The 144,179-nt window shown below is 31.3% G+C and overlaps 9 protein-coding genes, 1 long non-coding RNA gene and 1 other non-coding gene across 29 annotated transcripts; 7 read left to right on the top strand and 4 right to left on the bottom strand.

The window, feature by feature from the left end:
• Positions 1-8,257: 8,257 nt before the first annotated feature.
• On the bottom strand, positions 8,258-15,543 carry LOC123197715 (pleiotropic drug resistance protein 3-like). Of its 3 annotated transcripts, none has more exons than XM_044612056.1 (25): positions 15,441-15,543; positions 15,020-15,339; positions 14,464-14,587; positions 14,235-14,320; positions 14,071-14,155; positions 13,705-13,864; positions 13,537-13,613; positions 13,395-13,448; positions 13,209-13,299; positions 12,814-13,115; positions 12,458-12,739; positions 12,050-12,363; positions 11,791-11,951; positions 11,603-11,706; positions 11,376-11,526; positions 11,167-11,292; positions 10,962-11,038; positions 10,532-10,864; positions 10,155-10,445; positions 9,973-10,056; positions 9,745-9,878; positions 9,444-9,671; positions 9,088-9,259; positions 8,746-9,000; positions 8,258-8,665 (listed from the first exon to the last, which is right to left on the bottom strand). In XM_044612056.1, exons 1-25 carry the CDS (start codon positions 15,483-15,485, stop codon positions 8,399-8,401), a joined length of 4,323 nt encoding a protein of 1,440 aa, XP_044467991.1. In that variant the 5' UTR covers positions 15,486-15,543; the 3' UTR covers positions 8,258-8,398. The 3 variants fall into 3 exon arrangements, with proteins under 3 accessions (XP_044467991.1, XP_044467998.1, XP_044468006.1); XM_044612063.1 differs by having other exon boundaries at positions 10,962-11,035; XM_044612071.1 differs by lacking the exon at positions 8,746-9,000.
• Positions 15,544-28,690: 13,147 nt separating this feature from the next.
• Positions 28,691-30,677, bottom strand: LOC123208837 (S-adenosylmethionine synthase-like). Its single transcript, XM_044626421.1, has 2 exons — positions 30,589-30,677; positions 28,691-30,132 (listed from the first exon to the last, which is right to left on the bottom strand). Exon 2 carries the CDS (start codon positions 30,116-30,118, stop codon positions 28,937-28,939), a length of 1,182 nt encoding a protein of 393 aa, XP_044482356.1. The 5' UTR covers positions 30,119-30,132; positions 30,589-30,677; the 3' UTR covers positions 28,691-28,936.
• Positions 30,678-36,911: 6,234 nt separating this feature from the next.
• TRNAI-UAU lies at positions 36,912-36,985 on the top strand. Its single transcript has one exon. It is a non-coding gene; the product is annotated as a tRNA-Ile (tRNA).
• Positions 36,986-44,075: 7,090 nt separating this feature from the next.
• Positions 44,076-48,758, bottom strand: LOC123209535 (ATP-citrate synthase alpha chain protein 2). Its single transcript, XM_044627625.1, has 12 exons — positions 48,405-48,758; positions 46,784-46,960; positions 46,535-46,696; positions 46,322-46,402; positions 45,985-46,036; positions 45,469-45,583; positions 45,287-45,368; positions 45,092-45,187; positions 44,843-44,944; positions 44,637-44,753; positions 44,419-44,535; positions 44,076-44,332 (listed from the first exon to the last, which is right to left on the bottom strand). The coding sequence occupies exons 1-12, from the start codon at positions 48,501-48,503 to the stop codon at positions 44,261-44,263; spliced, it is 1,272 nt and encodes a 423-aa protein (XP_044483560.1). The 5' UTR covers positions 48,504-48,758; the 3' UTR covers positions 44,076-44,260.
• A 16,446-nt stretch (positions 48,759-65,204) lies between these two features.
• Positions 65,205-70,954, top strand: LOC123208267 (FACT complex subunit SPT16-like). 6 transcript variants are annotated; one of them, XM_044625644.1, is made up of 3 exons: positions 65,205-65,535; positions 66,277-66,327; positions 67,341-70,954. In XM_044625644.1, the coding sequence occupies exon 3, from the start codon at positions 67,371-67,373 to the stop codon at positions 70,569-70,571; it is 3,201 nt and encodes a 1,066-aa protein (XP_044481579.1). In that variant the 5' UTR covers positions 65,205-65,535; positions 66,277-66,327; positions 67,341-67,370; the 3' UTR covers positions 70,572-70,954. The 6 variants fall into 6 exon arrangements, with proteins under 6 accessions (XP_044481579.1, XP_044481576.1, XP_044481580.1 ...); XM_044625641.1 differs by having other exon boundaries at positions 66,277-66,361; XM_044625645.1 differs by having other exon boundaries at positions 65,205-65,544.
• A 2,922-nt stretch (positions 70,955-73,876) lies between these two features.
• LOC123208333 lies at positions 73,877-83,086 on the top strand. Of its 5 annotated transcripts, none has more exons than XR_006500762.1 (5): positions 73,878-74,942; positions 78,029-81,952; positions 82,046-82,159; positions 82,235-82,653; positions 82,741-83,086. It is a non-coding gene; the product is annotated as an uncharacterized LOC123208333 (long non-coding RNA). The 5 variants fall into 5 exon arrangements; XR_006500760.1 differs by having other exon boundaries at positions 78,029-82,159; positions 82,235-82,315; positions 82,403-82,653; XR_006500761.1 differs by having other exon boundaries at positions 73,877-74,942; positions 82,046-82,653.
• Positions 83,087-92,015: 8,929 nt separating this feature from the next.
• LOC123208456 lies at positions 92,016-92,627 on the top strand. Its single transcript, XM_044625993.1, has 2 exons — positions 92,016-92,183; positions 92,262-92,627. The coding sequence occupies exons 1-2, from the start codon at positions 92,079-92,081 to the stop codon at positions 92,625-92,627; spliced, it is 471 nt and encodes a 156-aa protein (XP_044481928.1). The 5' UTR covers positions 92,016-92,078.
• A 3,188-nt stretch (positions 92,628-95,815) lies between these two features.
• LOC123208330 (putative RNA polymerase II subunit B1 CTD phosphatase RPAP2 homolog) lies at positions 95,816-104,957 on the top strand. 4 transcript variants are annotated; one of them, XM_044625778.1, is made up of 11 exons: positions 95,819-95,996; positions 96,091-96,120; positions 97,347-97,523; positions 97,633-97,725; positions 98,258-98,825; positions 99,548-99,592; positions 100,516-101,154; positions 101,265-101,458; positions 101,670-101,933; positions 103,984-104,142; positions 104,674-104,957. In XM_044625778.1, exons 3-11 carry the CDS (start codon positions 97,410-97,412, stop codon positions 104,776-104,778), a joined length of 2,181 nt encoding a protein of 726 aa, XP_044481713.1. In that variant the 5' UTR covers positions 95,819-95,996; positions 96,091-96,120; positions 97,347-97,409; the 3' UTR covers positions 104,779-104,957. The 4 variants fall into 4 exon arrangements, with proteins under 4 accessions (XP_044481715.1, XP_044481713.1, XP_044481712.1 ...); XM_044625777.1 differs by lacking the exon at positions 96,091-96,120; XM_044625780.1 differs by lacking the exons at positions 96,091-96,120; positions 104,674-104,957 and having other exon boundaries at positions 95,816-95,996; positions 103,966-104,117.
• Positions 104,958-107,705: 2,748 nt separating this feature from the next.
• On the top strand, positions 107,706-113,490 carry LOC123208332 (shaggy-related protein kinase alpha). 5 transcript variants are annotated; one of them, XM_044625782.1, is made up of 14 exons: positions 107,706-107,915; positions 109,260-109,436; positions 109,546-109,638; positions 110,142-110,201; positions 110,292-110,564; positions 110,768-110,842; positions 110,995-111,051; positions 111,156-111,296; positions 111,385-111,435; positions 111,849-111,944; positions 112,056-112,154; positions 112,516-112,618; positions 112,717-112,838; positions 113,276-113,490. In XM_044625782.1, exons 2-13 carry the CDS (start codon positions 109,323-109,325, stop codon positions 112,797-112,799), a joined length of 1,245 nt encoding a protein of 414 aa, XP_044481717.1. In that variant the 5' UTR covers positions 107,706-107,915; positions 109,260-109,322; the 3' UTR covers positions 112,800-112,838; positions 113,276-113,490. The 5 variants fall into 5 exon arrangements, with proteins under 5 accessions (XP_044481717.1, XP_044481716.1, XP_044481720.1 ...); XM_044625785.1 differs by having other exon boundaries at positions 107,713-107,915; positions 112,056-112,139; XM_044625781.1 differs by lacking the exon at positions 113,276-113,490 and having other exon boundaries at positions 107,707-107,915; positions 112,717-113,080.
• A 3,729-nt stretch (positions 113,491-117,219) lies between these two features.
• Positions 117,220-118,256, top strand: LOC123197050. The gene is made up of 2 exons (XM_044611234.1): positions 117,220-117,521; positions 117,625-118,256. Exons 1-2 carry the CDS (start codon positions 117,392-117,394, stop codon positions 117,834-117,836), a joined length of 342 nt encoding a protein of 113 aa, XP_044467169.1. The 5' UTR covers positions 117,220-117,391; the 3' UTR covers positions 117,837-118,256.
• Positions 118,257-130,040: 11,784 nt separating this feature from the next.
• On the bottom strand, positions 130,041-139,181 carry LOC123208455 (ABC transporter G family member 39-like). The gene is made up of 11 exons (XM_044625992.1): positions 138,714-139,181; positions 136,223-136,430; positions 135,450-135,693; positions 134,819-135,307; positions 134,444-134,724; positions 134,116-134,348; positions 133,808-133,948; positions 133,378-133,632; positions 133,126-133,300; positions 132,069-132,684; positions 130,041-131,952 (listed from the first exon to the last, which is right to left on the bottom strand). The coding sequence occupies exons 1-11, from the start codon at positions 139,179-139,181 to the stop codon at positions 130,173-130,175; spliced, it is 4,890 nt and encodes a 1,629-aa protein (XP_044481927.1). The 3' UTR covers positions 130,041-130,172.
• Between the last annotated feature and the right edge of the window lie 4,998 nt (positions 139,182-144,179).

Here is a 144,179-nt window from a genome sequence, read left to right as displayed (position 1 = left end):
GATGGCAGTTTGCTTGAATTCTATGCTTCTAGACTATTGGTTGCAGTAGCCATCTGACTCATTTGATTTTTCATATTTTGAATGCGAGTTCTAATTTCCCGCTGAAATTTCACAGTGTTAGTAGCCAAAGTTTTAAAAATATCTTCAAGAGATGTACTTGAATTAGAATTTTAAGTAGGTTGTTGTTGTCTAGAAATGTAAGGTTGCTAATATGGTAAAAGTTATCACAAGCTGATTTGCATGTGCATTCCCATAACGAAGATTAAAATGGTCCCTCCAACCTACATTGTAAGTATTCAAATAAGGATTATAATTATAATTTCACTATTGTTGTCCTGGAAATCCACCTACTGCATTTGCTTGCTCAAAACATTCATCTTTAAGTGTTGGGCACATATCAGTTGGATACCTCCCCACTAAACAGATTCCGTAAACTTTTGCTACCTTCATTTTTCCTATAGCTATTTGACGTACAAGAGAAATTAGATCATCAAGTCATCTTTCAAGACAAGAGACATTTACCTCATTGACATGCCGAGACGAATGGTCCGATCTATTTCCAAATTATTATGAATTCGACGTCATGTTTGCAATTAAATTTCAAGTTGCTTCAGGTGTTTTGTCAGCCAATGCTCTACCACCCACTGTATCAATCATGTTCCTATCATTTGATATGAATCCTTTGTAGAAATATTAAATAAGGAGTTGGTCACTAATTTGGTGATGCGGACAGCTCGTATAAAGACTCCAATTTGCTGCCTAATGCCACAGATTTCTTTCCTGATGCTGGTAGCTCTTGATGCTAGAAAAAATTTCTCCAAAAACAACCTCTTCATCTCATGCCAAGTGGTGATGCTTCCAACAGGCAGGTAATAAGGCCAGTCTTATGCATCATCTTTCAAAGAAAACGGAAAAGCACTCATTTTACTTTGTTCTTCGATTACTCCATTCGGTTTCATAGCTATGCACACCACTTGAAATTCCTTTAAATGTTTATGACGATCTTCACTTACGGAGCCATAAAAAATAGGTAAAAGATGGATCAGTCCAGATTTTAATTCAAATATAGTATTAGCATCTAAATTAAGAAAAGTAATGCAGTATGGTTGTTGGTTCAAATCTTGAGCAGCAAACTCTCTTAAAGTCCGATTCACAGCCATGTTTTCTTCTATTTCGTGAGCAGATCTATGTGTTTGCAGTCTCCTTTTCGCTTCTTTTCTCAACCCTTTTACAGTCTTTTCAATCTCTAAATCAAATTGTAAATCAGTTTGTTTCAAAGATCATGTAATGAACATACAAATTAAAACTCCCCGATAATGGTGCCAAAATTTGGTAAGTATTATCATCGACACTCAAATTAAAATCCTAAACTCCTGTAACAAAAATGTAGTAAAGGAAAGTAGGGATCATTCCCTCAAAGAGTTTTAATTAGTAAGTCATCACAAATCAATCAAACAAGGAAATAAAATGGGGGTTTTGAATTGAATGTGAATTGTAATTAAAGACCGTAAATAAAAATTCAGCAAAATAATCTAAAATAAATAATCTATTAAACAAACTTTGGTCTACGATCACATCCACCATTGGAACTACGATTGATCATTGACAACTAAAAATATCAAATTAATTATTGAAATATTCATTATGGTATTAATTACCTGTCTTTCCTTACGATTAATTAATCAAAAACATGTATTCCAGTTAACCCTTATTGATTAACAACTTGGATATGATCTCCAATTTAATTAAGCAATAGCATTACTAATTAGAAAGACCAACAAAACAAGAAAACACAAGCGTAAGATGTTATATTTAATCTAGTTGAATATTTTTCCTAGGAATTGCAGTTTTTGACATAACAAACAATAAATCCCAGTTGCCACTTTGATTAGATAGATCGAACAATTATGGATTCAACATCTAAACTAGCATTAGATCGTATTAATCAATAAACTGATTGCGCGCCTTAGCAATCAACTAATACAATCATAATATAAAATCTAGGAAAATTATCAATACTTGAATAATTAAAAGATGCATTAAAGAACAAAACTTAATCTCACAATTTTTGTAGTTCCATGGTTTCAGATCCCTTCAACCAAGAGAAAAGAGTTTAGCCACTGTAAACCATCCTAGGCCAACCACAAATCCAAAAAAATGTTGCTACCAATTACAATAATCTCTCCCAGCAAAATGAAAATGAAAATATATATATTTTCTTCTTACTCAGAACTGGAAATAAAAGGTAATACTAATCTCCTAATCCCGCCAAGCGAATGTGATACATATCTTCTCAAAAAGAAAGGAAAAGATATATATTTTGATATATATCGTTTCCCAAAAATATCTTTCCTTATCTATCTAAAATAGTCCTCTTTTCCAACTAATAATCATTTACTTTTCTAGGAAGTAAATCTTGACTTTTCTAGACTTTTTTAGCTAATCTAGACATCCAAATTTAATTTTTGAATTTTGTTCTCGTCATTTCATGTGCTCATGCCTAGTCAACATCATGAATTTTGTAGATTAATAGGTCTGCTCCAATTTTTAATCTCTTTGGCCCAACTTACTCCAAAAATGTTCAAAGCTTCCTAAATGCAAAAAGATAAATAATTCATTATATTGAATTAAATTTCCACACAATATAAGCGAATTAGAACTCAAAATAATAACAATTAACGATGTTATCAATCTCGAAAATCCATCTACAACATTGGCTTGCTCAAAGCAGTCCTCTTGAAGTATAAGGCACATATTAGTTGGATGCCCCTCAACTGAACAAATTTTGCAAGCTTTTGGTACCTCCATTTTTCCTACAGCTATTTGACATACAAGAGAAGTTAGATCATCAAGTCGTTTTTCAATAGAATAGACATTTACCTCATTAACAAGCCAAGATGAATGGTCCTATCTAATCTTGAACTGTTGTGGATTTGACGTCATGTTTGCAATTAAATTTCGAGGTGCTTCAGGTGTTTTTCAACCAACGCTCCACTACTCACTGCATTAATCATATTCATATCAGTTGATAAAAGTCCTTCGTAGAAGTATTAAATAAGGAGTCGGTCACTAATTTGGTAGTACGAACAGCTTGTATAGAGTTTTTTAAAATGCTCCTAATACTCATATAGAGATTCTCCATTATGTTGCCAATGTCACATATTTCCTTCCTAATATTGGAGGTTCTTGAGGCTAGAAAGAATTTTTTCAGAAATAACCTCTTCATCTCATGCCAAGTGTTGATGCTTCCAGTGGGTAGGTAATAAAGTCAATCTTACACATTATCTTTCAAAGAAAATGGAAATGCTCTCATCTTAATTTGTTATTCTGTCACTCCATTCGATTTCATGCATATGCACACCACATGAAATTCCTTAAAATGTTTATGAGGATCTTCACTAGCAAAACCCCTAAAAGTGGGTAAAAGATAGATTAGTCCAGATTTTAATTCAAATGTAGTATTAGCATCTAAATTAGGAAAAGTAGTGCAGTGAGGTTGTTGGTTCAAATCTGGAGTAGTAAGCTCTCTTAAGGTCCAATTCGCAACCATGTTTTCTTCTGTTTCGTGAATAGATTTGTGCAGTTGCAATCTTTTTTTCGATTCTTTTCTTAACCCTTTTGCAGTCTTTTCAATCTCTAGATCAAATTGTAAATCAGCTTGTTTCAAAGATCGCTTATTGAATATACAAATTAAAAACTCCCTCGCAACGATGCCAAAATTTGGTAAGTGTTGTCATCGACACTCAAAATAAAATCCTAAATTTCTGCAAAAAAAAATGTAATAAAAGAAAGTAGGAATTGTTCCCTCGAAGAGTTTCAGTTAGAAAGTTGTTACTTATCTTGCAAAGCAATGAAACTGGAGGGGGTTTCTAAATTGAATACGAATTATAATTAAAAGTAGTAAATAAAAATTGATGAAATAATCTAAACTAAATAATCAATTAAACAAACTTTGGTCTACGGTCACATCCACCATTGAAACTACAATTGATTGTCGACACTCAAAAGTATGAAATTAATTATTCAAATATTCATTATGGTATTAATTACCTATCTCTTCGTATGATTAGTTAACCAAAAATATGTATTCCAATTAACCTTTATTGTTTAACAACTTGAATACGATCTTAAATTTAATTAAATAATAGCATTAAGAATTATAAAGACCAACGAAACAACACAACACAAGCATACGATGTCTCATTTAATCTAGTTGATTATCTTCTTAGGATTTACAATTCCTGAGGCAGTAAACAATAAATCCCAGTTGCCACTTCGATTGGATGGATTGAAGAATTATGAATTCAACACCTACACTAGCAATGGATTATATTAATTGATAAACTAATCGTGCGCTTTAGCAATCAACCAACACAATCATGAAAAATAATTCAGAAAAATAATCAATACTTGAATAATTAAAAATATGCATGAAAGAACAAAAATCTCACAACTTGCAGTTCATGGTTTCAGATCCATTCAATGAAAAAAAAAAGTTTAGCCACTATACACCATCCTAAGCCAACCAAAATTCCCGAAAAATGTTCCCCCTCCAAGGAAAATAAAAATATATTATATATATTTTCCCAAAATATATATATATAGATATATATCCTCTCCCCAAAATATTCTTCCTTTTATATATCTCTTATCTATCTAAAATATTCCCTTTTTTCCAGCTAATAATCACCCTTTTTCTAAGAAGCAAATCTTAATTTTTCTAGGATATCTCAGCTAATCTAGACTTTCAAAATTTAAATTTTGAAATCTGCTATCGTCATTGCACGTATCCACATTTAATCAACATGACAGATTTAGTAAGTCTACTCCACTTTTGATCTTTTTGGCCCAAATTCAGCTCTAAAAATGTTTAAAACTTTCTAAGTGCAAAGATAAATAATTCCATTAGAATAAATTAAATTTTCACACAACATAAGGGAATTATAAATCAAAATAACAATAATTAATAACGTTATCATTTGGGTTTTTGAAAGTTAGAGGATAAGACTTTGGAAATACATCGAACCTTGGGTGGGAACAAGTCTTTTGGCCCTTATATATTTACCAACTGTTTTGAAACCTTAAAGGAAATGTTACAACCTTGAATGTATTAGGATACAATGGTTTAATTGAAGATGCAATTCTTTTATTCTTGGCCGAATAAAATTAATATACTTTATTTATATGTAATATTAAATGGTATTATAAACTGAGGGTACTCTTATGATATAAGTAAATTGAAATATTATCATGTAATTGAGTAATTTAATCATACTTAATTATATAATAATGCGTTAATTTATTTGAATATATTTATAATCACTTGTTACGCATAAAATAATTAAAGCATTTTTACATTTTACTATAATTTTAACAATTACGTTATATTACATTTTATTGTTCAAATTTAAAATTTAGCCAAAGGAATTATTCCCCCCCCCCCCCCCCCCAAAGTATGTTAACTTTTCAAGTTTTTCCCCGTTAACTTCGAAAATCTCATTTACCTATTTATAGGCGATTAAAATTAATTGAGTCTGTTAGTTATATCATTTTTCTCCCTTAAACCCTAAAAACTAACAATTTTCTCCCAACCCAAGTTTTCAAAAATAGCATTTTCCCCCTAGGGTTTCCAAACTTTCAAATTGATTTTTTTTTACGATGATCAATGATCTCCAAGTAACGTCTCTTCCTCTCTGGAGTCCCCTCCTTCTAGTCGTGCTCCTTCCCATCCTCCTTAACGCCACCATCTTTGTCAACAACGACTCCAAGGAGGACAAGAAGGAGCACGACCAAAAGAAGGAAACACTAGAGAGGAAGAGACATCGCCTAGAGATCACCAGTCATCGTCCAAAAATTCCATCTGAAATTTGGAAACCCTAAGGGGAAAATGTTGTTTTTGAAAACTTGGACTAAGGAAAATTGTTAGTTTTTAGGGTTTAAGAGGGAAAAATAAAATCAAATTTAAGTTTATTTTTAATATTACAGATAAAATGATAATTTTGCCCTCGAAACTGTTAATTTTAACCATCTTTAGGTGGGTAAATAAGATTTTCAAAGTTAATAGGGGAAAACTAAGATATCAGCATACTTTGGGTGGGAAATAGTCCTTTGGCCTTAAAATTTTCATACTAAGGCTTATTTAGATGTAGAAGTAGATTCAATCCCAGTCTAGTCAAATTTGAAGTCAATTTAAGGTTGGATAAAATCTATTATATTCAATTTGAATTTAAACTCAGAGTTTGAATTTTGTTTACTCATCAAATTGAGGATTTGTAATTTATAGATGACACATAAACCAAACAACCCTTTAAAGTAACATTTATTACCCTTTTTGTTTTTCAGTTAAATTAATATACTGTTTCACATGATTACAAATTGTTCGAAGTTATGAGAAAGATACCCTCTGAAGCATTGGTAGCAAACTGCAAAATCATATAGTGAAGTTTACATTTCTTCTTAAACATATTCCAAAAGAATGTATATAAGTTGCCTTTAGAATTTCGGTTGATTAAAAAATTATAAGGTTATATTTGATATTAATCAAAATTTAAATGGACAAAATTGAAATGATATAATCATATGAAGGATAAAATTGAAATTCTGTCAAATCTAGACTTTATCGGTCGGAGGGAAAGCACCAAAGGGAGAGACGTCACTGGAAGGGAGAGAGATCGACCATCGTTTGCCGAAAATTCACCAGCAAAATTTGAAACCCTAGGCATGAGAAAAATGTCACTTTTCAAAACTTAATTTTGAGAGAAATTTGTTAGTTTTTCAAATCACAGGGGTAAATGATATAAACTTTTATTTTTTTAAATATTATTGTTAACCCTAACTGAAAATTTTAACAGATTTTATCTCATGGTTAGATATTTAAATTTTTGAAAGTTAGAGAATGAGACTTTGGAATTTTATTATACCTTGGGTGGGAATAAGTCTTTTGGCCTTGTATATATATTCATATTTCTGTATGTAATATTTGAACTCTGTTCTTTCTCCATTCATATCATATAATTACGCAAATCAGATGCATCTCATGTTTGGTAAACCTAATTCTGATCAATCTCAACTACATATAATGTGTAAAATATTGAATTATTAATTTAATGTAAATGTAAAATCAAAATTACGGATGAAAAAAAATCTATTTGAGTTATATCATTGATTTTAGATCATCATCGAGAATCACTTAAAAATTGAAAATATATTATAATTGATCTTTTGCTTTAAAAATCTACCTTATGACAGTTTTCATTGAAAAAAATTATAATATAGGTTTCGAAAAGGGTGCCAACCAATTTATAAGAGTGATTATTTGACATTTTCATCAAAGGTCCAATAAGCTAAAGACCTATAATAAATCATTTACTCAAATTTATAAAATATATTAGATTTATCTTTATCAATCATTTAAACCTATTTGTTTTTCTAGTTCATTATGCATACAATAAATAAACAATATATACATTTTTTTTTCTTTTATGTTGCAAGTAATAGTCATGAGACTCTGGTGTATGAATAGTATTATATGTACAAACAATATGTATAATTATATACATAAATAATTATATATTACTATTTGATTAGATAATTTTAAATTAGAGATAAAACAATACTCCATCATATGGTGATGTCACTATTTGTATACATTGTTTGTACACATAATTTTATTTATAATACATTCTCTTACCATTGTTATCCCAACAATTGCAAAATTTTTTATCTTCCTTCTAATATCTAATTTAGTTAATTAAATAAAAATTTGAAAGTATGGTGCATATCCTTGCAATTGTTAGGACTCCACAAAAAAATTTTATACTTTCCTTTACAATAACACTTGGAAGCTTCGAACAATTATAGTTTGTCTATTGAAAAGACCAAACTTTGTTTTTTTTTGCCTATTGAAAGGACTAAACTTCCAAAAATTTTCTTAAAGAAACCAATCTTCTAAACCTTTCTATTGAATGAATTAAACTTTCACTATTTTATATTGAGTATACCTGTGTGTGCCACAAAATAAAGCAATTTAAGATTAAGAGCTCAAACTAAAAACATGAAATCTCTTCTTCATCTTGTAACTAAAATTTCTCCATCGTCTGCCCGTGGTTTTAGTATTAGGTTTCCCACACAAATACTTGCTTTGTGTTGAACATTTGTACATTTTCCTGTTTGTTTTTCTTTGGGTTAAATGACAGTATCTCCCAACAGATTGCCTAATCAAAGTCATTGTAACTGGAGAATTAATGATATTGTGGCATGCATAACAACAAATAAGTTTGAATTAAAGAAAATATTCATTCAACAATTGAATTGAAGGCTTAAAATCCAAACAATGCAAACAAATATGGCATATTGTGAATGCAACATTTAAAATCTCCAGGGAGAGGTTCTGAGTCCTTCACCGGCGCTGAAAGTTCAACCGCCAGACAAAAATGGCGAAAAGAGAAGCAAAAGCTAAAGGGTAGATAGCAAGAATAGTTGCCGAGAGACCTAAGCGATCATGGCGAAACCCAAAATAATCTTTCAAGAAGGTTTTTACTGTTTTTACTTCGCCAAATACCATAACCAACTTGTCAATGTCTCCATATTGGGAACTAAGCATAAGATTTATTGTCCAGGAAGTAGGCATCAAGTAATAGAACCAAACCCACCACCTTGGAATATGCTGCAAAATGAACAACAAGATCGAGTAATACTTTTAAGTACTAATTGTATGAAACTTAAGAAGTGTTGCGATGTGATTACCGGCTCTGGTACAAAGAATCCTGAAAATAGATTAAGCAAGGAGAAGGAGGCTGCAGCTAGTATTGTAGCTACCATGTAGTTTGGTGTCAAAGATGTAAGCATCATGCCCAAATAAGTATAGTACATCAATGTACATAACATCGCGTAGAAGTACCAAAAAATTTTATATGCAGATGTATGATATCCGATCATCGAGTATGTGATGAGGACAAACACGATTGTTTGAATGCACACGTAAGGAATCTCAATTATCACCTGGAAAATTGATATGACACAATTGTCTTACGGATGATGTCTTGATCTTCAAGTAAAGGAATTCTATAATTTCTGGGAAATTTGTACCTGCGCGAGTGCATAAGCCCACGGCGAGTACATCCCTGCAAATCTTTCTCGATACATAACAGTTCTCTCTGTTGCGACACATGGTAGTACTGATATGCAGTTACTTATGCCAAAGAAGATCACAGTACCACACATTGCACCAAGTATATTGAACAAATTCTGCTGGTTGTTTCTGTCAAATTTACAATATAAATGTTAGTTGGACATCAATTAAAATATTTGACAGTAGAGGTACTAAATCAGGTATCTTACAAAAGCCCTGAATATGATATGGTTTAGGACGGTTTATCACTCGTCACAGATCTAACAAATTTTACATAAAAATGAAAAAGAAGGTGAACTTTGGAGGAACCTACAATTTTTCTCCTTGGTTCCAATAAACTGCACCAAAAATCAAAGATGCAGAAAATGCATGCAATAGACGTATCAAATTATACGAAGGACTTCTCCAATAGGACAAGTTTTGCTTCCATAAGCAAGATTTGAATTGTCCCCACCCATTTTGTGCGAAGGATGTAGGAAAATGCAGATCTCTTGAACCGGGCGGTGGAGTACTCAACTGTTTTACATGGTCTTTGTTTTTCCTACAAATGATGTACAAGAAAAAAATGTCATTTGGAACTCACAACAGTCAATAAGTGCAGAAATGGAACTCACATATATAAAGCAGAATCCCTGTATATTTGAGCAAAATCTACACCAAGTGTTGCTTCAACTGATACCGAAGAGACTTCTAACATCCATGTCGCAGGATTGTAATTATCTCTAATTTTCGGCACCCCTGGGATACTCTGTTGAGAAAAGACCATAAGAATAGTCCAATATCATTTGCAGAATTCAAGTCTCAGGCTGAAATAGATGCAAACATTCTTTATGAAGAACAACCTCAAAATATTCGATAACTTTACACGAGTGTCGTCCTAATGGTCCACAATAGATTAGTTGACCACCAGATTTCAGAAGAATCAACTGCAGTGGCAATGAGAGGATCATGGGCATCAGTTTCACAATTCAGAGGACATCACAAAATTTCATTTCAATTTTTAAAGTTAGAAAGAAGTTTGTACCGCATCGAATGCTTCAAATATGTGAGTACTTGGTTGGTGGATGGTGCAGTTAATTGTTCTTCCTGTATCAGCTACATTCTTCACTGTCCGCATGACGATAGCAGCAGCACGAGCATCTAGACCAGTTGTAGGTTCATCCATGAAAATTATAGATGGATTAGCAACAAGCTCTACAGCTATTGTTAGCCGCTTGCGTTGCTCAGTTGATAAACCACTAACATCTGGTATGCCGACTAAAGAATCCTTGATCCCATCAAGCTCAATGGTTTCAAGCACTTCATTCACAAATTCCTACAGATAAAAATCTAAAGAAGTTCCAGTACAATTCATCTCAGGAATGCATACAGGACTGTCAGATGCCACAAAAATAGTCTTACTCTCTTAGTTTTCGCATCAATCTGAGGATCTAGACGCAGCCAGGCTGAGAAAAGCAGAGATTCTTCTACTGTGATTTGAGGTGAATGGACGTCAGTTTGCTCACAATAACCTGATATCCTAGCAAATGTTTCTTGAACCTTGGGATAACCATTGATTTTTATTTCCCCCTCAATATAGCCACTTGTTTTTCTTCCAGCAAGAACATCAAGAAGAGTGGTTTTTCCAGCTCCACTAACACCCATTAATGCAGTAAGAACACCAGGTGTAAATGTGCCTGTAATATCACGAAGAAGTTGCAGTCTTTTCTGATTAAATCCACGTTTCTTCATTGCCTGTGCCGACGATTTCAAAGAAAACAGAAAATAAATGTCATATGATCTTATGACTTTAAAATCTTACATAGAAGAATGTTAGTGCAGGACTAATTACCGCAGGGGTGTCAATGTAGTATTGCACATCCTGAAATGTGATTGATAAAGGTTCAAAAGGCAAGACCATCCTGCCTGCTGGGTGACAGAACAAAATGAAAACGTAAAAATTATTGAACTGAAGAACAAGCTGAAATATAAGCAGTGAAACAAATTGTAGACCTTTTTTCACAGGATCCTGTGAAAACAGGTCTACACAAATAAACCTTTTGTGGATTCTTTATTTGTACTCCTTGGTTGTTCTTCTATATATGCCCCATCATTTGAATCTTCACTTCGTTGTATCTGTGCAAGCTTTTCATGTGAAATGATAGCGCGAGAGGTCTCTGAAGCTGAATGAGCATTAACAGGGTCAATAACGAAGCATGATCCATCTCTTAAACTAAAGATACAGTTATAAGGAAGATGAATTTACATTTGTAACTCAAGGAAAGAGCAAAGGCAAAGTTGAAAATTAAAGAGAATCCAATCAAGGCAGCAAGTGCAATCCAAAAAATATATCCATCAAAGTTCTGTCCACGGCTGTCCAGTATTTCTCTCCCGATTGTCATATTCGGACGCAAAGGCTACAAGTGAGAATGAAACATTGATTATACTCTCTTACTGCAACACCATATATAAGAAGGTGAGTGAGAGACTAACCTTTTGCCATCGCGGAGCAAGGAACTCATTTATAGTGAGGCCTATCTGCCCATATGTCAGTGGGAAAACCCAAAATCCCCATTTCAGCCACTTGGGCATGGACACTGAAAGCAATAAGATAGTTTAAGGTTATTCAATTAGTTTGATGTCCTTAAATCAGATAAAGGAAGAGATATGAATTAACTTACATCTTGTGATTGTAATGCCACTAAATAACAAGAGCAGTAGTAAAAGAAAACTTGCAGCTACTATAGCTGTAACTGGAGTGTGAAACATAGAGCCTAGGAGACGGAACATGGATATTGATGCTGCGTGCATTGCAAAAAGCAGAATGAACTGGCGAATGAACCTAACAACATTGCAAATTATTAAAAAAAAATCACTTCAAAAGGATTCTGCAGATAAACAAGTATAATCATAGGCATGAAGCTGTAGCACAATACTCACCTACTGAACTCGGGGCTGTATCCAAAGACATAATAAGTAAGACATGTCCAAACAAGAGATACCATAAATGAAAGAGGAAGCTTTAGAAGTGCAGCCGGGATTGCATAAGCCCAAGCTGGGTAGAAACCCAGCCCTTTTTGTTTACAGAAAACTGCGAGTCGTGAAACAGTGAGGGCAACCTCTGGAATCCCATCAGCAACAATTACGTAAAGTGCAAAATTCAAGGCTCCTATGTAGTAATTTGAATCAACAACACCCACATGCATTCGAGTACGCAGAAATACTGTGTATGTGATCAATGCAATCACAACAAGCTGCATACAGAAAAAGTAGGCTAAATTGACTTAAATGACCAAATACTTTTCACTAGTAAGGTTTTGGAAGACTGCAGAAGTAGCAAATGATAACCTGGCTTATTTTAAACACATAGATGAAAGAATTTCTCTTCATGAGGAGAAACTCCCTGGACAAGCAAGCTCTAAATAGTTCCCATCTCGAAAGAGAATACACAGTGAAGGAAATAGCAGCCTTGTGGCTTTTAGTTTTATCATATGGTACAGAGAGATCTTCATCAAGCTCCTCGCCGAGAGGAGATTGCTTAAATTTCCTAGAGAAATTATCCACTGAAATATAATTGTGGGGAATTTCAGTGTGGAACCAATACTGTTCTTGATCTTTTCTTGATATGACCTGCATTAGTGAAAGTTGAAGTACTAGAATGTGAGAATGCAAAAGAAATAGATTGGAAGTTGCAATGGACTTACCTCCTGGAGAAAGTCAGCAACCGCTTTTCTTTCGGGACACCTGAACCCACAGCCCTCAAAAAATCCTAGAACACTTTCACGTGGACCATGATACACAATCTTTCCTTCTGCCATTAGTATAATGTCATCAAAGAGATCAAAGGTTTCAGGTGACGGTTGAAGAAGTGAAACCAGTATGGTAGCATCATTGATATGTGCCAATTGTTGAAGACAAACAACAATCTGAAATGTGGTAGAAATGTCTAAGCCATTTGTTATTTCATCCATGAACAAAGCGTTTATGGGACCAACTATGATCTCCCCTGCATAATTAGAATACAATTCCTTGGTTAAAGTTTAAACCAAAATTGAGAAAACATTCTTCGTATAACTAACACTGATCTTGGCCTTAGTACCTGTTGTCAGTCTTTTTCTCTGACCTCCAGAAATGCCTCTTCTCAAAGCATCTCCCACCATTGATTCGGCACATATATCAAGTCCAAGAATCTGAGAAGCAAAGGAAATAATTCGCGTGTAAACTGATAAAGCATTTCATGAATGTGAAAAGGAAAAATTATTTCAGCTCTACTAATGAAAATTACTTTCAACGTGTAATCAGTTTGAAGGTTTTCTCTTAGGCCTTTGACAGAGATTGCCTGTAAAAACAAACTATATTTATCAGCTTTGCAATGCATAAGCACACAGCATGGAGGAAAAAGGACATTATTGGCAAAGTTTATATACCTTCATATATGTATCTATGTCTGGATCCGGGACAATTCCTGCACTCTTCTCCCGTCTACTGATTTCTGACAAAAGTTCTTCATAGGCAGAAGCAAACATTACACTTTTTACTGCTACATTGAGTGTTATATTCAAGTTTAACACAATGTTGAATTCAAGGAAACATACCTGCTCGGGTTCCCACACCTTGACAACGAGCAGAAAAATCAAGAGTTTCCCTTGCGGTCATCTCAGAGATGTGAACATCGTTTTGACTTACATATGCAGATGTTTTCTGTGGTACAAATTCTTCTAATTTGTATCCATTGTAAGAAACCTCCCCTGTGACCTATTGAACAAAATTTGAAAGGGAAAACAACAAAAGTGATTAGAACGCTTTCTAAACCTGAAAACTTTCAGCCCATTGAAACTTATGAACGAAGATAATATCAATTTCTTCTCCTGGTTGAGAATCGGTAACCGGTCAATCATATCAGTTGGAAATTGAAAAGAAAAATTCCACTTATTTAGCAAGACATCATAAAAGAATGTCACCTTGAGAGAATTCTTCTGATTTCCTGAGAGAGCCTTTAAAAGGGAAGTCTTCCCACATCCCGGAGGACCCAGCAATAATGTCATCCTGCAAAAAGATCAAGCAACCCAATTTAGTCAACTGAAAATGCAATTTACCTTACTCAAAGAAAGTATGTATAGCTTACCTTCTAGGCTTTATGATGCCACTAACATCTTTAACAATGCTTATTTTGGCTTGGCGTGAATTTGAACCCAATAGCTTTGAAAAGTCCTATATGACAAGGTCGATAAGATTTAGTCTAAATAGTTCAAATCTAACTAAGTAGATATACTTCGCTGCAACATTGTATCTATAAAATTTTCAAGATATTTAGAACATTTGAACTCTGTAAAACACAGTTTCAATAGACTTACAGGAATCATGCTTTCAATAGAATTCCATATTGTAGGCAAAGGCTTTCCATAAACTACTTCACATTCAGCTTCCACACACAAGTTCTTGTATCTCACTTCTACTGTGGGCAATTTTATTCCAACTCTGCACAAATCAATCCAAAATAGGATATCAATCTCAATCTCATGCATCAAACAATTTTCTAATATATGTATTTACATCGTTCAAGGAGTCAAGGGCCTTGGCCAACGATGGCCAAAGCAGATAATAGTGGCCCCATCTGTGGGACGATGCCAGGTGCTCTTTCCACATGACAGCCACTAAAGTAGGTACTATCTGTTTTGGACTTCTTTGGTCTTACGGCTTTGCGAGGGGGACAATAAATTTATATTGATCCAAGGCTCTCAAATCCTATTAGACGAGGGATTTTTAGCATCTAACGTATCTATATCCATAATCAGCTGATCTAGCTGGTACAAAAAACAGTGAAACTGACAAGAATTGAAAAAAATTATACATATTTGCCATACTCTCTACAGTGAAGTTAACAATGGAAAAATCAACAAGACCACTTACTTATCAATTCTCTCTCTGATTTTCCTCAGTAACCGGAGGTTATCATTCTCAATATGTTTGAGGAGTTTTTCTATGAGTTGGTGACGTTCAGGAGCTTCAAGCTTGGTAACATCAACCAGCTTCTTCGCAGCTTTATGTTCATGAACTGAGTTTCTGTCACCATCTTCATCAAACAAAGATAATCTTAACCTGTCAGTAGTTGGTAATCTCTCAACTGCAGCCCACTGCGAGGCGTATTCATTGTCATGATCGTCCATCTCTATCCCCAGAGACATTTCTGAACTGCCCACAAGCTGAAGAGTGAATTGGAATTGTTGTAACTATTAACATAAATAATGTTAGTCGTTAACTGATAACTGTGACAAAGGAATCATTAGGAATGATCGAACAGTGTACAAAACCAGCCCAAGGTATATCTTACTTGGAAAATTTCTCGGCTTTTTGAAGAAAAATATGTTGCATGCATACACTGAAATACTTGCAAATACTATTGAGAAGAATAAATAGAAAGTCAATTGGAGAAAAATAATCCTTACCCTGATAAAATATCTTATTTTACTAACCCAATATATATATATATAGATATTTTTTGTTTCATGGGGTGGCTCCAATCATTAGTTGGCTCAATTTGAATTCATTACTTGCTTTAAACAAGCTAATCTCAAATTAAAGTTCTAGTTTGGTAGTTTAACTCGAGATTGATTTGTTTATCTATCTTATGACACCATTTATTTCGTCATTAATGTTGTTTACCCTTCTCACAATATTGTTCGCCTTGTTGACAACCCTCTAGTAATACTATATATTAATACAAATGACCTTGAGCTAAGTTAGTTATTATAAATTCGATCCAATCCGAGTTGACTTAGTTTAAATCCACCACTCAACTGAAACAAATCAATCTCAAGCTAGAGGTTTAGCTCGATAGTTTGGCTCAAAATCGATTTGTTTGTCCATCCCTAAGTTATCATGGATTATATTTTATCCGAGTTGGTTTAGCTTAAATCCAACACTCAACTCAAACAAGTTTGAGCTAAGTTAGGCATTATGGATTCAGTCCAATCCTAGTTGGTTTGTCTCAAATCTACCTTTCACTTTGCTAATAACTCTCTAGTAATACTATGTACCAATTCGAATGAGCTTGAGTTAAGTTGGGTATTATAGATTAGATTTAAACCGAGTTGGCTCCATTCAAATCCATCGTTTAGCTCAAACAAGCTTCAGCTAAGTTGGGCATTATGGATTTGAAACAATTTGAGTTGGCTTAACGCAAATCCACTGCTCAACTCAAACAAGTCGATCTTAGGCTTAATAGTTTAGCTCAATTTTGACTCATTTGTCTATCCTTAAGTTGGGCATTATGGATTATATTCTATCCAAGTTGGCTCAACTCGAATACAACACTCAACTCAAACGAGTTTGGGTTAAGTTAGGCATTATTGCTTCTATCCGATCCAAGTTGGTTCCACTAAAATTCACCTTTCAACTCAAACAAGCCAATCTTGAGCTAGAATATTAGTTTGATAGTTTGGCTTGAGATCAACTTATTTATCCATCTCACAACACCATTCATCACATTCGTGACACTTTCTACCCATGCGACAATATTGTTAATGTTACTGAGTACCTTTTGGTGATATTGTGCACCATCTTGAATGAGTTTGAACTCACGCTTGCCATCATCAATTCAATCCAAGCTTGAACCAATCCTCCATTATATATATATATATATATATATATATATATATATATATATATATATATATATATATATTTTTTTTTTTTTTTTTTTTTTTTTTTTTTTTTTTTTTTTTTTTATGGCACGCTAGAAATCATTTTCTCAAATTCTAGATCATATGGGTATTTGCTTTAAAGCTACACTACATCAATTAATTCTGCATAGAAATTATTCTGCATATGACTCATTTTGTCTCTTTTTTTTTTTTTTCTTTTCCCTTTTTTTCTATTTTCTTTTTTTAAATGTTTAAGGGACAAGCTATAATTTTTTAAAATATTAGAGATATTCATCAAACCTTTCATATGGGTTTTGGAAATCAAAAAAATTACAGGTATTTTTAAAATTTTAATAAACCCAATGACAATGGCACCCTAAAGAACTGACAAAAAATGCAACACTAAAAATTTGTTAGAATTTTGATATTTTTTAAGAGTTTAAATAATAATTTTTTAAACTGATAAAGATTTTAAATTAAGTGTTAATGATTGTTTTGTAATTTTAATAAAAGGTTAAAACAATCATTTTTAGAAAAACCTAACAGGTTTATTAACAATAACAAAAATGGATGATAGGTGAAAATTTAATACTTTGAAACTTAAAGCATGAAAATTTGTCATTTCATCAAACCTTGGGTGGGACATAGTTATTGGGCCCAAATATTCTATATTATTTTCCAAAGCATAAGGAAATAGTTTTTCTCACTTTAGATATGTTAAATTCTTTTTGTGTGAAGAAGGTGATTGGAGGCATGGATACGGATCATTGCTGTCTTGTATAGTCAGTAAGACATGGAGGCATCTTGTTTTCGATGCGGAGAGAAAGAGTAATGTTATTTAGTTTTAAAACTAGTTTCTTCGTCCTTTATCACATTCAAATATAAATTAAAGTCAAAAGTGTGCTAACTTGTCATAAAAAGTATGGGTGGAACTTATAGCTAATTTGAATGGAGTGTTAGGCTCAAACGAATTAAACTAGAATAGAGGTTGCCCTATCTCAAGTTCGAGTTAGGTTAACCCAACTCAATCAGGTTGTCATAAAATCACTAATAAAATTATCTTTTCCAATGATTTTTCTTCCTTTTTGACCTTTTTTGTCTTTTTTATCTCCAACGATCTTCTTTTTATTCTCCAATTACTTCTCCAACAAACTCACCACTAGCTTGAGTAAGTTAAACTCTAACTCGAGTTGATTGTTTTGATTTTCAGTTGAACTCAAATTTCTTTTGTTCAGATTTGACTTGACTTAAATCTAATCCTAAATTCAAAAGTATATATTTTGATGCTAGATTGAAACGTCAAATGGAGAACACTAGGAGCAAGACAACTTTTTGAATGAGTATACCCACTTTGAGTATACAGATAAGTACATATTTATGTATGTCATCACATGATTGGATGTTATTTTATCTTAATTCAAAATTGTTCAATCATATGATAGCACACATCTAATATAAATTGAGCATAGTTTTATTGAATCATTAATTTAGTAATAACAGCATCCTGTGTTATTTTAATTATCAATCATTGTTAAAGAATTTAATAATATGCTTAATTAGATTTCACAGTCATCAATCCTTTTATAATCACTTAGTTTTTCTATTTATTTATTTTATCATGAATTTTGTAAGTTATATATTTGCTAAAAATAATTTTAAATAATAACTTGCTATTATATATCTTTCCTATTTTATTGATTATTTTGTATTAGGTGAAATTTATTGAAATATACTATTAGGGGAGCTTTGATGGAGGGTAAAAAAAATATTATTTTGATAATCTATATTTTATCAGTTAAATTAGTTTGTCGGATTTATAAATAATAAATAATTTCGGTAATCTTCTATTACCAATTGTTATAAAGTAAGTAAAATAAGTTGTAATCATATTATCACCTTCATCTTAAGTATTTAAAATTACCTAGGTAATTTTTATTTTATTATAATTATATTTTTATTTATTAATTTTTTTTAAGAGAAACATAACCTTATTTTCAATTAATATCATAAGTAACATAAAAAATATTTTAGAATAATTATACATAAGAAAATAATATACTAGTATTTATAATTACCTCTAACCAAACACAATAATTATTTTTATCTATTAATTTTTACCAAATTTTATCAATCATAGTAGTAATTTATACCAGTAATCTTCTAGTTAATTTATCTTCAGAATAATTTTTTAATTTTGATAATAAAAAATTAACCAAACCAAACACACCTTTAATGTCATAATTTATTATTGTTATGCAGTAAAATTCATATTTTACCTCATTTATAAAATGACATTTAATAATAAAGTAATAAGTTATAAGAATAACGATCAACAACCCAATATGCAGGTAAAAGTCTCTTGATTATAGATGACAACCTTCCAAATCACCTTGTATCCTTATCTCGTGTTTAAGTGGGAAAATAATAACTTATTATCATATTACAGTCAATCAATACTGTAAGCATTGCTTTTCATCTTATAACTATAAAATATTATATAGAGAAAAAGGGACCAAACGTTTAGGATTAACATCCAAGAGGTATCCGAAGATAATTATAGAATCCCCCGTAAAAACATAAAACTTCTATTAAAGATCTCTTTAGTTATTTATGTTCTCTTCAGGACATTCTTTATATAATCACAATGTAAACTTTGTCAAAACACTTTTTTCAAAGTTAAATGAAATAGTCATAAATGTTAATTCTCGAACAACAAATCAAATTACGTTAAAAATTTTTCTTGTCTATGTAATTTTCTCATGTTCTCGTATAATGGATGTAGAGTTACTAATTTCAAGCGTCAATTACTATTAGTAATTTAGCTCTGTAGACAAATAAAAATATCAAATAAAGGTTAAACAAATATATATATATATATATATATATATATATATATATATATATATATATATATATATATATATATATTTATTTAAAGATAATAATTTGTTAAAACGTGACAAAAAATTTATGTATAAATTTTTTATTTATAAATTTTAATTAAAAAAAATAAAGGCGTCTAGAAGAGAGAATGACTAGTTTTTATGTTGTAAAAAAGTTTTAAACGATAAAAATGCAATATAAAATTCATGATTAATTTACCAACCACAAGCACGCTTAGATATATATTATTATTTTAATTTATATATTTGTCATTCCAAATCTCATCATTTGCTTGTTTCTTTTTTTTCAATTTTGTTATGCTCAAAAGAATCAAAATCCATGTAGTATAGGCCATTGACTTTGACAGAAAGAGTCCTCAACATCTGTCAAACTGCCCTAGTCGTGTAATTTTTCATTGCTTCTGATTTAATGAGATTTCTACAACTAGTTTAAATTCTTTTCAGCACTAATTTTCTCAACCAAAAAAAAGTAGAATTTAAAGCTTTTATTTATTAAAAAATATTTAAGATGAAGAATAGTTCCCTTTTTAGAAAGGTAACAATAGACCTAGTAAACATGTGTATGAGTTGGATAAAAACAAGTAAGAGTCTAAAACAGGTTGATTTAAATAATTAATAAAAATAACTTAATAGGTACGGATGCACTCGTTGGTATCCGTGTAAATCATCGACATATATTGCCTTGTCTCTTCTTGTACACTATACCACCAAGCCCAACCAAACACAGTGCCACTACAAACGACCACCATCATGGCTAGAAGACTTTTTTCCATCGCCATTCATATACAAGTCACTATGGTTCATTTGTTGGCTTCGAACTCAGAGCCAAACTGAGAGCCAATGCCATCGATTACGCATCCTCCAAATCTAAAGGTGACAATTCTAATGGAGAAAAAACCTTTTCTTCTCCTTTGAAACCGCTTTAATAACAAGCGACTAAAAGAGCGATGAATGATTAATGGGGTTTCAAACCTTCTCTTCTCCTTTGAAACCCCTTTTAATAAAGGTGATGGTGAGTATAGAGAGATGAAGGAGTTGTGGAGGACTAAAAATGAGCATTTTGAGTAATATAGGAGAAAAATAGATGAAAAATAATTCCAAGTACTCACAGGTATGCCTAACCCATAAAAAAGAGACATTTATGAGTAAAAGTCCATAAACTTGTTACCGGTACATTTGTTTTACGGATATCTAAAGATAACTCGTCCGTTGGCTAGGTCTAAAGACCAACTTATCATCAAATATGAACATTGTTTGCTATGAGCCTTGCGGCTTTAACTTCTATGAATTTGTTTTGGGACTTCACATAAGTTTGTTCTACAAAATGCACATGATTTTGATCATTTTTATGAACTTGCATTTGAACTTGATGCAACTTCCTTTACTCAAAATACATCTAATTAATTAGTGTAAATGAATGATTCGGTAACTCTAAATATGATTAATCATTATAGAGGCAATTATTTTTGTATAGGTTGACTATGACAATGGAAACTTTCTTAAACAAACACAAGATTGATGATTCTAAACAACTTGATTAGAGAAGTTAAAACTCCGCTCTTTAATCTTGAACAAGAGAAGTGTAAAATATTTCTCTTGTTAGTGAATCAACAGGTAGCTCTATCAATAGCGGATAACGAGTAGTTATTCTTTAATTTGTAATGTTGTTTGTTACATCTATCAACAACCAATAGTTGTCCTTTAGGTATGTCAATTATTAATGGGGTATCTTTTCACCTTCTTTTTATTACAACTTAGCTTACTCTTGATATCCTCTATCAAATTTAACAAGCTAAATAGCATGTTTAGCTTCCACCAACTTTTGAAGTAAACATTCTTGAAATAAAATCCTCCCTGAGACTCTAGAGGAAAAAACAAGAGCAAACCTCCTTTAAATTCATCATACAAAGGATTTAATTAACTTTTCTTTGAAAAATTCAAATTGATCATATCCTTTTATGTTGAACCTCCCTTATATTGATCATCAATTTAGTCTTTATTTTGAACGCATTAGTTATTTTGCCATGAATAAGGAATATACTTTCTAAGTCTCTATTTACAACCTTTTCCCTTATAAAATGTATATTGATCTCAATGTGTTAAGTTTTGGCACACTGGAGGAATTGAATCAAAGGTAGTGACACTAACGTTATCTCACCATAGTATTGGTATTTCTATCACCAATGTACTTTTAATTCTTTAAAAAGTTGTAGAATTCAAATTATCTCTTGTAATGCTCATAGGTAAGCTCAAAGGCATTTTATTCTTTTCTTTTGTATTGATATGATTTGAATTGTGTGTTATTGATTTTATAGTAAGGACGGTTGTGCACCAAGGGGGTGATGGTCGTTCATGCCTTGGAACGGCAAAAAAGTCATTTTGCGTCATGTACATGAAAATGATTAAGTATGGAGGAATGCATGCTCATGTCTATAAGAGTACACGCCCATGTATGTGTTCATCAAATATGAAATTGGATAAGGTTTAGTTTCATGGCGATTTTAGAAATAGCCATTAGTGAGTAACAGCAGCAATACTTATGTGGGGGAGACACATGGCCATTCATCATGTATGTTTGACAAAATAAAAATAGGCGCAAGGCCAAATGCATTTTATTTTGTATCAATATTCTTTCAACAGCCAAACAACAAGAGAGATATTTAGAAGGAGGTCAAAAAGAACAAGAGGAAGGGTTGGATTTGTTAGGATCACCAAAGCCATGTGAAGACAAGCATTCTTTGGAAGACAAGTATGGTGTCCCCTTTGGCTAATCAGTTGATTATTGTTGTTTAGCATATGGTATGTATTCATGAGTTTTATGATTCCATGGTTATTACATTATGTTTAGGGTAATTTCATGGGTGTTTGTTTGTTTAACGAATGCTAAGACAATATATGGATTATATGGATATGTTCTATGTGATAAGTTTATGGATTCGTGAAGATATTGTACATGATCGGAGAAATTGAAGGTGTGTATATATTTCTTACTGAAGAAAATATGTTTAGGATGCTTAGAGATATATCATGAATGATGGTGTATTCTTTTTTTGTTTGATTTTGGTCAAAGATTGACAAAATAGAAAGATTAGATATTTTCAAATTGTGATACACGATCGTGTAAGCAAATAGGGATGCTCATGTACCTCTCTTGTAGACAAACAATCATCATATGCAAAGAACACTCATCTTAGGGTTAAATTACACATGTTGGTGTGGTATGGGACACATGCTCATGTGGTTTTCCTAAAAGGATGCTTATGTAGGAGAAACGGACAATGATGACTTAAGCACTTTAACAGCGTTAAAATGATGTCAAGTCAATGTTAAACAAGATTAGAAGGACTCTTATCCCTAAAAAGAATGACGCTCGTGTGAAAGGCACGAGAAGCAAGGTCAAGGGATGTCTATGTAACTAAAGTATAAAGTATATTTTACCCCTAGTTATGTGTGAAGAATGGAAAATTAAAGAAAGCCCTTAGTAAAGGCGAAATAAGATAACTTACTATTATAAAAGTGCCCAACTATATGAAAGACGACACAAAACCCAATCAAGTTGAACCTAGGTTAGAGATAAAGAAAGATAAGGAAAATTGTGTACACCTAGATAGTCACTAGTTATGTGTATAAGTGGTGATATATGTGAAAGCAATAAGGTTATCTGAGAGATAGATACTTTTGAGATACATCATGCACTCGACGTCAAGGTGCATTAGCCACTCATTTTAAGTTCAAATGTGCATGGTAAGAGAGAGTGACATTTTAGTTGGTTTTTCATGTGGTTAGCAAAATGCATCACACATGCACCCATTGTAGAGGTCATATAAAGATAGTAATCTAGTTAGCAATCCCATAGTTGTACGTGTATGGTAAGGGAAGGACTATGATCAATTTTTGCTCACATGACCAGGGTACATAATTAATTAGCCTAAGAGTTCGACTAACATGTGTGCGAGGCACATAGACAATAACCATCTAGGGTGTCGATTGTTTTCACAAGGGCATCATATATGTCAAGTTCAATTTAAGCCTTAGTTATCTTTGTGACATTACCTATGTATGTAGGGCACGAGGGTGCCAAAAGAATATGAGTGGGCATAGGAAGATGTTGGAAAACATCCGCTTTAACCACACAAAGATTTAGTAATGTAATGTCAGATTTGAGATATGTTGTGTGCAAAGTGTTGAGAAATTACCTACTTACTGAACGTTTTTCACTCACACATTCCCTTTGTAATATTGTAGGTAGAGGTGAGTAGCAAGGCATGTCAGAGAGCCAACAATCTAGCTTAGGCCATTGCCCAAGGCTAAAGGGCATCATTTTCAGATTTATATTGGGCTTGTGTAATTATTGCTTCATTTCGGAACTATTTAAGTTATGCACTGTACTTATGTTATTGGATTTTCAAGCACAAGATGTGTGGATAGTTTATGAATTTAATGTTGAAGTATTTTAGTTATATCATTACTCTTTTTTGCATGCATTTTGAGTAAGCATTTGTTAGTATGCTCTTTATTCCACTATACTCAATAGAAAGTTTAAGTTGTAAAAGTCTCTTCAGGGTATAGTCCATGTAGAGGTATATACTTGAAGAAGGGTGTTACACCTCTATTGTAGTATATCTTTCAAAGATTAATGGAATTACTACTTAAAAATCCATGGTACATTGTTCTTTTAAGATACATAAGCAATCTTTTGCATGTTTGCCATTGTAATGCGGTAAGAGATTGCATGAACTGGTTTAGCTTATTGATAGCACAAGTTATATCTGGTTTGGTAATAGTTAGATATTGTAATGATACAACTATTTCTTGTAAAGAATGTTATAAGCAAAAGGATTCACTATCATGTACTAACAAATTTACAGAAGATACCATTGGTGTTGGGCAACTACTCATTTCAAAAAAATTTGTTTTCTTAAGTAGGTCTCCATTGTACTTAAGTTTGATTGAGACATAGATAAGAATGGTAATTCAATAGTTCAAACAGGAATAGGGACAGAGACGGAGACAAGGACGGGGTGGGGAGGGAAATTTACACTATATAAAAGTTTTGAATTATTACAAATATATCTTAACACCTAAAATTTTTTTTTTTTTTTTTTTTGCATGGATGGGGAGAGCAATGAGGGAAATTTTTCCCACAAGATGATGAGGGGAAAGGCAGAGAAATTTTCTCACAAGGAAGGGACAAAAATTCTCTATCATCCTCATATAAAAGGCAAAGCAGGGACGAATATTTGTTGTCATCCTCATATTAGAGACAGGGTATGGATGAGAAAAGGTTTTCCTTACAATGATGGGAACAAATATTAGGATATTCAGCTCCGTCTCGCCACACCCCGTTGCTATTCCTAGCTATAAACATATATGAGTTCAAGAGACACACTAAAATCCCATTTAAATTTAAAATTGATTTGACAAACCAATCAATGAGCATGCATTAAAAATTACTCATGTTAATTCATATTTGTCTTTTAATTAAGTAGCGTGAAAACCTGACTAAAAAGACAATTCTAAGTGCTTTCCATTTTCAACACTTAAAATTTTGAAAATGTTTTTCTTGTTTATAAATGTTTTAAAACATACCCAAACAATCAAGTATTTTGAGAATTTTTTACCCATCATTTAGGCATTATATAGAAATATGTGTAAAAAGCTTATAATTTCTTAAGAGTAAAATTGGGTAAATTAATAATAAATATTAATTTATATATTAATAATATATCATCATATGATCGATTATTATTATTTTATTTTTAATTTAAAATTAATTAATTATATAATAATATATCATTATTAATACATATTTTACTGTTGTCTAATTAAAAAGAAGAATTATTTAGTTTTTGAAGAAAAGAAAAACTCAATTCCACATTTGGAATTTCATAGATTCCTTCCAACTCTTTCCTACCAGCCCTTGTCAAAATTTGGAAATACGCGCGATTTTTTTTCTTTTGTCAATTAGACTTTTGACATTCAATTTGTTGATATTATCGTCTAATCAACATATAAAAATTCTGATAAATAATAATATCAAACTATATATAGATTATGGTGGCAAGTCGAGTTGGGTCAGATAGGGTTAGGTGGGGTACAATGGGGTGAATTTTCCATACCCTATCACGTTCCCATTAGATAAAATCATTACCAGTAGCGTTAGATTCAAATTAAGTTTGTTTGAACTTAAAAATAAACTCAATTCGAACAAACTCAAAACAAGTTTAATGTAAACAAACTTAGTCTCAAGCTTGAACCTAAGAATTGAACATTTTTTAATTTGAGTTTTAGAAGTGTTTTAACTCATCAAACTTATGAGCTTAAAAAATTGTATATGGATTAACTAAAACAATCGCTTTTTAATTAAAAAATGTATCAAAATGACATCATTTTAATCATTTTTGCTCAATTATAGTACCGAAATTTTCACAGCTCTAATCCACCCCCAACTACGGGAATAACAAGGAATCTTTATCCCACCTTGCAGGGAAATATTGATCTCCTTTCCTACCCTCATCGCCATATCTATTATGAAGAAAGGTAATGAGCCGGCAAGAGAGTAGAAAATATGATGATTAGGGTTTAGGATAAAAATGAAATAGAGTTTGACTTTATGTATGAATGGCTTTTTGTAATTATTTGAAAAGGCAAAGATTATATTGGCAAATTTTTACAAGAATTATTTTGTAGCGAGACGAGGGAGGAATAGGTTAAGGAGATATTTGCAACATCTTAATTCAATAGGTCGATCCATCATTAAAATTGTGGTTGCATTTAAGGTAAGTCATATTCAAGCCTACGACAAAATAGCATACCAAAAAGTTCATGAAGACATGACCTAAGGGTTATAGGCATGTTCAAAACCTTAGTGTTGAGGTAGACCAACATGGCTCGCTAGAGTTTGCCTGACACAACCTATCTATGACACAATGAATTACACTAAATTATGCACACCCAACACGAAGAGGCTTGTCAGTATTTCTACCTGTGACTGAAATTGCTTCTTAACTTGTATGACAAAATAATATCTAAACTCAAGTCAGGCTACGCTAACTTGTATGACAAAATGTTTTATGAAAACAGTTCCTTAATAATTATAGGCATGGCCCAAAGGGGTATTTTAAGTGACAAATTAAAGCGAGGACATTCAAGCAATAAAGATAGGATAATTTTGAAATTTGTTGATAGTATATCAAGATTAAACTTTTAACTTACTTAGTACAGTAATTGTGTAACTGGTTACTAGACAAAGGATTTCATTTACTTTGTATGATCAATTTAATCACAAAAGGGATGATATGACTCAAGTAAGGATTCATTGTTGATAATATATACTTATAGCATGCTTCATAAACTCAGACCAAATTAGTTAGTTCAACTAGGACTTGATGACAGTTCAATCCAAATGAGGTTTAAAAAAGGTTAAGTCAATAGACCAAGTTGAACCATAATTAAATTGAGCGAATGATGATAGGTCACAATTCAACTATCAGTTCAATCCTTGTCCAATGGACCTAATAATATCATGTTGATTTTTGAACTTGAATCTCAATGATTGGTTATATTCTAGTTTAAATATTAATCGAATCGGAAAGACTCAGAATAGCACTTTGACCAAATCTAAATTCAATCCAAATCTAAAAACATTACTTGTAAGAGATGTTTTTAACTCTAAATACATAAATTAATTTAGTTTATAAATTGTTCTCAAATCATAAAACAACATGTTCAGTTATATGGCAAATTAACATTTTTTTTTTTTTATATATCCATATTATTGCCTATTAATTAAAATAAAATCAAGTAAGTATATAATTAATGATGCTAGTGGGGTCATAAAGCCTGGTCAATAGGTTGAAAAGTGTTAATTGGTTTTTGTAAGTAGATTAAATAGTTTCATGCTAGTTTAAGTAACAAAAGAGAAAACTTAATATATAAGAGAGTATAGATTCAAGTGGTTATAATGTCAATTATTGTATCCAAAATTTTATCTGTTCAGTATAATTTATTCACCCTTGAAGTGGCAATCCAATTTGGGTGGTTCCCCATTTGAAAAAAAAAAAAAAAAAAAGGGAGAGGAAGTATGGTATAGGCTTAAGTGGGCTTGGTTTGTTTTTGAGCAGGATAGCATTGTTGCTGGGGCCTCCAGTATGTAGGAAGACTTCCTTAACAAAGGTTCTCTCAGGGAATCAGAGCAATTCACTCAAGGTAATGTGTTTTCCTTGTATAATCATTTGAGTGGTTTCACATCTTCATGCATGTTCAATCTGTTCTGTTCTTCGTCCCTAAACCGGCAAAAGCGTAAAACACTTCAACATTTCTTCAACTTATTTACGGGTTCATAACTAGGAGGCTGAATTGGTAATTATATTTTTTCTAATCGTGTGCCAAAGTGGTAGCTCTGGCTCTACCACTTGATGCCTACATCTAGGACAATAAACAGTATGCTCACTTCCCAGTATAAAGATGTACAAACAGAAGTTCTGGTATTCGGCAAACGCATATGAGTATCTGCCTTCTTAGAAGATTACTTCGGGTCTCACCATGATGGCTTAACTGTTGCAGCGATTGTTCTTGCCGTCTTCCCCATAGCTTATTCTTCTCTGTATGCATATTTTATAGGTAAGTTGAATTTCCAGAATTCCATTAAGCTTGTAATATGTAAATATTGCATACATACACAACAAGTCTATCATAATTTTAATCTTGTGTCCTGATCCTACAAGTATTGGATCATGACATTGAAAATTTTATTATTTAAGCCAACAGAGACAAGTCCTGTAGAGTTCTGTCCTATACGGTTCAATATTTCACAGTTTTATGTTTCATAGAAAACAACTAGTATATTGAAAATCAGAATTTAATGAAGAAAAATCTAATTCTCTCCCACAAAAGAAAAATCTTTCCTCATTTTCTCTCTCCAAAGATTCAACTAGCACTTGCAAATGGACATTCACATGAACATACATCAATACTGCTGCAGAACTGAACCTTTCTATCTCCCTATTACTTTTTCCCTATCAATCTCATATGGGTATCAATCAAGGCAGCTGTCTCTAAATTTTTCATTGACTACAACTCAAAAACAGATATATCTTTTTTTTTAATACATATGGCATACGCATATTTTAAAAAAGGCAATTTTGAAGTTAAAAAAAGGCCAAAAGAACACATTGACACCAAAACAATATAGCAAACTCTTCAGTTAAGCTGCAAGTGCAGTGAATAAGCATGGCATAGTATTGACCACCCCCCACCTCAAAGTATTGAAATGCACATTTTTACTCTTGGGGTTTCTCCCACTTGAGGGGCTTCACTACCTCCCATGTGAAGTCAGGGTCCTCCCTTCCGAAATGCCCATATGCAGCAGTCTTCAAAAACCTGTTGTTGCCACCCCTCTTCAGATCCAGGTTAATGGCAATCATACCAGGCCTGAAATCAAAGTTCTCCTTGACAATCTTGAGAATCTCCTTATCTGGAATCTTTCCAGTTCCATATGTGTCAACAAACACAGAAAGGGGTTCAGGTACACCAATGGCATATGAGACCTGAACAATGCACCGGCGAGCAAGTCCACCAGCAACAATACTCTTAGCTGCCTGCCTGACAATGTAAGCTCCACTTCTGTCAACCTTGGTTGGATCCTTCCCAGAGAATGCACCACCACCATGAGCTCCCCAGCCACCATAAGTATCAATAATGATCTTACGGCCGGTTAGACCAGCATCACCATGAGGCCCACCAATAACAAAACGGCCTGAAGGATTAAGATGGAAGATGGTCTTCTCATCCAGGTACTTCTCTGGGATAACAGGCTTAATAACATGCTCTTTCAGATCAGCAGCAATCTCATCATTAGTAACAGTTTCATCATGCTGTGTAGAGATCAAAACTGTGTGAACGCGAAATGGAACCATTGCACCCTTTTCATTGTAGTACTCAACAGTAACTTGAGTCTTCCCATCAGGTCTCAACCATGGGCAAGTTCCATTCTTGCGAACCTCGGTAAGACGAGCCCCAAGCTTGGTAGCAAGAACATGACTGAGAGGCATAAGTTCGGGTGTCTCGTCAGTTGCATAACCAAACATATGACCCTGGTCACCAGCACCAATTTCCTCAGGACGTTTGGTGAGATGACCATGGACACCCTGAGCAATATCGGGGCTCTGTTGTTCAATACAAACTAAGACTTTACAATTATCAGCATCCAAACCAACATCATCAGAAACAAACCCAATGTTACGACAAGTGTTGCGAACAATCTTTTCATAGTCTACATTAGCCTTGGTTGTGATTTCACCAAAAACCATAACCATGTTAGTCTTGGTACAAGTTTCACAAGCAACTTTGCTATCAGGATCTTGCTCAAGACATGCATCAAGAACTGCATCAGAAATCTGATCACACAGTTTGTCTGGGTGACCCTCGTTCACAGATTCAGATGTGAATAGAAAAGTCTCCATTTTTTGTTCAAAATCTGCAAATCACACACCAACATTTCAACAAAACTTGAACAAAAATTCATCATTCAATGACCCACCAAAAAAAATAACAGCAGATTTCTCAAAACCAACACAAACCGACTTCACGAATCAACCCCATTCACTCAGATCTAAATAAAACCTAACAAAAATTCAATTCAAAATTCCAAAAATTCTCCCTTTTTAAACACACGAAACTGCCATATTTAAAAATTAAACATTAAATTAATATCAAAACAAGACCACTAAACGATAATTCCCTCATTTTAGTGACATTCAGCATATGACTAATGCAATCAAATAATCATTCTCACATTACATTAAAATCATAGTAAAAGTACTAAATTCAGAGTATATTTACGATAAACGATCAAAATTTTATATGAATTTATGATAACAGAATCAAATCCACATTACAATAATGACAGTAGCTAGATGGAGTAGAAGGGTACCTATTAATGAGAGCAGAAATCAGAAAGATGAGAAGAGAATGAGACGCTTCTCTTAACTCGAAGGCGGTACATTTATAGGTGAAGACGGGGGTGTTTTTGCAAAAAAAAAAGTTATAAACGCGTTGGATCTTTGTGGGTCCGGATTAGAGAGAAGGTTGTAAGAGCCGTTGGATGTGTGTGGATGGAGGATTCAGATTTAGTGGAGTCGGTGGGGAAAACGACAGAAGACACCGAATTCTGGGATTTTTCTTCCACTATTTGAATCCCTAATGTTTTAATCTATAACAATAAAGTCCTTAAATGTCGAAAACATAAGTAGCATGTATTCAATTTAAATAATTTTTTATTTTTTATTATCAAAAATAAAAAATTATCATAAATATCAATTATTTATCAGATTATTATATATAAATATAGGTCTACATTATTATAGGTATAAATAATTATTATATTTGATTAAATATAATAAAAAAACATTATATTATTTAAATATTTTAAATATAATTAAGTATAATTATTCTAAAATATTTTTTATACTATTTATAATATTAACTAAAATAAAGGTATTTTTATCATAAAAAATTAACAAGTAAGGATATAACTATAATATAATCAATACTACTTTTTAATATTTATAGGAGGAGGTAATCAGATTAATTTTTATATTATTTATCATATTACTATTGATAATATTATCTAACAAACTAAATAAGATAATAAAATATAAATTATCAGAATAATCTTTAATAACTTTAAACTAAACGCATAATTAAGTTTTTAATTTATATTAAGGTCAATAGAGTCGTTAAAAAAACAAAACCCGAAACCAATTAAATTGTAAAATAACATTTTATATCATAAATTAATGATGAGAGGAGAAGGTTTCAAACTATAACCTTTTTTTCTATTTAATAGAATAAACTTTGTTGATTTTATCGAAATAATTAAACTTTCAAATTTTCTTATTAATTAACTAAATTTTCAACTCTTTTTATTGAATGTTCAAACTTTTATTATTTCCCAAAAAGGTACAAACTAATCACCTTACTTTAAAAATTAAACAAAATAATAATTTTAATTATATTTGTTTAATACATTCAATAAATAGCAAAAATGTAGTCCCTTTAATAAAAAATTTTTAAAGTTAAGTCTTTGGGTGTCATTATCCAAATTAGTTATAGTTACCCTTAAACATGATTGTGAGTCATGCTCAACACAACCTATCGTACTCACTAGACATGTCATGCTATGGCTCGTTAGAAGGTGGGTCTTGCTCGGCATATTGGCTTGTAATATTATTTTCTAAAATTATTTTTAAAATTTTTATATTTTTTATATATTTTTATAGGCCAAATCCTAAGGCTCCTAGCACGACTGCAAAATTGTGGGTCATACTTTTTTGAGAGCTTGGCATAGTCACCCTAATGCAAAGGATTTTTTATGCTAACTTTTGATACCAAGGGAGGCTTTCAGTAAAATAGAAATATTTTGGACCTCCCGGAAAAATGTTTACTGTTTATACAGAAATTTGACTGGCTAACGGCAAAATCGGATTGTTTCACGTTTTCACCAACCCCGTTTGTGAATTTTATTTTTATACAAATTGAAAAAAGGTTGATTTGATGTCTAACCACAATTATATTTTTATTAAAATATATAACATAATCATATAATATTTATTTATTAATTAAAAAACTACACATAGGTATAGCCAAGTTATGTGCAAGTTATTCATGCTCAGTTCGGCTTGTATTGTGCCGAGGTTGTTTTGATACAAACTAAATTAAGCTCGTTTTATTTGTTAGCTTAGTAAGTACACAATTTGGTTTAAATCTAATGTTAATATACCTTTAAAGAATTTAAAATCTTACACTTACAGGTCTGAAATTTTAATTTACTCTTTAAACTTTTATTAGTTAGATATCTTAGTATGATCAATTTTTTATGGCCCTTTTAGCTTTTAAAATTTGAACATATAATCCAATGTCAAACTTTGAATATAGAGAATAATTCAAAGTATATAAATTATAAAATTTAACTATAAATTATTAGATCAAAGCGAAGTAAGCAACTTCTATTAAGGGTGTGGATAATTCGATTTGGTACATTTGAAAATTTTTTCAAACTAAACTAGAAAAAAAAATTATGAAAATCTTCAAACCAAACTAAACCATTTAAAATTACAAACCAAATTAAAAAAATACGGTTTGGATTACGATTTGAACCTATTAAAATCATTTATTTTTAAATATATATTATCAAATAAAATTAATTAAATTATAGTTTCAAAAATATAGCATAAACATGTAAAATAAATATGAAATATATATACAATATACATGAAAATAAAATAACAATATAATTGTGAAAAAAAAGTTGTACGCATAATTGTTTATTGAAAAATTATGTCAAATATAATTATATATATGTCTTTTTAAAAAAATACAGTTTATGATTTAATTAGGTTAGAAAATCGTTCAAACCACAACTCAAACTAAAAACTGTTTTTAAAAAATTTATCGACTTAAACTAAGCTATTTTACAAATTAAACCAAATCGTAATTTTTAAACAATTCAATCCGATTTTACGATTTAAACCGAATTATACACACCCCTAAAATCTATCATAAGCCCAAGCTTGAACCACAAATTCTCGAACTCACCCAAAAACAAAAAGACAAACATCTCCTAAAGCTTCACATAGGGGTGTGTACGGTTTGGTTTTATACAGTTTGAAAGTTTTTTCAAACTAAGCTAAACTATACGATTTTGTCCAATTTGGATTATAGTTTGAACTATAGTTTTCAATATTATACGATAGACGATACATATCTAACGATAGATATAATACAAGTGAAAAACTATACCTATCATAAAGTGTATCGAATTAATACAATATAATAAAAGTATCATATGATACGATATATATTACCAATACGAATCGATACATTTTTTAAAAGAAAATAATGTTACAGTATGGATCTTTATGAAAAATTTTCAAATGTTTAAGAGTTTGAATGTTTTACAAAATAAAGGGGTGTCAATTATGATTTTTATTATTTTATTAATATTTTATTATTTCATTTTTTAAAAGGCGAATCATACAATACGATACATGATATATGATATGAAAATTATGTTTTTTAGACACAATATGATACATAATCCATCTATCATAGTTTGAACTTTTTAAAATCATTTATATGTGTCTAAAATTTAATAAAATTAATTGAATTATAGTTTTCTAAAAATAATATAAACATTTAAAATATATGTACAATATACATTTAAAGAAAATAAAAAATAAATCTAAAAAAATCTAAAAATTATTTATTGAAAAATTTTGTTGAACATAATTATATAGTTTTATATATATATTTAAAAAAATACAGTTTAGGGTTTAGGGTTTGATTCGATTTGAAAATTATTCAAACTATAACATAAACTAAAAAAAAAAATGGTTTAAAAAATGTTTAATCCAAACCAAGCCATTTTACAAACAAAACCAAACCAAACTATATCTTTTTAAATGATCGAATTCGGTTTTATAATTTAAACCGAATTATGCACACCTCTAGCTTCACAAAATTTACTAGAAAGATAGACCTATTTGTACTATCAAGCTAATTCAACATTAATACCTTTTTTTACAAGTTTATATGGTAATTTTCCATTAATATTTGTAACATAAAATCTCCAAAACTTTTCATAAAATTTACCAAAAAGATATTTACGTGGTTGGATTTAATTTGAACTAAACCTAAAAGAGACCTAACTCCATATTGATAAGTTAAAATTTTGAATTTAATTTTAGATTCGATCTAAGTTATATTAAACTTAAATATTTGAATCAATTCAAATTTGATTCGATTATGAAAATGAGTTTAATCATTAATTTAAACTCAAGTGATTCTATCTAAAATTAAATTCCTCTACGGTTTGACCCCGTGTGTGTATATATATATAATTTTATATTAATTTATATAGTAATTTAATTTGACCAACAATTGATCTAGTCGGACTCTTTTATTAATTCAATATTTGATTAGATCTTAAAAATAAGCTAAAGCATTCTCTTTTGAATGCTCTGCCGACACCCTTGCAAGCTTTGCCAACGATGTTACAACTTCACATGGACTTGAATCCAAAGGGCTACATGATTTAAATTCTAACTTTAAAAAATTATTGAGAAAATGATTAAAGAAAAAGATAATAGTGAAGAGACCAAGGAAAATATGGCCCATGCATGTGCAAGGTTCTTTCATATAATTAAATGAGCATTCCTATTTTATAATACATTTGATTTTTCTTGGTTGGGTTTATTATTTGTATTGTTGTCTATTTGGGTTAATAACATGTGTTATCGACCATTGATGCAAAAAACTTGTACCAATGAGAGATGTATTATCTATTTTGAGTACATAATAAATATATAATATTTTATATATGTTATCATATAATTAAATAATTATGAATCAAAGATAAAATAATATCTAATCACGTAATGATATATATATGTGTATATTTATTTATATATACAAAGTGGGTACACATCATATTGCTTCTCAAATTATTATGTGCAATTTAGCATGGGCAATAGTGAGAATAAAACATTTTAAAAGCGGTTCGCCCCTTTGCTCAAAAGTCGATAACCTATATTTACTATTATATTATTGAGTTCTAAAGTAAAATTAGCATATTAATGGTATGTATGTCAAAATTTACGTCTATTTACCTATGTACGATTATTTATTTATAGGATAAGAGGTAAGGTTACATGGAATTAATCTCTTATATAATAACGAATTTAAACATTTAATCTAATTCGTTTTTTATGGAAGTGGATAATTGCATGATCATGATTTGCTAGGAAGTGATTGTTGTCCCATGAAAGTATAAGATAAAGGTGGAATGAAACTCTATGATTGTATTAAACAGATATGACACATCATAGAAATCATGGAAATGGTTTAATCTAGGGTGTTTGAGTCAAGCCAAATAGTGTTTGGCTCAAGCGCAACTCAATAAAATAAAGGTCAAGCTTGAGCTTTAACTCTAGCTCACCAAGCTACTAAGTTTTTAGTTCGAGCTCAAGCTCAAATCAGACAGTCCTACCTTAAGCACTCAATGTATGATTGACTTATTTGAGCTTAGTTAAAAAATTACACTTATATCCCTCAATTTTTAAAAAATTATATTTAAACTCATAACTTATATATTTATCAACTATCCCTTTATTTAAAGTTAAAAAGTAGGATTTTAAGGGGTAAATGAAGAATTTGAAACTTTTAAAGGTATATGGATATTTTACTTTAATCGAGTCATGACCTTGCACACTTATTGAATAAGGAACCACCAATAAGTTCGAGAGCCAAACTCAAGTGACTTAAGCTCAGTCTTATGTTAATATTAATCAAGTCAAGTCATAAGTTGCTCGCAAGTGGCTTAGTTTGATTTACACCTCTAATTGAATCTATCAAATCTCACTCCTTCCACTCCTTTTAGGTGGAAGGACTTTCTACCCAATTAAGGTTATCATGCAAGTAGGTGATGTGGCTAATTGTTATATGCAATTCATATAGCTAGTCTCTATCAATTACGAATCATCTTTTTAATATTATTTCTGTGAGATTGGTTAAGAAGAATTCTGACTGTAGAATATTGACAATCATGATTGTGATGACATTTGAATCAATTGTGATATCAGGGAGCTCTAGGAAACATATGAAAAAAATATATTTAACGATCCTATAAATCGGTACATTGAAAGACACCAACAATTACTTACCAAAAAAAAAAATGCTAACAATCTGATCATTTCATTTCAACCATCACTATTTTTTTAGTAGTGTTATATATGCGTATTTTTTGTACATAATTTAAATACATAAATAATGTGTCATCATATGTTTAGATGTTATGTTATCTTTAATTCTAAATTATTCAATTATATAATGATATATAATATATATATATACCTAAATAGAATACTAAAAATATATACATATAGTTTCATCGCTATAGAATTCTTACAATTATTACAGCGTTAATGATTATTTTTCACCCAAATTTTGATGAATTAAATTTTCACCCCCAAAGTTTCCAGAGTCGATTTATCCATTCATTATTCATTTTTATTAATGAAAACCATTTGTGAACCGTGCCCCTTGAAGGCTGTGCTCGTTTGAGGAGACCGGTCTCTGCTACATTCGGCCCGACCCATGTCTAATCTAGAACCAACAAAATATTCACGAAATATAAATAAAAGCATCTTGAATTGTTAAAAACCTCTTTTATTTATATGTGTTCAAAACTGGACGTCTGGTCCCGTAGCTCAGTTGGTTAGAGCGCTGGTCTTATGAGCCGGAGGTCGCGGGTTCGAGCCCCGCCGGGACCAATTTTAGACATTTTGCTTCCTTCACCTTCAATGTTACCAAGCTGCATTGAATGCGCTAATTTTAAAGTAGAGTTCTAATTTGATTGTTTAATTTTTAGATTGGTTTGCTTGTTTATCTAATAATATATTTATTTTGTTAATAATATTATTTATTTTTTAAAATTTTAATGATCTTGTTTATCCGATCAACAATTCTCTAGTGTTAATTTTATGTGTAGCTTAAATAAGTTTGAGTTTGAGGTAAATATCATAAATTCAATCTAAGTTTGACCCTACCCTATCCTAAGCTCAAGTTGGCTTGGATTGCCTCAATTTATATGCATTTATATGTATTTATGATTATACGGATATGATTAGTAGGAATATATAATCATATCCGTATAATCATAGATACATATAAACGCATATAAGTTGAGGCAATCCAAGCCAACTTGAGGTTAAGATAGGGTGTGTGTGTGTGTGTGTGTACACACACCTAATTTTAAATTTTAAATTAGATATTTATATGATGTGTTATTATTTAATTAAGTATTATTTTATTGTGAATTTAAAATTATTTAGTTATATTATAATATATTATTTAGATATTTAAATAAATACTTAAAACTGAATATATATAATTTTTTATATATTTTAACTATAAATTAAATCGTACATATGTATGTACATATGAACATATGAACGAATGATTGTAACGAGTGACATGTTGGTCGAAAAGATTGAGATGTCTAAGTTTGAAGGTTGAGCACCTGATGGTACTTGGAATTTGATAAAAGTATTTTTTTTTTTGGGTGCTAATAGCTATTCTTTTTTCGATGGTCACATTGGTTGAATTATTTTTAAAATGTCTTTAAAATAATTTAGCATAATTAATCATTAAATATATATATATATAATATAAATTATTTTCACGTAAAAATAAACTTAATTTGATAGTATATATACTCAAGTTTGATCAATCAAGTATAGGGTAAGTCTTAATAATGAAATTTTTAAAATTTTTATTTTTTGGGCTAACTTGATCAAAGCGGAGTTTTCATCCTATTTACCCATTCAAACCACCCAATTCAGTCTTCTCCAACCCAAACTGTAATCATTTTCCTTGGTAGGTGGACAATTGATATGGTTGAACCGGTTAATCTAATCGTTTTTTTAAATCTCATTACAAATATAGAAAAATAATAATATTTCATGCATAAATAATAGGTATAAATATAGATACAAATATTGATGTGTTATTATATAATTAAGTGATTTTAAATTAAAAATAAAATAATATTTAATTATAACATGACACATTAACATTTTTACTAAGTTTGTCTACATAACAAGTGCACTTAGTTTTATTGAAAAAAAATACTTCATGTTACAAATATAAAATACGATAAATTTAAAATTTTTTTACAATAATTGTGACTCTTAAAACTTTGTAGTGATTTATTATCAAATTAACCCTTGTATACATAAACATATTGTGGAATGAGTCAAGTTAGAATTGATCTAAATTGTTTAGTCTAAAAAAATGACTCAGTTTGATTCAAATTTATTTAGATTAAACTTGAGTTGATAGAGTCGGCCCATTTTTTAAATTGAGTCAAACTCAAACAAAAGGGAATTCGATTGATTTGGCTTATAATTTGAGTGAATAATTTGATTCGATTTGAATTTATCTTATAACTTGATTCTAGTTATGTTGAACAATTATCAAAATAATATTATTTTATTTATTATTAGGTAAAATAATATTAGTTTATTGATAAATCGTAAATTTAAACTAGAAATTTAAATTATAATTCAAATTAAATCATTTTTTAACAAACAAACTCGAAACAAAAGGTATTAGGATCCACCCCTAGGCCATTGAGTCCTAAGTTTAAATGGATAATACAAATAAAGTCTTCGTTTTTTCTCATTTTCACCCCCTTGCAGTCAAACCGAGAGTTTTTCATTAATTTGACTTTCAAAGATGTTCACTAACAATGAAGACAAAAGACAAACACACACACATATATATATATATATATATATAGATATAAAAGATGAAATTACATTGTTAAGTTTATGATGACAAGAAGATGGACTAAAGTGTTAGTGTTAGAATTCTATGGATGGAAAAAAATTTTCTCAAGGACCCTTGATGTATTTACCCCTTCATTGACTATTATCATAGGGTGTTCTTCAATCCAAGAATATTTATCGAGAGATACTTTGACAGAGAAAATTGTCCAAGTCATTTGGACTAGCGATCAACCATAAGGCTAGTGATTAAAGAATACTCTCTATCCATCAGATGACATTCTATGCTAGAAGACATGGAGAAGACCTATGTTGAGTAGAAAATCTGTTCGAAATCTACAATAAAGATTTTCATATATTTCTTTCACAACAACAAAGGAAAGTTATCTTTCTCTTTATAATTGGGATATTTTTAAAATCAAAAGATTATTTTTTACCCAAATTCTAATACAAAAACAAATACATATCAACAAGATTTCAAAAACTAAAAAATGCACTTATGAGTTAATTTTTGTTAAAATTTTTTGTTATAATTAAGAGTAAAATCATCATTTTAATAGCAATATTAAAAAATATATTATTTTATTTTATTTTTTCCTTAAAATTGTTAGAAATTTTGTTCTAAATCTTCAATAAGGATTTTCATATATTTCATTCACGACAACAAGGAAAGTTATCTCCATCTTTATAATTGGGATATTTTTAAGGTCAAAGGACTATTTTTCACCTAAGTTCTAATACAAAAACAAATACATTTCAGCAGGGTTTAAAAACTTAAAAATGCATTTATGAGTCAATTTTTGTTAAAATTTTTTGTTATGGTTAAGGATAAAATCATTATTTTAATATTAATAATATTAAATATATATATATATATATAATTTTATCTCATTTTTCCCTTAAGATTGTTAGGAAATCTGTTCGACACCTTCAATAAGAATTTTCATATATTTCTGTCATGATAACAAGGGAAAGTTATCTTCATCTTCATAATTGAGATCTTTTTAAGGCCAAAAGACTATTTTTCACCCAAGTTTTAATACAAAAACAAATACACATATGCAGGGTTTTAAAAATCTAAACACGCACCCATGATTCAATTTTTGTTAAAAAATTTTGTTATGATTAAGAGTAAAATCATTTTTTAATAATATTATTAAAAAAATATATAATGTTATCTAATTTTTCCCCTAAGATTGTTAGGAAATTTGTTTGAAATCTTCAATAAAGATTTTCATATATTTCCTTCATGATAACAAGAGAAAGTTATCTTCATCTTTATAATTAGGATATTTTTAAGGCCAAAGGATTATTTTTCACCTAAAATTTAATACAAAAACAAATACATATTTGCAGAGTTTTAAAAACTCAAACACATACCATAAGTCAATTTTTGTTAAAAATTTTTTGTTATTATTAAGGGTAAAATTGTTATTTTAATAATATTATTAAAAAATATATAATTTTATCTCATTTTCCCCTCAAGATTTTTGAAACTAATGACTTCGTCTCTACATAAACATTTCCAATTTTGAAAAGTGTTCATTTCCCCCCACCCATGGTTTTTTTTTTCTCTCATCTCTAGCTACCACCCATTTTTGATGACTACTCCTTTTTTCTTATTTCAGCCAACTGTCTTTGACCGTTGAAATGGTTGGCTAGCATACAAGGTGGATGAAGAGACACAAGCAGAGATCTCCTTGTCAAGACAAAGAGATCTCCAAGACATCGCATGACTAGCCTAACAAAGGAGAAATCACGCCACGTTATCGCTAGAAAAAAGCAAAGGTCGATGGAGGGAGAGGTTGTCAGATTTTTTAATAATCTGAAGTTGAAGATGGGGGGTTAAACTGAAGTTTTTGAAAATTTAAAGGGTGGCTAAAATAGAAACCCTAGTTTTGGGGGGAAGAATGTGATTTTTCAAAGTTAAAGAACTTTAAACAGGGGTGAAGTTATTAAGGAAAAATATAATGAATTATATGTTTTTTTAATATCATTATTAAAATGACAATTTTACTCTTTATACTAACTAAAAATTTTAACAAAATTTGACTCATGGGTGATGTTTGGGTTTTTGAAACCCCACGAGTATGTATTTGTCTTTGTATTAAAACTTGAGTGGGAAATAGTCCTTTGGCCTATTTTTAATATTGTAATCTTCTTTTTTTAGTTCTATTATAATGGGGATAAAATCTTAGTGTGCATTTAGTTCGAAGAATTTTTTACAATAAAACTATATACACAAATAATATATATAATTGTATATACAAACAACGATACACCATCATGTGATTGAGTGTTGTTTTACCTTTAATTTTCAATTGTTCAATCACGTAAGGACACATTATTGTTTGTGTACATAACATTACTTAATTTTTTTATTACAAAAAATGAAATATTACTACTAAAATAGATTACTGAAAAAATATTGGACATAAATTTCTACTATATTTGATAGAATTTGATATATATAAATAATTATTGTGTTTGATTGATAATCATAAATAGATATTAAGATATTATTTTACTTAAATACCTTTAAAACATTATTGTATATAAATTAATATAATGATTAGTTGAACTACCACGTTTTATCGTAAATATTTGTTTTGTGTATTTTTTAAAAATATTTTTCATCTTTATAATATATTAGTATTTTTAATGTTATCAAGTTATGAAGTTAATTAATTAAATTATTTTTTCAAATTTTTATTTTATAAAAGTTAATAAATAAAGATAAAACTATAACAAAATTAAAGATACGTTGGTAATTTTTTAATATTTATTGATAAGTATATGAATTGTCACAATACTATTTAGCAATATAAGATTATCAAAATATTTTATTACATGACAAATTAAATAAAATAATATTAAAAATAAAATATAAATTACTATGTTAATAAAAAATGGCCAAAGGACTATTTCGCATCCAAGTTTAAGTGCAATCTCAAAATCACACTTATAGGATTTAAAAAACTTGAAGTCTCACCAGTTGATCAACTGGAGTTAAAATTTTTTATTAGATACAGAGGTAAAACCATCATTTTACTAATAATATTAAAAAAATATAAAATTTAATACATTTTTCTCTCTTAAGTTTTAAAAACTAACATTTCACCCCTCCTAAAGTCTTTTTTAACTTTGAAAAATCACATTTCCCTCTCAAATCTTAGAATATTTTTCTTCCCCTCCAGCCATTTTCTCTAATGATCTGGAAATGATGACGATGAAATCTTTTCATCGATGAAGAGACCTGGGCAAAGAGATTCTAGATCTCTTCGTTGACAAAGAGATTTAAGAGAGATATGGAATCTCTTCGAAGATGAAGAAATTTGGATCTCTTTGTTGACGAAATCTAGATCTCTTCTCCCAGGTCTTATCGGATCTCTTTATATTCGATGAAAAAATATGCTCCAAATTTGTCTACGTGCATCAACCAACAGTTTAGGGTAGAGAGTGGAGGTCGTCGGCATTAGAAATGGTGGTCAAAAAGGTAAAGAAAAAATTTGGAGGTCAATGTGACTTTTCAAAGTTAGAAAACTTTAGTTAGGGGTGAAGTTGTTAGTTTTTAAAACTTAGAGGAGAAAATGTAATAAATTTTTTAATTTTTTAATATTATTGATAAAATAACGATTTTACCCTTATTTCTAACTGAGAATTTTAACGGCATTTACATCATGGGTAAGACTTCGAGTTTTTCAAGCCCCATGGGTGTGACTTTGGAAATGCACCTAAACTTAGGTGGGAAATATTCCTTTGGCCTTTCATATATCAACATTCACACAGGTATAATTAAATATATGTTATCTCTTTAACCATCCTTCACATGATCAATATTGTAAACATCAATTAACAGTTACATCGGGGATATATGCATTCTAATCATCAAATTGAATCACATTAAAAATCATGTATTCCCTTTATTTATTTATTTTATTCATATCATACAGTAACATACATCAAAGTCTATCTAGATCCCCATAATTGCTATCATAGTCCAACTTATACAAAACTTTGAATTATATATATAACTGATGAAAAAAGATCTCATCAACAACATTTATGCTAACTAATTTGGTTATTATATTTGTCTAGGCCAAAAGACTTATTCCCACTCAAGTTATAATGAAATCTCAAACTCCCACCCTGCAATTTTCAAAATCCTAAACACCCACTCAAGAGTAAATTTCTGTTAAAAATTTCAGTTAGGATTGGGGGTAAAACATTCATTTATTAAAAATTTAAAAAAACTAAAGTTTTATCATATTTTTCTCCTCATGTTTAAAAATCTTATAATTTTTCCCCTAACTCGAAGTTTGAAAGTGACAAATACCCTCCTAGGGTTTGTTTGTCTTCCTCTAATATCGATTTCTCCATCTCCAACCATCGGTCGTCCTCCCTCCTTCCTTATCTCTCCTTTTGGTCTCTCTCTCTCTTATCTCTTCGATCGTCTTTAGTAGGACACAAAGACAAACAATCTTCATCTTAAACAAAGCTGCATCATCTTCGTCTTTCAAACGAAAATAGTTTGTCTTCATCTCCAATCAAAAACGACCGGAAAGGCAAAGGAGAGAGACTGGAAGGAGAGGTAAGGGAGGAGGGAGGATGACCGGTAGCCAAAGATGGAGAAATCGATGTCAGAGGAAGAGAAATAAACCGTAAGAGGGTATTTGTCACTTTTCAAGCTTCGGATTAGGGGGAAATATAAGATTTTTAAATATAGAGGAGAAAAATGTAATAAAACCTTAATTTTTTAAGTAAATAAGAGTTTTACATCTAACCTTAACTGAAATTTTTAACTAAAATTTGCTTATTATGAGTGAGTATTTGAATTTTTAAAAATTAGAGAAAATTTCACTATACTTTTGGTAGAAATAAGTCTTTGGCCTATTTGCCTATGTAGCGGTGTTCATGGATAGAGAGACATTGATATATATATTTATCAACAGTGCTTTGGTCTAACCAATCAGACCCGGAACAACCTGAAACAGGCCCTTGGCCAGGTCAATGGCCCAGTCTGAATCTGAAAATATTGATAAATCTTTCTTGTAATGATTGAATCTACAACCAATTAATCATAAAACATGTCAACATGATACATATTTATTCAAGAAAATCGTCTCAAAATAGAAAGAGTTCCAAAGAATTGTTCAAAGTTTACAACAACAAAATCCAAGATCACCCTTCAAGAAAAAAGGTCAAAAGCAGGATTTTTTTCCTCCTCTTGCCCATCAACCTCAACAAAGAATTGTAAAATTATGCTGCTGACATTATGCAATCAATTGCTTGCTTACAGATGCCTGTCATTGTGGCCTCAGGACCATAAATCTGAAAACATAAAATAATTTTAGAAGCAAAGAAAATCTTAGTAGTAGTTAGTCAGTATGTTTACTTGGATGAAGCTCATTTCATACCTCAAGAGGTACTCCAAGTTCCTCGCCGAGAGCACGCATCTTGGCCAAACCGGTCTGGTAGTTCGGACCACCTCTTCGAACGTATATGTGCATTCTAGAAGCTTGTAGTTTGGATTCCTATCAGGAGCAGAGAATAAGGATGGTATGAGTTCGGGAGTTTATGATAGAGGGAAACTTAGAGTGGAGTGCATGTTTATATGATTTTGACCGGATCGTACCTTTTCTCTCAAAGCTCGAATAATTCCATTGAAAGTTGCAGCAACATCAGTGAAATTAGCAATACCACCTCCAATGAGAAGGGCTCTCTTCCGGCCATCAGGATCTGCAGTGGCACACTGCAACACCAAAGACGGAGAAGTCAAGATTGGTTAGAAACTCGAGAACTTGAAGCGCCAAAAACAAGTGAAGGCTATAAATCTCTTACATCAATGACGACTCTAGCATATTGCAACACCTCCTCCTCGTTTGGAGCTCCACTGTACTCTGCATAGTTACCAAGCTCTGATGCATAACCCAAGTCTCCAACCTAAGAAAATCGAAACAGGCTTATGTTCTTGAAATTAGACCAATACATCCATAGAACCATAACCATCAAGAGTGACTTGTTATGCACAAAATATTGCGAGAGATAAGATGAAAGTTAATGACTTGCATTATATCCAAGCACACTTACAGTGTCAGCATAGATAACACTTGCACCACCTCCAGCAACCATTGTCCATATACGTCCTTTGGGGTTCAAAACAGTGAATTTCAAAGATGCACTTGTCTGAGATGAAAAACAAAAATAGGATAAAGACACCAACCTTCTACAGTTTGATTGCAAAATTCCAGAAATATATGTGCCACAGAACATGTATGCTATTACCTTTTCATCCAATGCATGAATAAAGGATTCAGTGGAGCTTAAGACTCTTCCAAAAGGCAGTGGAAACTCAATGTCACCCCATCTGAAGGCATAAATTATTTAGATGAGGCAACATTCTCAATGAAATTATGTTAGAGGGAAGTAGTGTGCCATGAAAGACAAAAGCAAACATATGAGTATACTTCTTAAAGTTCTTAAATGCAGCAGTGTCATCCAATTCTCCCCTCATATCCAGTGGATAAGGCTCCCCATTCACCAATGTAAAGGGATTCATCTCCATGAAACTGAAGTCGAGATCTACAGAGAAAATTAGATAAAAGACAGTAGTAAACATAGGTGATTTTGAAATGTTCCCAACATCAAGAAATGGACAAAAGCTTAGATTGAAAAAAATAACCCTCCCTCTTCCTCTTCCTGCCATCAGTAGAGAAACATATTCAATTTTTTTATCCATCAAAGATCCTATTGATGATTCAATTAGTTATTGTACAATAATGATTCCTAAATAATTTTGCATATAACTTCTTCCACAATGTAAATCCCCACCAAAATGAGGTCTAACTACTAATCTGCATATTAAAACAATTTACTTAAAACCTTGAATGAAGTTTCTTAATCTCTTCCACAATGTGATCTCACAAGTACACCACACATTCCACAAATAAGAATGGACAACTTAAGGTCTTATCATTGCATACCTTGAAATACAGCAAAGACACCAATTATGAAGTCACCAATTTTTCCTCGAAACTAAAATAACATAAAAGTACAGTCAGCATATACTAAAAGAACACTAATCAATACAAGCAAAAAAAATGCAGTGAATAATATATAGAACATAATGAAGGTCCTAAACCATGAGAAATGTAAAAGAAGGGTAATGGTTTCTAGTACCCAAGGATATTAAACATGCTACTATCAATTCGATAAAAAGATATCAATTATCATATTACATCCACCGAGGAAACGGTCTGTTATCTCCAAACACACTATGGTGAAAGTGTAAATATCTTGCAAAAGAACAGTCAGACTCACCTCCAAAGGAAGTGTAGCTATCAATGGGGCACATGCCTCCAGCGTCATAGATTTCTCAGTTGGAAGGACTATAGTCTTCACCTGTTCAAATCACAATCCAGATAAAGATTAAGTTTTCCGGCTATATATTCAACCAATGTCAAACATCAATAGAGTAAAATAGGCTAGGGCCAGCATAAACAAGAAATGTAGGAACTGACATTATGGCCATACCTTGTCCCAGTTTTCTTCAATTTCAATACCACCACATTCTGAGAAGCTAATGGTACAGCCAAGCCTGTCAGAGACTATTGAAAGGTAATATTCTTGGTCATGTGGGACAAATGGTTCAACAATGAAAGTGGTTATTGGTCCCTTGCAACCACCCATCTCGACCTGATAAAAATCCAATTCAAAAATTACTGGAATGAAATCATACAAATAACAGGGAGGAGTTTCTGTTTTATTGAATTCACGGGTCACCTCAGTGCCAAGCCGTCCTTTCACAAATTCAGCAACTTGAGCAATATCTAAGTTCAAAGCCACCAAACCACTCTTCCCACGTTTCCCAAAAAGCATATCAGGTTTGACAACCAATCTTGAGGATGAAAGCCATGGTTCATTGTTTGTTAACTCTGTGAAGTCTGTTGATTGTGTCACCTAGATGACAGAAATAGAATAATCATTTTAGATTTACTACAATTCTCAGTCATTTAAATCTTTTCATTTTCAGAAAAGAAGAAAAGTTTCAACAGATTGGCCTAAATGACAATATCAGTATTCAATTACAGTAAAAGACACCAAAACTTATATCAGACCATAGCAATATGGCAGGACAAGCCACAATGGCAACCAAGAAGGTATTATTCATGATTGCATTTCGATTTAATTTTTCAACTGAAAACTTAAATTGTGTACAGAACAACTCAATAACATTAATTAAAAGAAAAAGAACTAGCTTTGCTCAAACAATAAACCATTCAAGTCCTAAGTGCAGGATCCAATCCAAGTTCTGCGAACTAGTATAAGAACTTCAGAAATTTTAATCAATTTCAGCTATATAGGTACAAATACACAGATATTCCACACTCATTGTCACAACTCAAGAAAGAAATTGTTAAAGGCATACAGGTAATCTTAGTGACAGATTTTAAATCAAAACAAAATTAAACCATGTTAAACATGCAATAACTCCTCACAAACTTCAAACCAACTTAGTGATCATCATAATCAAGAATTCCACACAATATCCAGTTTGAAATCTCAACGCTTCTAACAATAGCACACAATTACATGTACAAAAACAGGAGAATACATTCACACACGCGCAAACAGAATAAGTGATAATCAAAATAAATATTTCACACAAAAACCAGTTAAAATCTCAAAATATCTAGAAGTAGTACACCACCAAATATCCATAAACATCAGCGTACAATGCAAGTACAAATTCTTATAACTAAATAAATCATCTCAAAAATCAGTATTTCCGTCATCACCAACTTCAAACCTACTTATTGATCATCAAAATCAAGAATCCCCCACAATCCAGATGAAACCTCAACCTTTCTAGGGATAGTACAGTTAAACATCGATAAACACGAGCACGCTTGGAAAATACAATTTTTTCCCACCAAATAAATCATCTTAAAACTTCAAACCAAAAATCAATAATTTCACTAAATACCAAGATCAAATCTTTAAGAATCTATCAATACTACACAGTTAAATATCTAAAAGCATAACCATACATTGCAAATAAAAATTCTACCCCCTAAATCAATCACCTTAAGACTTCAAACCCACTAAGTGATCATCATTAAAATCAATAATTCCACTCAATACCAACATCAAATATCAAAATTTAGATCAATACTACTCAGTTAAAATATCCACAACCATAAACACACAATGCATTCAAAAAGTCTTCCCACTAAATAAACCATCTCAAAACTTCAAACCCACTAAAAGATCACCAAAATCAAACAATTCCACACGAAACGAACATCAAATCTCAATTTTTTCCACCAACTTCCACACCCTTACAAACACACACAAACATAACCACACAGACAAATAAACAAACAAGCAACAAACGTTCAACCTGAGCAGAGCAGATCTGCAAATCGAAACCTGCAAGGCGCTTCAAGTGCTGTTTAAGGAGCCTCTTGGAGTCGTATTCTCTGATCTTCTTGCGCGCCATAATCTCTGCAGCAAAACACAACAAAAAAACCCCAGGTAATGAAGATAAAGGGGGGTTTGTTTTTGCTTTATAGGACAATTTGGAAGAGTTTGGTCCTTGTTTTCCTTGAAATTGAAGGCTTTATAACGCTTGCAGATCCATTAACGAACAGAAATGGGAACTAATTAAATATTATTGGGAGTTTTGGTTTTGGTTGGTAGGCGACTTGGGAAGACGTTAACATCTAGCAGCCAAATTATCTACTAACTCTTCTTTTTTCTAATTCCTTTTTTGCCCACATTTATTTATTCCCTCTATTTCAAAAGTTAGGGGTGGGTTCCTACTAATTCAAATCAGATTGAGCTCGAATACATCACTTAATCTAAAGGTCCGGTTTGATAGTTTAGCTCGAGTTTGAAAGTCATCAATGTCACCACAATGGCAGTTTTTTTGTCTTCAATAATTCTTTTTTTTACCCAAAAACTTTTATTCTCATCTAATTTTTCTTCTCCTTTAATGACTATTCCTCTTCTTTCTAACGTCATTGCTCACCATTCAAACTGATTAAATTTCGAGGTCGAGTTATTCATTTTATATTTGAGCCCAATCTCATAATAGTCTTTATTCAAGTTTAGTTCAACTCAAATTCACTTTTATTTTAGAGACCATCAATTTACCCTGCAACCAATATATTAATTTGGTTTGGTAAAAGAAGGTTTTTAATGGATAAATAAAAATATATGTAAAAAATAAATCTTTAATTCATTTAAATAAATTTAAATAGTATAATTATTTATTTTTTTCTTATTATAAAATCATTTATTTGTATGTTATTATATTAAATTATATAAATAAATTAATAAATTTTATTTTTTAATAGATTATATGGAATTTTAGTTTTAAATTAAGATGAATTTTATAAATTTAAAATATATATTTTTTATTTGATGAGATTTGCACGTGTTATTGTTAAATGTTAGGGGAGGAAAATATTTTTTTTTTATTTGAGTGAATAATAACAAATTTTGATAGATTATAAATAATTGTATTATTTACATTTATTACAATATATTTATTATTATTTTAAAAATATACTTTCAAAATTCTTTTTATGGAATTATTAAAGTGAAAACCAAACATTTTAAAAAGTCTTATTTAAAAGATTTCAATAATATATTTTTATATTTTAAAATAAATTAATATTACATAAATAAATAATATAAATAAACGTATGTTTCATCATATAATTGATTAATTTAATTATATATTTTATATATAATTTAAATTTATCAAATTATATAATGATATCAGGACAATATTCAAACTAAACTGAAACGAATGTGAACATAGGTTAACTCAAGTTTGACTAAAATCTATAATGGTCAGCTTCAACTCATTTGAGTTGGCTAGAGATGTTATCAAAGAGTTATTGTTGAGATAAATAATAACATTGATAAGATAAAAGTATTACAAGTGGGATGAGTAGTGTTGTTAGGGGGGATTCAAACTGAACTTGAGTCAGACTGACAAATTAAAACTCTAATTTGAATTCAGTTTGAATCAAATTGGACACCAAGTTACACCGAATCAACTTAGTTAGGATACAACCCTAAACGAATGGCTCGTTTTGGACTAGGATCGACTCAGACTCACCAAGCTCGCTCAATTACATATTTTTGGTCGGATTCATGTTCTTTCTCTCGAATTCGTCTAAGTTAAACTCATTTCAAGTCTAAATAAACGTACTTTGAATTCAACTCTATCTTTAGGTAAAGTTGGAAACAATCGTTTGTTAAAGATTCAAGCAAGTCAAGTGAGTCAAACACAATTATAATTCGGATTTGTTTCTGCTTTTACTTTTAGGGTTATGCTTAGGTTCGTGTTCGTTGTCTCTAACTCATTTAAACTAAGCTCGTTTCGAGTTTAAACCAGTGCACTTCGAGTCCAACTCTATTTATTAGTACCCATAATGTAAAAACTACTTTATTATTATATATTGTTAAATATTTTACATACGTATGTTTTACTGAAAATTAATTATTTTGAGTAAAAGGAAAAAGAGTTTATTTTTCTTAGGTAATGATGCGAAGGGCATTATAGGAAAATAAGAGGGGCATAATACTGAAAATCAATTATTTTGATTAAAACGGAAAAGAGTTTGTTTTTCTTAGGGCATTATAGGAAAATAGCAGGGGCATAATTGGTATTAAGGGAAAGTGGGGTAGGTGACAATCAAAGAATTCAGTTGGTCATGCGGATAAGCGCTTTGTGTGAAGGTGGTGGTTGGGGCATGGGTTGGTGATATTATTATTTTAATATTTTATTATTATTTTATTTATTAGATCAAATTTGACAATATCAATTCAAGACGTTGAATTATAAAAATAATAAAAAAATTTATGAAAAAAAATAAGAAAATGTCATATTTGTCGTACTAGAAATGGTCAATTCTTATCCTTGCATCACGATCATAGAGTTGATCATCCGCCACACAAAATCCAACGAATGAACTCTCATCGACTGTAATCAGACGACTATAAATCATCGGATAATTTATTCTAGCATGTCGAATAATTTATTAAAATAAAGGAAATTATAATTTCAACGGCGTAATTGAAAACAAATTAATAAGATGAGAAAAGCTAACTTCTAATAAAATGTATCATTAACCATAATTTGACGTTATAAATAATATTTTTAAAATTAAATCGGTTATCGAATCAGTTATTTTATTGGTTTATGATTTAATCGGTTTAATTAAATAATCAATTGATTAAACTATTATCAAATTATTACGAATTTTTTTAATAATATCAAATATTTATTATACTTTTTAAATATAAAATATATAAAACATATAAAATATAATTTCAAATATGTTAATTAATAAAGCATGAATTCAAGCCTTCTCTAGTGACATATTAAAATTAAACTCTTAACTTACCTAATTCAATAGTTACGCGGTCGATTATTGAACCCGAGTTATCTTATTCAATGTGGTTGATTCGATTCAAAAAATTGCGATCAGGCTTGAGGGGGGGGGGGGGGTTCCTCGTTATAAAAAAAAATGTTAATTAAATAATTGACACTTCGTTACATAGACAAAGAAAAAATAACAAATTGTTAGTTTTAAATTGTTTTTTTCGGTTCAACGAATTCATCAAGTTTGATCAAATTTCAAATAAGTCAATACTTATATATAAATCATATCAAATTATGAAATCGTCAGATTATAGATTAGTTCACCATCAAACTAGCCAATATAATCCAGTTTTAAAAACACTGAGTATAAATCATATTGTACCATTTAAAATATAAGTGGATTTAAACTGAATCGAATCTAAATAGAAGTTGAATTGAGTTCAATTCGAATCTAAAAATTTAAACAACTCACCGAATTTGAGCAGAACTAACCTTAGTTTTATTTCAATTCGTTCAGGCTAAACACTATGCAAAGACTAAGCGAATTTGGTTCGCACCTACCCTAATTTAGAGTGACTTAACTAGTAATAACATTTGTCTTTCTAATTCTTTTCAATTTTGAAAATATTTTGATTTTGACATTTAACTAAAACCAAATCGATATGATCGAGGAGGGCAAAGCCATTAATGAACTTTTATATGAAATCTTTAAACATGTTATGAGCATAGTTGTGAAAACTGAATCGAATCAATTAATCAGATCATAAATTGGTCATCCAATCAAAAAATTAAGTAGAAAAAACCATTTTTAACAATACTTTGGAATAGAGCGCAGTTGAACCAACGATTTAACATCGGTTTGCAGTTTAAAACAGTTATAAACTAATTCGATTGAATGGATCATATATAATAAATTAAAAAAATTGTAAAAACAGTAAAACCTAATTCATTCTACTGTCCGTCTTTGGCCTAAGCTAAAAACTTACAGAATTTGACGCTATTTAACTGTCCTCTATGTTTGTGTTGTTTAGCCCAAGTTTGCTTCTTCAAATTCAGCTCTTTCTGTCGAAAGTTGACTGTAGATATCGGCTCTTCTCCATCAAGTCTACTGCTACGGTTAAGTCTCTCTCCAAACTCATTATGTTAACTTTCATTTTTTAATATGGCCAAAGGACTATTTCCCACCCAAAGTATGTATTATCTCAAAGTTCTTTTTGTTAACTTTAAAAATTTCATTTATCTACTCATGAATAATTAAAATTAACAGAACTCTAACCCCTTAAAATTTTATCTCTTATCCCTCTAACCCCTAAAAACTAACTATTTTCCCCTAGGTCAAGTTTTAAAAAATAGCATTCCTCCTTTAGGGTTTAGTTTTCAATCCCCGACGTCAAATCTGACGTCATCGTCAAGACGAAGCTTTCTAGAGGCATCATCATACTTCGGTCGTCTCTCTTTTCTCCTCTAGAACGTCAGTTGGCCAAGATCTGGCCTAGAAAGTCGAAGAGCTTCGTCGGGACACGAAGCTCTTTGTCTTCCCAGACGAAGACGACAGCCCTCATCTTCATCTGGGAAGAGACAAAGCTCTTTGACTTTCTAGACGAGATCTCGATCAATCGATATTCCAGAGGAGAAAAGAGAGACGGTCGGATCATAATGATGCCTCTGGAAAGCTTCGTTGTCAATGATGGTACCGAATTTGACATCGGGGATTAAAAGCTAAACCCTAGAGAGAGAATGCTATTTTTTAAAACTTAACATAGAGAGAAATAGGTAGTTTTTACGGGTTAGGGGAAAAACTAGATTAAATTTTAATTTATTTTTAATATTATAGATAAAATGATTATTTATCCTTTAAACCGTTAATTTTAACAATTCATAGGTAGGTAAATAAGATTTTTATAGTTAACGGGTGAAAAGTTGAGATTATAACATATTTTGGGTGGAAAATAGTCCTTTGGCCTTTTAATATCGCAGAATCTTAAATCTTGGGAAGTATGGTTTTCCCAACGTCCTTAACAATATTATTATATAATATATTATTTACAGTTTGTAGTTTAAATTTTATAATCTATTATATAATATACTGGAGTATTTTCAAACTTTTCACAGCCCATCGGTAGTTTTCCTAACTTCCCAAGTAATATTATGTACATTTTCAATACATTTAAAGAAGCTAGTACCTTGTAGGTTTATTTTAATATTTAATAATATTGCCGGATTAACATTTAATGATGCATAGAATGGTGAATGATTTGTGTTTTGTTCAATATGTTCCTGTGTTTTGTTTTGATTTCAACACGTATTTTATAGAGTTTGAATTGAAAATTATATATAAATTAAAATTTAATACGTAAAAAATATATAATTAGATATAATTTTTTCAGAGTTTTATACACAAAACTGAAATTCCAATTAGACCGATCAATTTAATCAAAATCAACTCTCAAAACAGTTTAAGCTTCAGTCCGATTCTTAAAACCTTTACTTATGAGAATCATATACATAATTAAAACATTTTTATCATATTATTTGAATAAAAGATTATAAGTAAGACTAGAAATGTCAATTAAGTCGAGTTGGCCTGCGATCAGACCTAGAGCCTAGAAAAAAACCCCATAGAAAAACCCTGCATGGAAAGGCCTAACTTGCTATTGTAGTAGGTCGAGCCCGGTCGTGGACTACTCAACACGAGTCATTATTGTTGACGATTTAAAAAAATAATTTAAAAATCTTTTAATTAAAAAAAATTAACTATCCGGCTTAGTCCACTATTGCCTCTAGGTCAGACTAAGACCCCTCTTAATATAAGACAATATTATTTGTACACAATTTAGGTATACAAATGATGTGTTATCATGTGATTATATATTATTTTATTTTCAATTCAAAATCATCTGATCAAATAATAATACAACATTTCTGTATATAAATTGTATACTAAAAATATATATACATAGTTTTATTACTTAATATATGATTATTTTGACAACTATAATTAATTTTAAAAAGCAAAAAAATAGATAATTAGACTATACCCAAAATGCCCAAATCTATTTGAATAATTTTCCTATGTCATTAATTTAGTGTCTCAAATAGTAATTTTATGCCGAAATTCCAAAGTTACCTTATAAATCTTGAATCAATAAAAATATATGCACAAATAATATACATAATTTAATGTATAAATAATGACATGTCACAATATAATTGGTTATTATTTTATTTCTAATTTAAAACTATTCAATCATATTATAATATATTATTATTTGTGCATAAAATACTACTCATTTTCACAAAAAATAAATTGAACTAATGTAAAATTTAGAGCAAATAGGTAAAGAGATTTTTAACGTAAGTTGGTCAATTAGGAGTCTACATCTTGAATATTTAAAAAATAATAATAATATTACAATATTAGAAATTGTAAATGCTTATTGAATAGTGAAAGTGTCTCACCTTGAGCCTAATTTATATTGTCAAAAACTAATGTTACATGTATAATTAAATAAGTAAAATATGATATCATATTATTTATTAAGTGTTGTTATCATTGTATGCTCTTGCATGGCAAATGAGTTATTGCACTTTGACTACACTTTGATGAAGTTAAAAGAAGTGGGCTCGGGTTGTGGGAATCCCACAATGCGATAAAGTTTGCGAGTTAATTTAATACGATATAATAAAATATAAAATGTAATTAAATATTGATTAAATTTTTAAAAATATAAAAAATTATAATTTAACTAATAAGTCATACACCAAATCTAAAGTTTTTGTCAGATTGACTCGAGATAACTAAATGATAAGTCTCGATTCAATCTAACATGTGGGCATTGTAAGTCACATCAAGATCAGTCTAACTTACCATTAGTCACCTCTATCTCCACCAATAATAATAACACGTCTATCTATTAATATCTGAGGTATCATATTTGCAAGTGTAATCAAGAGCCTTATGTAACAAATAGTTACGTAATCTTTGAAAGATCACATTATTCTACATACACATTTAAAATGGGCTCGCTTGAAAATATTAACTTTTTTTTTAATTTTTTATTATTCAAGTAGTTCAATAAAATACCAATTCATATATAAGTCAAATTGAAGGTTGGTGAAGCCACACAAATAAATAAATAAATAAAAGGAGTTTACCTACTAAATAATGGGTCAATAAAAGAACACTAAGCCCATATTCTAATTTGCCCAATTCATTAAAGAAATCAATTTGAAACCCATAGAGTTGTATTTAAGTTAAATTGGTTTGAATTTGACCCAAACAAATCGAACTTAAATTAGAATAATCGTAGTTTAAATTTAACTTAAGACAACTCGATTTGAGTGAAATGTTGACAACTACATCTTTTCTTAAGATTTTTAAAATTTTTCAAATTTTATTCTCTTATGATGATCTCACGGCCAACTCAAGCTAAAGTTGTTATAAATCGTTCTTCCGAAAAAAAAAAAAGGGAGGGAGGGGGGTGGGGGTTCTCACAAAATTACAAATTTCCAAGCAATTGTCAAAAACTTCCAAGAAAATTGCCATGAATCAAAGTCAACTATCATTTATCTCTTCAAATTTGTCTTAAACCATCCAATTCTCACAGACTAATAATAAACCCACATTGTAGCAAAATAATAATGGACTAAACCTTTACAAACCAATCGGTTCTTGAAGAAGAGAAGTGATTTTAACAAAGGAAAACTAATATCAATTGAGATTATGTAGATATTGATGTAGGGGTTGAATCTTAGATTTGGCTTAAACAAGTTGATTTTGAGTTTTAATAGATTAAGTTCAGGCTAAAGATTTGATTCAATATTACAAACGAAGTAAGTTCAAATTGGCTCCAACATTAGAGATTGAGCTCAACTGGAATTAAGTCTAAAGTCAAATTGCATCAGAGTCAAAATTGAGCTTCAATTTTACAAATTGAATTGAACTTAAGTTAAAAGAAATTTACGTTTATCGATCTCGAAATTGACCCTTTTAGATTTGACCGTATTTGAGTTGTACCATCTTTTCAAGACTAAACTGATCACATTAAACAAGTAAAACTCTGGTTCTAGTAATTGGGCATATGAGTATTAAACATGATAAGTTAAGAATTTGATTTTAATATATCGATGGTGGGTTCGAATTTACGCTCTCGTGCTTAAGCACCCTCATGTTTCACTTAAGCTACATGTTAGAGATAACTTAATCTCAAGTTAATCCTTATTCGAATTTGGTTTGAATCTAACCCAAAGTTCTTTTGATGTATGTTGTTGAGAATGAAAATTTTATCATAAACCCCGTTCAGATGAAGGCCTAAGGGTGCGCTTGGTTGAAGGTTTTTAAAATTACCTTGATAATCTATCTTTTATTCCCTTGTTTGGTTTGTCAGTAATAAAAGATAACAGTAATCTTCTATTACCAATGCTGACGTGGCAGGTAATATAGGTGGTAATCTGATTACTACCTTCACCTTAAGTATTTAAAGATTACTGGGGTAATCTTGAATTTATTATAGAAAAATTATTATGTATTAATTTTTTGAGATCAAAATAAATTTATTTTTAATTAATATGACAAATAATATAAAAAATATTTAAAAATAATTATATTCAAGGACATTTAAGTAAAATAATTTACTAGTAATCTTTTATTACCTTTAACCAAACACAATAATTATTTATATCTATAAAATTTTATCAAACATAGTAATCATTTATACTCAGTAATCTTCTAAGTAATCTATCTTCAAGGTAATCTTTCTATTTTAGTAATCAAACATTACCTAAACCAAACACCCCCTAAAGGTTATGGTCCAACAATCCCAAAATTAGGAAGGCAAGCAGCTTCTGGGTATTTAACTTTTTTTTTTTTTTTAATGTTGGCAATAAACCCTTCAGGGCAGTTTAGAAAACTATTTTGATAATTTATTTTTTATTATTTATATTATTTTATTTAGTTTATAAGTAATAAAAATTTTAATAATCTTTATTATCAGTAATAATATAACAAGTAATAAATATAAAGGGTAATTTGATTATTATCTCTATTTTAGATATTAAAAAATTATTAATATAATATTGATTTTATTATAACTATATTTTTATTTATTAAATTTTTTAGGATAAAAATAATATTATTTTAATTAATATAACAAATAACATAAAAAATATTTTAGAATAATTAAACTTAAGGATATTTAAGTAAGATAATATATAAGTATTTTTTATTATTCTAACCAAACACAATAATTATTTATATCAAATATAGTAATAATTTATATCTAATAATCTTTAAAATACTCTATCTTCAAGATAACTTTTTAATTTTGATAATAAAATATTTCCTAAACCAAATAACCCTTTAATGTAATCTTGTTTCCTTATAGTTTTGTCATTATTAAATAAAAGAAGTACTCACGTTTTCAAAAATAATAGCTAGTAATATAATATGATTATAAGATGTCAAATAAGAATAAATAATTTAATTAATTAATTTTATAATTTAACAATATAAAAAAATTTTAATATGTTATTTATGAAAAGAATATTTTAGAACATATACAAAACAAACACTTTAATATAAGATATGTTGGGTTTAACCACACAATACTAACTTAATAATATTTTAAGTAAATCTATCAATTGAGTTGAGCAAGTCTAAGACCCAATTGTTTAATGAAAAAAAAAAAGGTTCGAATTAAGCAGATTTCGAGCTTCAAATGAGCTATAAGCCTATAACAAAAAAATTTGCCTATTAAGTTATCAAGTTCAAACTCGAAATCGAAAAGTGTAGTGTTTATTAATTTATATTAATATTATGTTTATATAATGTTTGTTAATTTGTTTCACGTTTAAATTGAACTATTTTATTATGTATATTTAATGTAATTACGAGATTTATCTAATTATATATTTTTAAATTGTTTATTTTGTATATTTCAATTATTTTACATATTAATTTAATGTCTGAAACGATTTTTTTTTTCCATGGGCCGCAAAGAAGATTATATATAAATTATAATGGTAGTTATAGTTGTTTGAGTTAGTTATTTTTTATTTAACGAAGTAGATTTATATAGGGTTTTAAAATTACAAAGGGTATTTTTTACAGTTTTTTAAAGTTTTATGGGCAAAAAGGCTAATTGACATATCTAGTTTTAAAAACAATTTTGATAATTAAATATTATCCAAATTAAACACATTCTAATGAATAACCAATCTCACTCGAACACTTTTTTTTCTTAAAATTATTATTTTATTGTTTTGTTGCATACAAGGGTAAATTCAATTTGAGATGGTAAACTTGAACCCACAATTTAACTTGACTGGAACCCACGACTTAACTTTACTCAAACCCACGACTTAACTCAAATGATTTGATTTCAAGATAGAATTATAGCTTAGTAGTTATGTTTAAGATCAGTTCGATAATCTATTTAATGATACTATTTATTCAATCAATGATATTATTTACTCATTTGATAATATTATTTATCTTATCAAAATTTTTTTGATAATATTATATACTAGTTAGAAATAATTCAACTCATAATGGAATCCACTCGTTATATGACAAAACATCAACAGGATCATGCTGCCAAAAGTCATGTTGTTTTCTTATCATGGAGTGAATCTTCTTTCAACAATTATGGACTCGGACAAAAATGTCGATCGACTATTTTGACTGCTTAATCAAATTGATAATGTTAGTATGATATAATTAAAATTTTAAAAAATATTTTAGTTATATGATATTATCATGATGACTAAATTGATTTAATCTGATAATTAATCATAGTTTAATATATTTTATCTTATTCGATATACGATCAATCTGATTTAACGACTGAAATTAGTTTCAATCATCATCTAGAATATATTTGACACTAATTTTAGATCGAATCCACCAGTCCAGAAAATATTTTAGAATTAAATCGAATCTATATACAAAGACTTCTTACGCATCAAAATTACTAGGATCATTTTCGCACAAACAATATTTTTAATTTCTAAATGTAATATTTTCAAAGGGTATAAAACAAGTTGAATCAAGAGGGCTTAAGTAAGAAATGAACACTCGAAAAATGTGAGTTCTGTAAAAAATCTGAATTTCCTTTTTCCAGGAGGTAAAGGAAAATAAAAAGTAAATTTAACAGTAGCCATTGATAAAGCATATTGTATTTATCAATTTATATGTAAGTAGAGATGGATACAAACTAAATTGAGTCTAAACACTGTTTGGTTTAAGTTTAATTATAATAAAAAATAATTTGATTTGAATTCAGCCAAATGCGTCAAACTAATATTAAAAATAGTTTAAGTTTGATTTGAATAAAAATGTTTTAGTTCAAGTTTAACTAGAATTTATGGTTCAGATATGTAACTTAAATTCGTGGTTTGAATTTGTAACTCATTAACAAAACGATATTGTTTAATAATTATAAAGTATAATTTGAATCAAACAATGAGCGAAGTTCAAACAGAATTGAGCTATCTATCGAGCTCGCAAACCAAATAGAACTAAGCTCTCTATAACTTGAGTTCGGTTCGGTTTTAAAATAAATTGAACCTCTTAACTCGAATCAGTTCATATTCAAACCAAACCGAACTCCATTTGGGTCTAGCCCTATGTGTGAGATGAAAATAATGTCATAACAAGCCAAATTTAATTCACTCTTATTATCTTTTAAACCAATCAAATTAAGATAAATAATAAAAAAATAAATTATTAGGGTAATAAAAAATTACTTTGAACCAAATGCTCTTTTTAAAATTTACTCATTTGGTTTGTCTAAGAAGTAGAAAAAAATCCCAATTCTTTTGATATTAGTTATCGGATTGATATTAAATAGAATTTGATTTATAGTTGGTTGTCCTATGAACTAGTTTAGTTTGGATTAATCAAATCAAATTTGAATAAATCGAGTTCAAACTAAAAATTGAACTCATTTTTATGAATCAATTAAGTTTGAATTGGATCAAGTCCAAATTTAAACTATATTTAAACCAAATTCAAGTTCGAATTGAATCAATTACGTTAACTGTTATAAATTCAACCTCATCTCCAATTGATTTTTATTTGATTTGACTCTAGTAAATTTCAATTCTATTTTGATATATGTTAAGGAATAAACTTTTAGCACAGCCCAATTAGATGAAGGCCCAAGAGAAAATAATGAGGTCTGAAGGCTCAAACTGAATTTTAAGTGTTGAAATTTGACCCACTTCAACCTTATGAATGTACAAAGGCACATGCAATATGGGGAGACAATGTTTCTAATATCCCGTGCCAAGGACAATAATTTGATTCCTAAAAATAAGGTCCTGGCCCCACCTCAAGGCAATTCTCGACATAAATAAGGACAAAGATAAAAACGAAGATAAAAAACTTATGTGAACGGGCATGTATCCTTTCTTCTTATACACGACTTCTTTGTCCAATGACATATTTAATTGTGACCTAATGCATTATTATTGATGATGATTCTCGACATAACGTGTTTTATTATTCGATAGTGAGAATAAGATTTGTTGACTAAAATTATTGATATGCGTTTAAAGGTTTTGGTATATTATTTTTTAAACTATTTGTAAATAATACAAAATTTCATATTGTATGTTTTATTAATAATAGGTTTGAGGTAATTTTATAAAGTAACTAAAATGCTTAAAATACTTAGGGGAATAAAAACAATAAAGAATTGTAGATCAATTCATGTTATAACAAGTCAACTCAAATATAATTTAAATTAGGTTAAAGTTGAAATTTTTTTTTATATAATTCTAATTAAAGTCGAGTTAAAGTTATGAGTCTTTAACCTAAAACTTAAACTAATATAATATGAATACGACCCAATGATATGAATTGTCAGATTTAATCTCTATCTTATACCTTCATGAAATAATAGTTATTTTCTATCAAATCGAGATTTAGCAATCATATACTTTTGAGCAATGCTATGTGTACCTATTTTTAGTACATAATTTATGTACACAGTGATGTGTCATCATGTAATTAGGTGGTTTTAAAACATGTGTCATAATATGATAAATAAACATCTAATCACATGATAATACCTCATCTATGTATACAAATTATGTACAAAAAGTAGGTGTACATAGTTTTATTGTATACTTTTTAAGTTACATGTAACAATACCTTTTGTCTTATATATAAATACTTATACATAATTGACAATTATCTTGCGGAATTCAAGTTAAAATACTCAATAATATAAAGGGGTGTTTGGTTTAAGTAATGTTTTATTATCAAAATTATAATATTACCTTAAAGATATATTACCTAGAATATTAGCAAATATAAATAATTACTATATTTAATAAAATTTAATAAGTATAAACAATTATTGTTTTTTATTAAAAGAAATAAAAAAATACTAATATATTGTTTTACTTAAATACCTTTAGATATAATTATTTTAAAATATTTTTTATGTTAGTTATATTAATTGAAAATAAAGTTATTTTTGTCTTAAAAATTAATAAATAAAAATATAATTATAATAAAATCAAGATTACTTTGATAATATTTTAAGACTTAAGATAAAAGTGATAATTAAATTACCTCTTATATTACTTGTCACATCACCATTGATAGTAGAACATTATCGTAATATTTTATTACTTATAAATTAATTAAAATAATATAATATATATTAATATAATAATTTTCAAAACCCTTTAACTAAACACCCCTGAAAAGCAAACATAAAAAACTCTTAACAATAGATTGATGAACTAGTTTAAAAACGTTTTTGTTTTCTTTGTAACATATACCGAATAACACTCTTGATGTTGAATACCATCTTTACTTGTATAATATCGCATCATCACTCTTGTATACTTTTTCGTTAGTACAAAATTTCACATGAATTTGATTATGTTGTATAAACTCTACACATAGAAACAATGGAACACTTAGTTATAATAAGGGTTAGATTTAAATTGAATTTAGTTTAAATTTGAGTTCATTTCAAATAAGTTGAGTTTGAATTAAACTTTAAATTTGACTCAGTACTAAAACAAAATCGTTTTAATATATTTTGATTAAAATGATGTTATTTTGTATTGAATTTTTCAAATCCATAAACCTAACGAACTTAACATTTTTAACATTCAGACTCAAGAACGTTTACATTTAAATAAATTTAAATTAAAGAAGAAATTTAGTTTGCATTCAGTTCTAGTTGTAATACGGAGACTAAAGAAGAGAATGTTTATAATTATCCAATTCCATAAAGTTTATGAGATTCTCTTACTACATATTAAAATTAAATAATATTACAGCAAGAAGAGCAACTTCCCGCCACGTTTTTAGCGCTCTAAATTCCACTCCCGCCATTTCGGGGTTAACAAATTTATCTATCAACTGTTCAAATAAAACGACATCGTATCTCTCAGTCTTATCTTATCACCGCTTATGCGATGTCGTTTCACGAGCGTCGGGCTTCTTTCCACAAAATTTCTCCTTGACAAAAAAAAAACCCATAAATGAAAGGCCCACTATATTCTGAAAGGGCAAAATGTGAATGTACCAGAATACCCCTCTATAAATACAATAACTACCGTTAACTTATATTCCTTCCTTGCACACTGAAAATGTTTTTTATGGTAATTAATAATATTGGTAAAATATTAATTTTATGTAATAATATAATTATTTTGTCCACATCAGCTTATATGGCACCCTCATTAATTATTAACAAACCTATTAATTCGTTAATAATTATCTTTTTGAAAAATTATTTTTTCAAAAAATATATATAATTTATTAAAATTTCATAGTATATATCAAACATGAAAATACCTAAAATTATGCCTAGATTCAATCCAGCTAGCTTGAGATCAGATCATAGTTTATCTTGGCTCGAACCATCTCATTTTATGTCAACAATCTAAAACCTGTTATTTTAGATTTTGCCAATATAAAACTAGATTTGAAATGAGTTTATTCGAATTTGAATTCGAGTTTAGCTCGAACGAATCTGAAATAAACTAAACTCAAATGAACTCAAGTTTAAAAGGTTAATATTTTCGAGCTCAAACTTTGAAGTGTTTAACTCGTTAAACTTACAAGTTAAAATTTTTGATATAAAACGACGTTATTTTGACCAATATATATTAAAATGACATATTTTTAATAACAAGCTAAACTCAAACGAACTCAAGTCAAAAAGTTTAATATTTTTGAGCTCGAGCTTTGGAGCGTTTAGCTTGTTAAACTTATACGCGAAAAAATTTGATATAAAATGATATTGTTTTAACTAATATCTATTAAAATGATAGTGTTTTAATAACGAGTTAATTAAAAATTCGATTCGAGCTTAAATTTATTTGAAGTGAGCTTGATGAGCCGGAGTTCAATTTCATATAAATTGAACTAAGTTCGAGCTCGATTTGACTCGAATCTATCCCTATACTGACTTCAGCTAACCCTACTTAAAATTAACATTAATTTCTCTAAGAACGAATTAAATTCAAACCAACCTATTATATATTTATCTTATTTACATTACATCGGACCGATTTATATTAGATATTACATACCAAATATAGAAACATTTGATATTAAATAAAAATTATAGTACTTGATCGAATATAATTATAGATCGATAACCTTATCCAATCTAAAAAGAAACATGATTACAGTTGAGTTTGTCCTTTGCAGGATTTTTTTTTTATTTGCTGATTTTTCTCATTTTTTCTGACTTTTTTTTGGATTAATTTTTTTTTCAGTAGATTTAACTTATTCCTTATTTTCTAACAAATTTTCTTCTTTTAAATTTTAACAAATCTTCTTTTTATCTCTGACAAATTTTTTTCATTTGTTTGATAGTTCATTTGAGTTAAGTTTAGTTTAATTTGGAGATAGTTATCAAAGATTCAAATCAAATTTAAACTAATTTACTTAAAATTAAATGATAATTTCTCTAAGTTAAGGATGATTATAATATTTGGATTATCCATTATATAAAATCGATTATAAGTTAAGTTCATGCCAACCCACCTACTCTATATCTATCTTTCATGATTTTCGATTGATTCAAATTAGATTCTACATACCAAATATAGAAACATATGATATTAAATATAATTATGAATCGATAATATTATCTAATCTAAGAACAATTATATGTCGATATACAACAAATTCAAATCCGTATATAAAAGTAGAAAACCATACCCATTTTAAACTTTTATATGTTTAAACTATTTTTTTTGTACTCTATTCTATGCTTTAGTACTTGATGATACAATTCAAATATAATTTTTGATAAAATTATGTATACTAATAATAAATATTAATTTTTTAATAGATATGACAAATCCCGTGATTAATTCAAACTTTTGCCCTTAATGTCCGACACTCATACCTATATATATTTAGCCCTTGTGCTGTTGTGAACTCTATTATATTATGCTTTAGTACTCGATGAAACAATTTAAAAATAATTTTCAATAAAATTATATACATTAATAATAATAGTAAAATTATACGTATTTATTTTAAATATACAAATAAATATATATTTGATATATATCATTATCTGATTGAGTAATTTTAAACTAAAAATAAAATAATATCTAATTATACGATGATACATATAAATATATATTAATTTATATACTTAAAACAAATACATATAATATTGTTATTGATAATAAATATTAACCTTTCAATAAACATGGCAAATCCCGTAATTAATTCAAACTCCCGCCCTCAATGTCCGGCCCCGAGACCTATATATATTTAGCCCTTGCACTTGCCGTTCTCTAGATTGATCGAAACTCAAAATACAATTTTTTGGCTCTCGATTTTCTTTCTCACATTTCTTCCCTCTTTGATTTCTCTTTCATTTTATCGCTCAATTTCTCTCATTTTTTTCGATCATTTTCTTCAAATCTTCCTCTCACTTCACTTTCGTAAGCTCCAGCAATCCCTTCTTTCTCGCTCCATCCTTCGTTCATTCCTCACTTCGACTTCGAAAACTGATTTCGCGTTCACGAAAGCGAAACCCTAACCCTAACGTGTGGCCTCGCAGGCGGTTACGAGCGAGAAGACTCCGATTAGGAGTGAAAACTCACATTTCGGAGTCGAGTATCGTGTGAAAAAGTGAGAAGCGTGAGTTTTTGTAATTTTTTGTTTCAGGCTATGTTGTCTTGATTTCGGTGGTTAATTGAACTGTTTGTGAGTTCTAAATCGTATTTTGGTTTGAATTATGTATGAAATTTTAGTGTTGTGAAATTTTTTAGTTCTGGTCCGACATTTTTATTCTTTTTATGACGACGAAACTCTAACCCTAACCCTAGATTATAGCGGTAATAGGTACGTGAGAAGGGGTAAGACTCTGATTAGGAGTTGAATCTAGATTTTTCAGTTAACAATCATCGTGTTGAAGCCTAATGATCATGAGCTTTTTGCAATTGATATTCTAGGTTAAGTTTGTTGATTTTGGTGGCTAATTGAACTGTTTGGGAGTTTTAGTAACTCAAAGTTGGTTCGAATTAAGTTTGAATCTAAACTGTAGTGGAATTTTCAACTGCAAGTGCTAATTGATTTTTGTCTTGTTTGCAAGGAGGAAACCCTAATTCTTGTTCTAGATTCAACAGCAGCATAGTACAGGGGTAAAACCGTAATTAGGGTATCATGTCACATTTTGGAGTGATACTTTGGAATTTGACTGTGTTTATTTCTCTGGTTTACGTTTGATTGATTTTTGTGGTTGTTTGAATTGTTTTGGAGTTTATGGAAGTGTAGCTTCGTAAAGTGGGGAATTGGAAGTTTTGTTGAATTTATTTGTTTAGAGGTTTTTTTCTTTCCCTCGGTTAGAAGTACTAAAACTATTATTTTCAGGTTGTTCAAAGGCTAGATTGGATGGCTATTGGTGGCTGAGGCTAATTGGGGGTTTGTTGAAGCATTCTGTTTTTGATTGAGAATAGTTAGTTTTCTTCACATACTTCATTGAATTCTTTGATTATTCATCTTTGAGTTTATTGTGAACTCTGAGTTAGCTTTAGATTAGACTTTAAAGTGATAAGTTAAAGTTTTCAAATTGATGTTTGTCTTACTGACCTCTTATATTACTATCATTTATCTTAGATTATCTGTCTGGCTGATTGTTCATAGATGTACAACACATGCTTATGTGTACATGATTTTGAAATTTATTAAATTTGGATTGTTGATGTTTGAGTGATGTTCGTTGAGAGCCAGAAATGTGAGCCTTCTGTGTTCAACTTTTTAAATTTTATTTGCTTTTGAAATTTACTGGAATTTGGCAGAATTATTTTTTGTCATCTAACTCATAGTTTCGAGTGAGGCACATCAAGTATCATATAGAATTTTTCATCTCTTTTGAAGCTCTGACTTCAATTTTTTTCTATGTATGTGTTTATAAGAGATCTGGATGTGTAGTGGTTGGAATTGTTGTCTAGTGTGACTTGAAATTCTTATTCCTGGCTTTAACAGCACATTGATTTTATGCTTCAGTTATAGAATAAAAATCACTTTAATTATATGGTTTAAGTAAATTGGGTGTATTCAGTACATTTTTAGGTTTCGATGACTTACACTTTGGAGATGGATCCTTCTCTATATTCATTTGACATTCAAATAATTTGCGAAACATTCCTATTGCTCTTTGAATGCATTTTAGCTTTGGATTAAAGAGTTCCTAACATAAATGACTGCGTCATATGATTTAAGAAGTTATTTTTTCTAAGCTTAATGTCTAACATAGTCTGAAGTTTGTTATTTTATTTCAATGAGGAATTTGTTTTAAGATTCTTTTCGTAGGAATAATGAAATAATGATATGTCATAAGTCTGGCCTGATGAAATATCAATGAAGAGAATTGTATCTTTGTGTACTTCATGGTCTGCTTACGGTTAATTTACTGGCCATTTTCTGTTATGCAGACTAGTTGTGACCCTGTGCAGTTTCATCAGATGGCTGAAAATCGTAATGGAAATGCCCAAGCTCCAAATGGCGCTGGAGGAGGAAGTGCTTATTCCATTAATTTGGAGAACTTTACCACACGATTGAAGTACCTTTATTCGCACTGGAATAGGAACAAATCTGATGCCTGGGGTTCAGCTGATGTCCTTGCTATAGCAACACCTCCAGCTTCAGAAGATTTGCGCTACCTGAAATCGTCAGCCCTTAACATATGGCTGCTGGGTTATGAGTTCCCAGAGACTATAATGGTTTTCATGAAGAAGCAGATTCATTTCTTGTGTAGCCAGAAGAAGGCTTCTCTGCTTGGAGTTGTGAAGCGGTCTGCTAGGGAGGCAGTGGGTGTTGATGTTGTTATCCATGCCAAGGCAAAGACTGATGATGGTGTTGAATTGATGAATGCTATATTTAGTGCTATACGTGCTCAGTCAAAGGTAGATGGCAATGATAGCCCTGTAGTTGGATACATAGCAAGAGAGACTCCTGAAGGGAAACTTTTGGAGACATGGGCCGAAAAACTGAAGAATACAGGATTTCAGCTTGGTGACATAACCAATGGGTTGTCTGAACTGTTTGCTGTTAAGGACCCAGATGAGATTATGAATGTGAAGAAAGCTGGTTACTTGACTTATAATGTTATGAACAGAATTGTTGTTCCAAAACTTGAGAATGTTATTGATGAGGAAAAGAAAGTCACTCATTCTTCGTTGATGGATGAGGCAGAGAAGGCGATACTGGAACCTACAAAAGCTGGGGTGAAGCTGAGGGCAGAGAATGTTGACATATGTTATCCTCCCATATTTCAGAGTGGAGGGCAGTTTGATCTCAGACCTAGTGCTGCCAGCAATGATGAGTTCTTGTACTATGATTCTGGAAGTGTAATTATTTGTGCAGTTGGTTGCCGGTATAACAGTTATTGCTCAAATATTGCCAGGTCTTATTTGATTGATGCGACACCTTTGCAGAGCAAGGCTTATGAGGTTCTTCTGAAAGCCCATGAAGCTGCTATTGCTGCTTTGAAGCCTGGGAACAAGGTCAGTGCAGCTTACCTAGCAGCACTCTCTGTGGTTGAGAAGGATGCGCCAGAACTGGTTCCTAATCTGACAAAATCTGCTGGCACAGGCATTGGCCTTGAGTTTAGAGAGTCAGGCTTGAATCTGAATGCAAAGAATGATAGAGTTATCAAAGAGAAAATGATTTTTAATGTATCAATTGGTTTCCAGAATTTGCCCAACCAGACCAAAAAATCAAAGAGTGAGATCTTCTCTCTGTTAGTTGCTGACACTGTTGTTGTTGGTGAAAAAAATCCAGATGTGGTAACTTCTAAGAGTTCTAAAGCTCTTAAGGATATAGCTTATTCATTTAATGAGGATGAGGAGGTAGAAGAAAGGCAAAGTGTAAAAGCTGAGGCTAATGGCATGGATGCCTTCCCATCTAAGACAACACTCAGGTCTGATAATCAGGAGATTTCAAAGGAGGAACAGCGGAGGCAGCACCAGGCTGAGCTTGCTCGTCAAAAGAATGAAGAAACTGCCAGGAGACTTGCTGGTGTTGGAAGTGGAGCTGGAGATAGTCGATCTGCTGCTAGAACAACAACAGACTTGATTGCATATAAGAATGTCAATGATCTCCCACCTCCAAGAGATTTGATGATACAGATTGACCAGAAGAATGAGGCAGTGCTCTTGCCTATTTATGGAAGTATGGTACCATTCCATGTAGCTACCATAAGGACAGTTTCCAGCCAGCAAGACACAAACCGGAATTGTTATATTCGCATCATATTTAATGTTCCTGGGACCCCATTCAATCCCCATGACACAAACTCTTTGAAATTTCAAGGGGCAATCTATCTGAAGGAGGTTTCCTTCCGATCTAAGGATCCAAGGCACATTAGTGAAGTTGTGGGGCTGATTAAAACACTTCGTCGTCAAGTTATGGCCAGGGAGTCTGAGAGAGCTGAGAGGGCCACTTTGGTTACACAAGAAAAACTTCAACTTGCTGGTAACAGATTCAAGCCCATAAGATTGCATGACCTTTGGATTCGACCAATTTTTGGAGGCCGTGGAAGAAAGATAACAGGTACACTTGAAGCTCACGTGAATGGGTTTAGATATTCTACTTCTAGACCTGAAGAGCGAGTGGACATTATGTTTGGTAACATAAAACATGCTTTTTTCCAGCCTGCTGAAAAGGAAATGATCACCCTTCTCCACTTCCATTTGCACAACCATATCATGGTGGGAAACAAGAAAACCAAAGATGTGCAGTTTTATGTTGAGGTGATGGACACAGTTCAAACAATTGGAGGTGGTAAGAGATCTGCCTATGATCCAGATGAGATTGAAGAAGAACAACGAGAGAGGGCTAGGAAGAACAAGATTAATATGGATTTTCAAAGCTTTGTGAATCGAGTAAATGATCTTTGGGGGCAGCCTCAATTCAGTGGGCTTGACCTTGAATTTGATCAGCCTCTGAGAGATCTTGGCTTCCATGGAGTGCCGCACAAGTCCTCTGCCTTCATTGTTCCTACTTCAAGCTGCTTGGTTGAGCTGATAGAGACTCCTTTTCTGGTGGTCAGTCTAAGTGAGATTGAGATTGTTAACCTTGAGAGAGTTGGTCTTGGACAGAAAAATTTTGACATGACCGTTGTCTTTAAAGACTTCAAGCGTGATGTTTTGAGGATTGATTCCATCCCTTCCTCATCACTTGATAGCATCAAGGAATGGCTTGACACCACAGACATCAAGTATTATGAAAGTAGGTTGAATCTCAACTGGCGGCAGATATTGAAGACAATCACTGATGATCCTCAGAGCTTTGTAGCTGACGGGGGTTGGGAATTCTTAAATCTGGAAGCCAGTGATTCAGAGTCTGAGAACTCAGAAGAATCAGATCAGGGTTATGAACCATCAGATATGGAGGAGGAATCTGTCTCAGTCGATGATGATTCCAACAGTGAATCACTGGTGGAATCCGAGGATGAAGAGGAAGAAGACTCAGAAGAAGACTCAGAAGAGGAGAAAGGAAAGACATGGGAGGAGTTAGAGAGGGAAGCCAGCAATGCTGACAGAGAAAAAGGAGATGATTCAGACAGTGAAGTAGAGAGGAAGAGAAGAAAGATGAAAGCCTTCTCCAAGTCCCGAGCACCTCCAGGCAGCAGCAGTTTCCAAAAACGTCCTAAATTGAGGTGAGAATGAAGTTTTTACCCATTGCTTGCTGATGATTTAGAATGCAGTAGTTCTAACGTAGCTTGGGATTATGGAATTCTTAGTGGTTGTCGGTAGATGCTGGGCATATTTGATCAATGTCTATCTAGATTTTTGCCATGTACATCAGTGGAAATTAGTTTCAGTTGTTCTGTCGATGTTATCAGAATTGGGCTGTTTGTCTAGCTTATATTAAATAGTAGTATGTTTTAAGGTCTAAGTATTCATCTGTTTCCTTATATCAGATGAATGTGTTATACAATTGCTAGTTCAAACGATTAGTTTCTTACTACTGTACTGGCCTGGTATCATTACCAGGTGGATCTTAAGTTGCAGAAACTAATTATGCATAATTACCTTTTTCATAATTTCATAATTATGCATAATTTTGTTATATTCACTAATTATGCTTGGGATTAATTATGCATAATTAACATAAGATAAATTTTGTGCATAAAATACAGAGATGCAACCAAGACCATTTAAAATTCTATACACATTCTCCGAAAAATTCCTGCATCTGAAGCTGTTGCTTTAGTTGCCGGAATCCTCAGAACCACCACTGGCAAACTTCCTAGCAGTTTCTTCATTTTTTTGGTCAGGCAAGTTTAGCCTGTTGCTACATTCAAAGCACTTGGACATCTCCTGATTATCTGACCTCAGGGTTGCCTTGTACAAGGCAGGCTTGCCATTGCCACCTTTATCGGCTGTTCTGATTTCTTGTCTTTAGGGTTGGATCCAAACTAAGTTGACATGGGCTTGAAAATTGGTTCGGGTTGATTTGAATGTATTTATTTTGAATTTAAATTGAATTCGAGTTATAAGGTTTGATTTGTTTTTAGAATTGAATCAAATTTAAGTAAGAGAGAGTTTAACTCGATTTGGTTTGTGAGTCGAGTAGATGGTTCGATTTAGTTTGAATTTGTCTCATCACTTGATTTGAATTAAATTAAGTGTTTGTAAAATGATATTGTTTTGTTTAAAATTGACAATTTTTAACACGATTTGTGAACTCAATTCAACACAAAAAAAATTGGGTCAGGGTTAAATTTTTCAGACAAAAAATTTTTCGAGTCAATCTGACATCATTCGAAATTACATTCGGAAATGTTACGGTTTACACGAAAATAACTCGATATGAGACGAATTAATTTGAATATTTTATAGAAATAATACATTAATAAAATTTATTATAAATAAATTATAAAAATGTTGAAAGATAATATCAATAATAATTAAAATTTTTATAGATTGTATATAATTATAGTTATTCATATATATTTTTTTAATTTAAATATTTTATTTTATTATTAATTAGTAAAAATGTTATTTGGTTAGCTAAAGTATTGACGTATTTTATGGAGCTTCTACGCCTACTCAAGCAAAGAAGTTCCATTCCGCTTCTTTTGGAACCTTAAGGGGATGATTGGTTAAATGCATATAAAAATTATTTTATTAATCTATCATTTATTATTTGTATTACTTTATTTAAATTTTAAATAATAAAATATTTTAATAATTTTTTATTATTAATGATAACATAAGAGGTAATATAAGAGATTATCTGATTATCATCTTTATTTTAAATATAAAAAAGTTATTAAGATAATTTTGATTTTATTATAATTATACCCTTATCTATTTTTTTAGGTAAAAATAATTTTATTTTTAATTAATGCAGTAACCCTATACAAAATATTTTAAAATAATTAAATTTTAAGACAATTAAGTAAAATAATATACTAAAATCCAGATAATCGAATAAAGCTGCTAATAGCCAAAAACCAATATCAATTCCAATCCAAAATCCAAAATTTCACATAAAAAAGAGAAAGAGGGAAAAAAAGTAAGTCACCTCTGCTTCGTTGAATCAATGTCTCTGAATCGTGATCCTTGGATTAAAAACCAGAACTTTGCTTACAAATGAAAGCCACCAGATGAGGAAACAAGTAATGAACAAAGGCGAACACAGGAAGTATCCATGTGAGAGCAAAATTGTGAGAAAGAGAAATTAAAGAAAGTCGAAATTTCAAAGGGAAATTAAAGAAAGCCACTAGATGGATTGATTGATTAAGGGTTGTAATGAACTGAGCTGCTTAAACAACCCTTGGTTCGAGTTCAACTCAAATTAAAAATAACTTGATTGAAGTTCGGTTTGAATTTTTCAAGTCAACATTAAAGATGGTTTAAGTTTGATTTGAATGAAAATAATTTGTTCTAGTTTGATTCAAATTTACGGTTCAATTTCATTGCTCCGATATGCGGCTTAGATTTTTAGCTTGAATTCGTGATGTATTGACAAAACAACATCGTTTAAGAATTATTTAATATAATTCGAATTAAGTCATGATCAAATTCGAATCGAACTGAGTTATCTATCTAACTTGCTAGTCAAACTGAGCTAAATTCTCTGTAGTTTGAGTTCAGTTCGGTTTTAAAACGAATAGAATCTCTTAACTAGAATTCGATATATGTTACATAGAAAACAAAAACGTTTTTAAACTAGTTCATCAATTCACTGTTTAGAGTTTTCTACATTTACTTTTTACGGGAAAGGTTTTAAAGATTGTTCTGGTAATATATATTTTATTATTTATATTATTTTGTTTGGTTTATAAGTAATAAAATATTACGGTAATCTTCTATTACTAATGGTGATTTGACAAATAATATAAAAAATAATCTGATTATCACTTCTACCTTAAGTATTAAAGGATTATCAAGATAATTTTGATTTTTTTTATAATTATATTTTTGTTTATTATTTTTTATAACAAAAATAACTTCATTTTCAATTAATATAACTAACATAAAAAATATTTTAAAATAATCATATTAAAGGGCGTTTAAGTAAAATAATATATTAATATTTTTTTTTGTTTCTTTTAATTAAATACAGTAATTATTTATACTTCTCAAATTTTATAAAACATAATAATAATTTATATTTAGTAATACTCTAAATAATATATTTTTAAGAGAATATTTCAATTTTGGTAATAAAACATTACCCAAACCAAATGCTCGTGTTATTGAGTATTTTAAAATATTAATTTTATATATCTTATAATATTTATTATTTTTATTTATATTATATCATATTATAAAATACATATTATATATTATTCGACATTAATAATTACGAATTAATTTCCAAACATTTGGGGCTAAGCCCCCGTTTTATCCTTTGGTGCAAGGGCAAAAGAAATATTTCCAACCTAAGGTTTGTTGAGATAACAGATAGCGACCTTTGAAAAAGCTCCATTTAACCCTTTTGTAAAGTAATAACAAAAACACTCTCGTAAATTAAATATTTCAATTACGTATGCGTTGATGAAAGCATACTTTATCTTGATATAAATTTGATTGCTTTATCAAGTCTTCCTCCACAGATTCCTCGTTGCCATTGTACTGACTCTACTTCATCTTCTTCTTCGGGGGAAGAACGGGAAGTGGAAGATGGTAAAATTGGACAAGTAGGAGAAGAGAAATCTTTTGGTTGTGGGTTGAGAAATAATCCCTCGAAAAGTTTCAGACTTGCTGATCCTGAGTTTTCTTTTGCTGTAGAATCTGTGTCTGATGTTGCTCAAGACAGAGAGTGAGGCCGAGTCAACTCGAGACGATCTAAAAGAACGAGAGAAAAGAATGGGTGTGTATTTGGCTTTTTCAAAATTAAGGGTGAGTACGTAATGTCAAAAAACATTGGGTGAAAACAGTGCTTTGCCCGTGTTTCAATTCTACTTAGGACTCCCGTGAGCCCCTTCTCCAACTCTAATGCCTCGTTTCAGGCTATGGCGAAGCGCCTAAACGACGCCGTACACAAGCTCCAACTCTCGTTACTCGAAGGCGTATCCACTGATTACCAGCTCTATACCACCGGCTCGCTCCTTTCCAACAGCGACTACAACGACGTGGTAACGGAACGAACAATCGCGAACCTCTGTGGCTACCCGCTCTGCTCGCATCCCCTGCCGCCGTCGGATTCTTGAAAACACAAAGGGCGGTACCGCATCTCGCTGAAGGAGCACAAAGTGTACGACCTCCAGGAGGTGTACTTGTTCTGCTCCACGAGTTGTCTGGTGAACAGTAAGGCATTCTTGGCGGGTTTGGGGGAGGCGAGGGTTAGGGTTGTGGACGAGAGGACGATTGAAGAGGTTTTGAAGGTGGTTGGCGCAGAGAGTGCTGTGGAGAGTGAGGTGGTGAGGAAGTTTGGGGAGCTGGAGATAAGGGAGAAGGATAGGGGGGAAGGTGAAGTTGGGGAAGTTGGAGCTGGGCCTTCAGATGCTGTTGAAGGGTTCGTTCCGAAGGCCAAGTATAAGCCAAAGACGAGAAAGGTCAAAAGGGAAAAGAATGAAGGTATACATCTAGTTTAGTTGATTGTTTTTAATCGTTCTGCTAATTATTGTAGGCCCTTTCTAGTGATTGAATTGAAATGTGTCAGCAAGATAGGTTTTATTTATTGGTGATTGAGGTTGCTTGGTAAGTTTGGAAGTATAATGTTGCATAGTTTGAGTGTTTATCCTGAGTAATTTGTTATATTGTGTGGAATTTCATTATTACTTGTTACATTGTCTTGTTGTTTTACATGTTATGTAGTGGTTTTGCTCAATTTCTACTTGTAAATTGTTATTTTAGCATTGCATGAAATGATAGTAAACTAAGTGATATAGATTTTGTTTAGTAACAAGGGTTACTTGAAAGTGTAATGTTGCATACATTTAGTGTTTCTTATGAGTGGTTCATCTCCAGTGGCATTGCAGACCTGCTTGTCATGTTAGTTTATCTTTTACATGTTAGCAATTTTCTGTACTTAATTACTTACCAAGAAATAATTCTTTACTTAATTCTTGTTAAATATTATTTTGAGGATTAATGAATTAATGATGAAGGAAGTTATATTGGCTTTGTTTAGTTGCTAGGATTATTGAAGTAATGTTGCACATTCTTTAGGGGGCGTTTGGTTACTGGTTTTTAAGATTACCTTGGTAATCTATGTTTTATTCATTTGTTTGGTTTGTCAGTAATAAAAAATTACAGTAATCTTCTATTACCAATGCTGACGTGGCAGGTAATATATGTAGTAATCTGATTACTACCTTTACCTTAGGTATTTAAAGATTACCAAGGTAATCTTGATTTTATTATAATTATATTATTATTTATTAATTTTTTGAGACAAAAAAAATTATTTTTAATTAATACGATAAATAATATAAAAAATATTTAAAAATAATTATATTTAAAGGCATTTAAATAAAATAATTTATTAGTAATCTTTTAGTACCTTCAACCAAACACAATAATTATTTATACTTACCAAATTTTATCAAACATAGTAATCATTTATACCCAGTAATCTTCTAAGTAATCTATCTTCAAGGTAATCTTTCTATTTTGGTAATAAAATATTACCCAAACCAAACGCCCCCTTAGTTTTATCCCCTTGGTGATGTGCCTTCATTTGTGGAATTTTTTGTACTACACCTATTTATTAGTGTTAGCTTTTTGTTGAACTCGATTTGGTTTGGACTAATTTTAGTGTGTTCTTGGATTGGGAAATAGGATAGGATAAGGCGAAGAGCAAGTCTTCTCTTGAGAAAAACAAAGGCATGCAATTTTCTTACTCTCTTGCTGTGTTAATAGTCATGTTAGCATTCAGAGATATATGATATTACAAATGGTATCTTGGGACTAATTAGTGAAGATGAATTGTTATTGAACAAAAAAAAATTACTTTTACATTTTAATATTTTACCGTATATTAATATACCATGACATTAATAATATTGAATGTTAAGAATCAAGCAACTGTCATAGCCTTTTTTTAAGAAAATTCCAAGTACTATTGCAAATGAGAATAGAAGTTTGCATGGTCAACCAGGTGTCCACTGCAAGAGGAATAAATATTTACAAAAAATTCAAGAGTGTTATAGGCTTTTTCCTTTTTTAAGGTTTAGAGTTTTTTGAAATGCATATGCTCTTTGCATTTTGTCAGTCAAATTCCAGGCATGGTACTGTACCGTGAAAGTATATTTGAATTTTAGTGCAATAGGCTTTCTTACTGTATAGGGATGGTATACTTACACTTGAAAAATACGAAAGATTCTGTTGAACTTGATGTGTTTTGCCTGAAATTCCTTAACATGGTTTGGAGAAGAGGTGAACTAAGTTTGAAAAATGGGTGAAGATGTGTCTTGCAGGAGGGTTTATGATAGATTCTATGGAACTAATGGGTGAATTCTAAATTTTTATAAGATTTTTCTGATCAATTTTCAGAAGAAGACAGCTTTCTATGAAATTTGGAACAATGATGTTTGCATGATCTTTACGTTAGCCAAACCTTAGTTGAGGCAAATGAAAAGTTTCCCAAGCATTATGAAATTTTATGGAAGATAAAGATATTTAAAATTTTAGGAAAAGCATTTTCTGTAAATTGAGGGCCTGTTTTTTGATGGAAAATTTATGAAAGTCTTCCTCTAGATAAATTTAAATTGTCCTTAAAATTTGAGTCAGCTGGGAATTTTTATTGCAGGGGTTAGTGCTAAGACTAATAAGCAAAATAGTAAAAAGGATACATTTTTTAGTGATGTGAATTTCATGAGTACGATAATCATGAATGATGAATATAGCATTTCGAAAGTACCTTCTGGTTCGATTGGTATGACATCCTAGTTGAAATATGAAGAATAAAAAACAACAGAGGATGGTAAAAACTTGGAGGCTCCACGTGCCACGTTGGGATCTTTAGCTTCCAAAACAGAAGATTCTGATACAATTATGATGGAATCAAGTGAGAAGAGTCAAAGTGCAAAAGATGAGCTTGCTATTCAAGAGTGAAAAAGGTCGAAAATTCGAACTCCTCATATGGTGTGGTCTGTCAACTCTTTTAGGAATTCACAATATGGCCTCCGAAGAATGTGTGGACAGTCGTTCAACGTGTGAAACAGTCGCACGGTGATCGTCTTGGTGCCGACGTAATATAGCAAAAAAGGAATCTACATGCTAAAATGGTATAAACAACTTTAAATGTGTTAGTTATTGGCAAATATATTAAACTTTTAACCGAATTTTATAGTATAGACAACTTACAATGTCGGTCGGTCAGTCACTGACATAAATCTATCACAAGCTGTAAAAAATTGTCATTCGATTTTGTCCCGATGAAGTAAACATCATGCGCGTCGGAAGCCGCAGCTCTGGTGTACCACGTGAGGAAAGATTTCTCACGCTCTGAGGCAGTGGATGAAATGGTCTTGAGTTGCCGTTTCGCTTTCTTTCTAAGTGGATTTGTATACGGGATGCAAACTAGCGGACCTTTCTAAACGATTCGATCGTGTGTTGTACAAATCAACTACAAGTTTTAAGAAACTAATAATTCATTATTTCATCATACATAACAATTAGATATTAATCGATTAATGTTACCTTCTCCATGTATGCAGGAGGAGGTTTGGTTGGAGAATCTTGAATGAGGGTCAAGTCCACCATGTGTGCTCCCTCGACGGACTGCAAAGTTATAATTTTTTTCATTCGTGATCAATATATATGATTATTTATATACTAATTTTAAATACTCGATACTTCAATCTGGATGGTCTCAGAAACGTTCTCCTGCAAGTCCTCCTTCAGTGATCTAATATCCGCTGTCATTTTGCGTGAGCTCGGGAGATCAGCAAGTAACCATAGTCGCTCGTCTTGAAAAAAAAAAGACAAAATATCATTAAATAAACATTATAATTGGGAAGATAAATCGATTAATGACATTTCTTAAAAAAACATAACCTCAACTTCTGGGAAAGGTGTTCAGGGAGAACCCTTGATCGATGAAATCTCAATGTGGGTTTCCTACACGCATGAAAAGAATAAAATGGTAAATGATATGTAGATATAAAATATAATATCTACATTAATTTTCATACCTCAAGTGGATGATTTGAAGCAATTGAAGATCCGATCGAAAGACCTTCATAAGGAAGACTCTATACGAATATATAAAATAAATTAATCGATAACAAAACAATCATAAAAATAAAGTTTCATTGATAAGTGATATGTCTCAGTTTGAACAGGTGATGTAATAGAAGGACCAATTGGTGTCCTCTCTTGGGGACTACCCTAAGGGAATAATAATAATAACTTAATCAGTAACATTTCATATATAATAATATTATAATATAATAACATTTAATATTAAATATAATTTTGAAATTACATACGGATCTTATTTGGCTGATGGGATGGTATTGCTGTATCAACGGGGGCGATCGTCTCGAGATTATCGTCCATCTCTTGTACGAATATAATTATAGTTATCAGAATAATAACGAAATATAATTTTTATAAGTAATAAATTAGAAATGGTTTGACAACCTGAACGACGGGGGCTGCACATGTACGCGTGACGAAGTCCTCTAAACGAGTCATACGATCTTGTAATCGAGCCACATTGTCGCGTAATTGAGTCATATGTAAATCCACATCGTTGCATAATCAAGTCATCTATGAAGACATCGTCAAAAAAACTTGAAATCTCACGTAAAATCGTAGCACCCCAGTGCGCCAATGTAGCATCTAATGTGAAAATACTAGGTGATACGGATGAGGGACACTGCTTGGTGGCATGATGGGAAGTACAGTCCTCCATTCCAGGATGGTCTGTGGTCAGTGAGCATTGAACTATATGGGAACATAGAGGCTGCTCTATAACAGGAGGTTGAATAGGCTCCTCATATGTCTCAAAAGTTTCGATGGGTAAATCTGAAGGTCTTGAGGTTGGTGAAGCCTCGTCTCCTGTCGCGAGAGGAATCGAAGATGAGGAGGAATCAACATCAGGTAAACCGGTGTACTCGCGAATCTCAGCATACCATGGTAAACTCTCCTCCATCGGTGATGGACGAAGGGGGAATGTGACATCCTCTTAATGATTAAAATATATAAGTTAAAATAATTACAACATTCAATGAATTAATTGATTTATTAATTAACGAGTACATACCGGATCACCAGTGAAAATACGACCTATATGAGTCCAATTAAAGACGTTCTATGTATATCACCTAAACATCCGTGGGGACGCATAGATATCAATAAGGTCAATCCAATCGTATAAGGTATCCAGCGTCTTGTATACCTAAAACTGTAAACCATTAATAATTTAAATAGATCAATTCGTATTTTTGTCAATTAATATATATAGTCAATAAATTAAAACTTACCTGAAATGTGAAAAGAAATCTGTATAGGTCGTATTTACACATTTTAGGCATCCGTTCATAGCACACTCTGTCACTCGCTTATGACAGACTCGTACGTCATCTGTCATACAAGAATGCCTCAAGGGTAGTTGTTAAACCTGTCTAGATGATCGACCAACTGTAAGTATTCTATTGATACTTTCTTTCGTCGATCATTCCCTAACAACACCATGTGAAGAATATATAGCAAGATCATCTTGACGGCGTCAATATCGTCATTCCCCCATGGTTTGACCAAGAAAACACGCTCTATGTCGTGATACTGCTTCTTTGGACAATCTCGAAAGTACATATCTCTGATCCTATATCCGAAGGTACAACATCACGACATAAAAAAATCAATTGAAAATCTGAAAATATGAATCGATATATTCTGAAAGGGTAAAAGTTGTACTTTCGTTCGAATGTGCAGTATCACGACAGAACGAATTTTCTTGTCTAGGTCGTGGGGGGATGACGATATTGACGCTGTCAAGATGGCTTTGCTATGTATTTTTCACATGGTGTTGTTAGGGAATAAGCAACGAAAGAAAGTATCCACGAAATACTTACAGTTGGTTGATCATCTAGACAGGTTTAACAACTACCCTTGAGGCATTCTTGTGTGACAGATGACGTACGAATCTATGTCATAAGCGAGTGACAGAGTGTGCTCCGGACAGATGCTTGAAATGCGTAAATACGATTCATACGGATTTTCTTTCGTATTTCAGATAAGTTTTAATTTATTGATTATATATATATTAATTGACAAAAGTACAAATTGATTTATTTAAATTGTTAATGGTTTACAGTTTTGGGTATATGAGACGCTGAATACCTTGTACGATTAGGTTGACCTTATTGATATCTATGCGTCCCTACGGATGTTTACATGGCGTACACGGAACATTCTTAGTTGGGCTCATATAGGTCGTATTTTCATTGGTGATTCGGTATGTATTCGTTAATAAGTCGATTAATTCATTGAATGTTGTAATTATTTTTACATATATATCTTCATCATTAAGAGGATGTCGCATTTCCCCTTCATCCATCACCGATGGAGGAAGGTTTACCATGGTATGTTGAGATTCGCGAGTGCACAAGTTTACCCGATGTTGATTCCTCCTCATCATCTTCGGTTTCTCTCGCGACAGGAGACGAGCTTCTCTAGCCTTAAGACCTTCAGATTTACCCATCGAGACTTTTGAGATATATGAGAAGCCTATTTAACCTCCTGTTATGGAGCAGTTTCTATGTCCCCTTATAATTCAAAGCTCACTGACCACAGACCATCTTGGAGTGGAGGCCTGTACTTCTCATCATGCCACCGAGCAGTGTCCCCTATTCGTATCACTCAGTATTTTCACATTAAATGTTACATTGGCGTACTGGGGTGTTACGATTTTACGTGAGTTTTATTGACGATATGTCTTCACAGATGACTTAGATTATGCGACGATATGGATTTACATATGACTCGAGTACGCGACGATGTGGCTCGATTATAAGATCGTATAACTCGTTTAGAGGACTTTGTCATGCGTACATGTGCAGCCCCGTCGTTCAGGTTGTTAAACTATTTCTAATTTATTACTTATAAAAATTGTATTTCGTTATTATTCTGATAACTATAATTATATTCGTACAGGAGAAGGACGACCTTTTTCATTGATACTGTAATAGCATCCCGTCAACCATATGAGGTCCATATGTAATAACAAAATTATATTTAATGTTAAATGTTATTATATTATAATATTTTTATGTATGAAATATCACTGATTAAGTTATTATTATTATTACCTTAGGGTAGTCACCAGGAGGGGGCACCGATTGACCTTCTGTTACATCACCTGTCCGAATTGAGGCATATAATTTACCGATGAAACTTTATTTTGATGATTGTTTTATTATCGATTAATTCATTTTATATATTCGTATAAGGTCTTCCTTATGAAGATCTTTCAATCAATCTCTGGTTGCTTCAAATCATGCACTTGAGGTATGAAAATTATTGTAGATATTATATTTTATATCTACATATCATTTATCATTTTGTGCTTTTTATGCATGTAGGGGTCGACATTGAGATATCATCGATTGAGGGTTTTCCTGAACACCTACCTTGTAAGTTGAGGTTATGTTTTTTTTTTAAATGTTATTAATCGATTTGTCTTTGTAATTATAATGTCTATTTAATGATGTTTTGTTTCTTTTTAGGACGAGCCACTATGATTACTTGCTGATATCCTAAACTCGAATAAAAAGACATTGGATATTAGTTCACTGGAGGAGAATTTTCAGAAGAACGTTTTTGAGACTATCCAAATTGAGGTATCGAATATTTAAAATTAGTATATAAATATTTATATATATTGGTCACGAATGAATAAAATTATAACTTTGCAGTTTGTCGTGGGAGCACATACGATGGACTTGACCCTCATTTAGGATTCTCCTGCCAAACCTCCTCCCGGATACATGGAGAAGGTAACATTAATCGATTAATGTATAATTGTTACGTAGGATGAAATAACGAATTATTAGTTTCTTGAAACTTTCAGTTGATTTGTACAGCACACCGTTGGATCGTTCGGAAGGGTCCGTTAGTTCGCAGCTGGTATATAAATCCACTCAGAGGGAGGGCAAAATGGTAACTCAAGACCATTCCATCCACTGTCTCAGAGCATGACGACTCTTTCCTTACGTGGTACACCAGAACTGCGGCTTCGGCTTTCGACGCACATGATGTTTACTTCATCGGGTTAAAGTCGAAGGACAGTTTTTGACAGCTTGTGGTAGATTTGTGTCAGTGGTTGATCGACAATGTAAGTTGTTTGTACTATAAAATTCGGTTAAAAGTTTGATATATTTGTTAATAACTAATACATTTGAAGTTGTTTATACCATTTTAGCATGTAGATTCCTTTTCGGCTATATTACGTTGGCATTAGGACGATCATTGTGCGACTGTTGCACAACGTTGGACGACTGTTCACACATTCTTCGGAGGCCATATTCTGATGCCTAGAAGAGTTGGCAGACCACACCATATGAGGAGTTTGAATTTTTGACATTTTTCACAAGGATGGTTGAGGCAGCGTACACCCCGGAGTTGTTTTACAAACCATAGGGGATGTGCGATAAAGTATAGTATATATGTATTTTCATAACATTTTACGTTGAATTAGTTGATAATCAATTGTATTTTGTCACTGTTTATAGGTTTACATTCTTATAAACTTCGATTGTACACATTAGGTGGTCGGGTAATAGATTTTTATGAGTAGTCGATTACCGTATATGATTTGAAGAATCATATTCGGGGAATATGAGGTGTCTGGAGCAGCAGATGCGAACGTACATGACATTCATACCCGCATTATTAGGGGTGATGAGCTTCTGGGTAGACTTCACGACGTGATTCCTTCGCGTTATATGGGGTGTTTGGCTTTGTCACGGACTATCAATTTTTTTCGAGAGTCATCTACCTCCATACGTTGATGTTTAACTTTGCAGTTGTATTTTTACTGTATCGAGTAGCTTACAATTGTATATTTAGTTAGCTCGTTGTTTATTTATCGTTTTTCATATGTTCTTATATATATATATATATATATATATATATATATATATATATATATATATATATATATATATATATATATATATTTATTTATTTATTTATTGTATGCGCGTATATGTATAATGTACTTTAATTGTCATTATATATGAATATGTATTTGATTTCATTTTATATGTGAGTTGAGTGATGTTACTATCAAACATGATTCGACATATCCTAAAGCGGTGAAATTCAAAAAAATTAAAATAAAATTTGAATTCTATACGTTGAAATACTCTATAATGTTAATAATGAAAAAATCAATCGAAAATCTGAAAATACGAATCGATGTATCTTGAAAACAAGAAAATCGAAAAAACAACTGAAATTTGAATTCTATACTTTCAAATACTATAAAATGTCAATAATAAAAAAATTATTCAAAAATCTTCAAAATACGAGTCGATATATTATAAAACAATGAAATTCGAAAAACAGAATTGAAATTTGAATTCTAAACGTTGAAATATCTTAAAATGTGAACAATTGAAAACCTGTAAAATACAAGTCGATATATCTTAAAACTGTGAAATTTGAAAAAACGGAAATAAAATTCGAATTCAATACGTTGAAATACCGTAAAATGTTAATAACGGAAAAATCAACCGAAAATTAAAAAATACGAATTCATTTCTCCTGAACGAACGAAAATCGAAAAAACGAAACTGAAATTCGAATTCTATACTTTAAAATACTATAAAATGTCAATAATCGAAAAATCGTTTGAAAATCTACAAAATATGAATCGATATATCCTAAAACGGTAAAATTCGAAAAAATGTAACTGAAATTCGAATTATAAACGTTGAAATACCTGAAATGTCAACAATCGAGAGATCTTTAAAAAATTTGAAAAATACGAGTCGATATGTCATAAAACTTTAAAATTTGAAAAAACGAAAATGAAATTCGAATTCTATATGTTGAAATACCATAAAATATGAACAATCGAAAAATCATTAGATAATCTAAAAAGAAGACTCGATTTATCCTAAAACGACGAAAATCGAAAAAACAGAATTGAAATTTGAACACTATCAATTGAAATACGTACGAATGTCACTTATCAAAAAATCATTCAAAAATCTAAAAAATACAAATTGGTATATCATAAAAAGATAAAATTCGAAAAAATAAAACTGAAATTCAAAAGTACGAATCAATATATCTTGTAACGAAAAAATCGGAATATTGAATTGAAATTATATCATTACATCGTAAAATGTGTCAAAAAATCACAAAATTTGAAAAATTGAATCTCAAACACGAAAACTACATCCGAAAAAACATTAAAACAGAAAAAACGGATATAAAATTTGAAAATTATACGTTGACCCCTATGTTATTTCCCTTGACCTAAACAAAATTTGAAAACTACCATAAACCCCCTAAAGAAATTCTTATATATTTCCCTTGACCCCTCTGTTATTTTTTAATCTATTAGCGTCTCTGCAGTTTCAAAAAGTAAAATTTCCCCCCAACCCAAGGTGTACACGGTAACAAAAAAAACGAATATAAAATTTGAAAACTACATGTTGAGAAACCTTGATAAGAAATATTTTAATTTACCTCCTGTTGAAATTCTTATATATTTCCCTTAGCCCTTTAGTTATTTTCTAATCTATTAGCGTTTCTGCAGTTTCAAAAAAGTAAATTTCCCCCCCAACCCACGGTGTACACGCCAACAACGCACTATCACGTGGCAAACTTTAAAAACGCCTATCGTGGAATAAAGACTCTCAGCCAGAGCCTTAACCTACGGTCAATCTCTCCGGATCGTGGGAGAATTCGTTTGATTGTGGGAAACAAACATTGTTTCCCACGATCGGACTGTCGATCGCTTTGAAAGCATTTTTTGACAAAAAATTCGTTTTTTTTACCTCCAATTTTAACACAAATCAAATCTATATAGGTATAACACAAAACCCTTCAATCAATTCAACGAAAACAACCAAGAATTAAAATATTTTAAGCATTGTTCAAAATCGAAACTCTAAAATTTTAAACCACAAAATCTCACTCAAATTTCAATAATATGAATAATAACTTGATTTAAACAAGATTACGGTAGATGTACTAACATTTTTTGTCATTTGCGGTTGTTAGAAAGTATGAAAATCGTCGAAAATCTGAGTGATTGTCGGATGACAGTGGGACAATGAAAATTTTTGAATTTGCACAGTGAAATGACCAAGATCACCGTGGGATGTGAGGAAATTTGCTGTGTTTACATATAAGGGCAGAGTCCTCGTTTCACAAAAGTTTGACATTTTTGCTTTAATCTGAGTATTTTAGACAATTTTGCTTAGACCTTCTCAATTTCGGCCATTGATTATAATTTTCGTAAATATATTTGTGAAGCATAATGCTGATTCGCGTATAAATAAATGTATATAACAATCTTGGTCATTGTATATAAACTAGCGATTTCGGTTTAAAATCACCGATTTACAGTTTAAAAAATTAAGAACTCTGAATTGAAACCATTACAAGATGATTTGTAATCGGTTTGAAACTGACATTGAGTTGACAATTCTAGTTCATGAGTTTGGTTTAAAACCAACATTGAACTATCAATTTTAATATATGATCCTGATTTATTTTTTAAAATTATTAATTAAAATAATTGAAAATAAAAAAAAACTTCGACTTAATTTTTTAATTAAGCGTCTTACGTATCTTTTTAAGATTTAAAATAATCAAAGTATACGTAGTTCTCTTATTTTTGCGTATTCGATAGTCGTCAGTACCTCTTTACATTATCATTCACCTTTGTTAACTTGAATATTGGTTCTCGTCATCGATCTATCTGTAGTTAAATCAAGTGATTCTTTATTGAAATCTATTTTTATATCTTGTTCATGTAATTTGGTATTTGTCTACTCACCCACGTACTAAAACTTTAATAGATTTGGAAGTTAAATTTGAGCGTCTCTTATCTAATATATTGCTGGTGCGACTAAAAGCTTGTTCGACCAAAAGCTTGTTATATTGCGATAGTTAATACTAGTGCTGCTGGGACTTGTTTTACAATAGCTGTTAATATTGGAAAGATTGATACATGTCGACTTCTCCATTCTAGTATTGAAAAGTCTTTACTTATATTGTTGTAATCAAACTCAAAAGTAATGATTAAATAAATATTAAATTCCGAGGTGGACCTTGATGTTCTTATTGGTCTTTCACCTATTTGCATTATAATACAATCATCATAACTTATATTTTGGGTTGATGATGGATAGTCATAACCACGGTTCATGAATCGACGATTTTGATTCAAAATCGTCAGTTCACAGTTAAAAAAAATAATAATCCTGAATTTGACCCATTATAGTACGATTTGCAATCGATTAGAAACTGACGGTTTCGGTTCATGATTCTAGTTCGAAACCAACATTGAACCGTCAATTTTAATACACGATCGTGATTTATTTTTTAAATTATTAATTATAATAATTAAAAATTAAAAAAATGGCTTGAACTTAACTTTTTAATTAAGCTTTTTATGTATTTTCTTGGGTTTAAAAGAATCAGAATCTACTTAGTTTTTTTACTTTTGCGTATCCGATAGCTGACAGTACTCTTTTACCTTCTCATTCGCCTTTGTTATCTCGACTATTGGTTCCCGTCATCGAACTATTCGTAGTTAAATTAAACGATTTTTTATTAAAGTCTACTTTTATATCTTGTTGACATAATTCGATTATTGTCCAATCATCCACGTATATTTGAACTTCAATAGGTTGGAGAGTTAAATTTGATTCCCTCTCATCTAATATATTGTTTCCACGATTAAAAGTTTGTTCTACAACTACAGTTGATATTGGTGTTGCAATAACTGTTAATGTTGGAAAGGTTAATGCATGATGACTCCACCATTTTAGAACTGAAAAGTTTTTACCTATATTATTGTCATAAAACTCAAAAATAGTAGTTAAATAAATATCAAGCTTCGAGATAGAGTGTAATGTTCCTCTTGGGGTTTTGTTTATTTGTATCATAATACGATCACCATAACTCATATTTTGGGTTGATGATGGAGCGATATATGGTAGATAGGAGGAAGAACCATCTTGGTTACCATCAATTAATGAATATTTAGTATACGTTTTTTTAATTAAATTCATAATGTTAGTTATAGTTAATGAAATATTAATTTCATTTTTACAATCTAATTACATATATTCATAATATAATGTCAAATAATCTGTAATACCATCTAATTTAAATCTACGATTAAAAAAATAAGTAACAAAATTTTTTTTTGGAATTTTTTTATAGTAAGTTAACAATTTTGTTTTCATTAAAAAATTAGTTTTTTTTAGAACATGTTGTTCGCCTTCTTGTAAAACTGCAATAATATCTAGTTTAAAACTGTAAAATCGTCGGTTCACATTCGATTTATTAACCAACACTTTTAATTTTTTTGAATTTTTCTTATTTTTTTGAATTTTTAAATTTTATTAACTGACACTTTTGATTATAGAAAATTATTGTACACATTTATTTAACAAAATATGTCGTAATTTACATTATATCCTAAACATTTAGATATTTGTAAAATAATTTTAAATGTATTAAAAAATTGTAATAACACAACTTTTACTTTAAGTGAATTTTATTATCCCACTTCTCATTTGTTTTTAAATAAAACCTTTAATATAAGAAGCCGAATAAGATGTTATTCTAAAAAAAATTATTTTTTTAATGAAAACAAAACGGTTAACTTACTATAAAAAAAACTATTTTTGCGACCTTTCCAATCACGAAGATGGACAAAAAAGTTAGTAAAACAACCCTTGTCATATTTTTATGCATTTCGGTTCACAATTTGAGTGATTTGATGTGAAATTTGGGTGTTTAGCATTAAGGTTTTGGTTTGAAAATTTTGACGAAAATGCTTAATTAATTGGTGATTTTGATAAATCTTCTCAAGGCTTTTGTGTTAGATTAGGTATATAGTTGATTGTTGTTGAAATGAGTTTTGAAAAACGAAGTTTGAGAGGTGAAATATAGCCACACGAATTCGGCAGTCACCACGCGAATGACACAGTGACCACACGAATTCGTGTGGTGAGATTTGTTGAAGATGGGGTGGTTTTTGGCATTTTTCAAACTTCGTGGACTACATGAGATCTTGTGGTTGGGGGTGAAAATGCGAGTTTTCATCGTATGGTAAGGCAGAATATAAATTGAAAAAGTTCGTTGACATGTGAAATTACGGTTAACCCCCCAAATTCGTGCTATTGACGCGCGGATTCACGTTGTTGGCATGCGAATTCGCATGTTGGGTGCTTTCCCAGAGTTATTCGTCACATAAATTTGGGTGGTTGGAATTATGAGGGCAGAATGCGATTATACAAAATTTTAGGGCGTTTTTAATATTTTTCATATGAGGGGCAAATTAAAATTTGTCGATCTTAAGGTTTTTTTATGTGTAGAATTCGAATTTGATATCTGTTTTTTCGAATAAGACCTCTATGTATAGAATTGAATAATTTAGAATATAAAATTGATATAAATTTAATATAATTGTAATTTAATTTTTATACAGGGAACTAGACAAAAGAGGAAAAAAGACGACGGCAGGAATGAAATGCGATTTCCTCCCGAGAAACACTTTAAGGCTCAAGTTACTACACGTGGATATAGAGATGTGAGAGCCATGATAAAAAAATTATTAATAAAGAGGCAATTAAAAATTTTTTTATGTACTTGTTTCAGACACTTTCTAGACTTGAAGGATAGTCAATTTAGTGGGATTCTAATACATTCCTTTATGCTTCAAGCGATAAATAAGGTGTGGATGTCAGATTCAATCAGTATGAGTTTGCTATTATGACAGATCTTATATTCAGTCATATGGTAGATATTGACGTCTATATTTTATTGAAGGTCACAGATCGGATCCTCTAGACATATTTTTACGGGTGTAAGTCAGTTATATATACTGATCTGAGTCGTGTTTTCCAGCAAAAACCGTAGGGGGAGGATGACACTGATGTAGTAAAGTTAGTTTTGTTGTTTTATCTTCACATGGGTTGTTAAGGAGTGATTTGAAGAAAACAATTCCACAAAAGATATTACAATTAGCTGATCATCTTGATGGGTTTAATGCAAACCCATGGGGAGAACGAGTGCGGCAAATGACATATCACTCTATATGTGATAATATCTCCTGAATTTCTATAGATTTCAGCCTGAAAAAGAAAAAGAAAAACCAACTTAAATAGTATGACATCATGAGATTTTCATTAGCGTTTTAGGTAGTTATGATATTTATTAATTTAAACAAAAAATTTGTGTTTAAAATAAAATTAGTTTAATAAGATTGTAAATATATACAATAACCGATTTATGTTGATATTGTAATTTTGGATATATGAGACGCTAGACTCGTTATATCGATGAGTGGATATGTCGTCGATTGTAGGAGCCACCCGAATGTTGAGATGGCACACGAAGGATATTTCGGGATGAGATTCTATCTCAACTATCTTCACTGGAGATACAGTAAGTACTAATTTATTAAGTATTAACATATGTATAAGGTATAACAATAAAATGCACTGAAAATAAATATTTTACATGATAATGTTAATTTTTCGATAGTTTTATCTCCGGTTAAGAGATATACAGACTGATATGAGGATATCGTCTAATACATAGGGGTGTCGGATAGTCGATCTTCTTTATCGATCTCACCCTTGGCATCTTCAAGGGATGCATTATCGAGTCCTACTGATGTTAATTCTCCGATCGATGCTTCTCTCTTATTGACGCCTTCTGTTCAACCTTCTTCGACCAAGCATTGTCCAATCAATGACCATGTTACGACCCCTGTCGAGGAGCACGTATCACCGGATCCGATGCCTGTGCCCCCTACCACCGAGTATATATCAGATGATCCTCCTATCACTGGACCAAATTTCTCTATTCATTACTTCGATGCTGTATTAGCTTGATGAGAAAATCTTATCTTAGATCTACTCACTGGTTTGAAGGCTAAAATGGAGGATAAGTTTAGTCGCATTGAGGGTAGGATGACAAGTACGGAGGATAGACGATCTCGTCACCATACAGATACTGTCCGACAGGTAAAAAAGTTAATAATTTACTATATATTTCAATTATTTATATACGCAATCATTAAATCTTATAATAATTATATATGTTGTTACACTCGTCTCGTGACGATGGTGATGGACTATCGTTATGAGGTCTGACATTACCGTCCTCACATATTGTCTATGTGAGTCTAACTACTTCGAGTATATTAAGAATGATACTTTTGAAATAAATTTTAATCTTCTATTATCTCGTGAATGTTGAAATTATTATGGCGTTAGTTGTTTGATAAGAGACCATCCCGAAAAGATCCTATATTGACTTTTAATATTGGCGATGACATGTCATGCCATGAGGTCTTTCCGATGGCACCTTCTATGAGGATTCAAGTAATTATAACGTCCTTTATAAATATTATATTCGAATTCATCAATCGTGGATTGAATATATGTTAACGAGTTTTCATCAACATTGTCACAAAGGCTTGACGTTTCTAAGACTTTACCAATGGGAGATCCAAAGATGACATCGACGATTCGAGTAGATATATGTACACCATCGATTGTACATCTGTTAGTCCCGATAAATATAACTTTTCGCTGAATCAATATTAATTGATAATACTGTTACAGGATGTCGGTGACGATGGATCACCTCACACAACTTCTCTATCGACACTTTCAGTGATGATTCTGATAAGTATAACATTAATATACAATATTATATCTCATTCACACATTCGATTTTCGGTTTTCTCTAAACTTGTTGCTATCAATATTGTGACAATAGCCTGACGTTTCTGCGTTGCACCGATAGCGGATCTTATTATGATATTTGTTTTGACATTAAAGATACGTACATTGTATAATATATACTTTGTTATTTTTTGTTAAATAGTTTGATTTACTAATATGAAATGTTAATGTTGTCATCGGATATTGAGGACATCGATGGATCACCACATGAGGATGTTCTAGTATTGCTTTGGGAGAAGGCTGAAGTGAACTGTCGGAATACCCACCGTTAATTGTTATTTTTGTTAATATCAACATTCATTTGCCTTTGCTCTGCTGTTACAATAAGATCTCTGTTTGGTCTATCTCAACATTCCAAACAAAGGAAAACAAGTGATCGATATTGTGTCTCAGGATGACAAGGCCACCGATGATGTTGTTGAGCTCTAACCACATGAGGACCGTGAGCAGGTATTTGAATTTTCAAGAAATTTAATAAGTACGATTGAAATAATTTATTATTCATTTAGTGAATTCGTGTATTTGACTACAGTCGGTCTCGAAAGAAAATATAGTCGATATAACTTCACTTGCGGATTCTCTGACTATGACTCTGGCGTTATAAAAGGTATTAAAAAGTTTAAATTTTTCAAAAATTTAATAAGTTCTATTGAAATAATTTATTATTCATTTTAACTGACGTATTATTTGTTTTGGTGTAGTATTTTCGCGTGCTTCGCGGTAGGATTGTCAAGAAGGGACTGCTCATTCGTAGCCCATACAAGAATCCCTTGAAACTATGGAGCCAACGAACGAGGCCCCCTGAATGAGAGATCAGTATAACTACCGATTTTCTCCCCTCTTTACACGCATGGTGGATGCAGATTATGCACTTGAGTTGCATTTGCAACCCTTAGGTGTGATCGATAAAGTTAGTATTCGAATCTCAAATACATTTCGAAGAATACTGAATTAAGATCTAATATATGTAATATATCAATGTGTGCAGGTTTATATCCCAATAAACTTCGATAATGCGCATTGGGTAGTAGGAGTGTTAGATTTGAAGGAGTGGAAGATTACAGTTTACGACTCCTTACAGAGTTTCATTGCTGACTCGGAGCTATTTAGGCGAAAGATGTTGGGATATACGTTGATGATACCACATTTGCTAGCTGCGACATCATTTTGGTCTTACACGGGCCGAAGTCCACGAGACGATCCATTTGTATCGCATAGGGTGATGGATATACTGCAGCAGACGCCCTTATCAGGTGATTGTGGTATGTTCATGTTACGACACATCGAGTGTTTAGCACTTCGTCGATCATTATCTTTTGAAGGGAGGACTCAGTACACTTGCGCACACGTTTAGGCGTGCAGTTATTTTTTTAGGTTATTGATTGACGATTATATTACATCTTATTTGTATTTGTATATATGTTTATTTATTCATATGTATATATATTTATCCATATAGTGATTCATTTATATGCATTTGTTTTTATATAGTTACCATAAGCGATAAATATAATGAAAAAAATGATATAAAAAGATAATATTTTATAATAAGAAATTGTCCACTGTAACAATCACAAGCATTAGAGTTACAGAAACAAGTACAAAGACAACATCTATATTAAAATTAACAATCACAAATATTAAAGTTATAGAAACAAATACAAAAACATCTATATTAAAATTAACAAGTGCAGTTATTTTCCATCATTCTTTTTTCTTCTTGAACTTGATGATACAAAACTAGATATTGGAATAGGACTCTTGCAATTCTGTCTCGTATGTCCATGTTTGTGACATCAACTACAAATAAGTTGTTCAACAATCTCTCTTTGCGAAGGATGTCTGTTTTTATTTACTGGAAGATGCACAAACCGTGGTGCACACTAGGGAATACTTCAGCTATTGTATAAAATTTATTGACATGTCGATCTGAAATGATAGCTAAATAAGATACCTCACCAATACAATCCCTCAGCTTTGTTAAAACCCAACACCATGTGTCATGATTTTCCTTGGGACCAATCTCAAAAGCAAGTGGATATATCTGATTATTCTCATCCAATGCAACAACAATAAATAGTTGATCTAGATACCTACTATTTAAGAATGCAGCATCAATACAAATAACTAGTTGAATATGTTGTTGGAATGCACGAATACTACAACCAATGCCATGTAAAAGTATTTAAATCGATTGTACTCATCCGTTAGTGTATATGTCACAGTTCCCAGATTACAACGTACTAAATTGAAGTAATACTCTGGCAGCAACATAAATAACTTTTCTGGTGTCCCCCTCAATAATTGAAGCGCCGTCCGCCATGTTTGTGCATATAATATATCAATGTTATATCAGTCAGTGATATCAGCAATGATCTCCTTTAGTCGATAAATACGATCAACTAATATGAATTCGGTCCTCAAAATTTGTCCTAAAGCTCGGGCATCTGCTTGCCTATGATAAGGTAATATGTGATCTCTGTAACATGTGTGACGGCTATCCAAACGACGTAATTCAAAACTATCACTTTCTCCCATCCTAACTACCCGTACACGTCATTTACATTCTTCGTTACAACATTTAACCACTTATCTAAGCGTGTCTGATTTGTTCACCGAAAATTGATATCCCTTTCGAAGCACATCTTGATATATCGCATCAATGACATATTGTTTACTCGAAAATAATGTACCAACTTTTGGAGAATCACTATCGGTCGATACTTTTAAGCTTCTAGATGTAGATGGTTGATTAGAAAAAGGTGGTACCTAATGAAATGCATCAGTACGAACATTCCCACTAGAAGGATTTGTTTTCGGAAAACTACTTGTACCTCTGATATCTTTATTAACGTAGGTCTTCTCTTCAACTTTCAATTCCTCGATTGGAATAACATGTATAACCTTTCTGTCAAATTCACTCCACTATAGAAAAGTTTCTTTGTAGCCATTAAGAAATTTTTCTGCATGATACAATGCATCGACATCAACTTCATTTATATACGCAAAATCTTCCTCTAAAAATTCTTGTTTCGGATTGATCTCGATATTTTGAATATCTTCTACACCAATAGTTTGATTTTCTGGAAAACTACTCGGTTTACCACCTTGTAAATCTTCATCTGCTTGTTGAGCCTCATAACTATCATCATTAACTGTTGTTATAACAAAAACTGAAACATATTCTTTGAAAATGTTAGATAGACTGTTAAAAACCTCAACATCTTCATCATTCGAAATTTCTATGGGAATGTCGTTGTCGAGATGCTTTGGTTTCATGCTTAACTGAATGTTAAATATCCTTTGATCTATATTACACTTGTTACTCACTATTTGGATTAATTTTTCAAATGATGTGTGTTCTGAAATTTTAATCAATTTCCTATTACCTCCAACATATTTTATAACATTATCACCATTTTCTATCCATTTCCCCCCATATCTAATTGAAGCATATCCAGCCATTTAAATTAATTATACAATAAAATATATAATCAACATAAATAATATGATTGAAAATACTATTTACATATGTTTATTACACAATTATACCTATTTCATAATTCAATTATATATTGTGATTATTTAAATATTTTAATTAATGTTATACTAATTTGTGAAAATATCACTTTACCTTTACATTGTATAATATCATATTTTCATAAATATTATCTAACATATCTCTAACACCCTTCATTGTAAAATATCATTTTATCTTCTAATATTATTTATTCAAAACTATCCTCTGACACCATTTATTAACAAATATTATTTTATCTTAAACTACTATAACATTTACAACATAATCTATCTAATTTATATTATTTTATCATTACATACAACTATAATTTATTATATAAAATATCACATATAATTGTATTATTAATAAAATAAAATAATAACGGTTGAAGTAATATCATTTTATCTTATATTACTATAATATTTACAACATACCCTATCTAATTTTTATTATTTTACTTATTACACACAACTATAATTTATTATATAAAATATCACATATAGTTATAATATTAATAAAATAATAACGATTGAAGTAATAGCATAGACGAACTTTTCGCTTTTCGTCGAAATTTTGAACATGAACTTCTTTTCTCTTTTCAGAAATCTTTCTCAGATATGTTAAAAATGAAAGAAGATATGTGGTTTATATATAAATAAATGAAGGATAGTTTTGGTATTATTTTGGGATATTTTTATTTAAATGCCTTAAATTAAGGATATTTTAATTTAAATCTCAATATTAGGGGTAAATTTGTTTATTATCCTTAAAAAAATAATAATTTAATTAAGAATGATAGTTTTGATATTTAAGAAAATATTTGAGATATTTTTATTAAATGCTTTAATATAAAAGTATTTTTTCTTAAATCCCAAAATTTGAGATAAATTTTATATTACCCAAAAAAAAGCGGTAATTATTTTAATTTCCCTTATATGAATTTAATCAAAATTTTTTAATTTTCTCCAGCTCAGAGTAGCTCACAGCAGACCACAAATACAAATTAAAAAAAAAAAAGAAATTAAAGATTAAAAAACAAAAACAAAATAAAAAACAGCCAGACAAGCCAAATTTGCTTTTTAATTTGCACATAATATCTTTTCTCTCCGTCGTCGTTTGCGCCATCGTCTAGAGTCTCCGCTTCGCCGTACGGCGTCACTTCGTGGCTTCCTTTTTGATCTCCGAATTCCTCTGTTTTGATCGGTAAAAATCTCATCTTTAATTCTCTTGTTTTGTAATTCTTTTGTGAATTTTAAAAATTTGTTTCTGTGTTTTTTTTTCGTGTTTCCTGAAATGGGTGCCTGGGATTCGGATCGGCTTTTGCTTGGTATGTTGATTTGGATCCGTGGGTTTTTTATTGGGCTGATTTTTTAATTTTTTTCTTAATTTTCTTAATTTTGCGAATTAGGGTTTGGTCTGATTTTTATTAGATCTTTGAAAGTTAAACTTTTTTGCTTTTAGTTTGAGTTATGTTTCTTAGTTTTGCATAAGAAAAAAAAATTCCGTTGTGGGTTTGATCCTAGTACTGTGGAAATGTTACATTTTTTTAATTATAATATATTACTAAAATGGTGTTATTTTATTTTTTTTAGTGCTTTATTCTGTATTGATTGTTCTTGTTACGATGTTGGACGTTCCAAAATGCTATAAAAAATGATGGGTACCCACAAATAATAGTAACCGTACTGGAATTGCTTTATACGGTAACATGGGATGGGAGTTTCACGGATTGTGCGTGTAAATATTGTTGTTTGTCTGCTAGAAATGTTTTTGCCTTTTTGTTTTGATGACTAAGATTTTTATTTGAATTTTGAAAGCATTTTGTGGTTAGGGGTAGGCGTAAGGGCCTTGCTTTATGATAGGATGCGTGTAAAAGCTTTTATGTTGTTGGTTTTAAATTCATGGCATTTGACGTTTGAAAAAAAAATTTTTTTGTTCATGCTTTCATGTCAATGATTGGGTTAATTTAGTTAGGCAAATTAGATTGAATCTACTGATAATTATTTCTCATAGAGAGTTTTTGTGGGTTGATCATGAAGCCAACTAAATATAACATTAACAGTGTAGTTATGTAGGAGTAAGTCTTGTACGGACTAAATTGATTCTAGTGAAGGATACATTGTTGTAAGTTAATTGACTCAAACGATAATTAAGGGGAACTTTCAGCAATAACAGTAATGGTCATATGAAAGAGAGAAAAGTTGAAGGTGTGATGAAAAATTTCAAGGAATTCAGCAAATTTAGATCTAAATTTGATGTAAATTAATAAGAAAAAACATCTTCCAGGTTTTTGAACTTGGGGTGGTAAGATATATCTTGGAATTTAGAGCTCCTTTTTGGTAATTACTCCTCTGTTGAGTGATCATATTTTAAGGTGAATGTGTGCTATGAATATGTGAGTTTATGAGGCTAAATGTATTTATGTGTGGGAGTTTTAACGGTTAAGTAGCTTAAACTTTTGGAAACTTATGTTGTGGAAATTAATAAAGAGTGTTATGTGTCTATGTAATATGAACTCTCTCAGTTGTCTTAACTATTGTTTGTTTACTGCAGGTAAATGCATGGTGTTGTCTCATTGAAAAAGTGACAAGATACGCACCTTTTTACACCAAGTAAATGGCTTCAGTGGGTGTGGCACCTACTTCTTGCTTGAGAGAATCTAGTGGCCACACTGGAGGTGTAGATAAATTGCCTAAGGAGATGAATGACATGAAAATTAGGGAGGACAAGGTATACATGTCACTGGTTCTTATTTTCTCATATAATTTATTTTGTTGGGTTAATAAAAATAATTGTTAAATATAGCCATTGGCACTCATTGTTTGTCTTAAGTTTTTAGGAAATGGAAGCTACAGTTGTTGATGGTAATGGAACCGAGACAGGTCATGTAATAGTCACAACCATTGGCGGTAGAAATGGTCAGCCTAAACAGGTATAGCCTTTTTGTTCTTTTCTTTCTTTTTTTCTTGGATTGTTTCATATTGTAGTTTTGAAACATTAAGGCATACCCTGTACTGTTTTGTATTAATCTTTATTCATTTCTGAGTGATAAGTTTTGGTGTAGGCATGCAGTGATTTTCTGAGCTGTCCATTAAGCTTGACTAAGTGTCACTTTGTTTGAGAATGTTTTGCATGATTGTGAACAGGGTTTAACCATTTATGTAGTTGGTATTCCAATCATCTTATGAAGTTATTTAGTTGCATTCATTTTGTGCTATATTAGATTATATTAGTTGAAGAAAAGTTTAGAAAGTTTGTTAATACTGATTTGACATAAAATTTCTTCCTAATTTCTGTTTCTTGTTTAGATGTGGGAAACCATTCTAGATATAATAGATTTTTTAACAATATTTGTTGGTATGAAAGTTTTATCTATTTCAATTTTGTTGTATTAATTGTTTTCCCGTAATTGATTGTATTTGCTCAAAATTAAGCAATTCTCCAACTCTAATTCCTTGTTTTAGGCTATGGCGAAGTGCCTAAACGACGCCGTACACAAGCTCCAACTCTCGTTACTCGAAGGCGTATCCACCGATCATCAACTCTATACTGCCGGCTCGCTCCTTTCCAAGAGTGACTACAACGACATCGTAACGGAACGAACCATCGCGAACCTCTGTGGCTACCCGCTCTGCTTGCATCCCCTGCCGCTGTCGGATTCTCGAAAACACAAAGGGCGATACCACATCTCGCTAAAGGAGCACAAAGTGTACGACCTCCAGGAGGTGTACTTGTTCTGCTCCACGGGTTGTCTGGTTAACAGTAAGGCGTTTTTGGCTAGTTTGGGGGAGGAGAGGGTTAGGGTTGTGGACGAGAGGAGGATTGAAGAGGTTTTGAAGGTGGTTGGCGCAGAGAGTGGTGTGGAGAGTGAGGTGGTGAGGAGGTTTGGGGAGCTGGAGATAAGGGAGAAGGATAGGGGGGAAGGTGAAGTTGGGGAAGTTGCAGCTGGGCCTTCAGATGCTGTTGAAGGGTTCGTTCCGAAGGCCAAGTATAAGCCGAAGACGACAAAGGTCAAAAGGGAAAAGAATGAAGGTGTTCATCTAGTTTAGTTGATTGTTGTTAATTGTTCTGCTAATTATTGTAGGCCCTTTCTAGTGATTGAATTGAAATGTGTCAGCAAGATAGGTTTTATTTATTGGTGATTGAGGTTGCTTGGTAAGTTTGGAAGTATAATGTTGCATATTTTGAGTGTTTATCCTGAGTAATTTGTTATATTGTGTGGAATTTCATTATTACTTGTTACATTGTTTTGTTGTTTTACATGTTATGTAGTGGTTTTGCTCAATTTCTACTTGTAAATTGTTATTTTAGCATTGCATGAAATGATAGTAAACTAAGTGATATAGATTCTGTTTAGTAACAAGGGTTACTTGAAAGTGTAATGTTGCATACATTTAGTGTTTCTTATGAGTGGTTCATCTTCAGTGGCATTGCAGACCTGCTTGTCATGTTAGTTTATCTTTTACATGTTAGCAATTTTCTGTACTTAATTACTTACCAAGAAATAATTCTTTACTTAATTCTTGTTAAATATTATTTTGAGGATTAATGAATTAATGATGAAGGAAGTTATATTGGCTTTGTTTAGTTGCTAGGATTATTGAAGTAATGTTGCACATTCTTTAGTTTTATCCCCTTGGTGATATGCCTTCATTTGTGGAATTTTTGTACTACACCTATTTGTTAGTGTTAGCTTTTTGTTGAACTCGATTTGTTTTGGACTAATTTTAGTGTGTTCTTGGATTGGGAAATAGGGGAGGATAAGGCGAAGAGCAAGTCTTCTCTTGAGAAAAACAAAGGCATGCAATTTTCTTACTCTCTTGCTGTGTTAATAGTTATGTTAGCATTCAGAGATATATGATAGTACAAATGGTATCTTGGGACTAATTAGTGAAGATGAATTGTTATTGAAAAAAAAAATTACTTTTACATTTTAATATTTTACTGTATATTAATATACGATGACGTTAATATTATTGAATGTTAAGAATCAAGCAACTGTCATAGCCTTTTTTTAATAAAATTCCAAGTACTATTGCAAATGAGAATAGAAGTTTGCATGGTCAACCAGGTGTCCATTGCAAGAGGAATAAATATTTACAAAAAATTCAAGAGTGTTATAGGCTTTTTCCTTTTTTAAGGTTTAGAGTTTTTTGAAATGCATATCCTCTTTGCATTTTGTCAGTCAAATTCCAGGCATGGTACTGTACCGTGAAAGTATATTTGAATTTTAGTACAATAGGCTTTCTTACTGTATAGGGATGATATACTTACACTTGAAAAATAGGAAACGATTCTGTTGAACTTGATGTGGTTTGCCTGAAATTCCTTAACATGGTTTGGAGAAGAGGTGAACTAAGTTTGAAAAATGGGTGAAGATGTGTCTTGCAGGAGGGTTTATGATAGATTCTATGGAACTAATGGGTGAATTCTAAATTTTTATAAGATTTTTCTGATCAATTTTCAGAAGAAGACAGCTTTTTATGAAATTTGGAACAATGATGTTTGCATGATCTTTACGTTAGTCAAACCATAGTTAAGGCAAATGAAAAGTTTCCCAAGCATTATGAAATTTTATGGAAGATAAAGGTTTTAAAATTTTAGGAAAAGCATTTTCTGTAAATTAAGGGCCTGTTTATTGATGGAGAATTTATGAAAATCTTCCTCTAGATAAATTTAAATTGTCCTTACAATTTGAGTCAGCTGGGATTTTTTATTGCAGGGGTTAATGCTAAGACTAATCAGCAGAATAGTAAAAAGGATACATTTTTTAGTGATGTGAATTTCATGAGTACGATAATCATGAATGATGAATATAGCATTTCGAAAGTACCTTCTGGTTCAATTGGTATGACATCCCAGTTGAAATATGAAGAATCAAAAACAACAAAGGATGGTAAAAACTTGGAGGCTCCACGTGCCACGTTGGGCTCTTTAGCTTCCAAAACAGAAGATTCTGATACAATTATGATGGAATCAAGTGAGAAGAGTCAAAGTGCAAAAGATGAGCTTGCTATTCAAGAGGTTCCTTCCACTTCAGCTCCTCTCCAGAGTGATTCTAGTATGATCACTCTTGAAGCAGAAAGTGCCTGTCCTGCTGAGAAAGAACCTGTATTAAGCGTAGGAATGCCCAAATCATCTCTTAAATCTTCAGGTTCAAAGAAACTCTGTCGCTCGGTCACTTGGGCTGATGAGAAAACTGATAGTTCAGGTAGTGGAAACCTTTGTGAAGTTAAAGAAATGGGTGATGGTGATGGTGATGATGATGCATTACGCTTTGCATCAGCTGAAGCTTGTGCAATGGCATTGAGCCAGGCAGTTGAAGCTGTGGCTTCTGGAGATTCTGATGCTGCTGATGCTGGTAGGTCATTGTATAGTAGAAGTATTTTGTTCAGTTGTTATGTAATTGATAGTTTGACCAATTTGCTAAGGTTTTCGGTTCACCGTATTCTCTCACTGTTTTTATGCCAGTTTCTGAAGCTGGAATTATTATATTACCACATCCACTTGATGTGGTTGGAGAGGAACAAGTGGAGGGTGTGGATTTGCTTGAACCTAAAGAAGCTTCTTTAAAATGGTCCAGTAAGCCTGGGATTCAACGTTCTGAATTCTTTGACCCTGAGGATTCGTGGTTTGATTCTCCACCTGAGGGTTTCAATTTAAGTGTAAGCATCTTAGTCAAATTAAAACTGTCATTATTTCTCTTTTCTAATTTTTTATTTATGGTTGTATTACTTGGTTTTTTAGTTATCGCGATTTGCAATGATGTGGATGGCAATCTTTGTATTGATTAACATCAAGTGTCTTGTTTAAGTTAATAGTATAGTTATTTTCTCTATATATTTTAGATTTATGGTTAGATTTTTTGTTTCTTAGTTGTCGTCTTTTGCAACAATGTGGATGGCAATCTTTGCATGGATAACATCATCATCTTTGGCTTACATATATGGGAGGGATGAAAGTTTCCATGAAGAGTATCTATCAATTAATGGGAGGGAGTATCCTCGAAAGAGTGTTTTGGGAGATGGTCGCTCTTCTGAAATCAAGCAAACTCTTGCTGCTTGTCTATCTCGGGCTTTACCTGGACTTGTTGCTAATCTCAGGCTGCCAGTACCGATATCTATTATTGAAAAGGAAGTGGTATGTTTTCTAGACCTCTTGTTTTGATTCAATCAGATTGGTTAACAAATTTTGAATCATAATGCTGATTTGGGTATAAAGAAATGGATACAATAGTCCTGGTCACGGTTTATAAATCGGTGGTTTCGATTTGAAACCACTGGTTTATGGTTCAAAAAAATAAGAACTCTGAATTGGAACCATTAGAGGATGGTTTGTAATCGGTTTGGAACCAATATTGAGTTGATGATTCTAGTTCATGACTCTCCGGTTCAAAACCGACGTTGAACCGTCAATTTTAATATACGTTCCTGATTTAATTTTTAAAATTATTAATTATAATAATTGAAAATTAAAAAAAAAAGTCTTCGACTTAATTTTTTAATTAAACTTCCTCCGTATCTTCTTGGGTTAAGAAGAATCAAAGCTTACGTAGTTCTCTTACTTTTACGTATCTGATAGTCGGCAGTATCCCTTTACCGTATCATTCACTTCCGCTATCTTGAATATTGGTTCCCATCATCGAACTATCTGTAGTTAAATCAAACAATTCTTCATTGAAATTTACTTTTATATTTTATTGGCGTAATTTGGCGCTTGAGCAATCGTCCACGCATACTTGAGCTTTAATAGACTTGGGAGCCAAACTTGATTGTCTCTTATCCAATATATTGCTCTCGTAACTAAAAGTTTGTTTTATTGCGATAGTTGATACTGGTGCTGTTAGGACTTGTTTAGCAATAGCTGTTAATGTTGGAAAGGTTGATGTATGTCGACTCTACCATTTTAGAACTAGAAAGTCTTTACCTATATTATTATCACCAAACTCAAAAGTAGTGGTAAAATAAATATCAAATTATGAGGTGGAGCCTGATGTTCTTATTGGTCTTTTACCCTTTTGCATCATAATACAATCATCATAACTCATATTTTGGGTTGGTGATGGGGCAATAGGTGCTAGAGAGGAAGAATCACTTTACCATAACCATAAGTGGTTCTTCCTCTCTACCACCTATTGCCCCATCATCAACCCAAAATATGAGTTATGATGATTGTATTATGATGCAAAAGGCCAAGAAGAAGAACAAACTCCACCTTGAAGCTTGGTGATAGTAATATAGGTAAAGACTTTCCAGTTCTAGAATGGTGGAGTCGATATGCATCAACCTCTCCAACATTAACCGTTACTGCTAAACAAGTCCTAGCAGCACTAGTATTAACTTTTGCAATAGAACAAACTTTTAGTCAAGGGAGCAATATATTGGATGAGAGACAATCAAGTTTGACTCTAGAATCTATTGAAACTCAAGTATGTGTGGACGATCGGATAAGTGTCGAATTACGTCAATAAGATATAAAAGTGGACTTACATGAAAAATTGTTTGATTTAACTATGAATAGTTTGATGACGGGAACCAATAGTCAAGATAGCGGAGGTGAATGATAAGGTAAGGGGGAACCGTCGACTATCGGATACGCAAAGGTAATAGAACTATGTAGGTTTTGATTATTCTAAACCCCAAGAAGATACGTAGGAACTTAATTGAAAAATTAAATCGAAAATTTTTAATTATTATAATTAATAATTTTAAAAAATAAATTAGGGTTGTGTATTAGAATTGACGGTTCAATATCGGTTTTGAACCGGGGTTATGACCCAGAACCGTTGGTTAAATGTCGGTTATAAACTGTCCTGTAACGGTCCCGATTTAGGGTTTTTATTGTTTTGAACCGTTAACCATTGGTTTATGAATTGTGGCCAGGACTAAGTGTTGTACTACGAGGGTGATGAATTTGTTTGTGTGCTATGCTGGACTTTTTACTGGTGATTTGCTATTTTGTTGCCATTATGTCAGGTGTTTAATCAATTTGCAAATTCATCCTAGTTGCTTGTTAATTTCTAATTTCATATGCATCTTTATTGTGATGAACTCTCCTTTTCCACAAATTATATTCTGGCAAAGGACTAGCTGTGATAATCATGGGCATGGAGAAGCATTATGAAAGAAGATTCTAGTTATATTACTAGGCTAATTATTGATTGAACTTTTAGTAAGAACTTGTTATGCAGGGACTCTTGTTGGAAACAATGTCTTTTGTTGATGCACTTCCAGCTTTCAGAGTGAAACAATGGCAAGTAATTGCTCTTCTGTTTGTTGATGCTCTCTCCGTCTGTCGGATCCCTGCTCTTACACCGCACATGACTAACCGGACAATGCTGCTTCTCAAGGTGAGACCCCTAGATTTGGATTTTTTTTTTTTAATATTCTCGAGGATGAATTATGATGCTATGAATTGAAAGATTGATTGTGAGACCATTTTAGTTCATTTAACATTAATCTATTTCACTTTATAGTATGTGGCACTGCTAAGATTATGCGGGTCACTGTAGTTCTTTAGTTTATAACCCTTTCTGGGTTTCATGGATGGCTCATTAATTTTGTAGTCAAGATCATCATATATGCATATTGCAAGTTTATACACTTTTTTTCCCACCAAAAAACAAGAAAAAGAATTGTTTAAACAAATGAACTGTTATGTCACATTTTATGAAAATGGGAATGATGAACATACAATAAGAGATACAGAGGATCTTTAAATTGAATTTCCTTGGTAGCTTCGGTTACTGAGCATCAAGTCTAGGATGAAAATTAACTCTATTTATTTCTTTATTTTTGATAAATAGTGAGAGCAATTGAATTTCGTTATGTGGTGATAATTGTTACTTCTTTTGGTACTGACTGTGTGGTTGGGTGAGTAGGTGTTGGATGGTGCTAAAATAACTTCAGAAGAGTATGAAGTTATGAAGGATTTCATGATACCCCTTGGTCGAGCACCTCATTTCTCAATGCAGAGTGGGGCTTAATGAAATGAAGTATTTTCTTCAATCAGACAGTGAGAGATCTTTATTTTGTACATAATACTGAATTTTGAAACTTCGTTCATTCAGAGTTTGACACACCGTGTCCATTTCTCTGCATATTCAATGTATTCGGAGAATTCACTGCATTCAGAGACATTATTCAATTGGTTTTACTTTCTTAACATCTTCTTTTCAGGTTAGAAAATGCTTCCAGTAACAGTTTTTTCAGTTTTCTGTCTCCTCAAAATATTTGGTTGGTTTTACCGTGATAGATACTAAGAATAGCCTGACTTTAGAAGGTATTGTACCACAGGCATTTGTCAACAATAGCAATCATTTATATGTTGAGCTGGAATGTTTCTGGTAATGCTATCTTTGATACTATGATTTTGCAGCCAAGTTTCCATATTAATTGTTAGGAAGTTACTATTTTGGATTGAGTGGATGCGGGGAAGACAAATACGATTCTACCCGAATCACTGCAACCCTAAACTGCATTCTCTGCTGTTAATATTGCTTAAGAACTTTTCCCAGTAATTTTGTATTCTGAGGTGATAATTTTGGTTGGCTGATTTATTTCAACTAAAGTTTGTTTTATGTTTAAGATTGTATAATGATAGCATTAAACTGAATCCTTTTGGGTGCATTTGATTTGTTGTGCTTTACTGCTTTGCACAATGCCATTATGGTGGTTTTTAAAGTTATATCTAGGGTGGATTTGGACTGAGCTGTATCAAAATAAGTTCTAACTTCAGTTTGACTTGAATTCAGAACATTCAGTTTGAGCTTGACTTGCTTAAGTGAATTGTAATGCCGGTGAAGGAAAACAATCATAGATGAAGAAGAATTGTTGGAGACTTGGGAAGTGATACTACCATGAATATTTGCATGAGAGAGAGGCGTTGAAAATAAAAAGAGGTCAAGTCGGGTAAACCCTATTGGGTATCTCGCTCTCAATTCAGGTCATGTTTCGGGTTGTTTCTAGTTCCTAAGGGGAGGGATTGAATTCCGACTTGAAACCTATCTATTTGTTTAAACTAAAATCGAATAAAATCAAAACCTTGGCGGTTTCAATTCTAGTTCATAATTTTCTCAACCTTAAAACTATAGGCATAAACTGATTTTGGATTAGATTGAAGCAAACTTGCATGTTTTCCAGAACTATTTGGCTTTATAAGTCTTTGTTCCTTTGCGTTAAATTTAGAAAATTTTCTTTTAAGATAATGTTAAAATCGGCCTAACAGAGTATTTTTTTATCCTAGTTTTAGTTTAATCTTAAAATTTTAATCATGTCGGTTTAAAATCTCAAAATTTCACCCATAAATTGTTAATGTGGATGATATCTATTAAGGTAAGGTTAAAATGACATATTTACCCTTACAAAGTAAAATGATAAAAATGTATTTCATTATATACAATTAAAATGAAATGACAAAAATTCCACCCAAGATTTGAAAACTAAATTTTCCCTTCAAGGATTTCAATTTTTCAGGTAATCTCTTCCTCTTTGGTAACCTCTAGTCGTTTCTCTCCATTCTTTCGGTCTTATCTTTATTGTAAAAGAAGAAACTTTAGTTTGACGAACTCGTCTTTGTCACTTGAAGATCCAATCTCATTGTCTTTGTTGCTCAAAGATTTGATCTTGTTGTCTTCGTCACTTGAAGATTAGGTCTCGTCATCGATTTAGTCCTATCATCACTTTGGCCTCATCGTAGATTGAAGATTTAGTCGCTTGGTTGCTTGACAAAGACGATTAATGAAGTTTTGTCTTCTTCGGCAAGGTAGGGACTAGAAGAAGGGAGAGAGACGACTAGAGGTTGTTGGTTGCTGGAGAGGGAGAGGTTACTTGAAAAATTGAAACTGTTGATTGAAATTGAGTTAAAACTTGGGTGAGAAATAGTCCTTTGACCTTAAAATTATTATTAATTAATTAACAATAAAAATATGTGAACTCAATTTTAAGTAGTCAATTTAGTACTTATATGATATATTATTATGTAATTAATTAATTTAAAATTAAAAATAAATTAATATTTAATCATATGATGTTGTTATATTACATCATTTAGATATCTAATTAAATACTCAAAATTCAGAATAATATTATGTGTATACATTTTTTATACATAATTTGGATATATAAATGTGTGTCATTATACGATTGAAAATTATTTTATCTTTAAATTGTATATATATATATATATATATATATATATATATATATATATATATATAATTTTATTAGAAAATTTTATACATATAATATTATTCTTTTAATAAATTTTTTTTTTATTCTCCTTTTGTGATATTTAATCCAACATTTCCAAGTCAACTATTCCAACTTTGAGTTTGGGATACATTGTTTTGACAAAATTGAGCATCTTTTATAAAAAGATAATTTTACCCTTGACAAACCGTAGACATACATTTTTCTTAATCCAGTTATTACAACTTCGATTTGGGATTCGATGAATTTGAATTTTTTATTTTAAAAAGATAATTTTACCTTTATCAAATTTTACGAATTCAAACTATAAATTTAAATTAAATTTTATACTTAAAGCTTAAGAATTAAACCAAAAATGAGATACTCTAAACTTTGACCTAATAAACTTAAACTAAATTCAAACTATTATATTTTTTATTCAAATCGAATTTCAATTAAGAAGTGGGTTGATACCAACCTGTATTCTTAGCAGTTGGTTGCCAATTATTAACAATAATATTTAATTTCTCACACTTAAAAAAAAAATGAATACAAATTAAAGTCATTTGAATGGTCAGACAACAGAAAATTACTATAAAAAAGAAAAATACAACCTATTCAACAAACAATCCCAGAATTCTATGATTTTTTTTTCCAATATAATTATTTTTGTATATTTTATATGAATTTAATCAAAATTTTTTAATTTTCTCCAGCTCAGCGTAGCTCACAGCAGACCACAAATACAAATAAAAAAATTAAAAAACAAAAAACAAAATAAAAAACAGCCAGACAAGCCAAATCTGCTTTTTAACTTGCACATGATATCTTTTCTCTCCGTCGTCGTTTGCGCCATCGTCTAGAGTCTCCGCTTCGCCGTGCGGCGTCACTTCGTGGGTTCCTTTTTGATCTCCGAATTGCTCTGTTTTGATCGGTAAAAATCTCATCTTTAATTCTCTTGTTTTGTAATTCTTTTGTGAATTTTAAAAATTTGTTTCTGCGTTTTTTTTTCGTGTTTCCTGAAATGGGTGCCTGGGATTCGGATCGGCTTTTGCTTGGTATGTTGATTTGGATCCGTGGGTTTTTTATTGGGCTGATTTTTTAAATTTTTTTCTTAATTTTGCGAATTAGTGTTTGGTCTGATTTTTATTAGATCTTTGAAAGTTAAATTTTTTTGCTTTTAATTTGAGTTATGTTTCTTAGTTTTGCATAAGAAAAAAAAATTCCGTTGTGGGTTTGATCCTAGTACTGTGGAAATGTTACATTTTTTAAATTATAATAAATTACTAAAATGATGTTATTTTATTTTTTTTAGTGCTTTATTCTGTATTGATTGTTCTTGTTACGATGTTGGACGTTCCAAAATGCTATAAAAAATGATGCGTACCCACAAATAGTAGTAACCGTACTGGAATTGCTTTATACGGTAACATGGGATGGAAGTTTCACGGATTGTGCGTGTAAATATTGTTGTTTGTCTGCTAGAAATGTTTTTGCTTTTTATTTTTTGATGACTAAGATTTTTATTTGAATTTTGAAAGCATTTTGTGGTTAGTGGTAGGCGTAAGGGCCTTGCTTTATGATAGGATGCGTGTAAAAGCTTTTATGTTGTTGGTTTTAAATTCATGGCATTTGACGTTTGAAAAAAAAAAATTGTTTTGTTCATGCTTTCATGTCAATGATTGGTTAATTTAGTTAGGCAAATTAGATTGAATCTACTGATAATTATTTCTCATAGAGAGTTTTTGTCGGTTGATCATGAAGCTAACTTAATATAACATTAACAGTGTAGTTATGTAGGAGTAAGTCTTGTACGGACTAAATTGATTCTAGTGAAGGATACATTGTTGTAAGTTAATTGACTCAGACGATAATTAAGGGGAACTTTCAGCAATAACAGTAATGGTCATAGGAAAGAGAGAAAAGTTGAAGGTGTGACGAAAAATTTCAAGGAATTCAGCAAATTTAGATCTAAATTTGATGTAAATTAACAGGAAAAAACATCTTCCAGGTTTTTGAACTAGGGGTGGTAAGATATATCTTGGAATTTAGAGCTCCATTTTGGTAATTACTCCTCTGTTGAGTGATCATATTTTAAGGTGAATGTGTGCTATGAATATGTGAGTTTATGAGGCTAAATGTATTTATGTGTGGGAGTTTTAAGGGTTAAGTAGCTTAAACTTTTGGAAACTTATGTTGTGAAAATTAATAAAGAGTGTTATGTGTCTATGTAATATGAACTCTCTCAGTTGTCTTAACTATTGTTTGTTTACTGCAGGTAAATGCATGGTGTTGTCTCATTGAAAAAGTGACAAGATACGCACCTTTTTACACCGAGTAAATGGCTTCAGTGGGTGTGGCACCTACTTCTTGCTTGAGAGAATCAAGTGGCCACACTGGAGGTGTAGATAAATTACCTAAGGAGATGAATGACATGAAAATTAGGGATGACAAGGTATACATGTCACTGGTTCTTATTTTCTCATATAATTTATTTTGTTGGGTTAATAAAAATAACTGTTAAATATAGCCATTGGCACTCATTGTTTGTCTTAAATTTTTAGGAAATGGAAGCTACAGTTGTTGATGGTAATGGAACCGAGGCAGGTCATATAATAGTCACAACCATTGGCGGTAGAAATGGTCAGCCTAAACAGGTATAGCCTTTTTGTTCTTTTCTTTCTTTTTTTCTTGGATTGTTTCATATTGTAGTTTTGATACATTTAGGCATACCTTGTACTGTTTTGTATTAATCTTTATTCATTTCTGAGTGATAAGTTTTGGTGTAGGCATACAGTGATTTTCTGAGCTGTCCATTAAACTTGACTAAGTTTCACTTTGTTTGAGAATGTTTTGCGTGATTGTGAACAGGGTTGAACCATTTATGTAGTTGGTATTCCAATCATCTTATGAAGTTATTTAGTTGCATTGATTTTGTGCTATATTAGATTATATTAGTTGAAGAAAAGTTTATAATGTTTGTTAATACTGATTTGACATAAAATTTCTTCCTAATTTCTGTTTCTTGTTTAGATGTGGGAAACCATTCTAGATATAATAGATTTTTTAACAATATTTGTTGGTATGAAAGTTTTATCTATTTCAATTTTGTTGTATTAATTGTTTTCCTCTAATTGATTGTATTTGCTCAAAATTGCAGACAATAAGCTACATGGCTGAGCGCATTGTCGGACAAGGATCATTTGGAGTTGTCTTTCAGGTACGTATGTTATGTAAGTGCAGGCATTTAATACATTTTAAACCAACTTAGTTACTAACTACTTCCCTTTCTCCTACTTTTGTAATTTAGGCCAAGTGTTTAGAGACAGGCGAGACTGTGGCAATAAAGAAGGTTCTTCAGGATAGGAGATACAAGAATCGTGAGCTCCAAACTATGCGTCTTCTTGACCATCCAAATGTTGTCTCTTTGAAGCATTGCTTCTTTTCAGCAACTGAAAAGGATGAACTTTATCTTAATCTGGTTCTGGAGTATGTCCCTGAAACTGTTCATCGCGTGATCAAACACTTCAACAAGTTGAACCAGAGGATGCCAATGATATATGTAAAACTTTATGCATATCAGGTATGGGGTTAATTACATGTAATTTGTTTCTCTACCTATTTTGAAATTTATAATAATATTTCTTGATTTTTTCCTTTGTTATTTTTCACTTTTGTTTGTTTGGTGAAAACCAATATTGATCATTATATAGCTTTTTTTTTTTTGATAAATTTGTTTCTGCGAAAATTAATTTGAGACATCAATATACTTTTGTTGCTTGGCAGATCCTTAGGGCTTTGTCTTACATTCATCGCAGTATTGGAGTGTGTCATCGGGACATAAAACCTCAAAATCTTTTGGTATGTTTGCACAATTATCTATGTATTGTTTATTTGATTGATCATATTGGCAGTTTGCTATGTTAATATGGTTTTTTTCTATAATAAGAAATGTTAGATTGGCATTTATTTTAGGCATCAACTCTATGTGTGGTTCTATTTATGTGGTGCAGGTAAATCCACATACTCACCAGGTTAAACTATGTGATTTTGGAAGTGCAAAAATCTTGGTATGTTATGAATTTTGTTTTTTTTTATACTGACCACCTGAAATCATCCTTGTTTTATTTTATTGGAAGGTCTGCTAATAGTAATTTTGAATGATGTTTGACAGTTGAAAGGGGAACCAAATATATCTTATATCTGCTCCAGGTATTATAGAGCACCTGAGCTTATATTTGGTGCAACCGAGTACACCACAGCCATTGACATATGGTCTGCTGGCTGTGTTGTGGCGGAGCTGCTGCTTGGAAAGGTAGGAATTTAATGAAAGGATCATTGAACTTCAGAGAACTTAATATTTGTATAATTAGCTTAGTGAATCTAATTTGTGTTCTTTTCAGCCTCTTTTTCCTGGTGATAGTGGAGTTGACCAGCTTGTGGAGATTATTAAGGTAAGAATTCACTTAATGAATATAAGTGGGTTTAATTACTTTTGTGTATGAAACATTTCTTGTTTGCCTGATTTGTTTTGCTGTTGAATTGTATAAGTTTTCTTAAAATCTTTTTGTATATATTGACTGAGGGTGGTGTGGAGTCAGGGGGCAAAACTTTACCTGCTTCAAAATTGCCAATTTTCGAGATATTTTAGCTTGTCAATGATCACTTTGAAGATGCCCTGCTTGGCTTGATAATTGAGCTTATGACAATGCCTGTCATATTGGTCTAATTACTGTATTTTTCCTTGTGATTTGATAATCATGCTTCTCATTGTGTTAAAGGAAGATGTGTTGTCTCAATCCCTCTTTTCAGCTTTTGCTAAATTGACTTATTCTCTAATGCCAGAAACAATGTAATTGTTTTACAGGTATTGGGCACTCCTACCAGGGAGGAAATAAAATGCATGAATCCCAACTATACTGAGTTTAAATTCCCTCAGATTAAAGCGCATCCCTGGCACAAGGTAGTAGGAATTATCAAACAATGTTGCTTTGTGGATTAGAAAGATTATTGATATGTTGTCTTTCCCTTATATCTATTGCATAATAATGTTTGATTGTTTCCTTTTCACTAGGTATTCCCCAAACGCATGCCTCCAGAAGCTGTTGATCTGGTCTCAAGACTACTACAATACTCTCCCAACTTACGATCCACCGCTGTGAGTAAAAGAAAGGAAAGAAAAAAAGAATGTTTTGCTTTTTTCTTTTATTTGATATTTCTGAATGAACTCCATGGAAGCACCTATTTGGGAAACTAGGAATCTCACAGCTTGCTTGTGAAAGAGAAATACCATGTTTGCCTAGTTTACTGATTCATGTGCGTTTCGTTTTAACATGTGTTTGATGGCACTGATCATGAATGTGGTGTGCAAAAGAGCAGTGACATAAGTTGTGCGCCACGACACTGATTTCTTTTAGTGGAAATTTTTTTATTAGATTATTCATATGTTGGTGGTGACTATTTGTACAAATGGTTTATTTTTGCATCTTAAATCCACTTGATATCGGGCTTAAAGAATTTTACCCTTGTTGCAGTTAGATGCTCTGATCCATCCGTTCTTTGATGAGCTACGTGACCCTAACACTCGCTTGCCAAATGGACGTTTCCTTCCGCCATTGTTTAACTTCAAATCACATGGTACGAAACAAACTTCCTTTTAACACCTTTTTGCAATGCATATTATTAATCAATGAACCTTTCTTGATATGCCTCTGTGACCGCACTCTCCCCAACAGAACTGAAGGGTGTCCCTGTGGAAATCTTGGTGAAACTGATACCAGAACATGCCAGAAAGCAATGCCCCTTTCTTGGTCTATGAGAGATGAGGTGAAGTGGAATTTAACAAAATCACACACAAGTATGTATCAGTTTTTCATGTATGGAAGATGAACCCTAAAATGTTTCTACTTTGTAATTCCTCTATCTATTGTATGCTATTTGTCTTGGCCTCCTTTCTTAGATGTCTTATGTTGTATCACTATTGCCTTGTTATTATCTTCACTACCATGTAAAAGCGAATGTAGAGTGACTCTTACTACTTGAAGCAAGCCTAAACTTAAACCTCAATATGGGTATTTTAATATGCCTTGTTCTTGATCATATTTGTGACATTAATATTGCTGCCACTAAAATATCAGACCCAATGTTCTTATTAGTGCTATTTGTTTAGTATTTCAATGTATGAGCAATGCTATGTGTATTTAGCTTTTAGTATTGAGTCGAGTAATCAGATAATGTGTCATTACATAATTGAGTATATTTTATTCTTAAACTAGTTTCTATTGTCTTGTTTAGGGTTGAACTTGTGCTGAGGCGGACTTGATTTGATTATTGTTCTGTCAAGTTTCAGTTTGAGCGGATTGAGTTTGACTCTTGAACTTAGTTTGAGCTTATTGTTATTCTATTCAACTCAAATATAATATCTAGTTGCACTTTTAAAATCTTGTTTGTACTTTATAATATCAACACATTTTACTTTTGCAATACTATATTTATCTCGTCACAAAGCATGAAGTTTCTATTTGGAATGAGTGTTTGAATGAAACTAGTACAGGTGGGTTTTGGTGTACGATGACAACGGTATGAAAGAATTTTTTTTTTTTAATTGAGCAAAAGTGCAATTAAAGGTGTGTATCCAATTTTAATATTTAAATTAAGAAAGGAAAATGATATAAATGTTTAAAATTTTAGGGTTTAGTGGTAAAATGATGATTTTAATTTGTCTCTAACTGAAAATTATAACAAAAGTTAGTCTATAGATGAATGTTTAAGTTTTTCAATTTACGTAGATATGTTATTAAGATTGAATTAATATTTAGGTGGGAATAGTCCTTTGGCTAATAGTAATAATACTTCGTGTACTAATAGTTACATATTAACAAATAAAACAAATTTGTTATCATATCCTGATTAAGTGATTTTAAATTATAAATCAAATAAGCGATTAAATTATTTAATTGTATGATGATATATCAGTTTGGTTGTATATATTAATATCTAGGGAAATTATAATTAATCGTTAAATTACCCTTTTATTAAGCAAAAATGTCCAATTTTACTATTTTTAAGTAAAAATACCTTAAACTTTTTTTAAAATATCAAAACTATCTTTTATCACATCTATATAAATTCTTTCATTTACCCTTATTACACACACTTTTCATATCACTCAATCACTCACTCTCATTCTTATTTTTATTTAATATCAATTAGTACAGATTCGTTCGGATAGAAGAAGTTCGTATTTTAGAATTCGATTCAAAAAAAGGTTTTTCGTGAAAAAAAAGGTATTTATATGAATTTTAACCTAAAAACTTAATTTTATTTGTTAAATCTAGTTTATATGTGATATAAAGGGGGTACTTGAATATTAGATAATAATATAGGGGTTAAATACAATGTTAGATAAGTATGGGGGTATTTTGATAGTATACAATATATAAAGGATTTAAATAACATGTTAAGAATAGATAGATATATTTTGATACAAGACAATATACAAGAGTGTTAAATGAAGTGTTAAATAATTATGGGGGTCAAATAAAATGTTATAAAAATATAGGGTATTTTGATATTAAACATTATAAGGACATTATAAATAAAATTTTAAGAATAGATAGATGTATTTTGATATGAGACAACATATAAGGATGATAAATTCAATGTTAGGTAATTGTAGGGGGTAAAAAAATATTTAAAAAATATAGGGGGTATTTTGAAATTACATAATACATTAAGGATTTAAATAATATGTTAAGAATAGATAGATGTTTTTTGATACAAGAGAACATAAAATGGTGTTAAATGAAAGTTTAGATAATAATTATAGGGGGTTAGATGAAATGTTAAGAAAAACATGAGGGTATTTTGATATTTCATAGTATCATAAAGGATTTAAAAACATGTTAAAAATGAATAGATGTATTTTAATAATCGAAAACATACGAGAGTATTAAATGAAATATTAGATAACTATAGATGGTTAAATGAAAAATTAAAAAATATAGGGGGTATTTTGATATTAAACATTGTAAGAACGCATTAAATGAAATGTTAAGAATAGGTAGATACATTTTGATACAAGGTAATATAAAAAGTTGTTAAACAAATTGTTAGATAAATATAGAGGGTTAAATGAAATGTTAGAAAAATATATAGGGTATTTTGATATTAAACATTGTTAGAACGTTTTTAATGAAATATTAAAAATAGATAGATACATTTTGATACAAGATATTATACAAGGATATTTAATAAAATATTAGATAATTATAGGGGGTTAAATAAAATTTTAAAAAAATATAAGAGGTATTTTGATATTAAACATTGTAAAAACGTTTTAAATGGAATATTAAGAACAAATAGATGCATTTTGATATAAGATAACATACGAGAGTGTTACATAAATTGTTAAATAATTATAGAAGGTTAAATAAAATATTAAAAAAATATCAAGGGTTTTTTGATATTAATAATTGTAAGATTGTTTTACATAGTTATTACAGATTTTTTGTTATAAATGAATAATTAATTTCAAAAATTTGTCATTGCAAGATTGATAATTAAAATAGATGGTTATGCATCAGTTTATTACCAAGGAGAATAGATTCAAGATGACAATAACACAATGAAATATGTTGGAGAATCTAAACAATTGATTAAAATTCCTTATGGAATAACATTTGAGGGATTTATTGAGCTTTTAAAGGAGTCTTACGGTATTGATCCAATGAAAAACTACCTTCAACTATCAATGAAGCCAAGAAAAATTGAGCTCGACTGCCCTGTACAGATCCAAAATGATGAAGATGTCCAGGGTCTTAATGATATGTCTCAATAGTTACGGGAATATATTCCTGTTTTTGTTATATGTACCTCAATTGAAAGACAGGAGGAAGAAGATGAAGATGAAATTAGTAGGGTGAAAAAATAATATGATTTAAAAAACTTGATTGATTTCAGTAATAACTCATTGTACATTGCAAACTCATGGGCTCATGGAGAAAAAGATAGGGTTCCCGACTGGGGTGACTTTGATGGAAATGATATACCCGATATTCCTTCTGAAGAGGCAAAACTTGAGTAGATGATACCAGTTACCGAAGGTATGATAGTTTGCAGCTTGAAGATCCTATTTCAGGTGGTGAAAATTATTTTGGGTCATTTTTTGGCAATATCCTCATTGATCTATTTAGATGGTGTCCTGATTTTCCTCCACAACCATCAACATCATCAGGTGGTACCTCTTCGATCCGAAAAGAGAATGGTGTAAAGGTTAGCGATATTTTCCATAATAAAATACAATTGAAAGATGCTGTGAAGCAATTTGCCTTGAAGGATTTCAATTCATGATCAAAAAGTCTGACAAGACACAATGGAAAATTAAGTGCACGGCTGAAAATTATGAGTGATATATACATGCAAACAAGTCCAAAGTCAGTGAAGTTTTTCAAATCAACTATATGAATCATATTCACATATGTTCAGTTGATCAAATCATGCCACATCATAGACAAGCTGGGGTCTGAGCTTTAGGTCAATTAATGAGGTCAATGTTTGTGTTGATTGATCGAATTTATCGGTCTAAGAAAATAATTGTGGACATTGTCGACCGGTATAAAATTGACATTTCATATTCACAGGCATGATAGACAAAAAACTGGGCTATAAATTTATTAACGGGCTCACCGGAGGAATCATTTATGCTCTTACCAGATTATTGCTACAATCTACAGCGCATCAATCTGGACACTGTTATTGCTATTGAAACAGATGATGACCATCGATTTAAAATTTTTTTCATGGTATTAAGATGTTTCGTTTGTGCATTTAGAGAATACCCCTGACCTATTATTTGCATTGACGCTGCTTTCCTTAAAGGTCGATCTCTAAGACATTTATTTATTGTGGTTGCTCTTGACGGTAATAACCAAATATATCCCATTGGTTTCAGTGTCGGGAAAAAAGAAGATCACGACACGTGGTGTTGGTTTCTCACAAAGATTAAAGAATGCATCTATGACCTCTTCGAGTTGGCAATAATCTCGGATCAACATCATGCTATATACTTTGTAATGGCTGAAGTCTTTCCAGATGTCCACCATAGATGTTGTTGTCATCATCTTTTGTGTAACATGCAGACAAAGTATAAACGAGACTCAAAGGTAAAATGTTTAAACAAATATTAAAATTTGTAAAAGTTTATCTTTTTTATTATAAAGTTCTTATAGTTTTTACCACCTTACGGGTTGCGGGTACATATTGGAAAGCCCAAAATCATACACAGAAGCAGAATTTAGGGTGACGATGTGATCTCTTGATTTGATAAACCCTCAAGCTGGAGCTTATCTACATGAGGTCGGATTTGAGCGTTGGAGTAGAGCACACTTTCCGGGACATCGATACAACATCATGACAACTAATATTGTAAAGTCATTTAACGCCCTTGTTAGACATGCACAAGGCCTACCTATCATAATGCTCATCAAGTTTATTCGTGGTACCATACAACAATGGTTTTACGAGAGGAGAAATCATCCAAGTAAGTATCCAATCGTTAATAATTAAAAGTTTTTTATCATGTACTTTTTTCCCGTAGTTTTGGTTATTAACAAATGTGTTGTTAATATTTTTTCAAATTACAGATGAATACCCTAACTTTGTCACCCTTTGGACAGAGGAGAAGATTAGCAGTCGTCTATCAAAGTCTGCACGCTTGGAGGTTCGGCCAATTACACCTATTCGGTATCAGGTTGTTGGTTTTGGTGGATACATGGGTATTGTAGACTTTGGTGAAATGTCTTGTAAGTGTAGAAAGTTTCAGTTTTCACGTATTCTGTGGAAGCATGCCACATGAGACTCACAAATGTCAATGCATGGGTTCATCCATTCTTTCGCACTGAATTCTATCATGCAATATATCAGGAACCTATCAATTCTCTTGGAAACCAATCAGAATGGTTGCACTCACTAGCCGAAATAGTTATTCTGCCTCCCGTCCTTGATAGTCGTCGTTCGAGTCGCCCTTCCAACAAAAATCGACGTCCTTCACAAGGAGAAAATGTTATACTCAGGATTTGTAGTCGGTCCCATGAACCAAGACATGTACGAACCCAATGTAAAAGCCTAGCACCTATTCTGAGCTCCGCCCTGCAGTGTTCATCCAGAAAAGGCAAAGGGTCGAGATCTTGACAAGATTATATTTAGTTTTGTTAGTTATATGATTCATCATTGTTGTACTTCAGTGATATGTAATCGATGTATTTTCATTTTTTTTTCAAATATGTAATTGTTTCAAATGTAATAACTTTAGTGTGAATAATTTTTTCATTTCATATTTGTTGGAATGAGTTGTTTGAGTATTTTTTATTTCATCTCATGTTTGATAGTAACATCACTCAAATCACATATAATTATTTTCGTGACAAGATTATTTAAAAAATGAAACCAAAAGGATATCCATATATAATGATAGATAAAATACATCATACACATACGCACATACAATAAATATATACATAAGAACATATGAAGAATGATAAATAAACAATGAGCTAACTAAATATACACCCGTGATCTACTCAATATAGTGGAAATACAACTGCGACGCTAAACGTCACCGCATGGAGGTAGACGACTCTAGGGGAAAATCGACATTTCGTGACAATGCCAAACACTCAAAAAAATATAACATAAACACGCTATAGTCATCGGAGCCTTCCCTCTATTGAGGGACAACCGTCGCTCGATGTAACACGAGGGGATCACGTCATGGAGTCTGCCCACAAATGGTCCAGAAACTCATCGCCTCTAATAATGTGGGTATGAATATCCTGTACGGTCATATCTGCTACTCGAGAGACCCCATATTCCCTGAGTATGATACCTCTGAATTATACCCAATAATTGATCACTCACGAAAATCTATAACTCCAGTCACATAATGTGCGCAATCAAAGTTTATAGGAATGTAAACTTATAAACAGTGACAAGTTAAAATTGATTATAAACTAATTCAACGTAAAATGTAATGAAAATACTATTATACTATACCTTATCGACCATCCCCCACGGTTTGTAAAACAACCTCGGGGTATAAATTGCCTCAACCATCCTTGTGAAGAGCCCCGAAAACTAAAACTCTCCATTTGATGTGGTTTGCCAACTCTTCCAAGCTATCTCAATATGTCCTACGAAGAATGAATGGGCAGTCGTCCAACGCTGTGACACAATCGAACGATGATCGTCTTGGTGCCGACGTAATATAGCAAAAAAGAAATCCATATGTTGAAATGGTATAAACAACTTCAAATGTGTTAGTTATAAACGATTATATCAAACTTTTAACCAAATTATATAATATAGCAAAAAAGAAAGTCAAAAACTGTCTTTTGACTTTGACCTGATGAAGTAAATATCATGTGAGTCGAAAGCCGCAGCTTTGGTGTACCACGTGAGGAAAGATTCCTCACGCCTTGAGGCAGAGGATGGAATGGTCCTGAGCTATCGTTTCGCCCTCTCTTTGATTGGATTTGTATACGGGGTGCGAACAAGCAGACCTTTCCAAACGATTTGACCATGTGTTGTACAAATCAGCTGCAAGTACATACAACTATTAATTCATTATTTGATCCTACGTAACAATTATGCATTAATCGATTAATGTTACTTTCTCCATGTTTGCCGAAGGAGGTTTGGCTGAAGAATCCTGAATCACAGTCAAATTTACCATGCGCGGCCCCTCGATGGACTGCAAAATTGTAATTTTGAAAATCTCAGTGAACAATATGTATGAATATTTATATACTAATTATAATAGATATAACTCAATATTGATGGCCTCGAAAACGTCCTCCTGGAAGTCCTCATCCTATGAACTAATATCCACTGTCCTTTTGCTAGAGCTCGGGATATCAACAAGTAACCACAATCGCTTATCTTGAAAAAGAGACAAAACATTGTTAAATAATGCATTACAATTGGAAAGACAAATCGATCAATGACATTTCTTAAAAAAACATAACCTCAACTTTCGGGAAAAGTGTTCAGAGAGAATCCTCGATTGATAATATCTCAATGCAGGTCTCCTATATGCATGAAAAGAACAAAATGGTAAATGATATTTCATAAAAAACATAATATCTATAATAATTTTCATACGTCAAGTTGAGGATCTGAAGCAACCAGAGATCCGACCGAAAGACCTTCATGAGGAAGACCCTATACGAATATTAAAATGAATTAATCGATAACAAAAGAGTCATAAAAATAAAGTTTAATTGATAAGTGACATGTCTTAGCTCGGACAGGGGATGCAACAGAAGGGTCAATCGATGCCTCTTCTTGACGATTACCTTAAGGTAATAGTAATAATAACTTAATCAGTGGTATTTCAGATATAACAATATTATAATATAATAACAACATTTAACATTAAATATAATTTTGAAATTAAATACAGACCTCATGTGGCTGATGGGATAGTATTACGGTATCAATGGGAGATGTCGTCCCGATATCATCGTCCCTCTCCTGCACAAATATAATTATAGTTGTAAGAATAATAACGAAATACAATTTTTATAAGTAATAAATTAGATGTAGTTTTACAACTTGATCGACAAGGGCTAGACATGTACGCGTGACGATGTCCTCTAAACAAGTTATACGATCCTCTAATCGAGCCACATCGTCGCGTAATGGAGTAATCTATGAAGACATATCGTCACGAAAACTCGAAATCTTACCCAAAATCGTAGCACTCTAGTGCACAAATGTAACATCGAATGTGAAAATACTGGGTGATACTGATGGGAGACACTCCTCGGTGACAGGATGAGTAGTACGGTCCTTAACTCCAGGGGGATAGATAGACTGCTCCATAACAGGAGGCTGAATAGACTCCTCAGGTATCTCAGAAGTCTCGACAGGATATTTGAATGTCCTGAGATTGGAAAAGCCTCGTCTCCTGTCGCGAGAGGAACCAAAGATGATGAGGAGGAATCAGCATTCGGTAAACCGATGTACTTGCGAATGTCAGTATACCCTCCTCCATTGGTGACAGACGAAGCGGGAATGTGACATCATCCTAATCATGAAGATATATAAGTCAAAATAATTGTAATATTCAATGAATTAATTGATTTATTAATTAACAACTACACACTGGGTCACCAGTGAAAATAGTGTCTATATGAGTACAACTAGGGACGTCCTATGTATGCCACCTAAACATTCGTGGGGATGCATAGATATCAGTCATGTTAACCCATTCGTACAAGGTGTCCAACGTCTCATATATCCAATACTGCAATATAACCATTAATGATTTAAATAAATCAATTCGTATTTTTGTCAATTAATATATATAATCAATAAATTAAAACTTACCTGAAATGCGAAAGGAAATCCATAGAGATCGTATTTACGCATTTCAGGCATCCGTCCAGAGCACACTCTGTCACTCGCCTGTGACATAGACTCGTACGTTATCTGCCATACGACAACACCCCAGGGGTAAGAATTAAATCAGTCTAAATGATCAACCAATTATAAGTATTTCGTAAATATCTTCTTTCGTTGATCATTCACTAACAACACCATGTGAAGAATATACAGCACGACCATCTTGACGGCGTCAATATCGTCATCCCCCTATGGTCTGACCAAGAAAACACGCTCTATGTCATGATACTACACATTCGGACAATCTTGAAAGTATGTATCTCTGATCCTATGTCCGAAGGAGCGAGGAATATATGAAGAAATAACAGTGTGTCAACTAAATGAAAAGCTCGTCATCGAAGCAAACTCAAACGGGCTAAATCTCACATCAACCCCGCTAACCTAAACCATAACTCATCTTTGACGGAAGGTCGATGTAGCTGTCTTAGTAGAAATGCATGAACCAATATCCCAATGAATTTGGTTTCGGATAGACGAAGGAGATGCCCGAAACATGTTTTTTCAAATAGTCAAAGCTGATTTAGGGTCAGTGAAGTAATCTGACATATCACATATGCTCGAAAGTGTTTGGACTCATCGGGGATTCGCAGCTCGCCTTTAACACGTTTTCTTTTACCAGAAATATCTCGCAAAAAATTTTATAAAATTGTAAGACATTCATAAAAAACAAATATGTAAACAAATGTAGTAATGGAAAAAAAACAATAAAAAAAGAAATGACAAAATTTAAAAAATCAGATTTCATTATCTTAAAACAGTGAAAATAAAAAAATGGAACTAAAATTTGAATTTTATACGTTGAAATACCTAGAATGTCAACATACGAGTCGATATATTTTAAAACCGTGAAATTAAAAAAAACGAAACTGAAATTTGAATTGTAAATATTGAAATACCCTGGAATATTAATAATTGAAAAATCATTAAAAAATCTTCAAAATACGAGTCGATATATCCTAAACTGGTGAAATTCAAAAAAACGAAACTGAAATTCGAATTCTAAACGTTGAAATACCCCAAAAGGGTAATAATCAAAAAATCATTCGAAAATTTTCAAAATACGAGTCGATATATCCTAAAACGGTGAAATTCGAAAAAATAGAACTGAAATTCGAATTTTAAACGTTGAAATACTCTAGAATGTCAACAATCAAAAAATCGTTCAAAAATCTGAAAATATGAATCGATATATCCTGAAAGGATGAAAATAAAAAAAAGGAAACAAAAATTCGAATTCTATACTTTGAAATACCATAAAATGTCAATAATAAAAAAATCATTCGAAAATCTTCAAAATACGAGTCGATATATCTTAAAATGGTGAAATTCGAAAAAAATGGAACTAAAATTCGAATCCTAAATGTTGAAATACCCTAGTAGAATGTCAACAATCAAAAAATCATTCGAAAATCTAGAAAATATGAGTTGATATATCCTAAAACGGTGAAATTCGAAAAAACAGAAATGAAATTCAAAAAAACGGAAATGAAATTCAAATTCTATACGTTGAAATACCTTAGAATGTTAACAATCGAAAAATCAGCTGAAAATCTGAAAATAAGAATTGATTTATTCTGAAAGGACAAAAATTGAAAAAACGGAACTGAAATTTGAATTCTATACTTTGAAATACTATAAAATGTCAATAATCGAAAAATCATTCGAAAATCTTCAAAACACGAGTCGATATATTCTTAAACGGTGAAATTAAAAAAAACGAAACTGAAATTCGAATTCTAAATGTTGAAATACCCTAGAATGTCAATAATTAAAAAATTATTTGAAAATCTAGAAAATACGAGTCGATATATTATAAAATGGCAAAAATCAAAAAAACGAAACTGAAATTCGAATTCTATATGATGAAATGCTATAGAATGTGAACAATCAAAAAATCATTAGAAAATCTAAAAAAAGAGTCAATTTATCCTAAAACAACGAAAATCAAAAAAACGAAATTGAAATTCGAACTCTATAAGTTAAAATATGTAAGAATGTTACTAATCGAAAAATCGTTTAAAAATTTGGAAAATATGAGTCGATATATCATAAAATGGTGAAATTCAAAAAAACGAAACTGAAATTCAAAAATACGAATCGATATATCCTATAAACAAAAAAATCGAAATATTGAGCTGAAATTACATCGTAAAATGTGTCAGAAAAACACAAAAATTGAAAAATCAAATCTCAAATTCGAAAACTACATATTGAAAAAGCTTAAAACAAGAAAAACGGATATAAAATTCGAAAACTACACGTTGAGAAACCCTAGATATGAAAAATATCAATTTACCCCATGAGAAAATTTCTACTACAAACAAGTCCAATATTTTATTCCTTGCCCCTCAATAATTTTATAATCTATTAGCGCTCTTGCAGTTTCAAAAAAGTAAATTTTCCCCACAACCCACGGTATTCACGACATCAGCCCATTGTCACATGACAAATTTCAGAAACACCCATCGTGGACTAACTGGTCTCGGCGAACTCCCTAATGTTTTGAAAATGCTACTTAACCCTTTAACCCACGGTCAATCTCTCCTGACCGTGGGAGAATTCGTCCTGACCATGGGATACACTCTTCCCACGATCGGGCTGTCGATCATTTCAGACACATTTTTTGGCCAAAAATTTGTCGTTTTGGCCTCCAATTTCAACACAAATCAAATCTATATAGACTATAACACAAAACCCCTCAACAAATTCAACGAAAACAATCAAGAATCAAAACATTTTAAATATTGTTCAAAATCGAAACCCTAAAGTTTCAAACCGTAAAATCTTACTCAAATCTCAATAATATGAACAATAACTTGATTCAAACAAGATTAGAGAAGATATACTAACCTTCTTTGTCATTTTAGGTAGTTGGAAAGCATAAAAATCGTCGAAAATTTTTTAGACTGTGGGATGACCATGGAGCGTGAATTTTCTTTGATTTGCACAGTAGAACCATTGAAGATTACCGTGGGAAATAAGAAAATTTTATTTGTTTATATATAAGAGCAGTTTGGTCATTTCACAAAAGTTGGATATTTTTCTTTAACTTGATTGTTTTGGGTAATTTCGCTTAGACCCTTTTAATTTTGGCCATTTATTATAATTTTGGTTAAAGAAAATTAAAGATTACTCTGATAATCTATTTTTTATTACTTATATTATTTTGTTTGATTTATAAGTAATAAAATATTTTAGTAATCTTTTGTTACCAATAGTGATGTGACAAATAATACAAAAGGTAATCTAATTATCACCTTCACTTTAGATATTAAAAAATTATCAAAGTAATCTTGATTTTATTATAATTATATGGGTATTTATTAATTTTTTAAGGGAAACATAATCTCATTTTTAATTAATATAAAAAATAATATAAAAATATTTTAGAATAATTATACCTAAAATATTTAAGTAAAATAATATATTAGTATTCTGTTATTACTTTTAACTAATCATAATAATTATTTATATCTATTTATTTTTATTAAATTTTATCAAATATAGTTTATTATTTTTAAGAAAATATTTTAATTTTAATAATAAAATATTCTCTAAACTAAATGTATCTTACAATAAATGAAGCACAAACTTTGTTGTAGAAATTAACTTAAAACAAAGTGACCGGATGAATTTATATACAAAAGGCCAAACGACTATTTCCCACCCAAGGTTTGATTTTTCTCAAATAATCTACCCTTTAACTATGGAAACACCAAACTCCCACCCATGAGCAGTTAAAATTAACGGTGGTAAGGGTAAAATCGTCATTTTTTCTATAATATTAAAAAATAAATTAAAATATAAGTTATTTTTACCCCCCTAAATTTTGAAAACTAAAATTTTCCCCTAGCCTAAGTTTTAAAAAATGGCAGTTTCACCCTAAGGTTTTGTTTTGAAATCTCTGGCAACATCTCTGACTCCATTGCAAACGACCTCTCCCTCCCGAAACATCCTCTCCTTCTGACGATCTTTTTCCTTCCATTTGCAGGCCCGATTGACATCGAAGACGAAGAACTTCGTCAGGGAAGACGAAGAACTTTGTCGGGGAAGACGAAGCCTAGATGAAGACAAAGTCGTCGTCTTCATTTAGGAAGACGAAGAGTCTTCCCCGATGAAATTCTTCGTCTCCCAAGGCGTCTCCGACACTGATTGAGCCTTCAAATGGGAGGAAAGAGATCGCCGAAATGAGAGGATGCTTCGGGAGGGAGAGGTCGTCGGCAATTGAGTCGGAGATGTCGTCGGAGATTTCAAAACGAAACCCTAGGGTGAAACTGTCATTTTTTAAAACTTAGGCTAGGGGAAAATTTTAGTTTTTAAAGTTTAAGAGGGCAAAAAGAGATAAAATTTTCAGGAGTTAGGGTTTTGTTAAATTTAATCGGCCATGGGTGGGTGTTTGGTGTTTCCATAATTAAAGGGTGGATATTTGAGAAAACATCAAACCTTGGGTGGGAAATAGTCGTTTGGCCTATACAAAATGATGTAGCTATAAATAGTTTATACTTTACACACATTGAATTACTCTTTGATTACAAATCCAAATATGTTATGCTCATGTAGAAATGTTGATCATAGTAGTCGAATCATGTATTTTATTATATATTAAAAATCTAATTTTTATATTATATAGGCCAAAGGACTATTTCCCACCTAAAGTATGCTATTATCTTAAAATTTCTTTCGTTAATTTTGAAAATCCCCTTTATCCACCCGTGAACGGTTAAAATTAATGGAGTCCTAATCCCTTAAAATTGTATCTCTTTTTCCCTCTTAACCCCGAAAAACTAGCAATTTCCCTCTAAGCCAAGTTTTAAAAAATACATTCCCCCCATCGGGTTTAGTTTTCAATCCTCAATGCCAAATTCGATGCCATCGTCAACTACAAAGCTTTCTGGAACGTCAATTGGCCCAGATCTGGCGTTTCTTTGTCTGAAAAGTTGAAGAGCTTCGGCTCAGATCCCGACGAAGCTCTTCAACTTTCCAAACGAGGACAACGCTAGATCTGGGTGGATCGACGTTCTAGAGAATGGAAGAGAGGCCGCGGGACCATGGTGGTGCTTCGGGAAAGTTTCGTCGTCGACGATGGCACTGGATTTGACATCGAGGATTGAAAACTAAACCCTAGAAGGGGAATGCTATTTTTTAAAACTTGGCTTAGGAGGAAATAATTAGTTTTTAGGGGTTGGGGGGGGGGGGGGGAATGGATTAAATTTTAATTTATTTTTAATATTATAGGTAAAATGATTATTTTACCCTTTAAACTAGACTTGGCCACAGGCCGGTTTGGCCCATGAATCGGACCGAAACCGATCCGAATAAAACCGAAACCAAAACCGGTAAACCCGGAACCGGAACCGAAATCGGGGTTCTGTGGTTCGATTTTGATTTATATAAATTGGAACCGTGAAACCGCCGGTTCACATCGGTTTATGAACAAGCGGTTTACTGTGCTGAACCGAAAAAAATTTGAATTTTTTTTGAATTTTTTTTAATTTTATTTAAACAGCCAACGGTGAACCGTTGGCTTGCTGAAGTTTGAAGAAAAACTGCAGGGGACCGGTCCCCTGCAATTTTCAGCGAAATTGTCCCCTGCAATTTTTTAAATTATAAAATACCCCCCTATTTTTTAATTTTTTTTAAAAAAAATTTTCTATATATTTATCAATTCAAATTTCATTCTCTCAAATTTCAATCGCACTACTACTCTCACTCTCAATCCTTCAAACTCTCATTCTCATTCTTTCAACTCTTAATACTCTCTCAATCTTTCAATTCAATCAAATTCTCTTAAATTTAATTAAATTCTTTCTTAATTTTTTATTAATTCTAATTTCTATTTTTATTATACCATTCATAATTAATTATAGAATTTATTTCTATAATTAATTATATTTATTATTTTTGTATTATCTTTCCTAATTAATTATATAATTTATTTATATAATTAATTTTATTTACTTTTTTATTATCTTTTATAATTAATCAAATAATTTATTTATATAATTAATTTTATTTATTATCAAAAAATGACAAGTAATGAAAATTCTTACAGTAATAAGATATTTGGTCAATATTTACATATATCAAATGTGAATGAAAATCAACTTATAGACCCTAAGAAGATACGTAGGAAGCTTAATTGAAAAATTAAGTCTAAGTCTTTCTTTTAATTTTTAATTACTGTAATTAATAATTTAAAAATTAAATCAAGATCATGTATTAAAATTGACGGTTCAATATCGGTTTCAAACCGAAACTGTCGGTTCCGAACCGTGGACGAACCGTCCTATTACGGTTTCGGTTCAGGGTCCTTATGTTTTCGAACTGTGAATCGACGGTTTCGAACCGAAACCGATGGTTCACGAACCGTGGCCAGGTCTACTTTAAACCATTAATTTTAACAACCTATGAGTGGATAAATGAAATTTTCAAAGTTAACAGGAGAAAACTTAGAAAAATAGCATACCTTAGGTGGAAGTTAGTCCTTTGGCCTATTATATATTGTATATCATATATACGTTTTTTGTAATAATAATAGAAAAAATAGTAATTATTATATCATTTTTTAAAAAAATATCGTAATATTTTCTAAAACTTTTAAAAAATTGATAATAATTGAAAAATTAAAATTTTCAAATATAAAAAATGGAATACTGTTTATCAAAGTTGGGTGGGAAATACTCATGCAGCCTACATTTCATTGTCTTTTGTGTTGAAAAAAATGGATTACCATTTGATTACTGTTTTTAACATTATTATTTCATTTCAAGAGAACAAGGAAAGCAAAACATGTAATGCTTTTAAGGGGTTTTACTCGCTTTGAGTAGAGCTGAATCAAACCGAATTAGTTTAGTTCAACTAGATGTTCTATTTAATTTAAGTCAAATTCAAATTAAAGTTTTAGTTTTATTTAAATTTAGTTTGAATATTTTTTTAATAATATTATTTATTTTATAGATGATATTATATATCTTATCATAATACTATTTATACTGTTGATGCGTCTATAATTAGGAGTAGATACGAACTGAGTTGAGTTTGAATATCTTTTTATTTGAATGAAAAATAGTTTGATTCAAATTTATCAAGGGTGGTTTGAGTTCGGATTGAATGAAAATAGTTTGGTTCGAATTTATGACTCAGATATGTGTCTCGAATTCGTGGCGCATTGACAAACGACGTCACTTAACAATTATTTAACATAATTCAAATTGAGCTATGAGCAAAATTCGAATCAAATCGAGTTATCTATCTAGTTAGCGAGTCAAATTGAGCCGAACTCTCTATAGCTCAAATTCAGTTTGGTTTTAAAACGAGACGAATCTTTTAACTTGAACTCTGTTTATATTTAAAGTAAATGAATTCGAATCGAATTAAATTAAATTAAACTGATTTTCGAGCTCGAGTCAACTCAGTTCAAGTCCAACCCTATCTACAATGACATCTTTAATTAGTTTGAACGAATTTAAATTGATTATTATAGATTTGAGTCAAATTTAAGCAAACCTATGTTCGGATTTAGTTTAACTTGAATCCAACCTTAGTTGTGATGTGAAGGTGATTAATTTCAATTTTCTTAGGCAAACATGTAAAATGTATTTTCATTTTTCACATTTTCAGATTTTTTTTCTAATAAACATGTTGAATGCCTTTTTTTTTTTTCCCAATTGTTTTAATATTTTTTTAAAAGAAAAAACAAAACAAACAATCATATTAGATTGCATTCGAATAAACCAACTCTACGCATATCTAAGTAGAATCCAAACAAGACTCAATTTGAATTCGTTTGAGTTAGTAAAAAATATCTTTAAAAGGTTTTTGATGATATATATAATGTCGTTGAAGAGACAAATAAATTAAACTTGACTCAAACTAAAATTTCAGTTCGAATTCAAATCATTTGAGTCAAATGTAAACTTGAGCCTACTTCATTTGTTTTAAATTCCTTTTTTATCTTTAAGATTATTGTATCCTCTTTTCATTTTTAGTATTTTAATTTTTTAAGATTTTTAGAATTATAGCATGTAATATAGAGGATTAAAGTGAAAAGACCAAAATATCCTTAGAAACATGTAACTTCTACAATTTTTAACTGCTAATTGTCTTTATTTTCAACAGAAATAAAATTTTTTATTCTTTTTGTTATCGGAGAAATAAAAGTGTTGGCAGTAATGATAGTAATTTTTGGCTGAAGGGCAATTTTGTCCTAAAATATACCCTTTAAAAAATGTTATTCTACAAATTTTTTTCCTAAAAGTTATATATAAAAATGATACAATATTAAAATTTTGTTCACACTGTAAACCATAAAAATATTTTAACTAAGTACTAAGCTTGATAGTTCGTGTTAGTTCAAATTTTATGTCAATAATATTTAATTTTAATTTGATTTAAATTAAAATTATATTAAATTTTTTTTAATTTTAACATAATTATTTAATATTCGAATTGATTCGACCTAATCTATATTGATTCAAGATTTTTTATTGTTTTAACTTTTTTAAAGTGTTTTTATCTTTTTAATTTCTTTGCTATTAACAAAATACATAATATAATATTTTGTTTTATTAATAACCATTGTATGTTGAGATTGAGTGCTTCCTTCTGATCTATCTAGTTGTGTCGTCTCAATTACTTAACAGAGTAAATGTTTCTGTGTTATTCTATATTAAAACTTGCTTCAAATACATGTTTCAATGTTTGTCATGATAAGATCTGTATGATCATGCTATACATTAGAGGGTGAGTTGTGCTTCAGCGCTATGAAGAATATGAAGGCAAGGCTGGAAAATAGCACGCACATTGCAGTCAATATGAGTATGTCTTTTTCTAGTCTTTCATAGCTCAAACTTCTCACTGTTGCCAGTCTATCCCACACATAAGAACCATCTGGAAACCTTGGACACTGGCATTCTGATCCACAGTTCCTAGTATCACAGTAAAAACTGACAGCGGTCATTGCATTCATTGCATACTGGAATGGATTTGTCCAGTACAACCATTTGTAGAACTTTATGTCAGATAGGACAACCACCACTCCCGAAGCAGATACCCAAAGCGATGTTACTATCGACACAGCAAATGCAGCTAGTGTTGGCACTGGTGCTAGGAATGTGATCATCATCCCAAAATAAGTTACACTCAGTGTGAACATGAATAGCACAATCCAGTACCTTATGAATTCCACAGCTGATCCTGTTCCGATCCCTGCCAGGCCATTCCCAATCCCTACTACTGCAAGTGTTGCAATGAAAAAGTAAGGAATCTCTCCTACTGCCCATGATAGTGGATAAAAGATTGGAAGGTACATTCTAGACCTTTTCTCTCGAAAGTACACCAACCTGTCTGTGCCAATTTGGGGAATAACATTGTTGGCTGAGATCACGCCTATGAGTATTACTTGCATGTAGATGTAGAGTGAACGTGAAGTTGCACCGTATGTATCACTGTATTCAATTTGAAAATAAAGAGAACCCATCAGGAGACCAATCATGACGCATCCTGTAAGTCTACCGTATGTGTATTGTACATTCCTCCATAAGAATCTCTGGGTTCTTAGTAGTACCAAAACAGCTTGAAGAGAATATGGAGTTGGGTAAGTGGCATATGGATTCTTTGATTTCCTGTTCTTGGTAAACTTCTTTATGATGGAAATTTCATCATTGTTGGTCTCTTGCAAGGTGCTAGCCTCGTAAATTTCTGCAAAATTTATTGAAGGATTGCTTCTCTTTGTTATTCCTAAGCCAAGAGCCCCCATGATATAGCTAACTGGACTTTCTTTTCTTGAATACTGAGTCCTGCAGATTGATATAAAATATCCCAGCATTATGTCGCAGTTGGATCCTATGGGACCAAAATATACTTGATTCCCTTCCTTTGTTAGAATGAGAGCCAGGTCAAAGAAGGACAATGTTCGTGCATTAGGGTGTGTTAGAGAGGCAATAATGGTTCGTCCTGAATTTGACATTTGGGAGAGAATATTAAGAATGTTCAAAGTTCCTGTGGTATCAAGGCCAGAAACTGGTTCTTCAAGAAGGAGAATACTTGGGTTTGCTGCCAGCTCAACTGCAATGGAAATCTTTTTGGCTATTTCAAATGTCTTTCCAGTGGCATCACGAAGGGAGCCAACTAGTTGATTGCAATGGGGAAGTAAACCAAGTTGGTCAAGGACCAGTTCGACATGGATATGACGGTTCATGGGACTAATATCTTTTCCAAGACGAAGTGCAGCACTGAACTGAAGGGATTCTCGTACAGAGAGGTAAGGTTGGTGAGCATCAAGCTCCTCAACATAACCTATTAATCTAGAAGCAGCACCTGTCCTGATGTCACTTGTCCGGATATTGCCACTGTAGCTACCGATTAAAGGAATTCTTCCTGCTAAGCATTTGAGGAGTGTGGCCTTACTTGTTCTAGAACCACCTAATAGGGCTAGCATGATCTGGGGTTTAGCATAGCCTGCGATGCAACTGAAAACTGGCGTACTCTCATTTAATCCTTTGTTATACCTGATGCACAGATAACAGTGTGTTATTACATGATATAAATGGGCAACCTAAGAAGTTGATGAAGAAAACCTAGAGCACCTGGATAGATTTTAGTTTCCGAGGATGGAGGAACACACCTGGAAAATGACAGATCCTCAAATAGGAGAGTCACTGGCTCCACTGGAATGCCGAGTGCATTCTCCTCCATATCAACATGGTATTCATTAATCGTAGTATTTGATTGGTCATGTTCTGAATATAAGTTCTGTGGGGTAGAGTGCCTGGAAAAATCGTTAGAAATATTGCTATTTGCATTGCGCATCTGAAATTCATTCTCTGAATCATCATCGTCATAATTTCTAATTTTTGGAGTCTTTCTGAGATAGGGTAATGACTGGCTTGCTCCTGTGAATTCTATGTTATGTAGCCCCCATAATGCCAGGAAGTTGGCAAGCACTATCCACCCCAGTAAAATAGCATATGGTAGCCAAGTTCTCTTGGCATCTTCAGAAAGCTCACAAAAGGTCAGGTAAGCTTTTCCTGCAGTCATTGTTGGGAACTGGTCACAGAAAGGAAGTTGCCTAAGGTAGTTTGAGCAGGGGTCTCTGTAGCCCTCACTGAACTGGTATTTGCAAAACAGCACATTTGCCCAGTGAAGTGGATTTACATAGATGAGCCATTTCCAGTAAGTTGGGACATTGGATGGATAGATCACGAAGCCACTGAAGAGTAGGAAGATGGAAACTAATAGACCTGTGTGAAGCATATGAACCCGATTTAGTTGGTTACATAACCACCTTTGAAATGGATAGACAGGAATCAACATTCGATTTAGGTAATGTGTAAAAGTGTTGCAAAATGTGTTAAGGGTGATAAAGTGACTATGAGTATGATAGCTGAAGCTCAGATTTACTAGGGAAAAACATTGTAACTTTTACTAATGCTAGGATACATCATGTAATAGAAGTCTATTTATTCATCCTGTTGGTGTTGCGTTGCCTGAATTTGAATTGTTCAATCCTAGAGATCTAAGTAGTCAAAGTGATCAATTTTAGAAATATATATACTCAAAGTGTTCTTGTACTTTGGATAATGAAAATAACTGGCTTTTTCATGATTATATTCGGATTAGGTTTGAGTTTTTATTTAATCCATTTGCATTAATTTGCTTCTATGTCAAGCTCACTGATATACCTGCCAAACTGTTTCCAACTTCCGGAATTGAGGAGATGGCACTTAGAAAGAAGAAAACTGATGAACCAAAGTATGCTACCAAGAACAAGAGGACCAGACACTCCAAAAATGGTGCCATATTTCCTGCCAATGGTAGCCCAGCTAGAAAATAAATGCAGAGAGTGTACACCAATGCCTGCAAGAGTTACTGAAGATTTCAGTTCTGTGACTGCCATGATTTTTTCTAACGAGGAGAAGATATTGAAAACTTACTTCTATGAAGGTCTGAGGGACATTGACTATGCAATGAGCTACTACGTATGAAGAAGTCCTGAAAAATCTTTGTGCCCTATGCTTGTAAAATATAGGCCTTTGTAGCATGTATAAAGGAAGCTGCACCAGATTTATGAGCATTATGCTCATGGTGGATACAAACCCAAGTGCCCTTACTGAGTTCATTTTCTGTTGGTTGTACTGACCCCCAAGTTTGTAGAATAGTGTTCCTGCGAACAAGCCAAGAATAATTACCTGCAAAGTTGAAGCATCAATTAGTTTTTCTCTTATATATACTGAATTGTCTCACCAATCATCAGCTTTCTTCATGCATCTTTCCAAGCATTGCATAGCTTGAATTTGATGTGATTCGATGATTCTGGTGATCTACATTATCAGGGATACTATGGAGAATGTGGTTAAATTTAACCTGGAATAGTCTTAATTTGATTAAAGCATGAAGTCTCTTGGTGATCTTGATTTGTCTTCTGATAAGGGTCTTTGTAGATTTCCTCCATGTCTGCACAAAGGGCCCCTGAAACTGCTCCCATTGAGTGTGGTACTCTTCTTCCTATCAATCAGAAAAAAAACTTGGTCACATTCGTTTATTTTATCCTTTATTTCTCATGATGTGCTAGCTCCTGCTGGATGCTCTGTGACATTTTTAAAAACTGACATTTAAACCAGCTAATCATCCATATGTTGCTTGCTTATTAGTGTGAAATGGCATTTATGTACCTCTTCTCTGTAGCGCTCAACTTGGAGACGAATGCGACCTTGTTCTTGCTTCAACATTGAGTATACATGTGCAGCACGTTCACGCTTGGTCTTTCGAGGTCCAACGGAAAGGTACTGCATTTCTTCATTGTTCACAGAAATGGCTGTGACAACGTCTCCGATTTGGACCCTTCCTGTGCTCTCTATTCCCCCGGAGTGCTCTATCTTGGGAGAAACCTTGGCAACCACCAATTCTGTAAATGAATAACTCAAGAACGTGATCCATGAAATTTACATTTTGTTGGAAAAGCTGCAGATTTCTGACTTTATCACGACATGAATTATGTACCTGTATCTCTTCTCAGCTTAGCATCAACTGAGTTGTGGTACTTGGATGGCGTTTTAAGGGACAATCCAAGCCCAGGTTCACTTTCTACCCAATAGGTGTGCTTCATGTCATCTCCATTAACAATTCTCATTATGTCTTTGTAGTGATCTGAAACTCTGTAACACTCTAAAAGTTCATCCACGGTCAAGGGTATTGCTCCTAGAGTACAATACTGGGAACCAGCTCCAACTATGATATCTTCAAGAAACTCATGGGACTCCACATATGATGGCTTGACATACCTGAACAGAAATCAATCACACTTGTTTTAGTGTCCGAGTGGCATATTTACAATAGCATTTGTTATATCTGCTGAATCCACTTGTGATTTGTTACCCGAGTTTAGCAAAGTAAGGGATGGCATCTTGGCATGGCCCTTGGTACAAGATGTGGCCATTGCTAAGTAATATGATCCTATCAAAAAGATTGAACACTTCCTCTGATAGTTGTGTCAATGACATTATTGCAGAAGATTGCTGAATTCTGCTGATGGCTCTTACAGTATCAACAAGGTCATATGTAGCTGCTAAATCTGACCCGGAAAAGGGTTGATCATAGAGCATGACAGAATACGTTCCAAGTGCTAATTCAGCTGTTGTGAGCTTCTGGTGATCGATGTCTGAGATCTCTTCTCCAGCAAGTTTGTTTTCTATGTCTTTCAAGCTTAAAATTTCTAGCACATACTCCAGAAATGGATCTTGTCCCTCCACAAGTGCATGAGCGAAAAATTTTCTCATCTGTGGAGTGAAGTTCTCTGGCCGAAGGCCCTGAGTACAGTCCCTCGCAAACTCAAGTGTCTCTCGAACTGATAGAAACGATATGTGTCTGCAATTTTCACAAGAATTATGAAACTGTGTTGCTGAATCAAGACAATTGCCTTGAACGAAAACTTTTACATGTTTTACATGTTTATGGTTGAATAATTTGTCAGTTGATGGCAATAAAATGGACTTGCAGAAAAACTTACTTGTTAAGTTGTCCACTAGTGTAGGCAATGAGTCTGCTAAGATGAATTTCTGAGGCATATTTGTCATTGTACTTGACTGTTCCATCCAAGATAGAGCTCTTAGTTGATTTTACTGCTCCTGCTAAAACTTCAAGAAGACTGCTCTTGCCACTCCCTGTAAAATTTGATTTCTCGATGATTTTATACACAAAGAAATGTAAAATTTTAGGAATGGCAGAGAACCCAGGTGGGTTGGTGTGGATACCTAGAAAAAAAACTGATCACACTAACAGGGGAATCCTCAGAAAAAATCCGATATTTACATAGAGGTAAAAAAAATTTAATAAAATTATATATATAAATAATAAATATTAATTTATATATTAACGATAATATATTACTGTATAATTAAATAATTTTATATTGAGATAAAAAAATATTTACTCACATAATATGTTAGTATATAAATTGAGACTTATTATTGATTTTGAGAAAGTTTAAGGTCAAAAGGGGGACTGTGTATTAAAATGATCTTTAAAATATGATGTAAAAATAAATTCAAAGATTCTGGGTACAGGGCTTGGGCAAGTGTTGTCTGCCCAGTCAGAGATACCCTGGCTTGCTCGCAAAAGTCTCTGTTGGTATTGGGGTAGGAGGAAGTGTTATAGGAAAAGAATCATAACAGAAGAAAAAAAAAAAAGAGACGAGTTTTGGGGCTTACGTTACGTTGATCTTGAGCTCGAAGAACTGAAATTAATGCAAAGGCTATATGTAACGTTATCGATCATACTTACCTGGTGGCCCGAGGAGGAGGGTCATTGATCCAGGCATGATGTAGCCATCTACACCCTTGAGAATGTGCATCCATGTGGAGTTCTTGCCCTGGAAAAGAGTCTTGAGAGGACCCACAAAACACCCCACCAATTTATTTCCAAATGTTTCATATTCATTCTCTCTAATCTCTAACTTTTTTGAGTACTTTATCCCTGAAAACCTTACAACCTGCAAAATAAGATGATGAATCACTCTTCACTTTCTGCCAGTAAATCCTTACTAATACTATTACAAGTTGTCACTTTGGTTAGGGGCTCAAGTTTGTATGGATAAAAACTCGAATTTGTTTAGATTAAATTTGAGTTGAACTTAAATTAAGAGATTTTGTTTATTTATGAAATTGAGTTGAACTCAAAATAGGAGTTTGATTTGACTATAGTTCGATTCGAGTCGTATCAAACAAGAGTGAAAATAATGTTGTTTCGCACATTATTATATTTAAAAAATTATTTTGTCAATGAATCATAAATTTAAACTACAAATTTATATTATAAACTTGAACTTCAAACTTAGGGATCGAACAAAACTCAAACTATCTTTAATTTTAGTTTGGCAAATTTGAGCTGAAAAGTGTTTAGACTCAATTCAATTTGTATTCACACTTAATTTATAGTTAAAAGTCTATTATTAATTATCTCAAAAACGGTTATAAATCAATCTATTTGAACATGCTAATTAAACTAATTTGACGAAGACTCAATGGTTAATTCAATCCAATGATCATCAGTGTATCACCAAACCACAATTTTGCTTGGTTATACATTGTTTAATTTTTTATTTAATTTGTTCTAATTATATAATCTTGAATTATACTAACAATTTTAATGTCCTAGTTCAACTGCTAGTTTGACCAATTGATTGAGTCAAGGTCGATTCAACTTTGAAAACATTGATCCCAACCAACAAATTTTCTACCTCATCATTGTGTATTACAATTCTAATTGACATAAGTAGGAGAGTAGCTAAGATTATATTTTAATAACGGATCTTAACCAGGTCAAAGAACTGGTTTTTAAATTGATTAATCTGATTGATCGGATGAATTAGTAATATCAGAATAATAAAATTAAAATTGAAAGAATATAATAATACATATAAATAGAATGTACGAACTGAAACAGTAGCTTGTAATTTGTAATATGATTATTAACTTTTTTTTTAATTTCAAAATCACCCAATACGGTGTTACTATTTTAGTTTGTACAAAAAAATTTGTATACTCAAATATAAAGTAGGCTTTAGTTGTATTGATGTTAGCATAATGGTCAAAGAAGTCTGACGGAACGATTGAAATGTGGTTTAACAATTCATCCAATTTTAACTTTAGGTCTATCTAATCTAATAATTAAAATAAGTTTTAATTAAAAAATAAACCAAATTAATCATTTTTTCTTGATTGGATTGATCGATCCAATAAAGGTTTATAAAGTTGGAATATACAAGCCATGACAATGAGTCGAACGAGTGTTTATAGGAAATAAACTTCTCTCTTGGTAATATTTTTTATATTTTATGGGGTATTTTCTTCTTTTTATTTTTTTTCTTTATGTTAAAATATAATTATATAGGCATGCATTATTCCTTTTCAAAGAAATTAAAACAAGTACATCATCGATTTAAGAATTAATCAAGTCAAACCTTTTAACAAATAAATAAGGCCAGCAAAAAAAAATTAAATAATTAAATTTTCAACTAAATTATTAAATTATTGCCATAGTCCAAATTAAAGAAGTGCCAGAGGAGAGCTATCAATATCATACTAAAAAACTAGAAGAGACAAAATAAAAAGATCCCTTCAACCCAAATTAAAGATCCATGGCTTTAAATAAAGTAAAAATTTAAATTTCAATGATATTATATATAAATAATCTGATGTGTGATTATAAAATTAAATGGAATTATTTTTTATTTTATTTATAATTTAATATTACGTGATATATAATGACATGTTAGTTAGTTTATATCTGTTAACGCGTAATTGTTTGAACCTAAAATATTACTATACAATCGTTTATTTTGCTAGCAATTGATAATAGCAAAATAAAAATTTTCGTCTGACTAAGGGTGAATTCGATCTGAATTAAGCATAGTTTGTAATTAAGCTGACTCAAATTCAAACTTGTTTGCACTAGTGTAAAATGTCACTAGAAGGTCGCCAACAGATTAACAATGTTGTTAGAGGATAAATAATCTTATTAGTAAGATGAATAATTTAAAATTAATTAGTTCAAACTTAGTGACAAATTTAATTCGAGCTAGGTAGGAATGAATCTATCCGTAATTCTGACTCTATACACGAAGGGTGATTATGAGACAATATTGTACTAATTCAAACGAGCTTGAGATAAGCATTATGGATTTGATCCAGACCGAATCCACCCGTGTTCGTGTGATTCCAAAAAAAATCTGTACTGCTAAAAAGCTTTCATAAATGTATAAGAAAAAATTTACCTGCTGAGGAATCGGAGGTGTAATTCTCGCCATGTCTCTGAGATAACTAACAAAACCATCTTTCATCAAATAATCCATCCCTAAAAGCTCTTCGCTGTTCTTCTCCTCCTCCTTGTTCTTCTTTCTCATCATAACTCCACTTTCATCATCTTTTTCTTCTTCCATTTCTTCAATCTCAAATAATGCTTTGCCAGCCTCTTCTCTCAACCCATGCCTCTTCATGCTCTCATACATTCTCAACGCAACATCCCTCGCTGTTTTTGGCGAAGCCTTCTCAATCTTTTCTCTCACTTGTGGCGACGTTCCAAGAGAAACTTCATGCATAATCTCACCACCTTCGACACCTCCAATGGCGCAGTTGGTCGTCTTATTAGTTTCAGAGCGCTCGTCAACCTCACCAAGCCCCGTTCCGTTGCCAACCCATCTCATGGGACTTGAAGGAGAATAATCTTTTGAAGTTTCTTCCATTTTCTTTCAAGTTTTTCCCTGGAGATTTTGAGGTATTTCAAGCTTTATTTGTTTGTGAGTGAGGATATATATATATAAAACTAAGTGGCTCGAGCTTTGAGTACTTATATAAATTTTCAGATAATGTGTCGTTATATTACTGAGTAAATTGGATACTCAAACTGGATGTATATAATTTTTTTCGGTCAATTTTTTATAGTTAATATTTAATATACTCTCGATTGGATAGTAACGGGTATAAATATATAATGATATTATATGTATAATTTTTATATACAAATAATAATATATTATTATATAATTATGTATTTTTTATTTTATTTTTAATATTTTATTATCCAATTATATGATGATATGTCATAATTTATATACAAAAATTATACATATAATATTATTCATAAATTTATTAATATATCACTATCGAAGATTAAATAATTTTATATTAATAATTAAATAAATTAATTATTTGATAACAGATTAATTATTAATATTTTTATCCGATAATACATGTAATATTATTTATTACTCAACGTTTTATACATAATACATTTGTTTTGGAATTCAATTTGAAGGGAAAGTCGAGGAATTTAATTGAATTTAAGTACAATATTTTGACGTAATTCTATCGCGAAAGTCGGCCTGTGAAGTGCCACTTGGAAGAAGCAATATGTGAATGATGACAAGGAGATCAAGATAAAATCAATATATATATATATATATATATATATATATATATATATATATATATATATATATATATATATATATATATATATAAAATCCTAGAGTTGGTAGAAGTTAAACTGGTTCGAATTCGTTTGTTCAATTCAAATGAGTATAAAATGAGTTTTGTTTAGATGAATTCGAATTTAAATTTGTGTATAAATTTGATATTATCGAACTTAAGTTTTATAAGGTATTTAGTTCATCAAACTTGTGAGTCTAAAAAGACTTGATTCGAAAATGTATAAAAACTATATATATATATATATATATATATGCACACACAAAAGCTAAGAGTTGGTCACGATAGAAGTTTGGCTTAAGCACATCTATCAATTTGGTTTGAATGAACTCAAAACTTATTGAGCTTAAGTTTGGAAGGTGTTGAATTCATCAAACTTAAAAACCTAAAAAAATTAGATTAAAAAAAGGTTAAAACGTCATTTTTAATAATACATACCAATTTAAGCTTGATTACCTTTCAAGCCGAGCCAAATTCAAAATAGTTTGAACGAAGCTCATCGAACTTGAACTTAACTTTTTTTAGTCAAATCAAATTCGAGTTTAATTTATTTGAATCTAATTTTATGTAAACCTTGATATAAAGTTAATTTTTTAATATTAAAAATCGTAAATTATTGTAACCAATTTTAGTCAATGCATTAGATTAAATTGAATGATATAAATAATATATGTATAAAATTGAGTAAATAATGTTAAATATAAAATTAATATCCAAATTTTAAAAATTAAATATGTGATTATTTATTTATGTGGCAACTTTAAATCAAGATAATGATAAAAGTATATAACTTTTTGGCCAAATGAAACTAAGGTTTGCTGAAATGGATTCTTCCATTTTAAGTTTTAAAAAATTAAATTTCCACCCATTATTTATTTTTTTTAAATTATGTTTAATTTTTCTAAAAATAATTATTTATCTTTAATTAAAATAATAAAATTGCATTAACACATAACATAAATATCAAAATATCAATATATCTTATTAATTTAAAAAAAAATATCACTTAGATATTTAAAAATAACAAAACTCTAACCAACTTTAAATTTTTTGTATTTGTTCTGTCTTTTTTTTTTTTGTATAATTGTCACTTTTAAAAAATTGAGAGGTATATTAAATTTTAAAAAATCCCTTATTTTTTTTCAAATTTATGAAATCCCCTTAAAAATTTTATTAACACCCTTAATATTTAAAATATTATAGTTTACTTTCAAACATACCTCGCTTTGAAATGGAAAGTTAAATTAAAAAAATTATAAAAAATAACTCATACTCTCTTTTACTTAATATAATTCATTAACAAAAGTGAATAATCAGTGAAAATTGGGAATTTTAAAACTCTCTGGCCTAACTTTTTTCAGTTAATATAGTTTGACACAAAAATAGTCACATCATTTAGGATACTGATAACCCTGTTTTAAATACTATACTTTTGCTTCTTATTATTTCAAACAATAAAGTTATATGTATTCAATTATTTAGATAATTTCATCATTTAATTGTATAATTATGAATTAAGAATAAGGTAATATTTAAATATATTATAGAATATCATTTAAATATTGAAAAATTAATTATCGTTAATTAATGAAATATGTTTTAAAAAAATTTAATTAATTGATAAATATTTATTTATTAAAAAAATGCAATTTATGTCATTTTCTTTCCAATTTTTAAAAGATATCCTTCAAACAATAATACATCCAAATTAATCCAACGCAATTTCGGTCTCCTTACACCTCGGTAGAGTGCAATTTATTTGGTAGTTATCTACGACTTATCATAAGTAGGGTTAGATTTGAGTGAGACCGAACTTTAAAAAAGATTAATTCAAACTCAAATCAAATCCAGAATGACAAAGTCATGATTGAGTTTTGCTCATTTGACTGATGAATAATATTGTTGAAGAAAAAGAAGATGAAGAAGAAATATCAAATAATAAGATTCGACAAAGAAGAAGAAGAAAGAAAAATGCTGGTGAGACGATATTGACAAAGTGAGAGGGTTTGAGTTGGACCAAATAATGATCTGAGTTCGAGTAATTTGAATCGAATCTATCCCTAATTATTGATATATAAGAAATTAAAATAGGCCTACAAATTAAAGAAATACTATTGAAGTTTTCATAGAATTGACCAAATTATTGGGGTTGATTCAGTCTTATTTAAAAAAAATAAATAAACAAATTAATAACTTGGATTTTCAGCCTCTAATATTTATTAGGTTTGAATGGCAGGCCTCTTATGTAATTTTCTAATCTTTATGATCCTTTCTTGATATAAACTTGTCTTATATTTTACAAATTGTGATGACATTTATGTATTTTGACCATGTAAAAATTACATCATAGGAGCATTAAGCGTAGGAGAAAGGAGAACTTAAGAGAGCTAGGTTCGATTTGAGTGATTTGAGCTAAGACTAAATGTGTTGAGTTTAAATTGACTTGAATTAATTTCTGAGTGAAATTATTTTTTAATTGAGTTTAAGATTTAATTTGTCAATTTCAAGTTGATCTCAAATTTCGACAATTCTAATAAACATTATTTAATAAACTTTAGTTAGAGGACTTCTTCGTTTTTTTTTAAGATTTTATAAAAATTTAACATATATTTTTTAATAACTTTAATAAATTCTTTTTTTCAATATAAGCCATTTAAAGCAAGTATGTTATTATATAAAAGTTTGGATTTAAAAATTGTGATAAAAATATTATTAGTACATCTGCAAAAAAGGGATATTAATTAAAATAATCTCATTTTTTTCTTTGTATAAATATGTAGTTTTTTTTTTTGTTATACATATATACTCTAAAACATAAAATATCTGAAATACCTTTAGGTTTTTACTCATCTTGTCAAGACTCACTCAATCAAGGCATAAATTCACTCAACCAAAGCATAAAATAGTACACTTGACTGGTCAACCAACCTACTTGGTGAACCTATCCGGCCATAGCTAGTTGGCCAATTCATCTGATCAACCATTTGATGAACCTTAAATTCCAAAATTTTTTTCTTTTAAAAGTAAAATCAAATTAAAAGGTAATTATAATAGTATAACAAAAAAAAAATGTAGTTAAACGTGTATAAAAAAACAAAAAAATGACTATTTTAATTAATTTCTCAACAAAAATATACTTATTAATACTTTTGTTGATTGAAATAAATAATATATGTATAAAATTGAGTAAATAATGTTAAATATAAAATTAATATCCAAATTTTGAAAATTAAGCAATGTGATTATTTATTTATGTGACAACTTTAAATCAAGGTTTGTTAAAATGAATTCTCACCTTTTATGTTTTAAAAAATCAAAATGTTACCCATCATTTATTTTTGATAATGAAATATGTTTGGTTTTTCTAAAAGTGATTATTTATCTTTTATTGAAATTATAAAATTGCATTAATACTTAACATAAATATCAAAGTTTCAATATACCTTACCAGTCTAAAAAAACTATTGCTTAGGTCTAGAGACGTCAATTGAGCTGGGTCGAATGGAGGCCCAATACGAAGCACATAAAAAAAGCACGATATGAGAAAACCCGATTCGATACTGTAGTGTACCGGGCTAGGCCCATGGGCCAGGCCTCGGGTTTTAATATTAAGCCTATGAGTTGATCCGACCCGACCCAATACTATTTAAAAATACATTTTTTTTTTTAATTTTTGCTGGCAGAAGCAAGGCTTCTGCCTTGTTCTGCCGCAAGGTAGAGGGAAGCAAAAGCTTCTGCCTTGGCCTTCTTTTTTTTTTAAATTTTTTAATTAATTAATTATTTTTATATAAACTTATTCAATTTTTCTTCATTTTTACTTTTATTTACAAATCTCTTAATCTCAATTATTTCATTATATTTCAATCTTATTTTCTCTCATCAATTATCTTTCAGAAAATATCTGAATTCATAAATAATAATTTTTTGTGTTTATAATTTTATTTTAATTTTATCATTACAAAATATTACAAATAAATCAAGTATCAAATGAATTCAATCCATTTGAATATTATCATAATATATATTATTTATATTTTATAATTTGAAAAATAATTTATGTTTAAAAATTTTAAATAATTTTTTTTAAATATTTAAAGTCCGATCTGGCCTGACCCATTTTTATATGGGACGGGCCTTGGGCCTTTATATATTAATGGGTCGGTCCGGCCCGAAAGTCCATTACTGTTTGGGCTTTGGGCTCGATCCGACCCATTAGCCCAATGGGCCAAGCCTGAGCTAGTCCGATCCGGCCC

The sequence above is a fragment of the Mangifera indica genome, chromosome 2, assembly GCF_011075055.1.
Source record: "Mangifera indica cultivar Alphonso chromosome 2, CATAS_Mindica_2.1, whole genome shotgun sequence".
NCBI lineage: Eukaryota > Viridiplantae > Streptophyta > Magnoliopsida > Sapindales > Anacardiaceae > Mangifera > Mangifera indica.
This window is presented reverse-complemented; position numbering and strand designations above follow the sequence as displayed.

Coding starts and splice junctions, on each gene's coding strand:
- LOC123197715 (XM_044612056.1), bottom strand. CDS start 15,485: ATGCATGCAACATATTTTTCTTCAAAAAGCCGAGAAATTTTCCAA. Junction 11,952..12,049: donor TACAGCCCCGAGTTCAGTAG/GTGAGTATTGTG, acceptor CAATGTTGTTAG/GTTCATTCGCCAGTTCATTC. Junction 8,666..8,745: donor GATTCTTTGTACCAGAGCCG/GTAATCACATCG, acceptor TTCATTTTGCAG/CATATTCCAAGGTGGTGGGT.
- LOC123208837 (XM_044626421.1), bottom strand. CDS start 30,118: ATGGAGACTTTTCTATTCACATCTGAATCTGTGAACGAGGGTCACCCA.
- LOC123209535 (XM_044627625.1), bottom strand. CDS start 48,503: ATGGCGCGCAAGAAGATCAGAGAATACGACTCCAAGAGGCTCCTTAAA. Junction 46,403..46,534: donor TTGAAGAAAACTGGGACAAG/GTATGGCCATAA, acceptor TGATTTGAACAG/GTGAAGACTATAGTCCTTCC. Junction 44,754..44,842: donor ATGCTAGAGTCGTCATTGAT/GTAAGAGATTTA, acceptor TTGGTGTTGCAG/TGTGCCACTGCAGATCCTGA.
- LOC123208267 (XM_044625643.1), top strand. CDS start 67,371: ATGGCTGAAAATCGTAATGGAAATGCCCAAGCTCCAAATGGCGCTGGA.
- LOC123208456 (XM_044625993.1), top strand. CDS start 92,079: ATGAGAGATCAGTATAACTACCGATTTTCTCCCCTCTTTACACGCATG. Junction 92,184..92,261: donor CCTTAGGTGTGATCGATAAA/GTTAGTATTCGA, acceptor CAATGTGTGCAG/GTTTATATCCCAATAAACTT.
- LOC123208330 (XM_044625777.1), top strand. CDS start 97,410: ATGGCTTCAGTGGGTGTGGCACCTACTTCTTGCTTGAGAGAATCTAGT. Junction 97,726..98,257: donor GAAATGGTCAGCCTAAACAG/GTATAGCCTTTT, acceptor TCCTTGTTTTAG/GCTATGGCGAAGTGCCTAAA. Junction 99,593..100,515: donor TTCTCTTGAGAAAAACAAAG/GCATGCAATTTT, acceptor TTTTTATTGCAG/GGGTTAATGCTAAGACTAAT.
- LOC123208332 (XM_044625782.1), top strand. CDS start 109,323: ATGGCTTCAGTGGGTGTGGCACCTACTTCTTGCTTGAGAGAATCAAGT. Junction 110,565..110,767: donor TAAAACTTTATGCATATCAG/GTATGGGGTTAA, acceptor GTTGCTTGGCAG/ATCCTTAGGGCTTTGTCTTA. Junction 112,155..112,515: donor CCGCTGTGAGTAAAAGAAAG/GAAAGAAAAAAA, acceptor CCCTTGTTGCAG/TTAGATGCTCTGATCCATCC.
- LOC123197050 (XM_044611234.1), top strand. CDS start 117,392: ATGACAACTAATATTGTAAAGTCATTTAACGCCCTTGTTAGACATGCA. Junction 117,522..117,624: donor CGAGAGGAGAAATCATCCAA/GTAAGTATCCAA, acceptor TTCAAATTACAG/ATGAATACCCTAACTTTGTC.
- LOC123208455 (XM_044625992.1), bottom strand. CDS start 139,181: ATGGAAGAAACTTCAAAAGATTATTCTCCTTCAAGTCCCATGAGATGG. Junction 136,431..138,713: donor CACCTCCGATTCCTCAGCAG/GTAAATTTTTTC, acceptor CTTATTTTGCAG/GTTGTAAGGTTTTCAGGGAT. Junction 131,953..132,068: donor GAGGATCTGTCATTTTCCAG/GTGTGTTCCTCC, acceptor TCTGTGCATCAG/GTATAACAAAGGATTAAATG.